At 51.8% G+C, this 134,801-nt stretch overlaps 12 protein-coding genes across 20 annotated transcripts; 8 read left to right on the top strand and 4 right to left on the bottom strand.

The window, feature by feature from the left end:
• Positions 1–6,080: 6,080 nt before the first annotated feature.
• Positions 6,081–12,720, top strand: LOC119525304 (phospholipid phosphatase 1-like). The gene is made up of 6 exons (XM_037823995.1): positions 6,081–6,537; positions 8,614–8,771; positions 9,849–10,129; positions 10,221–10,275; positions 12,040–12,216; positions 12,373–12,720. The coding sequence occupies exons 2-6, from the start codon at positions 8,745–8,747 to the stop codon at positions 12,718–12,720; spliced, it is 888 nt and encodes a 295-aa protein (XP_037679923.1). The 5' UTR covers positions 6,081–6,537; positions 8,614–8,744.
• A 1,495-nt stretch (positions 12,721–14,215) lies between these two features.
• On the top strand, positions 14,216–19,264 carry TUBB4A (tubulin beta 4A class IVa). Its single transcript, XM_037824117.1, has 4 exons — positions 14,216–14,414; positions 14,965–15,073; positions 15,182–15,292; positions 17,565–19,264. Exons 1-4 carry the CDS (start codon positions 14,358–14,360, stop codon positions 18,620–18,622), a joined length of 1,335 nt encoding a protein of 444 aa, XP_037680045.1. The 5' UTR covers positions 14,216–14,357; the 3' UTR covers positions 18,623–19,264.
• A 4,672-nt stretch (positions 19,265–23,936) lies between these two features.
• On the top strand, positions 23,937–32,429 carry DENND1C (DENN domain containing 1C). Of its 5 annotated transcripts, XM_037823914.1 has the most exons (23): positions 24,295–24,421; positions 25,431–25,495; positions 25,580–25,623; positions 25,787–25,836; positions 26,024–26,143; positions 26,235–26,304; positions 26,440–26,520; positions 26,615–26,680; positions 26,770–26,823; positions 26,940–27,050; positions 27,652–27,752; positions 27,850–27,895; positions 27,982–28,083; positions 28,181–28,306; positions 29,193–29,297; positions 29,624–29,714; positions 29,852–29,892; positions 30,117–30,188; positions 30,802–30,846; positions 30,923–31,030; positions 31,253–31,320; positions 31,444–31,651; positions 31,739–32,429. In XM_037823914.1, exons 1-23 carry the CDS (start codon positions 24,405–24,407, stop codon positions 32,369–32,371), a joined length of 2,424 nt encoding a protein of 807 aa, XP_037679842.1. In that variant the 5' UTR covers positions 24,295–24,404; the 3' UTR covers positions 32,372–32,429. The 5 variants fall into 5 exon arrangements, with proteins under 5 accessions (XP_037679844.1, XP_037679846.1, XP_037679843.1 ...); XM_037823916.1 differs by lacking the exon at positions 25,787–25,836 and having other exon boundaries at positions 23,937–24,421; positions 25,492–25,495; XM_037823915.1 differs by lacking the exon at positions 26,615–26,680 and having other exon boundaries at positions 24,294–24,421.
• On the bottom strand, positions 32,428–35,328 carry CRB3 (crumbs cell polarity complex component 3). Of its 3 annotated transcripts, none has more exons than XM_037823923.1 (5): positions 35,095–35,328; positions 34,717–34,883; positions 33,920–33,982; positions 33,274–33,417; positions 32,428–32,910 (listed from the first exon to the last, which is right to left on the bottom strand). In XM_037823923.1, exons 2-5 carry the CDS (start codon positions 34,796–34,798, stop codon positions 32,894–32,896), a joined length of 306 nt encoding a protein of 101 aa, XP_037679851.1. In that variant the 5' UTR covers positions 34,799–34,883; positions 35,095–35,328; the 3' UTR covers positions 32,428–32,893. The 3 variants fall into 3 exon arrangements, with proteins under 3 accessions (XP_037679851.1, XP_037679850.1, XP_037679849.1); XM_037823922.1 differs by having other exon boundaries at positions 33,920–33,987; positions 35,095–35,323; XM_037823921.1 differs by having other exon boundaries at positions 32,428–33,417.
• A 2,191-nt stretch (positions 35,329–37,519) lies between these two features.
• Positions 37,520–49,596, top strand: SLC25A23 (solute carrier family 25 member 23). Its single transcript, XM_037823920.1, has 10 exons — positions 37,520–37,831; positions 38,885–39,011; positions 39,584–39,671; positions 39,979–40,090; positions 41,121–41,279; positions 41,366–41,518; positions 41,693–41,800; positions 42,768–42,935; positions 47,220–47,370; positions 48,435–49,596. Exons 1-10 carry the CDS (start codon positions 37,676–37,678, stop codon positions 48,617–48,619), a joined length of 1,407 nt encoding a protein of 468 aa, XP_037679848.1. The 5' UTR covers positions 37,520–37,675; the 3' UTR covers positions 48,620–49,596.
• A 5,930-nt stretch (positions 49,597–55,526) lies between these two features.
• On the top strand, positions 55,527–60,580 carry SLC25A41 (solute carrier family 25 member 41). Its single transcript, XM_037824038.1, has 7 exons — positions 55,527–55,727; positions 55,894–56,049; positions 56,671–56,823; positions 57,334–57,441; positions 58,983–59,150; positions 59,246–59,393; positions 60,210–60,580. Exons 1-7 carry the CDS (start codon positions 55,527–55,529, stop codon positions 60,392–60,394), a joined length of 1,119 nt encoding a protein of 372 aa, XP_037679966.1. The 3' UTR covers positions 60,395–60,580.
• A 1,445-nt stretch (positions 60,581–62,025) lies between these two features.
• On the top strand, positions 62,026–73,387 carry LOC119525360 (KH-type splicing regulatory protein). The gene is given in 23 exon segments (XM_037824037.1): positions 62,026–62,055; positions 62,057–62,086; positions 62,088–62,172; positions 62,175–62,278; positions 63,983–64,079; positions 64,752–64,790; positions 65,096–65,135; positions 66,040–66,089; positions 66,385–66,456; positions 67,282–67,339; positions 67,645–67,819; positions 68,031–68,129; positions 68,489–68,587; positions 68,718–68,820; positions 69,432–69,532; positions 69,664–69,808; positions 69,891–70,051; positions 70,145–70,254; positions 70,654–70,742; positions 70,849–71,049; positions 71,163–71,240; positions 71,335–71,495; positions 72,553–73,387. Coding segments are annotated over 23 exon segments (2,136 nt in total). The 3' UTR covers positions 72,562–73,387.
• A 993-nt stretch (positions 73,388–74,380) lies between these two features.
• Positions 74,381–86,827, bottom strand: LOC119525437 (adenylate kinase isoenzyme 1). The gene is made up of 5 exons (XM_037824190.1): positions 86,742–86,827; positions 85,459–85,658; positions 84,815–84,928; positions 75,407–75,601; positions 74,381–74,528 (listed from the first exon to the last, which is right to left on the bottom strand). The coding sequence occupies exons 1-5, from the start codon at positions 86,800–86,802 to the stop codon at positions 74,460–74,462; spliced, it is 639 nt and encodes a 212-aa protein (XP_037680118.1). The 5' UTR covers positions 86,803–86,827; the 3' UTR covers positions 74,381–74,459.
• A 407-nt stretch (positions 86,828–87,234) lies between these two features.
• Positions 87,235–99,852, top strand: GTF2F1 (general transcription factor IIF subunit 1). 2 transcript variants are annotated; one of them, XM_037824188.1, is made up of 13 exons: positions 87,235–87,619; positions 87,702–87,748; positions 88,325–88,397; positions 93,598–93,791; positions 94,534–94,704; positions 97,811–97,995; positions 98,082–98,235; positions 98,318–98,379; positions 98,467–98,586; positions 98,741–98,814; positions 98,889–99,027; positions 99,428–99,518; positions 99,602–99,852. In XM_037824188.1, the coding sequence occupies exons 1-13, from the start codon at positions 87,608–87,610 to the stop codon at positions 99,804–99,806; spliced, it is 1,527 nt and encodes a 508-aa protein (XP_037680116.1). In that variant the 5' UTR covers positions 87,235–87,607; the 3' UTR covers positions 99,807–99,852. The 2 variants fall into 2 exon arrangements, with proteins under 2 accessions (XP_037680116.1, XP_037680117.1); XM_037824189.1 differs by having other exon boundaries at positions 87,237–87,619; positions 98,321–98,379.
• A 2,510-nt stretch (positions 99,853–102,362) lies between these two features.
• Positions 102,363–103,145, top strand: PSPN (persephin). Its single transcript, XM_037824245.1, has one exon. The coding sequence runs from the start codon at positions 102,486–102,488 to the stop codon at positions 103,059–103,061; it is 576 nt and encodes a 191-aa protein (XP_037680173.1). The 5' UTR covers positions 102,363–102,485; the 3' UTR covers positions 103,062–103,145.
• ALKBH7 (alkB homolog 7) lies at positions 103,110–105,005 on the bottom strand. 2 transcript variants are annotated; one of them, XM_037824243.1, is made up of 4 exons: positions 104,752–105,005; positions 103,932–104,105; positions 103,709–103,833; positions 103,110–103,333 (listed from the first exon to the last, which is right to left on the bottom strand). In XM_037824243.1, exons 1-4 carry the CDS (start codon positions 104,953–104,955, stop codon positions 103,123–103,125), a joined length of 714 nt encoding a protein of 237 aa, XP_037680171.1. In that variant the 5' UTR covers positions 104,956–105,005; the 3' UTR covers positions 103,110–103,122. The 2 variants fall into 2 exon arrangements, with proteins under 2 accessions (XP_037680171.1, XP_037680172.1); XM_037824244.1 differs by having other exon boundaries at positions 103,193–103,527; positions 104,752–104,998.
• A 2,621-nt stretch (positions 105,006–107,626) lies between these two features.
• On the bottom strand, positions 107,627–112,017 carry LOC119525463 (caseinolytic mitochondrial matrix peptidase proteolytic subunit). Its single transcript, XM_037824241.1, has 6 exons — positions 111,779–112,017; positions 111,610–111,681; positions 111,031–111,127; positions 109,509–109,696; positions 109,162–109,267; positions 107,627–107,968 (listed from the first exon to the last, which is right to left on the bottom strand). Exons 1-6 carry the CDS (start codon positions 111,977–111,979, stop codon positions 107,760–107,762), a joined length of 873 nt encoding a protein of 290 aa, XP_037680169.1. The 5' UTR covers positions 111,980–112,017; the 3' UTR covers positions 107,627–107,759.
• Positions 112,018–134,801: the final 22,784 nt, after the last annotated feature.

The following is a 134,801-nucleotide window of genomic DNA, read 5'->3' as shown; positions in this document are numbered from 1 at the left end:
TTTTTCACATCTATCAAATGGGAATAATAGTGGATCTCAAAGGGTGGTCAAGAGCTTGCTGTGAGCTGAGTACTCATCTCAGAATAACACTCAATAAGGGTTATTAATAATAGTAGTATCACTGAATTCTTTCTGCAACACTCTGGTATACCGTCATACCCATTATGCAGGAGAAACTGACCCCAAAAAATGAAGCCACTTGGCCAGCATCTCCCAGTGACTTCTCTGACCTCCTGTCTACACTGGTGTGGGGGGTGCCTTGGCAGAGTTCTTGCACCCCCCTAGAGAGGGGAAACAAGGCCTGGCAGCTTGGGGAAGGCTCCGGCCGCAGCCCGGGTGCACCGTGACGTGCTGTGGTTGGGACATCTGAGCCAGGCAGCCCCGCCCCACTGCGGGGCTCTCAGCACCCCACAATTGAGTCGCATCTCCGGGCTCAGCTATCTCCCCCGGTGAGTGTGGGCCCTAACTTTCCTCTTCTACCAGGGGAAGGCTTGAATCTCCACACTCACTGCTGCAGGGCTTAATAATATTTATTTATGGAATGAATAAAGTATATAGCACAGAAGTTAAGAGCCAGGTTAGCGAACTCAAGGGCTCAAGGAAGGGACTGGGCAGGAAGCAGCTGGAGTGGGGGGGGGCACCTCATTCCCTGCCTAGGGAGCCCCTTTTCCACCTCTGAGGCCCAGTCAACACACTTCCTCCAGGAAGCCTGCCTGGATTTTTCCTGGTAAAATGCCTTCCCTTCTCTCGAGGTTCCCTGTCACCCCCATCCCCAGCCAGTGGCCTCTTGCCGAGCCAGCTATTTAACTGGCCTAGATCCTCTGTGTCCCCCAAGGCAGAGGCACCCCTAACAGAAGACATTATTGATGTTTGCTGAGTAAGTGAACGAAGGAGGGTGCAAGCGAGTAAGGGGCCAAAGGGATATGTAAACAGAGAAGGGGAAGAAAAGAGAGAAGGAAAGAAACAAGTGGCATTGGTTCAACATGCGTCGGAAGAGGAAAGAGACATAAGACAGGAGGACTGCATCATCTAATGTGGTTGAGTCTCTGGAAAATTGGATCTGGGCCAGGAAAACCCAGGCCAGGCACATGAGTGTGTATCTCCACGGTATAATGTGGGAGTTGCAAAGTTTGCTTGTGCAAAGCTTTGTGGTGTTGCGGTGTACTCCCAGCTGCTCCGGGGATGTGCTGTTGTATCCTCGAGGTTGGGGTGCGAGAGGTCTCAGTATCCCTGTGGGCATGGGCATGTGTTTCCCATTGAAGTACAGCATAGCAAACCACTTGCCTTCAAATCCCAGCTCTGCCCCTTGCTGGTTGTACGACCTTGGGGAAATTGCTTGGCATCTGTGGGCCTCAGTTTCCCCATCCGTGAAAGGGGGCTAATGCCGGTGACTGCTGTGCAGGGCTGCTGACCATAATCAAAAGCACACAGTCGGTGCTCAATAAGGTCAGCCATCATGGATGCCAGAGGTGCACAATGTGTGACACTTTGTATCTGAGCATTGATCTCATGAGCCAATCATCAGGGTTCAAAATGCATTGAATGCAAACATTGGAGCCCAATGACTGACAGGCGAGGACGTCTTTTGCAAAAGTGTTCAGAATGGAAAAAATGTTTGGTGATCAGAGCTGCGAGGAAGGGTGAGTCAATTCGATAGAGATCTCCAAGGGATAACAAAACAAAGCAAACCGCATGCTGTACAAAGGCTGCGTTTTGTTTCGGAGCAGAGATAGGCTTGCCTAGAATATTTCTGGAAGGTATACTGAAAGCAGGGGCGGGGGGAGGGTGGTCAAGAATAAGACGTGTGAGCCTTTTACTGTGCGAGCATTTGTTCCACTTGCAGTTTCCGTGTGATAGCCATTTTTGAAAATGTATATTCAGCACTAGAATTGTGGTCACGCGTGCACACACAGAGAAAGAAACTAGTGGCCCCAGGTGTTTGGAAGAAGGGAAACTTTAGCATCACTGACATCAAGGGCAGGAAATGGTGTTTCCCAGCTGAGGGCAGTGGAGGGACACCAGGTCTGCGGAAGTTGGGATGAGGGGAGGCAGTCCAGGGCAGGGCCTGGGAACCCCTCCGAGGAGCCAGCCTGCCCAAGAAGAAAACCCAAGAGGGCCACTGTTCCGGTTTGAATGTATTATGTCCCCCAAAACGCCATGTTCTTTGATGCAATCTTGTGGGGGAGACGTATTAGTGTTGATTAGGTTGGAATCCTTTGATTGAGTGTGTCCATGGCGATGTGACTCAATCAACTGTGGGTGAGACTTCTGATTGGTTAATTTCTGTAGAGGTGCTACCCCATCCACTCAGGGTGGGTCTGAATTAAATCACCGGAGCCATATAAAAGAGCTGACAAACAGGAGGAGCTCAGAGAAGCTTAGAGAGACATTTTGAAGACCGCCGCTGAACGCTGATGCTGACATTTTGGAAAAGGCCAATTTGAAACACAACCTGACATGAGCAGATCCCAGCCACATGCCTTCTGAGCTAACAGAGGTTTTCCAGATGCCATTGGCCTTCCTTTGGGGAAGGTAAACCCATGTTGATGCCTTAATTAGGACATTTTCGTGACCTTCAGACTGTAACTTTGTAAACAAATAAACCCTTTTTAAAAGCCAATCCATTTCTGGTATTTTGCATAACGGCAGCATTAGCAAACCGGAAATGCCACCATTTGGCACTCTCTGCATCACCCAGGGAGGTGCCCTCAGACACAGAGACAGTCACACACAAAGTCACAATCACACAAACTGAGACAGACACACAGATGCCACACACACAGAGACACGCAATCGCACACACAGAAACAGAGAGCTGAGGCCAGCCACAACAAGCACACAATCACACCCGGGGACACAAGACACACATTTGGGGTGTACATTATCGTGCACACCGAGATAGATGAACACACAATCACACCCACCAAGACAGACACTCAGAGATGCACTCATAGATACACACGGGGGCAGCCACAAAAGCAAGGCACAGGCACCCACAGGGATACACATTAAGGGCACACACACAACTGCACACACATAGGGAGACACAGAGGCACGCAATACAGGCAAGCACAAAATCACTCCCGCCAATAGCCACCCAGAAATGCAATCGTAGACAGCTAGGGGCTGCCACAGAGAGCCCCAAGTGGTTATATGTGGTACACGGCAAGGGTACAGACATGATCACATGCTCAGAGAAGGGAGACGTAAAATCACAGCAGAGAGAGTCACATGCCCAGGTCCAAGATGCGTGGGTGGGTGAGGGCAGCCCTGGTCACTCGTGCCCACTAATAAGCACTCTCAAAGAGACCCGTGGACTCTGGGAACACGCAGACACACGAAGACTGCAGCAGATATGCACAGTTGCACACCGACACGGGCACACCCGTGTTGTCCCAGCCCCTTCCTCAGAGTTGTCCCAGCCCCTTCCTCAGAGAACCAAAAGGGGGAAGAGAAATGAAAGAAAATACAGTTTCAGTGGCTGAGAGATTTCAAATGGAGTCGAGAGGTCATTCTGGAGGTAACTCTTATGTGTTATATAGACATCCCTTTTTAGTTTTTAGTTTATTAGCATAGTTAGAAGGAAATATCTGAAACTCTTGAACTGCATTCCAGTATCCTTGATTTTTGAAGGTGAGCGTGTAACTTATATGGAGCGTGTAGCTTATATGGTGTGACCATGTGATTGTGGAAACTTACAGCTCACACTCCCTTTACCTCCAGTGTATGGACAAATGAGTAGAAAAATGGGGACAAAAAATAAGGCATCAACCATAGGGTACCTTCACTGGAGCAGAGCCATTGGCATCCGGAAAACCTCTGTTAGCTGGGAAGGCGCATGGCTGGCGTCTATTTGCTCTCAGGTTGCATTTCAAAATGGCATGGGGAGGAGGGATATGGGACATTTTGAGTGTTCTTTTTATTTTTATTTTTCTTCTCATTTTTATATTTTGGAGTAATGAAAAAGTTCAAAAATTGATTGTAGTGAGGAATTCTCAACTATATGATGATACTGTGAATAATTGCTTTACATTTTGGATGATTGTATGGAATGTGAATACATTTCAATAAAAAAAAATCCATGGAACTACTGTGCCAGTTTGGTTATATTATGTCCCCCAAAACGCCATGCTCTTTGATGCAATCTTCTAGGGGCCAATGTAGTAGTGTTGACTCGGTTGGAATCCTTGATTGAGTGTTTCCATGGAGATGTGACTCAATCAACTGTGGGTGAGAGCTTTGATTGGATAATTTCCATGGAGGTGTTACCCCACCAGTTCAGGGTGGTCTTAATTGAATCACTGGAGTCCTATAAAAGTGGTCAAAGACAGAAAGAGGTGCCGCAGCTGAGAGACACATTTTGAAGACGGCTGTTGAAAGCTGGCACTTTGGAGAACGCCATTTTGAAAGGCAACCTGGCAGCAAACAGATGCCAGCCACATACCTTCCCAGCTAAAAGAGGTTTTCCAGATGCCAATGGCCCTTCTCCAGTGAAGGTAGGCTATGGTTGATGCCTTACCTTGGACACTTTACGGCCTTAAGACTGTAACTTTGTAACCAAATAAACCCCTTTATAAAAGCCAGTCCATTTCTGCTGTTTTGCAAAATGGCATTAGCAATCTGGAACAACTACATTACACAAATAGGGAAACCTAAGCTAAACCATGGACTTTAATTAATAGTACAATTATTAAAATGTGCTATCATCAATTGTAACAAATGTTCCACACCAAAGCAAGGTGTTGGTGGCGAGATGGTATATGTAATATTATATTTTTTGCATGGTTGTTCTGTAAAACCTCAACAACTTCCCCAATAAAAAAAAAAAAAATACATCTAAAAACAAAAAAAAAATGATGCACGCCTAGTTGTCCCAGGTTCCCCCACCCAGAGGACCCTAATCCCACCTCCCCAGGAGACCCAGACCCTTCCCCTCAGATCATCCAAGCCGCACTCCCAGGGGACCCAGGCCCCTCCCCTCATCCAAGCTGCACCCCAGTCCCCAGAGGGTACCCAGTCTCCTCTTTCTGAGGGGTCCCCCCTTCCTCTCTCGAGGAACCAGGGGGTTCACCTCTGGGCCCCTTTCCCCCGCAGTGTGGGCGGTGCGCGCCCCCTGGCCGGCCAGCAGCCAAAGTGCGAGAACCGCGGCCCCGGGGCTGGGAGGCGCGGCCGCGCGCGGGCGGGTCCCCATTGGCCCGCGGCCACCAATGAGGCGCGGCGGGGGCGCCCGGCGGGGATGGGAGCCGTTGGACTCAGAACACAGGGACCCCGCACCGCCCAGCCATGGCTCTCAGCCGGAAAGAGACCGCCCAGGACCCGTCCCAGTTGTGGACCGGGATAACCATCACACCCGAAGCGGCTCTGCGGCGCAGCGCCGGCAGCAAGGTGAGCCCGCCAACCCCAGACGGCCAGGCCCCGCCCACACCCCGCCCCGCCCACGTCCCTGCCATTCTCCTTGGGCTCCTCCCACTTCCCAGCCACTAGCCTCCTAAGCTCTGCCGGCATCCTTGCCCCGCCCACTTCCCTGTCATTCTCCTTGGGCTCCTCCCGCTTCCCAGCCATCCTCCTCCCATGCCCTGCCCACTCTCCTGCCCCGCCCACTTCCCTGCCATTCTCCTTGGGCTCCTCCCACCCCCCAGCCACTGACCTCCCAAGCCCTGCCGGCATCCTTGCCCCGCCCACTTCCCTGCCATTCTCCTTGGGCTCCTCCCACTTCCCGGCCATCCTCCTCCCAGGCCCCGCCCACACCCCTCCCCGCCCACTTCCCTGCCATTCTCCTTGGGCTCCTCCCACCTTACAATCACCCGCTTCCCAGGCTCTGCCCACACTCCGCCCACTTTCCTTGTCATTCTCCCCAGACCCCACCCAATCCCAGGCCCACCCACTTTTCTGGCTTTCTTGGTCCCGCCCAATTGCCTCTTAAGGCTCCGACGCCTTTCGGGTTCTTTCCAGAGCCCTGCACCCCCTTCCCAATGGAATCCCTGGACCCTTCCTCATCCCTCATCTGACTTCCCTAGGACTTTCTGCCCTGCTGGTCCCTGATCCCTTTGTCTTATTCCTTTAGGCCTCGTCCCCTTTATTCTGTCCTACCTTTTCCCAGGCCCCACCCATACTACCAAGACCCCACCCCAAAGAAGCCGAGTCCAGGTGTGTGGAGGGGGGCTGAGCCTCGCTGATAGGGAGGGAGGGGCCTCCGCGTTCCCGGCCCCGCCCCCCTCGAGGAGGCCCCGCCTCCCTGGCCCACTCAGTTCCGCCTTACTTAAAACGGGACCCCGCCCCTGCCCGCGGTGGTCCTCGCGCTCCACGCCCGCCCCTCCCCGCTGGGGAGCTCTAAACCCAGTCCCGGTGGGCGCACCCACCCCGTCACCCCCCGCAGTGGACAAACTCCCCACACATGGCCATGGCCCTGCCCGAGCTGCTGGTCCGGCAGCAGTGCCTGTGGCCCGGGGACCCGCGCAGGACGCCCCCGCCCACGCTGCCGCGGTCCGGGACCGCCAAGATGTTTGGTGGCTTTGGACGTGATCTGTCTGCTGCTGGGTGAGCCCCCTCCCCGCCAGCCTTCAGCCCCACCCCGCATACAGTTCCCGGAGGGGCGGTGGGCGTGTCCGTCTGCCTGTCTGTCTTTATCTGAGGGTGGCCGACGCGGGGAGCTAGCCGCCCGCCCTGGAGTGTGTGCTTGGGTCGGGGGTCTCTGAAGCCCCGCGTGCGTCCGTGTGTTTCTGAGGTGTCCGTGTGAGTGGGAGAGAAAAGAACTCCCGACAAATGTGACTTTTGCGTCCACAGCACTCTGTCTATGTGGCTGTGCGTTGGCCCACCTTCCTGGGCCTGCTGGGGTCAGTCTGGCTGCATGTCTTTGGAAGGGGTGTGGCCTGTGTGGCTGTGCCCGGGCTGGGGGGTGTCTGGTTGCAGTGCATATCTTGGTGCATGGTGTGTGTGCCTGGGCCTGTTTGCATGTCTTTGTTGTACTCATATCTGTGTGTAGGTATAACTGTGTGTGTGTGTGTGTGTGTGTGTGTGTGTCTGTGTCTGTGTCTGTCTGTGTCTGTATCTATGTCTGGCTAAGTCTGTATAAGGAGTGGTTGTAGAAGGTATCTGTGTGTGTGTGTGTAGCAGGTCTCTGGCTGTGCATTGCACTGGGTTGGCAGAGGTGCAGTGTGTGCTGTGCATCTGTGTGAGTGACTCCTGTGCTTGTGACTGGGGGTAGATCCCATGACATTTGTGTACCCGGGTATGCGTCTGGGTCTATTTGGGTCTATATGTATTGTATATCTGTTGTTGCATTGTGTGTCTATGTATGTCTATCTGAATCCATGTATCTGGGTCTGACTGCATGGTTGCATTGTGTAGCTCTTGTGTCAGACTCTCTGTGTGTGTATCTGGGGTTGTATAGCCTGAACTTGCCTGGGATCTCCATGTATGGCTGCCATTTGCAGCCCCCCAATCCCTAGTGGGCAGAGCAAGTGACCAAAGCCCCAGGGAAGGAGTGGGGCTGTCAGAGGCCAGATTCCACCAAACCTCAGTGGGCAGCAGAAAGAGCCAGATCTGGGAGGGGGTGACAAGCAGAGGCCCCCTTCCCCAGCCACTCACATGGTCTGAGACCCACCAGCACCCAGAGGGAGGCCTGGAGGGAGGTCTTTGGGGTGGGTGGGCACATTAGGAAGGGAATGTCAGAAGGTGAGGGGCCCCCAGACCCTGCTCACACATAGTGTTTACAGCAGTAGCCCCCAGCTCAGTCAGCTACAGAGCCACAAATAGCATGTACATACACACAGAACCCACACACAACCAAACATGCATACACACATACCAACACAGTCCATGGACACACACACCCACCCCCAGATCACAGACAAGAGCACACACATGCAGTCGTACTCATCTGTACCACAAACACACATCCACACGGTGCCCAAGACGTGCACACACCAAAACACACACATCTGGACTCATGCACATCCCTCAGCACACAGGTGCATATACCACACATACACACACACACTTCCATAGACACACACAGCCACAAACATGAAAGACTCACACGCACCAAGAAAGACACACATTCATATCCGCAATCTGACAGCTACATAGAAATACACACACACCAGGAAACATGCATCCACAGAGTCACAGAGACATACATGGTAAGTGCTGTGGATATAGATATCCTCAAGCACACACACAAACGTACATATTCACACAGGCAGAGACACACAGAGCCACAACCACAGATATGCATATATAGCAAGACACAAACACAGTCACACCACCCCAGAAAAGGTGAGCCCTCCCACCCTTACCCCCTCATCAACCCAAGCCCCTTACACAATCCAAGGGCACTATTCCAGCCCACCCCACCCACCCTCCTGCCATCTCCCACAACCAGGAAGAGATGCTGACTTCAGGGATAGGAGACCCCACCCAGGGATAGGTCCCTGGGTCTCTGTCCTCCTCCAGCCTTCCGGCCACGCCATCTTCCCTGTTCACACTTCCTGGCTTCCTGCCTTTCCACCACCACCTGGCTGCAGGGGAGCAGGGAGGACAGTCTGGAGTAGGCCTGAGGGGACTCAGCCTCAGGTGACCCATGCACAGATGGGGTCTTCTCTGCTCCTGCAGTCAGCACCCCCACCATTCTGTGTGAGAGTGGTTTGATAGCGCCCCACATCCAGGGCTTCTTTTGCGATGACACCTCCATCAGATACCCTCGAGTGGCCCATTTCGCCATTGAGGACTCGGCCCTCATCACCATGGGCTTCTTGATCTCCATCTTCACGGTAAGGGGCTGGCTCCTTTATCTGGTGACCCCGGAAGCCCCACCCCTTGTAGGCCAAAGGCAGTAGGGACTCCCCCCTCTTTTCCTCATCACTGGGAAGACTTTTCCTTGAGGAAAGGTAAGGGTCAGCTGTCATAGGCACAGACCAGGGGAAATGTCCACCTCTCTACCTTAGGGCTGCAGCAAGAAAGGAAGTTCAGCCCCTTTCCCTAGTGGTATGTCTAGAGCAGGAAGAAGTCCTGCCCCTTTTCTGGTGAGTACAGAAATCTCCCCCTTCCAAACCTAGAGGTAAAGTCCTACCTCTTCCTCCTGGTGAAAAAAGAAGTCCCACCATTTCCAGGCATTTTGGAGGAAGTCTCTCCTCTTTTCCTGGTGTACCAGGAAGTCCCACTCCTTTCAGATACAGGACAGGAAATCCTGCCAGTGTGTGACATGAAGTAGAAGGGTGTCCCACCCCTTTTCCTGGTGTACCAGGAAGTCCCACCCCTTTCAGATACGGGACAGGAAATCCTGCCAGTGTGTGACATGAAGTAGAAGGATGTCCCGCCCCTTTTCCTGGTTAACAGGTAGTCTCACCCCTTTCAGATATGGGATAGGAAATCCTGCCAGTGCCTGACATGAAGTAAGAGGATGTCCCACCCCTTTTCCTGGTGTATGAGGAAGCCCCACTCCTTTCAGATACGGGATGGGAAATCCTGCCAGTGCCTGACATGAAGTAGGAGGACACCCCACCCCTTTTCCTGGTTAACAGGAAGTCCCACCCCTTTCAGATACAGGACAGGAAATCCTGCCAGTGCCTGACAAAACCCTGGGGTCTTCCACCCCTTTTCCATGTGACATGGGAAGCCATGCTTCTTGCCCTAGTGAAATGGGAAATCCTGCCCCTTCTAAGCACAGGAGTGAGAGAAATCTCCCATTTTTCCATTGCGAAATGAGAACCCCCATCCTCTTGCTGGTTGCGTGGAAAGCTCCACCCCCTTTTCCCTATGATATGGGAAATGCAAACTTCCCAAAGGTTGCCCACTCTTATTGCCAACCTCCTCCCAAGAACACACCCTCCCCCTTATTGGCCCTGTAGATCAGCCTGGGAGAGGTGCTGCACGTCCAGAGCCTGCAGCTGAACTCGTGGGCCTTCGTGAACAGCATGTATGTGATCGTGGTCTACAAGCAGCTGGGTGCCTTCATCTTTGGCAGCATGGTCAACTGCTCCCTGGCCAGCATCGCCAAGATGACCATGGGGCACCTGCGGCCCCACTTCCTGGCCGTGTGCCGGCCAGACCCGACCTCCTTCAACTGTGACAGCGGCTTTATCTCCAACTACACCTGCACTGGGGACCCCGCCGAGGTCCTCGAAGCCAGGCGAGCGGGTGGGCGGGTGGGGAGGGGGTTCCCAGGCAGCATTCCCACTCTAGCCCCCGCTGATCTCTGTCCTCTCCCTGCCCACACCCAGGAAGTCCTGTTCGGAGCACACCTCCTTCGGAATATACTCCATGTTGTATCTGATGGTGAGTGTTGACAGAAGGCAGCCACACACCTGGCCAGACCAAAGGACACCCCTGTACCCCGTTACACACATGTGTGCGTGCACACACACACACACACACACACAAGCTGGTGCCGGCAGTGCCAGGCACGGCTTACACAGAGCTTGTGTCTGCCTCTGGAGTTGGGGAAGTGGAGCAAGTGTGGGCAGGGCCTCTCTCCTCTTAGGGCTCATTCAGTGTCACTGCCCTGGAACAGCAGCTTCCAGAACCCTCTGTCTCCCCTTCCCTGCAGCTGGAGAGGGCCCGTGCCAGGCTGTGTCCATGTCCAGGGCTGGGCTCCACCAGGGCAGAGAGAAGGGTAGCCAGACTCAGCTGAGTTGCAAGTCTAAGGTCTGGGCTGTGGGTTGGGGGGAAGGGGTGCAAGGGGCGCAGGGGTTACCCCTGGAAAGGAGCCAGTGATCCGTGGACCTAGGGGACAAAGAGAGCATAGACTCAGAAACTGGAAGCTGAGCACACAAAGAGGAATCAGCCCAGAGCACCCGGCACCAGGGTGAGCGGGCACGTCACCGCTCTAGGCCCCAGGCCCCCCAACTCCAGGAGCATCACGTGATGATCACCCAGCTGCCTTGACAGTAGCTGAATTTTCTTCCTGAAAAATGCCCATTCGACTGCCAGACATTTTTTTTTTTTTAAGACCAAGTAACAAAGTAACTACAGCATCCTGTAGTGATAAAGAGCAGGGGCTTTGGAACCAGAATGTACGGATTCCTTTCCAAGCCACAACAGTGGGTGGCCCTGGGTGAGATACTTACCCTCCTTGGGCCTCCATTTTCTCATCTGTAAAATGAGAGTGCAAATAGCACCTGCCTCCTTGGGGTGTGAGTTCCTGAGTTAAAACAAACGAGCTGATTTACGCGTAGCACTTGAAACAGGGTCTGGCCGTAGGATCTAGCCTAAACGTCACTACTGTTATTAATAATATAAAAATGGACTCCTTGGTCCCCTGGGGTGGAAGTGGGTGCTGGGAGGGATGTGAAAGACACCACCAGGTTCTCAGGCGGGGTGGAAGTGTCCCGCGTCCCTCCACCCCAGATGGGTTCAAGTCACCCACAACCGGGAGACAGGGCCTTTCCCCCATCCTGTGGACCTCAGAAAGGGCAGGCCATTTGCTGAGCAGAATGTTCTGGATCTCTGGAACTCCCCAGCATCTTGAGAGCTACTCAGGTCCTGATGCTGGATTTCTCCCCAAAACCCATGACAGCCACTTTCCACTTTCCTTTTCTTTCTGCTCTCCGCAGGGAAGCAGATTAAACGGGTGTTTCAAATGGGATTTTTTTTTTTTTTTGCCTCTTTTCCTTGGCAAAATCAGCAGCTCACCCCTATCTTTTCCAGGGTGCCCTGATGAGGGCCACCCAGTTTGATTGGGGATCCCACATTTATGGGAAGTGGAAGTGGGAGTAAAAGCCCACCTGTGCCTTCTCGGCCAACTGCCTGGGAAGTCCTCAAGCAAATAGCTAGCCACGCTCTCAGCTATAACATAGAGCTCACCGCGTAAAACTCTCCTACAACGATGATTGGGGAAGCGAGGTCAGGCAATAAATACCCTCTTTAGATGCTGAATTCCATCCTCCACTTGAAAATGGCGAGGTGGCACGTCCTGCCTCACCACACGGCCACCGGGGATGGGGCACACCGGTGGGGGGCAAAAAATGCAGCCCCCGGGCGCCGTCCTGGGGGCAAGGCCCCGCCCATCTCCGAGGCACCGCCCACCCGCTCCCGCCCCAGCTCTACATGCAGGCTCGCTACCGCGGATGCAAGGCCAGACTCCTCCGGCCCACCGTGCAGCTCTTTTTCTTGAGCCTGGCGCTGTGTGCCGGCTACATCCGCACCCTGGATTACTGGCACCACCCCCGGGACATGGCTGTCGGATTCCTGCAGGGCGCCTTGGTGGCCGCCTGGGAAGTAGGTGCTGCCGGCGGCCGCCTGGGTCCCCGGGGGCCGTGACCACACCTGACGGTCTTGACCTCCCCGGGATGGAGCTCAGGGGCGGCCAGAGTGGGGGAGAGGCGGCCACAGGATCAGCCCACCCCAAACACCTCTCCCCTTCACCCCCACAAGCTTTCTACATCGCTGGCCTCTTTGACGCCCAAAAGGAGCTACAGTGGCAGGTGGCAGCAGCCGCAGGCGCTAGGCAGCGGCCCGCCGCTTTCAAGCCCCTTCCCCCTTGCCCTCCCTGCTGATCATCAGCAGTCCTGGGGTAGATGGCCCAGCGGGGTCTGCACTGCCAGGAAGCTGCCCCCTTCCACGTGGGTGGATCCAGGAAGCCCACCCCCCAAATCAGCCCTCCCGCAGTGGCCTGACACAGGAAATCCCATTCCACACACCCCCACCCCCTATAACCCCCCACAACCACCCCACCACCACCACCACCATCACCCACCACCCCTAAGCCCAGTCCCCAAATAAGCCCCTCCCCTCCAGGCCACTTCCACTTTTTTTTTGGAAAAAAAAGACTCGATATATTAAAAAAGAAATATCAACACAGAATTACTGATTCTTGATATATACGAACACGGTTTGGTGGCCCTCCTGTCTCAACCCCAACAGGGCATTTGTGGGAGCGATTGTAACAACTCATTTGTTGATAGTCTCAAAAGCCTAAATCTGGGTTTCTCCACCTCTGCGCTCTTGACATTTGGGCGGGATAATTCTTGGCAGTAGGGGAGCTGTCCAGTGCATTATAGGATGTCTGGCAACATCCCTGGCCTCTACCCGCTCCATGCCAGGCGAACTTCCCCAATTCGCCATGATGGAAAAGGTCTCCAGACTTTGCCACGTGCCTCCTGGCAGGGGAGTGGGGTATGTGGGGTGGGGATTGGGGGGTGCCAAATCACCACTAGTTGAGAACCAACTTGAAACTAGGGGCTGCTGGAGAATGTGAAGTCCAAACCACAGGGCCAACCCGGCTGCTCCTGGCCAGGTCTTTTGGATGGGGGATGGGGGACTTCCTGCGGTGTCAGAGCTGGAGGTGGCCAGTGGAGGTGGCCCCAAGAGGTCTCATCTTCACTTGCAGGGACAGCACAGGAAGTCTCCCCCAGCCCTTGATACGAACTGTGATGATAATAGCTACAATGTATTGTTTACTCTGAGCATGGATAACCTTGGGGCGACCTTGTCCTTATTAACCAGACCCTCCCAGCAGCCCTTGAAGACAGGCACATGTCACCACCCTAACTCACAGATGAAGAAACTGAGGCATAGAGAGGTCAAATGGCCTGTCCAAGGTCGTGAGAACTGCCACGGTGGGAGGGCCATTTGTAATAAATGATAATACTGGAGCAAGGAGGTGTCAGTGGTAGGGGGTGGGGGCGGGGAGGGCAGGGCAGCCCTCGGGGCTCACTCTCCCCGCCCACCACCACCACCCCCACCACGTGTGATCCAGTTATACATCTCAGTCCTTAATGGGGATGATCATACCTGTAATGGAGCCCAGAGCCCAACAAAGGTGTCCAGGGGGAGCTCAGGGCCCCCCGAATCTCCATCAGCTTCCACAAGTACCCCCCAATCAGAGACGCAAAATCCTGGTTTACTCACTAGGCAGCATTAAGTCTTCCAGAAAGTTCCCCGCACCCCCCGAAAAAAAAAAAGAGACGGCTACTCCCCACCCCCACCCTCCAGGAGCCCTCCCGGATTACGCAAGGATGCGCGGGCGGATGACCTAGAGAAGTGGGGGAGGGGGGATAGGGAGACTGCGGACGGAGAAACTGAGGCAGGGCGGGGATGGGGGGGGGGGTGGGGAGGGAACGTGGGTTGCCAGGCCTGGTAGGGGCTGCGGTGGGGCGGGGGGGACAACGGATGGAGCCCGAGGCCCCGGAGGCCGCCGGGGAAGGAGCCGCCCCTCCACCCTCCGCACCCGGCGTCCCGGGGCGGGGCTGAGGGGCGGAGCGGACAGTGACCGGCCGTGACGCGGACCCCGCCCGCTCTTATAGAGGAGCCCCCGGGAGCGCAGGGACCGACCTCCGCCGCTGCCGCCACCGCCCGCCCGCCCCACTGCAGCCGCAGCTCCCAGCATCAGCGCCGCCGCCACCCGCGCCTCCACCACCATGCGGGAGATCGTGCACCTGCAGGCGGGCCAGTGCGGCAACCAGATCGGGGCCAAGGTGCGCGGGCGACAGGCGAGGAGGCGGCCGAGAGGCGCGGGGTGGGGATCCTGGAGCTCTCCCCTGGGGGCCCCGGGCATCCCCATCCTCAGCATCCAGGGGGATGCGGGGTGCCCAGGAGGCCAGCGCCCCAGGCACCCGGGGCGGGCAGGGGGCAGGGCTAGGCTGGGAACAAAGAGGCCGCTGGGGGTGGGGCCCCGCCTTCGCGCCCGCCTGCCACAGCTGGCTTCACAGCTGGCTGACTGCCCCCCCCCCCCCCCGCCTCGGCGCGCGCACAAAGAGACCCGCCCGTCCCCCGGGCTGCAGCCCGGGCGCCAACACCCGCCGCCTGGGAGGGGGCAGCGATGCGGCCTCACCCCACCCCCGCCTCTTCTTTCTTGCTGCCTCATCCTTCCCTCACCGCCAGGCCTTTGCAACCCCCGTGCACCTGACAGGTGGCGGGCTAGGGAGAGAGGTTTGGGGGGATCCTGAGCCCAGAAGGTGGAGGCAGGGGCAGGCCCGGCTGCCCGCTCCCCTCCCCCGCAGCCCTCACCCTCCACCATCCCTCTAGTTCTGGGAAGTGATCAGCGATGAGCACGGCATCGACCCCACGGGCACGTACCACGGAGACAGCGACCTGCAGCTGGAGAGGATCAACGTGTACTACAATGAGGCCACAGGTAGGGTATGGGGGCGCGGGGTTACCTGTGGGATGGGGCAGGAGCAGGAGGGAGGGGGCTCTGGCTCCCGGCACCCACCCAAGCGGCCCTCCATCTGCTTCCACGCAGGAGGAAATTATGTCCCCCGAGCCGTGCTGGTGGACCTGGAACCCGGCACCATGGACTCCGTGCGCTCCGGCCCCTTTGGTCAGATCTTCCGGCCTGACAATTTTGTGTTCGGTGAGTCCCGGACCGCTACTGGGAAGCCCCGTTTTTCCTTTCACTTCTGAAGGCTTGACGGGAATTCTACACCTAGCACCTATCAACAGCGACCACCGGCCTCAAAGCCCCTTGGGGAGAGGGTGGACAGGGCAGCCAGCGGGGAGATGGGAGATGGGTGTACAGGCATCTGTAGGAACCCAAGGCAGGCCTCCGATACAGCCAGAGAGGTTCCGGAAGGCTTCCTGGAGGAGGTGACATTTTAACTTACCAGTATGGCCTTGGCTCTGCCACTTCAGGCATTCAACAAATATTTATGGAGCATCTACTGCATGCCAGGACCTGTTCCAAAAATGGGGGAAAGCAGGCAACAAAACAAAGTTCTCTGTCCTTGGGACCTGACCCCCTGGTGGAGGCAAACGGACACTAGAGAAGATAAATAGGTTACAAATCAGCCACCGATTGAGTCAGCACGGTGACTTTGGACGGCCTCCAAAACCTCTCTGTACCTCAGTGTCCTCTTCAGAATAGGGATTATAAAACACCTACTTTTCAGGATTACGAAGATTAAAGTAGTTAATACATGTAAAGAATGTAGAACAGTGCCTGGCACAAAGGAAGAGATTAAATAAGCATGAGCTGCTGTTGTATCATTACTGTTATTAGTAGCTGCAGCCCAAAGGATGAGCAGGACTTGAGAAGACCAAGGGGTTTTGAAGGGGCGAAGGGTATACAAGACAGAGGGAAGAGCATGTGTGTACAAAATAGGCACATCCGAGACACTCATCCTCAAAGAAGAGTGCATGCTCTGTCACCATCCATCCCAGAAACTTCTCCAGGTGTCCCCCAGGTCAGGCTGGGTGCACACCCCACCTTGACTTCAGACCCATGGCTCCATGCTCCCCCAGAACCCCTCCTCCTCAAAGCATTTAAGAGTCTGGCTTCTGGCTGCAGGCCTGTGTTCAAATCCTGGCTCCAGCACAGAGAAGCTGTGTGACCTCAGGCGAGTAACTGACCCTCTCTGGTCTGCCCAAAGATGCAGCAATAGGATGCACCTGTGTGGGTGTGGTGCATACCGGGTCCTCAGGAAATGGCTGTGGGAAGACCAAATGCGGTTGGCCAAAGGACACAAGGGATTCTAGGGTGACCATGGGCTGTACCCATTGGGCCTGGGGATAGTGTGGCCCCTGAGAGACCAGGAGGTGCGGGGACCCTGTGGACTAAGGAGCCAGGCTTCCTGGTTCTAATCCTGGCTGCACCACGTGATCCCCATGTGACTCTCTGCACGTGACCTCACCTTGCTGTGCTTCCCTGTTCTCACCTGTCAAATGGAAGTGAGAAGAGGACTTCTCCCATATTTGGCATATTTTCGGTACTCAGAGGAGTCAGTTGAGTTCAAAAAGTTCTCAGCTCCCAAGACAATGTCCTTATCTCCTAGAGGTTACATTCTAGAGGGGAGAGAGAGAGAGACAGAGCAGAAAAACAACAAGATATAAGATATAGAAGGCTGTGTAGTGAGGGGTGCTGTGCAGAAAAACAAAACAAGGTAGGAGGCGGGAAAGAGTGAGGAGAGTCCCTCAAGATGTTGAGGGGGACTGGGGGGGCTCCATTATAAATGGGAGAGAGTGATGTGGGTTTCCATTATGCATGATGGTGAGGCATGGGGAGGAGGGTCCATTATATATATATATACATGTATGGGGGTGGGTAATGAGAAGGATCATTATAGCTAAGTTGGAGAGTGTCAAGGAGGCCATTATAGATTGGGGGGGGGTGTCAAAGATATTCTGAAGTGGCGGCACTGAGCAGAGACCTGAAGCAAGTCACAGAGCCAGCCAGGTGAGTACCTGAGAGAAGAGAGTTCCGGGCAGCGGGAACAGCGTGTGCAAAGGCCCTGAGGCAGGACTGGGCCTGGTGAGTTGGAGGTGGAGGAGCAGCGAGGAGGCCCATGGGGCTGGAGCAGAGGGAGCAAGGGGGAGAGCGGGAAGAGGGCAGGGTAGGGAAGGGGCGGGGCAGGGCATGCAGGGCCTGGTGGGTCACAGAGAGGACTTGGGCTTTTACTCCAGGGTGGGATGATTTTTAGACAAGGAAGATCATGATTTGGTTTTGGTTTTGCCAGGATCCTTCTGGCTGCTGGGTGAAGGTCAGCAAGGATGAGAGCATCCTCCTCTTCCTCATTATGATGATGATGATGAAGATACAACTACAGGGGGCCCTCCAGGTGGCCAGGGGTGGGGTTGCGGGAGGGGGCTCCCCATAACTGCCTGCTCCTCTCCCCACTTCCCCTCTTCAGGCCAGTCCGGAGCCGGCAACAACTGGGCCAAGGGTCACTACACTGAAGGCGCGGAGCTGGTGGACGCCGTCCTGGACGTGGTGCGCAAGGAGGCGGAGAGCTGCGACTGCCTGCAGGGCTTCCAGCTGACCCACTCGCTGGGGGGCGGCACGGGCTCGGGGATGGGCACGCTGCTCATCAGCAAGATCCGCGAGGAGTTCCCCGACCGCATCATGAACACCTTCAGCGTGGTGCCCTCGCCCAAGGTGTCGGACACGGTGGTGGAGCCCTACAACGCCACGCTGTCCGTCCACCAGCTGGTGGAGAACACGGACGAGACCTACTGCATCGACAACGAGGCCCTCTACGACATCTGCTTCCGCACCCTCAAGCTCACCACCCCCACCTACGGGGACCTCAACCACCTGGTGTCGGCCACCATGAGTGGCGTCACCACCTGCCTGCGTTTCCCCGGCCAGCTCAACGCCGACCTGCGCAAGCTGGCCGTCAACATGGTGCCCTTCCCGCGTCTGCACTTCTTCATGCCCGGCTTCGCCCCTCTGACCAGCCGGGGCAGCCAGCAGTACCGGGCCCTGACCGTGCCCGAGCTCACCCAGCAGATGTTCGACGCCAAGAACATGATGGCTGCCTGCGACCCACGCCACGGCCGCTACCTGACGGTGGCCGCCGTCTTCCGGGGCCGCATGTCCATGAAGGAGGTGGACGAGCAGATGCTGAGCGTGCAGAGCAAGAACAGCAGCTACTTCGTGGAGTGGATCCCCAACAACGTGAAGACGGCCGTGTGCGACATCCCGCCCCGTGGCCTCAAGATGTCGTCCACCTTCATCGGCAACAGCACAGCCATCCAGGAGCTGTTCAAGCGCATCTCGGAGCAGTTCACGGCCATGTTCCGGCGCAAGGCCTTCCTGCACTGGTACACGGGCGAGGGCATGGACGAGATGGAGTTCACCGAGGCCGAGAGCAACATGAACGACCTCGTGTCCGAGTACCAGCAGTACCAGGACGCCACGGCCGAGGAGGGCGAGTTCGAGGAGGAGGCCGAGGAGGAGGTGGCCTAGAGCTGGCTTGTCCCCCTTCTGACCTTTGACCTCCCCCCTAGAGCCCAGTCGCACCTCTGACCCCAGAACCCCACTTCCCCTTCGACCCTGCTCACCTCTGACTCCAGAAACCCAGCATCACCTCTGACCCCCACGAGCCTCACTTCACCTCTGACCCTGGCCCACCTTTGACCCTTGAACCCCCTTAACTCCAACTCCCATGACACCTCCATGACCCCTGCTTCACTTCTGACTCTATAACCCCACTTTACCTTTGAGCTCCGTAAGTCCCGCTTTGCCCCTGACCTCTCTGTCACCTTTGACCCTCCCCCAAGAACCCCCATTTCCCCTCTAGACCTGCAAGCCCTGGTTTACTTTGGATCCCTCCCTGTGAGCTTCAGTTCACCTCTGACCTTGTTTCACCTCTGACCCCAGGAACCTCACCTTTCCTCTGACCGTGTCTTTTCTCTGGACCCCATTTCCTCTACAACTTCACCCCGATCAGCTTCTGCTTAACTTGGCTGACCCACAGTGGTGGAGCCCTGGTGCTGGGGAAGAAAAAGGCCTGGTGCCTATGGGGAAAAGTTGTCCCCACCACCCCCAGCCCTCCCCACCCTCCTTGCCCCTGACCCACCCTCAATAAATAAATTAATTGTCATCCTGTTTCACTTGGGTTCATTTTTCATCTCCCTGTGGAGGGGCAGCAAGCCAGGGCTTCTCCCTACAGGATGGAGGTGGGCACTGATGGTGGGGGGGGAGGCAGGAGTCGGAGAGACTTTGGAATCACACAGACCAGGATATGCCACTAACTGTGTGATCTCGGACAAGCCACTCGCCCTCTCTGAGCCTCGATTTCCCCACCTGTAAAATGTTTTCCCCCATTTTCTCCACATCCCCAGATCAGGAATGTTTGTGAGGATCCAGGGAGAGCTCGGGGGGTGCAGAGCCTGGTAGAGTGTGGGTGCCCGGTGGTGGAGCTTCTGCCATTCTCTGAGGCAATCTTGGAAGCATGGGAAGCAGGAGGAGGGCTCTCCAGGGAAGGCCACTGGGGAGATGGCAGTCTGGGGTTAGCAGCTGAGCAGCAATCCTGTGGAATACCAAAATAGCTAACACGTGTTGAGCGTGCTTCAACGTGCCTGCACATGCATGATCTCCTGCAACCCTCATGAAAACCCTGCAATGTATTAGCAAGACAAAGTGTACCAGCTAGCTTTTGCTGTGTAACAAACTAGCCCAAAATTTATTGGCTTAAAACAACAACAATTATTTATTTTCCTCCCAAGTCTACAATTTGGGCTTTGCTGGCCAGCTCATCTCTACTTCTTGTGGCATCAGATAGAGCATTTCAACTGGGCTCTGGGGCTGAGGAATCTACGGCTCACTCTCATGGCTGGCAAGTTGGTGCTGACTGTCAGCTGGGGGCTCAGCAAAGGCAGGTAGGATGAGGGTCTCTGTACCCCTTCACTGGCCATAGTCTGCTTGGACTTTCTCAAGAAGTGATGGCTGGGATCCCCAAGAGCAAATATCCCAAGAGAGCAAGGCAGAAGGGCATGGCATTTTTAGGACCTCATTTGACAAACTGCATAGTGTCATTTCCATCATACTCTCAGTTGAGGCAGCCTGTCCAGGTTCAAAGGGATGGGAACAGAGATTTCACCTCTTTTTTTTTTTTAAATGCATTTTTATTGTGAATATTAACATATATATATATATAAAAAATAAATAAATATATATATATATATAAAACAGTGATAACTTTCAAAGCACAATTTAACAAGTAGACAGAAAGCAAATTTCAAAGAATGTTATGTGTTACATTTCCAATAATTTCATTATTTCCATTATTGTGAAATATAGCATATATACAGAAAGGTGTTAACTTTCGATGTACAATTCAACAGGCAGTTATATAGGTAATTTCAAAAACCGTTATGGGTTACAGTTTCATAGTTTCAGTTCTTTCCTTATTGTGAAATATAAGGTATATACAGAAAGGTGAGAACTTTCAAAGCACAATTCAATGAATAGCTATAGAGCAAATTTCAAAGAATGTTATAGGTTACAGTTTCACCATTTCAGTTATTTCCTTCTAGCTATTTTAATACCCTAGCATCTAAACACACACACACACACACACACACACAGCTTCAGTATTCATAATCCTTTGTTAAATCCTATCTTGTCTGTTGCTATCCCCTCCTCTCATTTAATCTCTTTCTCAATCTTCAGGGGTGTTTAGGCAGTGACCATCCTAACTTGTTCATATTGAAAGGGGGTGTCGACAGTATGGGGAAGGGGGCTGTATCTGATTGTCCTTCTTAAAGAGACTGTTACCTCTGGGTTTTAGGACTTGTCTGGCATAAGAACACTCGTGTGGATTTAAGCCTCTAAGAGATGAAACTCAGTGAGCGAATTGACACCACCTCTTGACGGTGGAACGGCAAGGTTCTAGAAGAGTATGTGGGCTGGGAGATGTAGCTGTGGCTGTCTTTGGAAAATACACTATGCACACATGATCGCCTGCTCCTAGTCTCATGGCTGTCGAGCTGACAGTTTAACTCTAGAACCCAGATGCCTCTTGGTCAGAGTTCAATGCAAGGAGCATTCTAGGTACATTGAGCAGAAAGAGATTTAATCGAGGATTTGGGGATTTTCAACATGGAGGAGAGACTGGGAGAGTGGGCTCTAGGCCAGTGCTTCTTAAACTTTAGTAAATAATAATAATAATAATAATAAAATCACCAGGAAAACATAATAAAACACAGATTTCTGAGTCCTGCTCTCAGAGTTTCTGATTCAGTAAGTCCGGGGTGGTGCCAAAAGCTTTGCAGTTCCAACAGGCTCCCAGGTGATGCCGATGCTGCACATGAAGCCACATTTTGAGTAGCAGTGGAAGAGGTGATGCTTGCAGGAACAACTTCCATGCAGCAAGGAAGGTGGATACACCAAAGGCTGCCACCAGAGCTATTGAGTTCAGGATCACATGGCCACAGCACCTGCACACCCACAGAGCTGGAGACAGCTCCACCGGAGATGACTTCTGCTTCACTTCCACCTTCCAAATCTCTCATGAGTGTTTCTAATTGTAGAACCTGATCTGCATCCAGAACCAGAACTGCAAAGGAATCTGGGAAATGTAGTTTTTAGCTTTCCAGCATCTCCAGTACCAAGGAAGGCAAACTAGGAGGGAGGGAGGGAAAGAGTTAGGGGATGCATGGTGTTTTCTGCCTTGGTCATCACGTGGGGTTCTCCGCTCTGTCTGTCTGTCCATCTGCATCCAATTCTCTCCTTATAGGGACACCAATCATATGGGAGGAGAGTGTACCCTAGCCCAACTTGGTCTTGTCTTAACTAATTCCATCTTTAAAGATCCTGTTTCCAAATAAGCTCCCATTTACAGGACCTGGAGTTAGGACTGAACATATGTCTTTGAGAGACATTAAGCCAATCCAGAATAGGTTCCGAGTGCTTGAGGTCACACATCAGGGATGTGAAATTTAAAATATAAAAAATAAAAACAATATGAATATATCTCAATAAAATTGAATTATTAAACCAAAAAATAAAATAAAATAAAAAAACAGCCGGGACTCTCTACCCACCCACCCAGGGGATGTTCCATTTGGTATTTGTTTGGAATTGGAGTGAATTATTTTTAGATGCAAGGAGGCCTCTTCCATACCCAGACCCAAGAGTGGGAGAGGGAGAAAAGGAAGCCCCAAGCGAATATTCTGCAAACCCCCAGCCCCAGCCCTGGCTGGGCCCCAGCTGCCCCTCGCAACCTCAGGTAGCAAGGGGCCTCTGAGCTCTGGTCACCCTCTGGTCTACCCGTTTTCTGGTCAGGGGCTTTGGAGTTATGCGTGCAAAACTGTTTGTCCCTTCCTCAGTCTCCTGCAAGATACTGGGAACGTCTTCTGGGCAGTTAGGAGTGTTTGCACAAGTCGGTGTGCCTGGCGTGTCTCGGGGTCCCTGGGGGTAAGTGTAGGTGTGTCAGAGCACCTGTGAGATTTGTGTCTGGTCCACCCTGTTGTGTGTGGATGTGGATGAGTCTGCTCTGGGACTGGGGATTCTGATTGTGTCCATATGTATGACTGTGTACGTGAGGTAGTGCCACCCCTCTGGGCGTTCCCGTTGTATCTGGGCTCTCTGAGTCTCCCTGTGGAGTTGTGTCTGCTTGTGTGACCAGGAGCACCTGTGTCTTGTCTGTCTTTGTGCCTGTAAGTGTGCCTGTACGTCCCTGTGTCTGTCGATAGGACGACATCTGTCTGCCTGTGTGTTTGCGTCATTCTCAGCCGGCCCCTGTGCTTTGGGGGAGTCGGCTGTAGTCTGTGTGGCTGTGACTCTCGTCGACTGTGTGGCTGCGTCAGACTGTGGGTCTGTCTGTCCTATGTCTGTGCTCTGTGTGTGTGTGTCTAATGTCTGGATCTATTTCTCCATTATTCTGTCTGTGTCTGTCTGAGGTTGTGGTTTCTGTGTGTCTGTCTGTCTGTCTGTCTGACTAAGCCATGTTCTGGCTGTGTCTGAGTCTCAGTACCTGCTCTGGCTGTGTTTATTTGTTGTCTGTGTGTCTATCTCTCCCTGTGCTGCCTGTGAGTCTCCGTGTCTGCCCTGGCTGAGTGTGTCCATTGCCTGTCTGTCTCTCTGTGCTATGCTCTGACTGTGTCTGTGAGTCTTGGTGCCTGCCCTGCTGTGTGTGCCTGTTGTCTGTTTATCTGTCTGTACCACACTCTGATTTTGTCTGTGAGTCTCAGAGCCTGCTCTGGCTATGTGTCTGTCTGTCTGTCTGTGCCATGTTCTGACTATATCTGAGTGCCAGTGCCTGCTCTGGCTATGTGTGTGTCTGTTGTCTGTTTGTCTGTCTGTGCCATGTTCTGGCTGTATCTGAGTCCCAGTGCCCGTCCTGACTGTGTGTATGTACCTGTTGTCTGTCTGTCTGTCTGTCTGTCTATACCACACTCTGACTGTGTCTGTGAGTCTCAGGGCCTGCCCTGGCTGTGTGTATGTCTGCTGTGTGTCTGTCTGTACCATGTTTTGGCTGTATCTAAGTCTCACTGCCTGCCCTGGCTTTGTGTACCTGTTGTCTGTCTGTCTGTCTGTGCCATGTTCTGGCTGTATCTAAGTCTCATTGCCTGCCCTGGCTTTGTGTACCTGTTGTCTGTCTGTCTGTGCTATGTTCTGGCTGTATCTAAGTCTCATTGCCTGCCCTGGCTGTGTGTGTCTGTTGTCCATTTGTCTGTCTGTGCCATGTTCTGGCTGTATCTGAGTCCCGGTACCTGCCCTGGCTGTGTGTATGGCCATTGTCCATCTGTCTGTCCCTGCACTTCTGTCTTCATTCCTGTGGCCCCTGAGCATGTCCACTCTCCAGGCTGGCTCCCTCTGGTGGTCCTACAACACACGGCCAGGACGAGCGGACCAGGGGACAGAAGAGCTGAAGGAAGGGGAAGCACTTGGGGCAGACTGCGAATCCTTGGCTGCCCCAGCGTGGGGACTGAGGAATCAGGGCCCGAGTGTGTTGGCCGAGACCAGACACGGTCCAGCCAGGCAGGCCAGGACTGGGGGCCCGGCCTCCGCGCTTGCACCAGCGACTGTCCACCCCACCCATGCAGGGGCAGGCTGGGAGCCAGGATGCCTGGGTCTCTCGCGATGGGTGGGGGCAGGGGCCTCCCTCTCGGGACGTCACCCGCTAAACTTCCTCTCTCAGCCACACAGGAAGCTGAGCCGGCCCTGGGCCCAGCCCTGCGCAAGCACAGGCCCCCAGGACCCCCTGGGGACAGGGCCCAGCCGGGCCGGCTCTGCAGAGATCATGGGATCCAAAGCCAAGTAAGAGCTGCCCGTCCCCCACCCTCTGGACCCAGATTCCCATCCCCGGCCTGGGCTGGGGCAGGGGCAGGGCTGGGAGGTGCCGTGACCCACGGGGGGCAAAGGGCAGGTGACCACAGCCAAGCCAGGACCCTCTGCTGGCCTCCGCCGTGGACTCTGCTCTCGGACACACTTGGGTCCTCTCGGCCCCTCCTCTCTCCCTATTTCCTGCTCTGTGTCAATCTGTGAGTGTGAGAATCACCGAGTGTGTGTGCCTCTTGGTATATCTGAGTGATGGTGAGCAGGGCTTTTGGGGGTCAGCGGGATGGGGGCGCTGTAGGGGTCCACGTGAGTGCACAATTTTACATGTGATTGTAAATGTGTGAGATGCAGTGCTGGGGTCCCCACGTCAGGGATTGGGGGTGGGACGGGATGGGGCAGAAGGTCTGTAGTTTGGCCCCAATCTCCTCTTTCTGTCTCTCCTTGAGCCCAAGTCGCCTCCTGTGGGTGGTGTGTGTGGGGAGAAAGGGCAGAAGGCAGAGACTGTAGGGGCATAGCTGATGAGAAATTTGGGGACCCCATGAAGTCACACGCACAGAGACACACAGGCAGCGTCTTGTTCTCGAGACCACAGAGATGCTTGCACATCTACCCAGCCACACACAGCCGTGCACGCAGACCCGGGCCCTGTTCACCCTCACTCTTGCTTAATCACACACACCCCATCGCACCCAACAGACACTGGAGAGTGCTTTCAGGCAGACACCAGCTAGAATCACAAACACACACAGCCGTTTGCTCACAGGAGTCATACGCTCATTTATACACACACACTCAGGTAAGCACTCGCAACCCTGACCGCCATGCACACGGTCAACACGGCTGCTCACACAAGCAGTGTGATTCTCGGAGTCATGTGCACACAACTGCACACAGCCACACATGCACACAATCATCTCACACCTCCTGCACGTGGAGAGCCACTGACCAACCCACACACAGACCTGCCAAGCCCTCCCATATTCCGCAGCAGGGACCCCCCTGCCGCGTTTGACTGGTTCTTCCAAGCAGCCTGCCCAGCCTCCCCACAGGAGGGTAAGCTGGGGGCACCACTGGGGCTTGGTGGATGGAGGGGGCTGCTGGGGGTGCCCTAAGCTTAGAGGCCTCCCCTCCCTACAGATCCCCCCATTCTCCGGCAGTTCCCCCCAGACTTCAGGGACCAGGTATGGAGGCTGGCCCCTCGCTCCCCAGGCCAAGGCCAGCCCATCTTGGGGTGGGGGGTGTGGGGCCAGAAAAGAAACTCTGTGCCTCGTGTCTTGGGCCTGGGGTTCAGGGTGGGGGCCCAATTTGAGTGACCAAAGAGTCTGTACCTCTCTCTACCCCCAGGAAGCTATGCAGATGGTGCCTAAATTCTGCTTCCCTTTTGATATTGAAAGGTATGGAAGGATGCAGCCCCCCGAGACCCAGGGACCCAGACACCCAGAAAACCTAGGGCCTCAGGGACCCTGACACCTAGATACCCGAGTAACTACACTAGTCAAAACAGCACTAGGGACATTGGAGGGGGAGGATGGTCAGGAGCTGGGACCCCTGGGTCTCTCTAAGAGCCTTTCCCCCCTCCAGGGAGCCCCCCAGCCCTGCCGTCCAGCATTTCACCTTCGCCCTCACAGACCTGGCTGGCAACCGCAGGTTTGGTTTCTGCCGCCTGGGGGCTGGTGCCCAGAGTTGTCTCTGCATCCTCAGGTAGGGAACATGGGGTCCTGGCATGGGGGGGGCAGTTGGGAAGGCTAGGCCTGGGGACATTTTCTGGAGCCTCTGGCTCCTCTCCCCACAGCCGCCTGCCTTGGTTCGAGGTCTTCTACAAGCTGCTGAATAACGTGGGGGACCTTCTGGCACAGAACCAGGTGAGACCTGCTAGAGGCCCCACCCCTCCTGGACCAAGCCCCCGGCCCACTCAGAACCCCACGGGCCTGACCCAAGTCCCTTGGCTCCTGATACTCCCCAACCTCCCCCCCGACTTCCCATCCCCCCACACACAGGTATCAGAGGCCCAGGAACTTCTTCTAAACCTGCTGCAGCAACCCCTGCCAGGGACCCAAGCTTCAGGGCCGCTGGAGCTGGTGAGTAGCCCCAAACCCCCGGGTGTTGGGCCGCAGGTGGATGGGGAGGCCGCGCCCCCACTAGGATGCCCACACAGCGACGCCTCTTCCCCAGGGAGGCGGAGTGAAGACCTCGGGCACACAAGGTCCCCAGCCCCCTGCCCCCGGGGACAGCCGACCGGTGAGCGGGGCTTGGGGACCCTGAGCGGCTGGGCACTCGGGTGAGGCCAGCTCCTTGACTGACCGGACCCCCGCCAATCCTCCCACCAGCTTTCCTGCTTCGTGGCCCCCGACTCCGGACGCCTGCCGTCCATCCCTGAGAACGTGAGTAGGGACCTGGGGAGGGGGCTCTGGGGGCGGAAAGACGTCCCGAAATCCGGACGGGGCTGCCAGATCCCGCTGGCATCCGTCCCCGCCCAGTGCGTCCCTCTGTTCCTCAGAGGAACCTCACGGAGCTGGTGGTGGCGGTGACCGACGAGAACATCGTGGGGCTGTTCGCCGCGCTGCTGGCGGAGCGAAGAGTCCTGCTCACGGCCAGCAAGCTCAGCACCGTGAGGCGGGGCCCGCAGGGTCGGGGGCGGGCCCTACGCCTGGCTCCGCCCCTTGGGGAGGGACAACGGGGGCTGACTCCTAGCCTCCCATGGGTTGAGGCCTGAGGGCAAAGTCTAGGCTCCGCCCTGCTCTGTAGCGCCTCCTCTTTCCGGAGCTCGTAGCCCTGGCTCCACCCCCTATTGAATGGGAATAGCCCCACCCCCTGGAGGGTGAAACCAGAGCGCTAAACTCTAGCTCCGCCCACGGGGGCGGGACTAAGGAGAGCTGAATCCTGGCTCCACCCCCTAGGAGGCGGGGTCAGAGCTTCTGGACCCTAACTCCGCCTCCCTGTGGGTGGGGCAAGTGAGGGAGGAGTCGTGCCTCCCCCTCCCACTCCCTGAAGCGCTGTAATAAGCCTAATTCTTGGTCTAAACATCTAACTCTCCTACCTGGTTCCAAAAGGGGTCTGCGTTTTCGCCCCTTACCCAGTTGTAACAGATGGGAGGGGGGACAGAATACTGGGGACGAGAAAGATGGAGCTGGGAGAGCAACGGTCCCAAAGAGAGGTCCTTGAAGCTGGGGGTCCAGGCCCTGACTCCACCGCCCCCTAACCGCCCCCAGCTGACATCGTGCGTCTTCGCGTCCTGCGCCCTCTTGTACCCCATGCGCTGGGAGCACGTGCTGATTCCCACGCTGCCCCCGCACCTGTTGGACTATTGCTGGTGAGGAAGGGGTGGACCTGGGGAGGGGCGGGGCCTGGAGGAGAGGCCTGGGGACCCGGGGGCGGCGCCTGCGTGATGCTGCCCCCTCGGTCCCCAGCGCGCCCATGCCCTACCTCATTGGAGTGCACGCCAGTCTCGCGGAGGTGAGCGGGGACGGACCGGGACGGCGGGGTCCCCCTTCTCTCCAGCCCCAGAAACCCTCTGAGCGGCGGCTCCCTCTCCCCTGCAGAAAGTGCGGGACAAAGCTCTGGAGGACGTCGTGATGATGAACGTGGACTCCAATATCTTGGAGACGCCCTTCAACGACGTGCAGGCGCTGCCCCCGGACGTGGTCAGTGCCACCCGCCACCTCCCGCCCTCTTGCCGCGTCTGAGAGGTGGAAGCCCCACACGCGCCCACCTCGCTCCTCTCGCTTTGTTTTCCTCCAGGTGTCCCTGCTGAGGCTGCGGCTAAGAAAGGTCGCGCTAGTCCCCGGGGAAGGGGTGTCCCGTCTCTTCCTCAAAGTCCAGGCTCTGCTCTTTGGAGGTTACCGAGACGCGCTTGTCTGCAGCCCGGTGAGCCTCGGGGACGTCGGGGGGGGGGGCTCATGCGTCCCTGAAGGGTTGGTTCACAGGGATGAAGATGCCCAGCGTTTACCGAGAGCTCACTCACTCCGGGCCTCCGTTTGCTCATCTGTAAAATGGGACCCCAATGGGACCCACCCCAAAAGGACATGCGCGCTAGTGAATGGGCATATGCAAAGCGCTTGAAATAGTGCCTCGCACAAACTGAGCGTTCGATATATGCTAGGTATTGCATTTAGGTATTTAGTAGATATAGCTGCTACTATTGTCTCATTTAATACTCGCCATATTATGTGATGGATTCTAAGGTGGTCCCATTTTACATGAGGAGGCCGAGGCTTGGAGAAGTCCCACAGCAGGTGAAAATTGAAGGCAGGATCCTGAACCCTGATCTACTGACTCTTAAGTCCCCCACCCCACCCCACTTTCACAACTATTCTATAAAAACTTTGGGGGTTCCAGGATCATTTGAGCTTCATCTTTAAAGTACATCCCCAGTCCGCCCACTTCTCCCCCCTCCTCTGCCTCCACCTGGTCGGGAAGCCCCCAGCATCGCTGGCCTTGATCAGTCACCTCTGTCCTGGTCCCCGGCCTCCAGCCCTCGCCCCCTACAGTCTGTCCTCCCCGCAGCCGCCAGAGGGCTCCTGTGAGCAGTCAAGTCAGGGCCTGTCCCTCCTCTGCCCACAGCCCTCCATGGCTCCCACCTACCTCTGGGGAGAAGCCCAAGTCCTCCCCGCGGCCCTCCAGGCCCTGCACAGAGCCAGGCACACAGCAGGCGCTCAAACAGTGTTTGCTACATAGTCATATGGGAGAATGACAGGGGCAGCCAAGGGCCTGGAGAGCCGCAGGGAGCTCAGGACGCGGGTCCTCCTTCCAGGGCCAACCGGTAACCTTCAGTGAGGAGGCCTTCCTGGCTCAGAAGCCTGGGGCGCCCCTACAGGCCTTCCACCGGCGGGCGGTGCACCTGCAGCTGTTCAAACAGGTGCTCAGGGCCCTGAGACGGGGCGGGAGGGGCGGGGCCTGAGGGCGGGGCTGGAGGCGGGCACCTGGGGGCGGGGCCGCGCGGAGGAGAGGAGCTGGGCCGACTCCTGGGTCCCCGGGGGCGGGACTGGGGCGGGCTCCCGGCTTCCCAAGCGCAGGGCTGGAGCTCCTGAGTCCCTGGGAAGGGAGAGGCTCACCTCTTGAGTCCCTGGGGGTGGGCAGAGATGGCTTCTCGGTCTTGAGGGCAGGCGGGCTCCTGAGTCCTCGCATTCGGATGTATCAGTTGCAGCCCTGCCCCTGCTTTCCGACCCTGTCCCCCACCCCCAGTTCATTGAAGGCCGTCTGGAGAAGCTCAACATAGGGGAAGGCTTCTCGGATCTCTTTGAGCAGGAAATCACCTGCAGCGGAACCTGCTCAGGTGAGCCCTGAGACCGACCCGGGAGTCCTCACCCCGCCAGCGCCCCCAACCTAAGCCGGCCTGCCATGACCACGCCCCTCATGACCACGCCCCCATGACCACGCCCCCCATGACCACGCCCCCTCCTCACCCCCCAGGCATTCTCCGCTCCTACCAGCTCTGGGCAGACAGCCTCAAGGTAAGCATACCAAACACTAATTTAAATGCTGATCGTTGAATTAATTCAATCCCACATCAGTCCTGAGGTACACCGTCAATAAGCTCATTTATCCAGGTGAGAACACTGAGACTCAAAGGAGGGGGGGCTTGTCTAGCAGCATACAGCCTAGAATGGGGAGGCCGGGTCTGGGGTCTGGCCCTGGAGGCCCCAGGCCTCTCCCCAGTGATGTCTTGTCTCCCCAGAAAGGTGGCGGGGCCCTCCTGCACTCTGTGAAGGCCAAAACCCAACCGGCTGTCAGGAACATGTACCGATCGGTGAGACTGGGCTGGGGTGGACAGATCAGGCTCGCTGGGGTGATAAAGTAGGAGGGACACAGGATATTCCAACCGCTCATGGGGACAGGACATCTTGACACCACAGACATTTCAAGTGCAAACATTTTTTATCAGCACCGTAACAGCATGTAACCCATTAACAATTCGTCCCGCTTATTTTCCATTTTACCATATGCATTTTCCTCGGGACTTTTCTTTTGGAAATGCACAACCAGGATTCATTGGTGAACATCTTTTGTGCCCAGATACTACAATTTCCTACTTCTGTCCTTGTGTTCTTTTCTCCATGGCCCAAATTTCCCCAGGGGCCAAGCGTCCACTGTCGTCTTCTTCTATCAACTTTTAGACAGATGCCTTTCAAAATGTTCTGTTCTTGCCACGTCCCGCTTCCTTTGGGGGTTATTTCATCCAGAAAGGGATGAAAGTTTGTGTTGACTTCTTAGGTGATGCTTAGGGAACTGTGAGCAAATGTGTGAGACACAGAGGAGAGGTGGCAGGACGGAGAGGCTGTCTTAGGGGACAAAGGGCCTAGCTCTCAAAGTGCATGGGATCAAATCACCCTGAATTGAATTCTCTCTTGGCTTCTCCATAGGCCAAGAGTGGCTTGAAGGGTATGCAGAGCCTTCTGATGTACAAGGTAAGGCCAATGGCCAAAGGCTTGGGGGCAGTGGGGGAAGGGGCTCCCAGATCACCCAACCCCACCCTTTCTCTAGGATGGGGAGTCTAGCCTGCAGAGGGGGGGCTCACTGAGGGCCCCCAGCCTCACCAGCCGCTCAGAGCGCCTGCAGCAGCGCCTGCCCATCACTCAGCACTTTGGAAAAGTAAGAAGGCCCCTTTCTCACCCATATACACACACACACACACACACACACACACACGCCTGGAATGATCACGAAATCCTGGGTCGCCATCCCTCCTCCCCACCCACCCCAATATTCAGTGTCCCCTACACTCACCCTCCTCCACAAAGACCCAGCTCCCTGACCTGGCAGCTTCTGGAACCACTCTCTCCCCTCCCACCCCACCCCATCCGTTCTTTGCAGAACCGGCCCCTTCGCCCGAGTAGGAGATTCCGGCTGGAAGAGGGACCATCTAAGTCCCCAAGGGAGGGGTAAGGCTCAATGTCGGAAATGGGAAGCCAGGACTGATGGGGAGGCAGACCCCAAACTCCAAGCCAGCAGGACCAGGGCAGGAAGTCCCAGGCAGTTACCTGAGGCCGCCCACCCTCACCCAGGACACCCCCTCTGAGCCCTGAGAAGTCCGGGAGCCCCTGGGCAGAGGAAGCCCTGGACAACAGCTTCTTGGAGTCCGGGGAAGAACTGGATTTGCTGAGCGAGATTTTGGACAGTCTGAGCATGGGCGCCAAGAACGCAGGCAGCCTGCGGCCCAGCCAGAGCTTGGACTGTTGTCAAAGCGGGGACCCAGATGGCTGCTTCAGCCTGGTGAGAGCCCCCCTCCTCCCTGGCTTGCCAATCCCCACCCCCACCCCCACCTCAAGACCAGCAACCCACCTGCCCTCTCCCCCGCAGCTCGCTGTACCAGGGAGACCTCGGTGGCAACCAGACGATGAGAAAATGCCAGAACCTCAGCCCCTTTCCCTGCCGGCCGACCTGTCATCTCTGCAAGAGCCCAACCAGCCCTCCGACACCTTGAACATCTCAGAGAACCCCAATTCCCATCCGCCCTCAGATACCAACCAAGAGATCATCTCTCCGTCCCAGCCATCAGCCACTACTGCAGACCCAGGCAGCCAGGGGGACCCCAAATCTTCTCCTGTCACACAGCACCACTCCCCTATTCTACATCTCTCCCCTCTCCCAAAAGCAGCTGAAGAACTTAGAGCCCAGGACAGCCCCTGCTCCCAGCTCTCCACAGGGTCTACCCAGTCCAGCCCTCCAGAAAGCCAACTTCTGACACCCACAAAGTCCGAACCTGATATTGCCTGGACGTTCCAGCCCACTGACGCTTCCTCAGATTCTGGTTCCCCCGAGAACCCCAGAGCCCAGGCTTCCCAAGTCCTGCCGGCCCAGCATTCTCATCTCCAGCCCCTCGAGGACCTGGGGTGCCCCAGATCCCCAGCTGCACCCTCCAGCAACTGGCAGGAGTCTCAAGCCAAGAGTCGGCTCAGAGTAGCCGAGCTGAAGAAGTGTTTTGAGGGTTAAGGATGAGGGGTCTAGAGGAGACCCGATACCTCAATAAAACCACAAGAGCCCAAAGCCAGCTTTTCCTGGTGAGTTTATCTGAATCTCTGTCTCTGCTCAGAAACCTGCCCCCCAGCCGCCACACTCCTTCCTGGAACTGGTTCTTGCTGCCCCCTGGGTGCAGCTAAAAGGCTGTCCTTTCTAGGAAGCTCTCCCAGCCCCTAGGAAATTCACAGCCTAGAGCCCTGGCTTTATCTGTTGCATCAGGACTAATTCCTGCCCCTGGCAGCTCAAAAAAATGAGATTTTTCTCACTATCAATTTTACAAAAAAAAAAAAAAGAGCAGCCCTACCCTCCCTTGCCTCAGGGGCAGAAATTTTCAGCCTTTGAAGCAGCTTCAACCCTTCTATTCTCACAGGTGCCCAGAGAGGGCGCTGCCTGCTCCAAGGTCACACAGCAAGAAAGGGGCAAGGATGGGGGAGGGGAACCTAGATGGGCAGACAGCCCCGCACCGTCTCCTTCGAATCCTGGGGGGCTCGGGCCTCAGCTGCGTGGGACAACTGAAAGGAAAGGAGAGGGGGCTGTAGGGCCGGCATGGTCATAGAACAGAGGCGGAGAAGACTGTGCAGCAAGCAGGGAGGCAGGTCCCCAGCCCAGGCACCCCCAGCTCCAGGCAGAGTCAAGCCAGAGGCAGCATGCTGCACTGAGCCCATCCGGGGGGTGCCCCCAGGCTCCCCGCCCCCCAAGTCCTCCTGAGGTGTCAGAGGCCGGCCTCTTGGTTGCGGCTGCTATGTGTGAGCGAGCTCGGGGCAGTCCTTTTTAGCAGTGATGATGGCGGTGGCGGCGGTGGCCCCCGGGGTTCAGATGAGCCGCTCCTCGGGAGGCAGCTTGAGGTTGGGGGGCGGTGCTGCTCGGGCACCCACCTGCTCCTCGCTGCTGGGCCGGTAGGTGCCCTCCGTCTGCCGCTTCTCTCGCAGCTTCCGCACCACCAGGGCGACCCCCACGGCCAGGAGCAGGGCAGCAAGGATGGAGAAGACCACGATGATGGCGATGATGGCCTCCTGGGACTGTAGGAGAGGACACGGGGGTGACCCAGCGGAATCTCAGGCCTGCAAGGCATCTGGGGCTCGTAGTATCACCCCCTCCCTTTACACAGCCCACTTTTGGGTAAATCAGGGTTCCTGGTCTCTAGTTGTCTTGTCTGGAGCTCCCAGGTTCCCCCACCTGCCATCTCTGGGCTGCCACCCCCCCTCCATACATACACACACCTGCCACATCAGACGTTCCCGCCCTTGCCACATTTGCCAGGACTGGGGCTCCTGGCTCCCCACTTGCCTGAGAAGGCTCTCAACCCCATCCACCTGCCAAGATGGTATCCTTGACCAACCCCGTTCTCCTGGAGTTCCCAGTTTCCCCAGTGTGGGGCTTTTGATCTCCCCATTAGCCATGTCACGCATTCTGATCTCTCCCACTTGCACTCTCCAACTGTCCCCCACCCCAAACCTGCTACAGGTGGAACCCTGGCTAACAACCCCCCCCACCCTCTTCCCATGTATACCCCCAACTCACCAGGCCCCCATTGGAGCCAGGGCTGGTGGGCGTGATGGTGCTGTTTCCAATTAAGGGGGGGACCTGTGCTGGGAGAGGGGAGTGCAAAGTATAAATTAACCCCCATCTTTGCTTCCCACCTCAGTCCAGCTGCACCTTCCTTGGGTAGTCTGGCCTAGCAAGGCCCAGTTAAATATTCAGCCCTTGAGTGTTCCCTCTTGTAGGTAAGGAATGCAAGTGCCAGGGTTTCTGATCACTGTGTCATCCCCAGCCCAGCTGTCAAAGACCTGTCTGGAAGCCCACCCCCCACCTCTCCGGCCTCCACCCTCTCCTATCTGGGTGGATCCTGTCTTTCTTCGCCCTGGAGTGTCTGACTCACACCTCCCCCCCACCCCAGGCTCCCTAAACTGGAATCTGAGGGCTAAAAGGCTGAAGCCACACCGCAGCCCACCAGCCTTGTCACCTGGGATCCCGGCCCCAGGCGAGCCTCCTCCCGACTCCCAGTCCACCCAAGACACCTCGGCTAACACCGAGGCTGCAGCGAAATCCCTCTGGGGCGCCCAAGCATTCCAGCCTACAATTCCGCCCTGCTCGGGAGTTCTTGTAAACCGACTCCCACCTTCCAAGGAAGGAACCAGAAAATTCCAATCCCCCCCAACCCTGACCCCTGGAGACCTCCCGCCCAAGGCACCCCAAGCCCGCTCCCCGATTCTCCACCCTTCCGGAGCCCCAGGTACCCAGCGCTTTTAAGCGCCCCCGCCCCCTCCCCCAGCAGAGACCCAGGAGACCCAGAGCCCCCTCCCCCGGCCGCTACCTACTTCGCTCCCAGGCCTGGCCCCGACAGGCGGGCAGTAGGGACAGGCCGAGCGCCAGGAGCAGCCCCAAGCTGGGGCTCGCCATGGGCCGGGCGACGGGCGGGTGGCGCCGGGGACGGGGCGCTCAGTTCCTAGCGCATCTCGGGTCGGAGGTCCCTGCAACCCGGCACCTGGGAGCGGGAAGAGGAGAGAAGCCGGGGCGTGGGGGAGGGAGCTGGCTCCGGGTGCGGGTCTGTGCGAGGGGCGACCGGCGCCAGGGCACCCCGGAGTCCCGCCCCGCCGCCCGAGGTCAGAGATTAAAGATTAACTTGGGGCCGCGCGTTCCAGGGCTGGGGAAAGAAAAGGGGCGCCCGGCCGAGCCTTGCGTCTCTGCTTCCCTACCTGGCCCCCGGCGTCTTCGACGTGGCTGCGGTTCCTGGTCCGAGTCCGTCGCTCCGAACCCTCGGTCCGTCCGTCTGTCGGTCGCTGGGTCCGACTCCAGCCGGCTCCGCCCGCTCACGTGACCCGGAAAGTTTAGTCACTCACCTGGGAGGGGAGCGCACTTCCGGCCGGTGCACCTGAGCCTGGCTGAGGGGGCGGGGCCAAGAGAGGGGCGGAGCCGCACCGCGGGCGCACCTGTAACGGGAACCCAATCGCATACTGGGGAAAGGTAGAAAGGGGCGGAAGCGCGCAGGTATAAGAGGGCCGTCACACCTGTATTGTGGACACGCCTATAGAAATGTTCAGGCGTGGAAACCCACGGGGCAGGTAGACACTCCTGCCAGGGGCAGACACGGATGGGACGCCCTTAATGAAAGTCCACCTGCGTGGCACACACCTGTTTGAAGGCAAATCTGTATAGAACACACCTGCATGGAAGTTCACGAGTAAAAAGAACTCCTATGAGGAATATCTGCACTGAGTCGCACCTATAAGGGGTATAACTGAATGGAAACACACCTGTAAGGAAAACATCTGTTTAGCATACACTTGCATTATAACACCTGACTGAAGTACTCTTGAGTGGGATGCATCTGTTTGGGAAACACATCTGCATGGCTCCTCAAGGAAATGAACAACACCTGTATGAGAAATTCCTGCGTGGAAGCCCACCTGTATTAGAAACAGCTGTATGAGACACACCTGTATTTAAGCACACCTATATGGGAGCCAGATATAGGAAAACATACAATAGGGGTATATAATTAGCTGGAACACAACTCTATGGGGGGAAAACGGTATACCGCACTCCTGGGTGGGCAGACACCTGTTGAAAAATGCACCTGTTGAGAAATGAGGCGAAAGACACCATCTTGCATGAGGAACACCTGTATAAAGGTGTACAACGGGCACACCTGCAATGCAGCACATCTGTGGCAGGGGCAGCAAGACAGAGGCTGATGTGTATTACAGCTCACCTGTCGGGGAGGTATCTGAGAGCAAACGCCTGTTTGGGGTATCCCCATAGGAAAACATCTTTACACACACACACACACACACACACACACACACACACATGTCGAAGGGCACGTCCTGGGACCACCTGTGAATGAAAACGTCTGTTAGGGGACCCTCTCTAAAGGTTCCTCTGTCTGGGACACACCTGTTTGAAGCACACCTTGCAGCTGTATTTGGATAAAGGACGATGATCACAAGGTGACCTTCTCGAGGGTATAACTAGTCCCTTCCAGGGTAGAGGGTGATGGCTAAGAATCTCAGGTCGGGTTTAATACCTGCGTTGTCTACTGGGCCCGTGGACTGAGCAAGACTTCACCTCCGCGAGCCTGTTTCCTCATCTGCAAAGTGGGAAAGCCAGTACCCCGGACCTTATAGGGTTTTGGCGAGGACGACGCGGGATGTGAGTAAAAGGCCTGGCATATGTAACGCAACCAATAAATGTGAGCTCCTGCTATTATTATTTGCTGTCAAATGTGCTGGCCGCCCCTCCCCCTAACGGCAAGTCGAGAAACTGCGCCCGAAACTAGTGGGAGGGACATTCGGCAGGTGCAGCGAGCCTGACAGGCAGGAGACCCGCCTCCAGCGCTCAGCCACCCCATCCTCAGTCTCCAGGACACTGAGACTCCCAGGCCGGGCTGGAGAGGGCCGTCAGCCCGGTTTCCGGACCCGGCCGCGGCCCCTTTAAGACTGCCTGGCGGGTAGCCAGGCTGCGAGGGCCGGGGACTGCGGAGGGTCAGCAGGGAGGCCCCGCCCAGGTGGGAGGGCGCTGTCGCGCGGGCGGGCGCAGCCCAGGCGGCTCTGGCCAATAAGAAGCCGCCTTTGCCGCCGCGCGTTGATCTTCCGTTTCCCAGGCTGAGCGGAACCTGGAAAGAAGTCGCGCGGGCGAGATGAAGGGATGGATGGAGCTCGCCGCGTCTTGATCTTCTGTTTCTGGGGCCGAGTGGGGAACGCGAAACGGGCGGGAGGTCAGATGGAAGGTTAGATTGTGCGGGGTTCCTTGCGTACGTCTAGGAAAGACCAGAACTTTAGTTCTTGGAGGAGATTAGTCGAGGGAGGCGGAGCGGTCAAGTGCAAAGGGATTAGGAGACCAATCTCTGACTTCTCCCTGCCTCACCCTCTGGGGAAAGGGGCCAGAGGGTAAACTGAGGCACTCGAAGGCGGAACTCTGAGACCAGAACTGAGACCACTGATCTCCCCTAGCCCCACTCCCCAGAAGGATCCCTGGTGCTCCCCCTGGCAGTGCAATGCAGAGCATCCCAGACATCCTTCCCCACGCCCCCAGCTCCGCCCCCGGCCCCCTCCCCCCAGTGCGGGTCCGGGAGGAGTCGCAAGTTCTGGAGCGGGCGGCGACGGCTAGCAGCCACCGCCTCCTGCCAGTGCCGGAGCAGAGCAGACAGCACCGAGGCTTGGGTGGCTGTGGCCGCGGAGCTGGCCCTGCGGGGCTCCGGGGGGGGAGGGGGAGCCGCGAAGCCCCCGCCGAGGCCGCCGCCGCCGGGCCTCCCCTCCCCCCTCCCGGGCGGGCGCCATGCGGGGGGGCCCGGGTGACGCGGAGCGGAGGCAGCGCTGGGGTCGCCTCTTCGAGGAGCTGGACAGTAACAAGGATGGCCGCGTGGACGTGCACGAGTTGCGCCAGGGACTGGCCCGGTTGGGCGGGGGCGACCCGGACCGCGGCGCCCGACAGGTACCCCCCGAGCCGGGACCCCCGCCTGGCGCGCCGCATCCCGACCCGGCCCGCTCCCGCTGAATGGAGCGCCCTGAGCTGCCAGGGGACTGCCTGTGGCCGGACTCCAGGACCTGTGTCCAGCCTGGGCGCCTCTGTCCCCTTCCCCCTGCCCACGCGTGTCTGGGCCTAAGCGGGTTTGCTTGAGCCAGGGCCACGCAGGCCCCAGGCCCTGCACAGTTAGGCTGTCAACACCCCTGGGGATGTCTGCCAGGGAATGGAATGGGGGTCCTCTGGAATGTCTGCACAGCACAAGGCATTTCCTACTCCCACTCCAGGAGACACACCCTCCATACCCTCCTCCAGAACTTCTGGGCACGCACTGACCTCCTGGTCTCAGTTTATATCCCCTCACCTGCACTTTTCCAATCCTGGCTTGATGCTCCCAGGCTGCCCCAGTCAGGGACTCAATCTTGTCCGAGGCTAGCCCCCCGCTGGGGATGCACCTGTGAAAGCAGGAATTCTCACACACACACACACACTCACTCTCCCACTCCTAACCCACACAGTTGTCTTCCACACCTGTAGCCCCAGATGCCCCTCCAATGTCTTCACAGCATCCCAAGACCTCCAGCCCAACCTCCCACTTTACAGATGGGAACACAGGGGCCCTGGCCGCTCAGCTTGGCTCTGCCATGCCCCACGGTGCCCGGAGCTGTCCGTAAGGAGCTCCCCACCGAGCCTGCCATGTGGGCAGGTTTTTATAAGAGACAGCCAGGAGGATGGGTTTCAGAGACAAAGAGCTCCAGGCTGCCACTTCCCCGCTCTGTGACCTTGACCAAGTTCCTTAACCTCGCCATGTTTCAGCTCGCTCACCAGCAACACTGGGCAAACGCTGCCTACTTCGCTGGCCTGCTGCTGGGAAGTGGGCTGATGGGGGTGGGGGTGGGGGTGATTTCCCCTGCTCTTTTCCCCAGGGCACTGGGGGCCCTGGGGGCCCTGGGTTCCTGAGGCAGATGGCCAGTGGTGGGACCCCACCCCTCGAGCCTCCTGTATCCCCTTCCCCATGGCCAGGACATCTCCCCGGAAGGCGACACAGATCCTGATGCCGGCTTTGACCTGGAGGAGTTTAGTCGCTACCTGCAGGAGCGGGAGCAGCGCTTGCTACTTATGTTCCACAGTTTGGACCGGAACCAGGATGGTAGGGTCGGGCAGGCCCCGGGGCTGGGGCTGGGGCTGGGGCCGTGGGTGCCCGGGAGATGCCAATGTGGGCAGAACCGGCAGCGCTGGGAGGAGGGGGGAGGGCGCTTCTCTCTGATGACTCACAGGCTATTTTGGGAGCTCTCCCCACCCCCAGCTAGGTGGGTTGAGGCTCAGCCAACCCATTCTGCCTCCTTTTCCCTTTTGGGGCAGGACCCCCTCCCCCCCATTACTACCCTTGGATTTTTCCTAGAGACAAAGATCCCCTATAGTGCTCCTGGATTCCCTATGGGACAGAGACCACCTCCCCAATTGCATAAGGACTCCCGTTATTGCCCATGGATTCATTCTGGAACAGTAGACCCCTCTACTTTAGTGACCCCAATGAGGCAGGGAAACCCCTCCCCCAACCCTGCTTCAAACCTCACCCTGGATTTCCAGACCCCCTCGATGGTCTTGCAAAGGAAATCTGTATCCCAAGCCTTCCTGCTCCTCAGCCCCGGGTCCCCCAAGTTACACACACACACACACACACACACACACCCTTCCTCCACCTCGGATCCCCCTCCCCAGGTCACATCGATGTCTCTGAGATCCAACAGAGTTTCCGGGCTCTGGGCATTTCCATCTCGCTGAAGCAGGCGGAGAAAATTCTGCACAGGTGAGGAGCTGGAGGGCTGGAATCCCAGGTATCTCAGGACCACCTGAGGCCTCCAGGCCCCAGAGCCAGCCCCCGGGGAGGGTGGAGCTGAGTGAGTGCTTGGGGTTTGGAGTCAGGCAGATCTGGGGCTCACGCCCTGGAGCCTCCGTTTCCTCCCCTGTAAAATGAGGGTAATAAAACCGTCTCCCTGATGGGGTTGCTAGGAGAAATCAAAGCAGACCCTGCCCCTGGCAGAACCTCACCCCTGGCACTGACCAGGCACCCCCAGCCCCAGGCACTGACCCTGTCCCCGCCCCACCCCACCCAGCATGGACCGTGATGGCACGATGACCATTGACTGGCAGGAATGGCGAGACCACTTCCTGTTACACTCGCTGGAGAACGTGGAGGATGTGCTCTATTTCTGGAAGCATTCCATGGTGAGGTGGGGGTGACTTTCCCAGCCCAGCCACCGTGTCCACTTTTGCCCTGGGACCCTGGGGCCCTCCCCACCTTGCTCTGGTCTCCCCAGGGTATGGAAGGGCTGAGCCCAGGATTCTAGAAGGAAGAGCCGCTGGGAGCAGCTGAGGGGTGAGGCTCCTCTCCTCCCTCCCCCTATTTGAGTTTTCAAGGGATGGGGGACCTGTTTTGGGAGGTCTCTGATATGAGGTTGGAACCCTTCAGCGGGGCTTTGGGGTTGTGGGGTTTGGGGTGCTGGGGAGAAGGGGAGCTCAAGGGATGGGGCCTCAGGCCTCTCGCCTTCAATCCACAAGCTCCCCTCTGCTAGGTTTTCCTACTTCCGAATAAAGTATTCTGCCGCTAAGGAGAAAAGTTAGAAAGCCACTGGCTTCAGGATGGGGGGAGATCTAGTGGGATCTGCTGGAGAGGTGGAGGCCTCTAGGTTGTCAATTCCTGGGTGGAGATTCCTGAGGACATCTAGAGGAGATCCCTCCACAGGATCTGAGGAGATCCAGTGTAACTCCCACCCTAGAGGATCCACTAGACTCCTGGTTGGGAAATCAAGAGGTAGATCCTCCTGGGGGGTGGGAAGGATGTTCCCTAGGTGGGACACCCTATGGAGGAGATCCCTGGTGGGATCGTGTGTAGTCCCAGTGGGAACATCTGCAATTCCTGATGTGGGTGATCCTTGGGTGGGTGGGATCCTTGGGAGAGATCTGATCTGGGGGGATCTTAGTGTGGTAGATGCTTGGGTAGGATCCTTTGATGGGATTTGGTGGTGGTCCCCAGGAGAGAAGCCAGGATCTCTAGATGGGACACCACTGAGTTGGAAGTTTGGGGAAGATGTGGTAAGGGATCCAAGAGGGATCTCTGAGCTCTCCAAGCAAGATTCATTGGTGGACTCTCTAGGGTGTCCTGTGATCCCTGGGGGAGACTCCCCCATTCAGGACTGGGTTCCATCTCCCCACTGCCACCCCTGTAACGTGATGCCCCCGACCCCTGTGTCCCCAGGTCCTAGACATTGGCGAGTGCCTGACCGTGCCAGATGAGTTCTCGGAGCAGGAAAAGCTGACTGGCATGTGGTGGAAGCAGCTAGTGGCAGGCGCCGTGGCGGGGGCCGTGTCGCGGACAGGCACAGCCCCCCTGGATCGCCTCAAGGTCTTCATGCAGGTGAGGGGCCCCGGCAAGACTGCCCCTTGCCCCAGGCCTGGGTCCTGGGAGCAGAACCCCAAATCTTCCTCATCTCCCTGCCCAAGGTTCACGCCTCCAAGACCAACCAGCTGAACATCCTGGGGGGCCTGCGGAGCATGATCCGTGAGGGGGGCGTCCACTCCCTTTGGCGTGGCAACGGCATCAACGTGCTCAAGATTGCACCGGAGTCGGCTATCAAGTTCATGGCCTATGAGCAGGTGGGCAGGCATGGGGGAAGCTTGGCTGGATGTGAGGAGGACTGCGGGCTTGCTCGGGGCTGGGGGCTGCATGCCCAATGCCCGCAGAAGCCTGGGAGGACAGCAGAGCCTGTGTATGTACAGGGAAGACTCAACCCCTGAGGTCCTGTCCCCTCCTCTGCCTCCCACCCTTAGATCAAACGGGCCATCCGGGGGCAGCAGGAGATGCTGCACGTGCAGGAGCGCTTTGTGGCTGGATCTCTGGCTGGCGCCACAGCCCAAACCATCATTTACCCCATGGAGGTGAGGAGGAGGGACCCTGGCAGAATGGGGGGAGGGAGGGTGTCTGCAATAAACACTCCACTCCGTGGTGTGACATGCCTTGGAATCATAACTTTGCCTCTCTCTGATTCCAACCATAGCTCTTTTCAGCCCTGTTTTTACTGTGTGTAGCATTTCTGGTTGTTACAGTTTAACGTATGGCTTGAATCTGGAGATGCAGTGTTGATTATAACTGTTTAGATGATAGTCGTGGGATGTGCCTCTTCTAAAGAAGCTGGTTTTCAGGACACTTGCTCCTAGAGGAATCACTTCTAGGTGTACCTGTTTTCTGAGAAATCACTTCAGTTTCAGGTTGTGCCATTAGGATTCTGAAAGTGAAAGAAAACCCAAACCATGTACATAAAGTCTGGAGTGAGCAGTTCAGGGCTGGTATGGTGTTAGAGACCCAGGTTCCTTCTATCTCATTCCACCACCTCAGTATATAGCATCCACCTCGTGGACCAAGATGGCTGCTTGTGCTCTAGCCACCACACCCACATCCCTAAAAGCAAGAAGGAAGAAGAGACAAAGGAGAGAATGTCCCCATGCCTTTAAGGACATTTCTGACAGTCACATTTACTTCCTCCTCCTATTTCATTGGCCAGGACTTAGTCACATGGCCACACACCTAGGCAAGTGGGAAGTATAGTCTTTATTTCTAGTGGCTGTGTACTTTCTGAATGTCAGCACCTATTATTAAGGAAGAAGGGAACAAAATATTAGGGGACAGTTAGCAGTGGCAGGTGTAACCATTCCAGTGTAGCAATTTGGCGATAGCAGAAGATTCTAAATTCTGAGCTTGGGGAAGTCTGCAGCTATGGTTCTTTTAAGTGGTTCTTTTAAGTGAATTATTCTTGGGGTGCCTGCTTTCAGGAGGAGCTATCTCTGCATGTCGCTTTTCCAGGGATGCCTTTTTCCAGGGATAATCACAGCCCTGGTTCTCCCCCAGGTGCTGAAGACACGGCTGACCCTGCGCCGGACAGGCCAGTACAAGGGGCTGCTGGACTGTGCACGGCGGATCCTGGAGAGAGAAGGGCCCCTTGCCTTCTACCGAGGTTACCTGCCCAACGTGCTGGGCATCATTCCATACGCAGGCATTGATCTGGCCGTCTACGAGGTCTGTGAGCCCCCCACCCTTCCCTCCCTCCCTTCTCCTCCCCTCTGAGATTTGCCCCTCGCCACACTCCCTCTCCCTGGGGCTGGCTCAGTTGACCTCTTGCAGCTGGGGGACGATGAGCCCATGGTCAAGGAGCACCATGGTCCCGGAATCCCCAACCCCTCCACCAACCCCTGCCAGCATCTTCCATTTGCAGCTCCATCTGCCTGGAGCTCAGGATAACGTCGAAAGCTGGGGACCTCTCCAGCTCACAGGATCACAGAGAGCAGGCAAAGATGAGCCTCAGGGAAGCCCATATTCCCCAAAGTGTGTTTCGAACCTAGCTTCAATCTCCAGGCAGATGTCCTCTCCTGGGTCTGCTCAATCAAGCACCTGCCACCATCATAAAACCCACTCCCTGTTTGTCAAGAGGGGCAGGAATGGGGAGGTTTTGTAGTTTTTCTTCCAGGGGTCTCATGCATTGCTTCTGTGTGCTCCTGATAAGATCACCAGGTCCTCCCAATTTAGCACACCCAAATTAAGAGCCCCCAGAATCTTTATATTCCAAGACAGACAGAACGTGCTTCTTATGCATGCAACCCGCATAGCTACAGACCTCCCCAAGCTCAGAAGCATCGCATGCCTTGTTTAATGCTCTGCTGTTGCCATCTTGAAATTCTTTATCTTTGGACATGCCCCCTACCCCCATTTTTATTTCACATCAGGCCCCCTGTTCTGGTTTGCTAATGCTGCCAGAATGCAAAACACCACAAATGGACCAGCTTTTATAAAAGGGGGTTTATTTGGTTACACAGTTACAGTCTTAAGGCCATAAAGTGTCCAAGGTCATGCAACAACAATTGGGTACCTTCACTGGAAGATGGCCAATGGCGTCCAGAAAACCTCTGTTAGCTCGGAAGGCACGTGGCCGCCGTCTGCTCCAGGTTCTGGTTTCAAAATGGCTTTCTTCCAGGACGTTCCTCTTTAGGCTTCAGCTCCTCCAAAATGTCACTCTCAGTTGCTCTTGGGGCGTTTGTCCTCTCTTAGCTTCTCTGGAGCAAAAGTCTGCTTTCAAAGGCCGTCTCCAAAATGTCTCTGTAAGCTGAAGCTCCTCTCTCAGTTCCAGTGCATTCTTCAAAGTGTCCCTCTTGGCTGTAGCTCCTCTTCAAAATGTCACTCTCAGCTGCACTTGGCACATTTGTCCTCTCTTAGCTTCTCCAGAGCAAGAGTCTGCTTTCAACAGCCGTCTTCAAACTGTCTCTCATCTGCAGCTACTCTCTCAGCTTCTGTGCATTCTTCAAAGTGTCTCTCTTGGCTGTAGCAAGCTTGCTTCTTCTGTCTGAGCTTATATAGTGCTCCAGTAATCAAGGCCCACGCTGAATGGGTGGGGCCACGTCTCCATGGAAATTATCCAATAATAGTTATCACCCACAGTTGGATGGGGCACATTTCCATGGAAACAACCTAATCCAAACGTTCCAACTTATATGTCTGCCCCCATAAGATTGCATCAAAGAACATGGCTTTTTCTGGGGGGCATAATATATACAAACCAGCACACCCCCCAAATTACAAGGCGGGTCCTGATCCAACACACTCCATACCTGCCATTCATAACTTCCCAGCTCCCAGCATCTATACAGCCAAAGGAGACAGGACCATCATTCATTCATTCATTCATTCAACAGGTACTTACTAAGCATCCACTCTGCCAGGCTCCATACTGGTTGTTCCAGGTACAGCACTGAACAAAAGTGACACAGTTTCTGGATTCCCAGAGCTCCCACTCCAGCAGGCTGTGAGATAGACAGTCAGCCAGCAAATAAGATAGTTTCAGATCCTGATAAGTTCTCAGAAGATAATGAAACAAGATGTGTAATTGAAAGTAGCAGTGGGTGGTCAGGAAGGCCTCTGAGGAGGTGACTTTGGAGTTTGAAGCCCGAGCTATGAAAAGTGCATGTAAGTGAAGGGGGTGAGGAAGGCAGAGCAAATGGCAGGTGCAAAGGTCTGGAGATAGGAACAAATTTGCCCTATCAGAGGAGAGGAAGGTTTGACTGGCTAGCGAGAAATCAGTGTAGAAGACAGGTCAGAAGAGTCAGCAAGGACTTGATGGGTTTATCCTAAGTGCAATAGGAAGCCAGGTTTGGGGCAGAAATAAGAAGCAACCTCATTGTTAAATTCTTCAGCAAAATAAGGGAGTTCAGAGGTCTAAGAACTTTGGGAAACTCTGCGCCCTTTTGGAGTTTCAAAATGTATGTTAGTCCCTTAAAGGCTCTGAGAAGGCCCGCAGTAAAGTAATTTCTTAACTTTCCCTTTAATCCATTGGTTGCCACACTTATCCAATCAGCGGAACGTCTTTTCAACAGAGCAGCTCTTAATAACTCATGAATCACCTATTTGGCAAATGCTGCTCCAGACACAAAGGGGCTACTGAGATTGTGAAGGCAACAGTGATAAACACTTTTCCCTCCTTGCCCATTCCATGCCTGGGTCAGACATCACTAATCGATCACAGCAGTGTTTCCCACTGAGTCCCTCTCAACAGCAGTTCCAGGCAGCCATTACCAATGGCTCACAGAAGGCTTCAGAAAGGATTAGAAACCCTGAAGTCTTAAAGTGCACTGTCCTGGATTTGGCCATGGCTCTGAATGCCAATTCTCATCTTTATTTGCTCTGTGGCTTGGGGCAAGTAACTTCCCCCAGCCTTAGTTTCTTGCCTATAAAATGGGGATAAGAGTAGTACTTGTCTTAGTTTGAGTTCTCCCAGAAATAGACCCTGAGATGGGCATGTGAGGGTAAGTGGTTTATTTGGGAGATAATGAGGGAAGGGAAGGCAGCCAATAAAGAATGTGTTATCAAAGCAGATTACCACTATGGGCTGCCAGAGCTCGATCTGGCTGGGGACCTCTGGGAGGCAGCGTAGAAAACATCCCACCAGAGAGCCAAGAGAGCTGGGGTATTGATACACCAACTTCTATCAGTCCATGCTGGAAGGTCGCTTCTGGGCATGTGAATTCCCCAGCCCTTCCCACCTGCTCCCATGTGGTCAGAGTAGCCTTGGCCAGCTCCAGAGAAAGTCCATAGCAGTTGAAGTTGGCAGGTTTGAACTGAAGTGGAAAGGGATAAGGACAAGACACCCTCATCGCACAGGTACCTATCTTGGAGAATATATGGGTTTTCTACTGTTGCTATAACAAATGACCACATGCTTAGTGGCTGAAAACAAAACAAATGTATTATCTGACAGTTCTGGTGGTCAGAAATCTGGACTGGCTCTCACTGGGCTAAAATTGACATGTCGGCAGGGCTGCATTCCTTCTGGAATCTCTAGGAGAAAATCCCTTCCCTTGCTCTACCCTTCAGGGATCTCCTAAAACAGGACAGATGGATGGATGGGCAGGTGAATAGAAGGGTAGATAGATGGATAGATTAGATGGACATGTAAACAGATGTATTATGAGGACTTGGATTGTGCAATTGTGGCAAGCCCAGATTACACAGAGCAGGCTGCAGGCTGGAAATTCCTGGAAAGGTGATTTTGAAGTCTTGAATCGAAACTCCTTAGGGGAAGATGGCGGGCCGGAAATTCCAATAAGAGTAGACGTTCAAGTCTTGAGGCAGAAATTCTTCTGACCTCTGGAACCCTCCAATCTCGCTGATTGGGTGAGACCCACTTTCCTTGCTGAGAGTTATCTCCTTTACTTAATGTCAACTGGATTGTAGATGCTAACTCCTTCCACGGCAACAACCAGCCAAGGGTTTGACCAAACAACTGGACACCATAACCTAGGCAAGATGATATACTAAATTCACCGTCATGCTTGCCTGGTCCAGCTTCTAGAAATCATTTGCATTCCTTGGCGCCTTTCTCCAACTTGAAAGCCAGCAGTGTAGCATCTTCCAATGTCTCTCTCTCTCTCTCTCTCTCTGACCTTTGCTTCTATCATCATGTCTCTGACTCTGACCCTCCTGCCTCCCTATTATAAGGACAGGGGGCCCACCTAGATGATCCAGGATAATTTCCCCATCTCAGATGTCCTTCGTGGTGTCTGCCATGTAAGGTAACATATTCACAGTTACCAGGAACTAGGAAGTGGATGTCAGAGGAGGACATTATTTGCCCAACCATAGGGGCCGAGGTGAGGGTTGAACGGGGGTTGCAGGTAAGGAGCTCACACAGCACCTGGCAGGTACCAAGGGCTCCGTGACGGTCTGGGATACAGAGCTGGCCAGTGAAGCCTCTGAAGCTGGAGTCCTGCTGTCACCAGCCCCAACCCACCCCACTCCCTTCTTTCCTCCGGTCAGACCCTGAAGAACCAGTGGCTCCAGCAGTCCAGCCACGACTCGGCAGACCCAGGCATCCTTGTGCTCCTGGCTTGCGGTACCGTCTCCAGCACCTGTGGCCAGATAGCCAGTTACCCCCTGGCCCTGGTCCGGACCCGCATGCAGGCCCAAGGTGAGCCCAAGGGGGGCGGCGTGCAGGGAAGATCCCACGACTTGGGTCCCATCTCCTCTCCCCACCACCGGGTCCCCAGCAGAGTTGCAGGTTGAGATCCTGCTGGGTTTGGGTGGCCTTGATTAAATCCCTACCTCTCTCTGGGCCTCAGTTTACCCATGTGTGATATTGGGGTGGGTGTCCTTTACCCTTCTGGAGCTGAAGATTAAATAGGAGAACAGACACAGTGAGACAGGAGAGCTTCCTAGCAATCTTAGCAGGGCGGCTGCAGGATTGGCAGATGTCTAGCTTTTCTGGGCTGGTAAATTGAGCTGCTAATTTGCAAGGCTGGGTTACAGCAAGGGGAAGGCTGGGAAGAGGATTAAGGACAGAACGGCAGAGCAAGGCTGCTTATTGTTTTTCTCTGTATTTTCCTTTTATGGGGTTCTTTTTAATTTTTTTTTCCCCACTCTCCCTGGATCTGTTTTGAGCATTTCCTTGGGAATTTGAGCTTTTGTGTTTCGTGACTTTTGCTGGGGATGTTTCAGTGCCTGAGATAGACTTGGGCTCTACTGTCCTAGAACTTGGAGCCTGGAGGGACAGAAAGATGCTAAATAAATCATTCCACTACTAAGTATTGATTTAGGGTTGAATTAAAAGGAGAATGAGCCCAGTTTAGACTGGGGAACCAGGGAGGGCTTCCCTGAAGAGGCGGCTTTGGAATGGAGATTGGGAGACTAAGGAGTTAGCTGGGAGAATAGGGAGAGAATTGAGTTCTAGGCAGAGGATGTTTCTGCCCCCTCTAGATACACACACACACACACACACACACACACACACACACACACACACACGCATACCTGCTCTGTTTCTAACCATCCCCAAACTTGGGACTGTAGGATTGGGGTGAAAAGGTAGGCAGCCAGTTCCAAGGCCAGTGGAACCCTGACTCTGAGTGGTAGGTCCCACTGTTGATCTGACCCTCCTCCCTCCTGCTGCAGCCCTACCTGGCCCAGCCCTGGGGATTGAGAGGGGAATGTGAGAGGGGGCCCTCTGGCCTTACGTGGCCCCATGCCTCCCCCCAGCCTCCATCGAGGGTGCCCCCCAGCTCTCCATGCTGGGTCTGCTCCGTCACATCCTGTCCCAGGAAGGTGTGCGGGGTCTCTACCGGGGCATTGCCCCCAACTTCCTGAAGGTTGTCCCGGCCGTGAGCATCTCCTACGTGGTCTACGAAAACATGAAGCAGGCCCTGGGGGTCACGTCCAGGTGAGGGGCCCAAGGGACCCTCAACCCGATCGTGATGCCCCCCCCCACATCATACCTCTGTCACTGGAGACTGAGAGCCCAGCCACCGGATCCCGGATCCCCCCCCTGCCCAAACCACTGGATCCCTACATTCAGCCCCTACACTCCACTCCTCCAGTTCTGGATCCTGGATTCCGTACCCCACCCTGCTGTCTGATGTCCTTATCACAAGACCTGAGGTTCTTCACACCCCCACCCTTGGATCCCCATCCCCCCAAACCGCTGGACCCTGCATCCCCCCCATTCCAGCTACTGGATCTGCATTTCCCTGCTCCACTCACTGGGGCCTGAGGCTCTCTGGGTTCTAGGCACTTGATTCCCCACAACTCAGCTCATGGATCCGGGTACCCTGTAGCACAGATCTGATCCCTGTAGCTCAACATGCAGACCCCAAGCTCCCACAGGCCCTGGATCCAGTGCAGCCATGGATCCTTGATCTCCCACCCCATGACTGAATCCCACATCCCCACACTTCAATCACCAAACTCTGCCACTGGATTCTGGATATCAAGAAAACCCTGGTCACTGGATCCTGACAATGCAATGCCTAGGTCCTGAGACTCCAACTACTGGATCCCAGATCCCCTCCTCCCAACCACTGGATTCCTGAAGTCCTATACCGTGGCCACTGAATCCCAGATGCCCATGCTTCGACTGCCAGACCCCTGCATTTCAGCCACTATACCCTCAACCCCCCCAACTACTGGATCCCAGATTCCCAAGCTCCAACCCACCAGGTTATGGCTCCTAAAGCCACAAGGACAAGAGCCCAACAGCCCAGCAATGGGATCCTGGCACTGCAGGATCCACTGGATCCCAGATTCTGGATCCCAAATTCCTTCACCCCAGTCACAGGATTCTACCAAAAAAAAATCTCATCCAATAGAAGTCACACCCTGATCCCGAACCCTCAGAGCCCAAGTCCTAGATCCCAGTAGCCCAGCCACAGGATCCTGGGTCCCAGGCACCTCCATCCCAGACACAGCCCAGAGCCTGCTCCCCAAACCATGGGATCCCAAGTCTTGGCAACCTGTGGGGAAGCCCAGGTCCTAGCTTCCTGGTTCCAGAACACCCGTGGGATTTGTCCAGTGATCATGACATGGCTCATTTCCAGGCAGCAAGGGAAGGGCTTGCATTTCTCAGCCCCTGCACGGACACCAGACCCCCCCCCCCCAACACACACACACCCTAGCCCCGTCACACCTCCTTAGCATGGCCGCAGCTCTGGGCCCTGAGGGGAAACCGCTCCCTCAAACCACCTTGCTAACCCCCCCTAACTCTGCAGCGTCTTCCACACCCCTCCCCACCCTACAAGCAAAACCCTCCCCTGGAGTCAAAGTCCCCTTGAAGCATCCAATCGCTCCTTCTCAGGAGCTGGCAAGGAAGCAATAAGGCTGGGGACAAATTTAGGGGAAACCCCCACCCCCACCCCAGCACTGCCAGCCCTTCCCCAGGCTCTGTCCCCCAGGCCTCAAAGAGAGCTGGAAGCCAGGAGCAAGTCTACACAGACTACCTTTTCCTGAACCCAAGCCTCCAATTATGCAAAAAATAACGATAATAAAGCCAACTCCCCCCCAACCCATGCCAGGTATATTTTTCTATCAGAGAAAGGAGCAGACGCCCCTAACTGCCGACCCAACCCCCACCCCCAAGCTGTGTACCTTTTGCACTTTCTTGTGGGTTCTGAGCTTAGGGTAGTTGGGGGCCCCCCCCCCTCCACTCGTCCCCAGCCGCTCCTTGGGAACTCTGCTGAGGAACTGTGAAAAAGGAACTTGAATTTGGGGGACTGGAGAGCCCCCCCACCCACGGCTTTCCACCTGCCTCCACCCCCACCCCCTGCCTGTGTGTGTTATTTCAAAGGAAAAGAAGACAATGAATAAATTTTCTAAGCTCTTTCATTGTGGTTTTTACTGAAGCGGGTGGGGAGACGTGGGACAATCTCAAACTACCCACAAGGAAGGGACATGGGGCCATCTCCCCTCACACAGTTTCAAGAGAACAGGAAGTGATTTTCCTTCCTTGAGCCTCAGTTTCTACATCTATAAAGTGGGGGCACAGGGGAGAAGTCCACGTTTATGGGTCCTTCTGGCTTGTCCTAATCTGACAAGCAATTCAAATACAATGTAGAAAAATAGAAACTTTGGAGGACAGAGTCCCAAGACAACCACTGTTAAAGTATTCATTTATATTCTTCCAAACTTTTTCCTGCGTAGACTGTGACAGCTACCTTCCGAGACGGCCCCCAGTGACCCTGCATCTGAGTTTTCCCTCTCTTGTGTGGCCCCCTCCTTCACTGCCCCAGGTGGGTATGGGTGACTAACAGAATACAGCAAATGTGATAGTATATCACGTCCAAGATTAGGTTATAAAAGACACTGCAGTGCTTAGTCGAGCAGGCTTGCTCACTCTCTCTTATCGTTTGCTTGGAAGAAAGCCAGGTGCCACGGGCTGAGCAGCCTTAGAGAGATACAAACACACTGAGGAACTTCCACCCACGGATGTGTGAGTGAGCTTAGAAGAGGATCCGGTGGCCCTAATGACCTCCTGAATGCAACTTCATGGGAAACTCTGGATAGCCCAACCATTGCAAATTCCTCTCACCCCACCCCATCCCAAACCATGGATTCCCACAATTCAGTCACTGTAGTCCAGTACTCAAATCCTGGATCCTGGACCCCCCCAACCACTGGCTCACGGAACCACTCAGCTAACCTGGATTCCTGACCCTTCAGAAACTGGGCAAGATGATAACTGTTGTTTCAAGCTCCTAAATTTGGGGGGTGATTTGTTATGCAGCAGTAGCTGGCTAATGCATGTACACATATATAGGCACAATTTTTCAAACATTCCAACAAGGGATCCGCCTTTGCTAGCTATTTTTGCTTTTTTACTTCCTTGGAATTATATCTTTGAGATCAATACCTAGGAGTGAGATGACTAGGTCAAAGGATCATGCCATCCAGAAGAAGTGTACATGATTTACACAACTACCAATGAGGATTCAGCATTGCCAGTTTTACTGCAGCCATGCCAGCATCGAGTGTCACCATTTTAATTTTCTTTAATTGGGCCAGTTATCCATTTTCTTGTCTACGTCCTCACATTCCATTACACTATGGCTGGAATTTAGGAACCTCTGCTAACTGACATTGTGAACTTTCTAAGCTTTGGTTCCCTATAAAAGAAGGGGTGCCAGAGGGCCTCTTTTGTTGCTGAGACGTGGCTTCTCTCTCTAAGCCAACTCAGCAGGTAAACCCACCAGCCTCCTCACTATGTGGGACATGATTCCCAGGGGTATAAATCTCCCTGGCAATGTGGAAGATGACTCCCAGGAATGAGCCTGGACCCTGCATCCTGTGATTAAGAAATCCTTCTGGCTCATTACTGCAAAGGAGAGCCTAAAGTTGCACATAACTGTGCCTAAGGGTCTCCCTGAGTACCTCTTTGTTGCTCAGATGTGGCCCCCCTCTCTCTCGAACTAAGCCACCTCAGCAAGTGAGCTCACTGCCCTCCCCCCTACATGAAACCTGACTCCCAGGGGTGTAAATCTCCCTGGCAACGCAGGATATGACTCCTGGGGATGAATCTGGACCTGGCATCATGGAATTGAGAACATCTTGATCAAGAGGGGGGGATGTGAAATGAAACGAAATAAAGTTTCAGTGGCTGAGAGATTTCAAATAGAGTCAAGAGGTCACTCTGGTGGACATTCTTATGCACTATATAGATAACACCTTTTAGGTTTTAATGTATTGGAATAGCTAAAAGTAAATACCTGAAACTACCAAGCTCCAACCCAGTAGTCTGGAATCTTGAAGACCATTGTATAACAATGTAGCTTACAAGGGGTGATGGTGTGATTGTGAAAACCATGTGGATCACACTCCCTTTATCCAGTGATGGATGGATGACTAGAAAAATGGGGACAAAAACTAAATGAAAAATAGTGTGGGATGGGGGGGTGATTTGGGTGTTCTTTTTTACTTTTATTTTTTATTCTTATTTTTATTCTTTCTGATGTAAGGAAAATGTTCAAAAATAGATTTTAGTGATGAATTCACAACTGTATGATGGTAGTTGATTGTACACATGGATGATTGTATGGTATGTGAATATATCTCAATAAAACTGAATTCAGTTTAAAAAAGAAAAGAAAAAGAAAGACTTCTGGACCAAAAGGGGGAGGAGAATTGAAATAAAATAAAGTTTTCAATGGCTAAGAGATTTCAAATGGATTTGAGATGTCATTCTGGAGGTAACTCGTATGCATTAAATAGATAACCCTTTTCACTTTTTAGTTTATTAGAATAGTTAGAAGGAAATACCTGAAATTGTTGAGTTGCGGTCCAGTATCCTTGATTCTTGAGGGCGATCGTGTGACTGGGTGGCTTTTATGGTGTGACCGTGTGATTGTGAAAAGCTTATGGCTCACACTCTCTTTACCCAGCTATAGACAAATGAGTAGAAAAATGGGGACAAAAAGTAAATGAATAATATAGAGGAGGGGGATATGGGATGTTTTGAATGTTTTTTACTTTTATTTTTATTCTTACTTTTAATTTTTAGAGTAATGAAAATGTTCAAAAATTGACTATGGTGATGGATGCACAACTATATGATGATACTGTGAACAATTGTTTTATACTTTGGAAGATTGTATGGTATGTGAATATATTTCAATTTAAAAAAAAGTAAATTAGGGGAAGGAGGGGTATGGGATGCTTTGAGTGTTCTCTTTCACTTTTATTTTTATTCTTATTTCCATTTTTATTTTTAGGAGTGATGGAAATGTTCAAAAATTGATTATGGTGTTTAATGCACAACTATATGATGAAACTGTGAACAACTGTACTCTTTGGATGATTGTATGGTACGAGAATATATTTCAATAAAATTACATTAAAAACAAAAGGGGGTGATTCCTACCTGGCAGCTTTAATGAGAAAAGAACTCACATGTATTGAGTTCATACAGTGTGCCCTTGCTCTGTGCTATACCTATACAGTATTATCTCATTCACATATTCATTATACATTTACTGGGCATTTATTAAGTGCCAGACCAGTTTTGGAGACAAGATAAAGACGTGAACAGAACAAAAATCTCTGCTCTCATAGTCCCTACATTCAAGTGGGAAAAGATGTAAATATGTAGCACAGTAGAAAGCAAAGGTGCTATGGAGAAAAAAATAAAGCAGGGAAGGGGGTAAGAAATACTGCATGGTGGAGTTTAAACTTTAAACAAGGTAGTCAGGGCAGGCTTCATGGAGGAGGTGGCGTTTGAATAAAGGTGTAAAGGAGGTGAGGGGGAGATGGGAAAATGGAGTCTAGGCAGAAGGAACAGCTCATGCAAAGGCCCTGAGGCAGGACCCTGACTGGTGAGCTGGCAGAAAGAAGCCTGTGTGGCTGGAGCAGACGGAGCCAGGGGCGAAGCGGAAGGACAGGAGGGGAGAGAGGGGACCGAGCAGGTTGTGCAGGTCCTGGTGGGCCACGAGAGGACTTGGGCTTTCACCCCAAGTGAGGTGGGAGCCATGGAGAGCTGTGGGTGGAGGGGCAGGCCTGACTCAAGTGCTCACAGGCGCCCTCTGGCTGTTGCAGGGGAAATAGACTGTATGGGTGAGGGCGGAGCCAGGGAATGGGGAGGGGCTTGGAACAAGGCTGGAGCCAGGGAATGGGGCGGGACTTGGAACAAGGGCGGAGCGAGGGGATAGGGCGATTGAGCTTCTCCAGGCAGGTGATAATGGGGGCGGGGCAGGACCAACGTCCTGGCCCCGGCCATGTTCAGAGCCAGATTCTGGATAGATTTTGAAGGTTAAGCCAACAGGATTGGATGACAGAACGGAGAGGGGGGAGGGCGGCGTGAGAGAAGCAAGGCAGGGACAAAGTTTTTGACTGATACAACCCTGAGGATGTAGACACCCTGATGAAGACAGTCACTGGCTCCACTTGACCACACCATGTGATTGAGTTCGTCATTCCCTCCATTTTCCAGATGCAGAAACTGAAGCTCAAAGAAGAAAAGTTAGTTCCCCCGAGGTCACCCAGCAAGAGGTGTTCAAGATGGGATTCAAAACCAGGTCCACTTGACTCCAGCCCTGTGCCTGTTTTACTTGGGGGACCAACTGTGTGTCTGTCTCCCAGAGCTATGGAACCTTCCCCAGCCCCCTTCATTCTCCCTCACTTCCATCTCCAAATGCCATAACAATGAAACCCAGTGTCTGAATTTCCTATGGCTGCTATAACAGATGAACATAACCTTAGTGGCTTTAAACAACACAAATGTATTATCTTACAGTCTGGAGGTCAGAAGTCCAAAATGGGTCTCACAATCGAGGTACTGGCAGGGCTAGCTCCTTCCGGGGGCTCTAGGGGAGAATCCGTTCCTTGCCTTTTCTAGCTTCTAGAAGCCACCTGTATTCCTTGGCTTGTGGCCCCTTCCTCCATTGTCAAAGCCAGTCATGGCTGGTGGAATCTTTTATACATCACATTCTCCTGACACTAAGTCTTCTGCCTCCCTCCTCCCGATTCCAAGAACTGGTATGATTACTCTGAGCCCACCTGGCTAATCCAGAATAATCTCCCCATCTCCCCAGCAACTGATTTGCAACCTTAATTCCATCTGCAAACTTAGTTCCCTCTTGCCAGGTAACATAACATAGCCACAGGTTTTGGAGGAGATCAGGATGTCCTTACAGGGGAGGATGTCACTCTGCCTACCACACCCAGTGAGGTCACAAGGGACTCTGTGAGCTCATTGACCTCTGGGACCCAAATTTCAAGGCACCCCTCCCACTGGCCACTCCCACGTGGTGGCTGGATAGAGAGGTGTCTCCCCCGGGATTTGAGTCCAGGAATCCTGGCCCTTCAGGCTCCATGGGAGCCCACCCGCAGGAACCTCAGAAGCCTTGTTCCAGGGTCCAGACCCTGTTCAAGAAGATAAAGATCTTACTCAGCAAAGCCCTGCCCCCACCCCCACCCCCACCCCCCTTCCGGAACTCGGGTTGTGCACACGTCTATGGGTATGTGTTTGGGCATGTGCATGGAAACGACCCCAAGCATCATTCATCACAGCAGGTGAGTTGGGGAAGAGGCTCTTGGCATGGTCCTCTCCCATCCAAGCAGGCCTGGAAGTCCACCCGCAAGCAGCTGGGGCCAGGGTGGGCCTCTTGCCCAGGAGGGTGTCTGACAGAAGGAGCTGAGGGCTGACTGAGAATGGGTGGGTGCTGGGTCTTCCCTGCAGGTGCTGGACACGGGAGAGCAGCTGATGGTCCCCGTGGATGTCCTGGAAATGGATAATGAGGGGACCTGGTGGAAGTTTCTGCTCTCGGGGGCTGTGGCTGGGGCCGTGTCTCGCACAGGCACAGCCCCTCTGGACCGAGCCAAGGTGTACATGCAGGTGTGTGTGAGGGGGGTGGGGTGGGGTACAGCCCTGCAGCCACTGAAGTCAGCATGGGGTAGGGATGGATGGTGATATGGAGATGGAGTTCAGGATGGGGATGGGGATGTGACTGGAAATAGGTATGAAGGTGGCATTGGAACAACAGTTGGAGTTGGAAAGGAGACTGAATGGAGATGGGGACGGGGCTTGGGGTTGGGGATTGTACAAGGTGGTGTTGAGACTGGAGCTATGGATGACATTGAAGCTGATGTGGATGGGGCTTGGAGTTCAGCTGGGGAAGGATATGAGAGAATGGTTCCAGAGACAGGACTTAGCACTAGGCAAGGCTTGGGACGAGGGGTCAGGGAATTGGGGATGGGGTCTTTTGAATGGGTTTGAAGACAAAATAGGACTGGAGAGGAGAAAGAGATGAGGGATGAGATGGGAATGTGGGCAGAGTTGGTTCTGGGTTGAGAAAAGTCACAGGATTGGATTAGATGAGTCTATGAATAGACAGGGAAAAGAGTTGGGAATGGGATAGAGATAGGGTTGGAGTTGGGATAGCTGGGGACAGGATGGGTTGAGATAGGGATGGAGATGGCTCCATCCTCACAGGGCCAGGGTCCTCTCTAACCCCAGGTCTACTCCTCCAAGACCAACCTCATGAACCTACTGGGGGGTCTACGGAGCATGGTCCAGGAAGGGGGCTTCCACTCCCTATGGCGGGGGAATGGTATCAATGTACTCAAGATTGCCCCCGAGTATGCCGTCAAGTTCTCCATCTTTGAGCAGGTAGGGGATGGTCTGCGTTCCCAGTCCCACCCTCAAGCCCAAACCCCTCTTGTTTTTAGTTTCTTAGCTGCTAAAACAAATACCATACAATGGGTTGGCTTAGCAACAGGAATTCATTGGCTCAAGGTTTCAGAGGATAGCAGGCTTGTTTCCTCCTGGGGTGGGTATCTTCTGGCTGGCAGGCATTCTTAGGGTTCCTTGGCTTTTCGATCACATGGCAATGCACGTGGTGGCATCTTCCTTCTCTTTTGAGTTCAATTGACTCCCAGCTTCTGACTGCTCCCCATGGCTGCTTCTTCTCTGTCCAATCTCCTTTTCTTGTAAGGATTTCAACCATATTGGATGAAGGTCCACCTCATTCAGTTTGAGCCCTTCTTAACTCATAACATCTTCAAAGGTCCTATTTACAAAAGGGTTCACATCTATAGGATGAGGGGTTGGGACCTGAACATGCCTTTTCAGATAGGAAAATGGTTAGCTTCTTTCTCACACCCCTCTCTCCTGCCCCAGTGCAAGAATTATTTCTGCAGTGAAAATGGCTCCCCACCCTTCCAGGAACGCCTTCTTGCTGGTTCCCTCGCTGTCGCCATCTCCCAGACACTCATCAACCCTATGGAGGTGAGAGAGCACTTGCCCCGCAGATGATGAAACAAGATGAAAATGTGATCACAGCTTCCATCCATCAACCTTCAACCACCCACTGTATACCAGGCACTGTACTGAACAATTTGCATGCACACCCTCATTTGACCCTCCCAGGAATCCCATGAGCCTGTTATTATGTCCATTTTTCAGACTTGGAAACTGAGGCATTTTATTAATTAGGATGGGTAGACAGACCCAAAACCAAGTGGCTCAATACCAGAGAAGTTTCTTGCTCAGGTCAAGGGCAATGTTAAGTTCTTTGCCACAAAATTATTCAAGGACCCAGGCTCCTTGCATCACGTGTTTCTGCTGTCACCAAGATCAGGCCCTCTGTCTGTTTTGCCAATAAAGTTTTATTGGAGCACACCATGATCATTCATTTACGTACAGTCTGTGGCTGCATTCGCACTATAATGAGAGTTGAACAGTTGTGACAGAGACTGTACAGCCTGCAAAGCCTAAAATACATACTATCTGGCCATTTACAGAAAAAAATTATTGATTCCTGCCCTGGAATCTCATCATTGTCTGCAATGAGCAGGCAGAAGCCAAAGAGTATGGAGGCACCCAAGTGAGAGGTTTTATGGTCCAGTCCAGAAGTAGGTTACAGGACTTCCAATTGCATTTCATTGGCTAAAATGAGTCACATGGCCATACTCGAACTGCAAGGGAGGATGGGAAATGTAGTCCAGCTGGATGCCCAGAGAAAGGGCAGAATAGATTCATGTGGACACCTAGCACTCAACCACAGGTTCAGAGGGGTTAAATGACTTGCTCAAGGTTGCACAGGGAGAGATGAAGCTGAAATATGAGACCACCCAGTCCATATCGAAGGTCAGAGCCTAGGAACGAAGTAGTATTGCCTCCAAACACACACTTAACACAGTTCCTGGTAATACTAGGTGCAAAATAAATTCAGGTTAGGAATGGCTGGAAGTCCAAGTCTATGATCCCAGGTTCCTTTCCCAAGCAATCTGGTGGGTAACATATATCATCAACTGAAAGGGCCATCTAGTGGTATCTAGACTGCAGACACGATGTACTTGGTCCTACATGCCATTTAAAAAAAAAATAGGTTGCCAGATTTTTTGTCTTTTTAAAAAAATATTATATGAGATTCATACCAAACTTTTATTCCCGAGGATTATCCAGTTGTCTAAACACCATTGATGGACCACTGAAATGGTCCATCCTTTCCCTATAATGATCCCAGATGGCACCTCTGTAATTTACTAAATTCCTGTATATATTTGGGTCTATTTCTGGCCTCTCTCTTCTTGTTGAGTTGATGTCTGTTCACGCACTATTGTCTTCTGGAGGCTCGACAGCATGTTTTATCGTCCCCTTTCATTGTCCTTCTTCAATAGTTTCCCAATGTATTTTCATATGCTTATTGCCCCTGATGGACTTTAGAACCAACTTGTCTAATTAAGAAAGAAAAAAAAAAAAATAACGATTTTTTTTTTAGTGGGGTGGGGTTCTGAGCCATCTTACCCCCCCCCAACTCTCCCCAGGTGCTGAAGACGCGGCTGACCTTGCGCTGGACGGGCCAGTACGAGGGGCTGTTTGACTGCGCCAGGCAGATCCTGGAACGGGAGGGCACTCGCGCCCTTTACCGTGGCTACCTGCCCAACATGCTGGGTATCATCCCCTATGCCTGCACCGACCTGGCTGTCTATGAGGTGTGGATTCCACGGAAGGGGTGCTGGTGGGGGTGTGAAGGCTGGGGTCCAGGTTCATGGTAAGCTTTCTCCTGCCCCCCACTCCCCTCCTGCAGACACTCAAGTGCTTCTGGCTGAGGTTGGGCAGAGACATGGAGGACCCCAGCAGCATGGTCAGTCTGTCGTCCGTGACACTGTCCACGACCTGTGGCCAGATGGCGAGTTACCCGCTGACCCTGGTGCGCACGAGGATGCAAGCCCAAGGTCAGTCTGGCCCCAAAGGCCGCTCTGCTCCCTGCCCCTGTTCTCTGAATTTTCTCAGTCCCCAAAACTGGCTCCCATGTTTTCCATCTGATCCTGGTCACCTTCGCTGATGGCACCTAAACCCACCAAAACGTATGCTTACCCTCACCTCTGATCGCAGCCCCTCGAATCAACCCTAAATATCAATAAAACCATCATTCATCCCCCAACAGACCCCAACAAGCTCTCCAAATGTGATCCAGGAGTCTCACCCCAAGAGAACCCCTTCTCCCCAATTACTTTCCAATTTCTCTAGACTGAAGTCCTTAAATAGCCCCCAAAGCCAAAATGGTTCCCAAACTTGCCTAACCCAATCCTCAGACTCCCGCAAAACTCATAACCATTCCCCCTGCTACTTTGAGAACTCTTCAAATAGGACCCACTACCCCTCTCTCCCATAGACTCTCAGTCCCTAAACCAATTCACAGACCTCAAAACTGCCCATGAGCCTGCCACCTGATCTTGAAAATGTCCCCAAACCACCCAAGCACACTCCAGATTCTCTAGCCAATCTCAGACATTCTCTCTGAAATAAGCCACCATGTTTTCTAAGCGGTTCCCTAAAATGAATCTGGAAAACTCCTTCCCAAATTGATCCATTCCTCCCCCACCCCCACCCCAAACTGACCAATTTCCTCCTAAAACTTTCCAAACTCCTTTCCAGCTGACCCCCCTGACTTCACCCCTACCCCCTACCCCCCAACCCCTGTAAAAATCCAGCCTCCAGGAGGCCGGGTCTCTCCTGGTCGAGGATCTGAGCTTATCCTGCTCCCGCAGACACCGTGGAGGGCTCGAATCCCACCATGCGCGGCGTCTTCCGGCGGATCCTCGCCCAGCAGGGCTTGCCGGGGCTGTACCGAGGCATCTCCCCCACATTACTGAAGGTGTTGCCAGCAGGTGGCATCAGCTATGTGGTGTACGAAGCCATGAAGAAAACCCTGGGTGTATCAGCAATGAGCTAAGGGACATGGCCTGGGCAGAAACAGGAGAATGGGTGTCCTCTGGCCCCAAACAAGCCCTCCAGGCTCAGGACCTGGGGCAGTTTTTGGAAGGAGGAGACAGGCTGAGGGCCTGGGTCAGAAGATTCCAGGGGTGCCCCTTCCCCAGGGTGTAGCCCGAGACTGGAGTTTGGACTCCAGCCTGACTCCTCGAGGCTAGTCCTGGCTCCAAGGGAAAATGGTGACTCTGCAAACAATCGGGAATAAAGGAATGATTTCTGCTGGGTGTGTCTGGGATATCTGGGTCCAGGAGGGGAACTGGGGGCCTGGGATACACCCGGGTAGAGGAGGGGAACTGGGATCCTAGAATAAACCTGGGTGCAGGAGAGGAGCAGGGTCCTTGGGTCCCTGGATCCTGAAGGGTAATTGGGGGCCTGGATGATGCTTAGGTCCTGGAGAGAAGTTGAGGGCCTGGCTTAGGAGTTTGGAGCTCCCATTCGGGGGGCCCTACAGGAAGAGGGGTGGTGGTGGTGTGGGGGGTACTGGGGCGGGGATCCCTCTGTCCTTGGAAGGACTGACAGCTCTTGGACCCCTGAGCTTTAAAAAGGAAGTGAGAGGTCAGGAGGCGTCCCGGGGATCCCCAGATTTCCTCCCGCCGTTGGGCCATCCCACCCCACCCTCCCCGGAAGCCCCCGAACGCCAAGGCCTCAAGCAGGCCACGTGCCGGGCTTGCCCAGCAAGGCCCCTGGGACGCGAACCTAGACGTCAGGCCAGAATTCGGGCATCCCGTGACCATTGCCCACGTCGGCTGCCATTCACGTCGTTTTCGGCTAATCCCGACCAGCAGCCCGGGGGCCGGCTCCGCCCCCACGCAGCTGGGTTCTCACTGGCTCCCACCAAAACTGGGCTCCTTTATTTTTCCCATTGCCACTGGTCCAGAGTGGTGTCAGTCACCTAGGGCCCGCCCCCGCCGCTCAGCCATTGGTTTGGTTAGGAAGTCCGGGCTAGAAAAGGATTCTGGTTAACGGGGAAAGTAATCAAGCCCAATCAGGCTCATCACCCAGAGCTCGTCGGGGATTGGGTTAAATCGACTGGCAATCTATACAAGAACCGCCTCCCACGCATGTTCATTGGCTTGCGTGCACGATCATCACAGCCAGTGCCCGCCCTACCTATTCAAAGGGGCCTTTCGTTCGGCCCATCCTTCCAGTCTACTGGACTCTTCGGGGGCCTTCAATCTGGCCCCAAAGGCGCTCCGCGGTTCTGGAACTCCCGCTTCATTGGGCCTACCGCTCTCCCGAATCGCCTGGATTTGCCCGCCCAGAGCCGGGGGCCCACAACCCATTGCTTCCGACAGCTGTCGGTCACGCGGGGCCTCCCGCCTACTGCCTTTCGCGGCAATCCGATTGGCCGCTCGCCTCCAGAGCCCACGATTGGTATCCCGGCCGCGGCGGCCGCTTCCCATTGGCCAGGCACCGCCGTCCCTCACGGCGGGCAACGGGAGGGGGCGTCCCCTTCCCCCCTCGTCGTCTTCCCAGCCGCTGGGTTCCCAGAGTGCTCCGCGGCGGTGTGGAGCGAGGCCTTGTTCCCGCGTTGAGGCCGGCCCGCCGCCTCCTCAGCTTCAGCCTCCGCGCCAGGCCCGGCCCCGCCGCGCCATGTCGGACTACAGCACGGGAGGACCCCCAGCCCGGGCCGCCGCCGCCCGCTGGCGGGGGCTGGGGGTTCCGGGGGCGCCGGGGGAGGCCCTCCGCCGGGACCCGCCGGGCGCGGGGGACCGGGGCGGCGGCCGGCACCCGGCGGCGGCGGCCGGGCGGGGGGTCGGCAGGGGGGCCCTCGCAGCCGCCCGGCGGGGGCGGCCCGGGGATCCGCAAAGACGCCTTCGCCGACGCCGTGCAGCGGGCCCGCCAGGTGAGGAGGCCGCGGGCCTGAGGGGCGCGCGCGGGCGGGGGAGGGGGCGGGGGTCACGTGCGCGCGCGCGGGGTCGCGGGGGAGGGGGTCGGGGGCCGCTGCAGGGTCACGTGGGGCGGCAAGAGGGGGCGGCCGGCCGGCTCTCGGCCCCTAGAGTGGGCTCCCTCGCGGGTGCGACCCCGGCAGGGGCAGGGGTGTCCAGGAGGTCCCCGAGAGCGGCCGGGAATATACAGGAACCCCGGAGCTTGGGGACCCACTTTGGGACCCTCTTTGGTGTCCTGGAAGCCAAAGGGTCTTGCTTGCCCTCCCCCGACATCAGGACTCTGGGCTGTTTGCCCCCAACCCAATCCCTTTTCTGCCCCATCCCTGGAAAGAAAAAATTGGGGTTGGGTAGGGATGGTGGCGTTGGTGGCTGAAAGTCCTTCCTCTTGAGTCTGAAAAGCGGAGAGGGGATCCTTTTTCTGCCAAAAGTGGCCAAGATTTAGGTGAAATGGGGAAAGTGGGTTTAAGGACTTTTCTGCTGGATGTTTTGGGTGGTTTGAAAGCTGTTGTCTCTTTGGGGGGAAGGGGGGAAGGTCCCAGATCAGTGTTTTGAGACACGGAGGTGTCTGTTACAAGCTGGTCATGACTGACCTCCCCAGCTCCATTCCCGGGGTAGAACTGGAGGACTTTGCCGCCCTTTCAGGAAGCAGACGGAGCTCAGGCCGAGATCGAGTGCCCCGGGGTTGTCCAAATGCCTCCAGGGCTCGACTGGCTCCTCCCAAGGTGGGAGGTCCCCTAGGTTAACGCCCGGCTTCTTGCCCAGGGTGGCCTGTGGCCGCCCCACCTCTGGAGTGGGGCAGGGTGCTAACGGGCCTTGGATCTGGGGTGCCCGTCGAACTGTTGTGCTTCTGAAGCAGCTTTAACTGCCCCTGTCTGTTTGGTGCTGTCTGTTGGGGTGCCTTAAGGCGTCCTCTGGGCATCCCAAGAGCCGTGGCTCAAGGTGAGTGTTAAAGGAAAAACGTGGATGAAGTGAAATGATAGATCCATAGCTCATGGTCTGTGTTTCTTTGGAAAATTTGTAGTATCCCACAAACAGGTCCTGCTCTTAAGTGTGCTGGATTGGGGTTTACTTGAAGTTGTTTTCAATGCATATAATATATGTTCCAAAAGGGGCTTTCGTTTTGGCCCAGGTGAGGATTTCAGATGTCTTGGAGTACAAATGTCCCTAGCATTTGTTAAATAAATTCAAAGATGCTGAGGGTGAGGGAGATAAAGGCAAGTCATGTACTCTTTGGCATTGCAGAAGAATCATACTTTCTCGTTCTCTGTACTGGGGCTGCTCCGGTGAGGGATGGAAATATCTGGAAGCTCCCCTTCATAGAGATGACCTGTGGACCCTCCCTTTCACACCCCACCCCCCCGAGTCGAGTCAGTGTGGATAAGTTGGACCACAGACAGAATTTAGGTACAGCTCCCACTGATAACAGGAGAAAGGGAGTTTTGAAATTCCTGGATGTCTCTTGAACCTTGAAGCCTTGGGTGAAAGCTCCTGGGATGTCTTGATCAACAGGCTGTTCCCTAAGTCAGCAGGTGGAGCTTCTGTCAGGCCAGCCAGCGGGGCTGACGGGTTTCCTAAATGGTAGATGTTCATGAGGTGACCTGCGTGCTGAGGAGGGTTGCTTCTGGTGGTGGTTCTGCTATACTTAATTACTTTATTTCTAGATTGCAGCCAAAATTGGAGGTGATGCTGCTACGACAGTGAATAACAGCACTCCTGATTTTGGGTTTGGGGGCCAAAAGAGACAATTGGAAGATGGAGGTAACCACCTGCTGCTGCTGTTAGCTTGGGAAGAGGGGTAGGGGGTAGAGAGTGAGGTGTCTTTGAGTGTGGTTCAGAGTGGGGGGAAAAAAACAATCACTCCTGCTGCTGTTTGGTCTTTTAAAACCTCAGCAGTCCCAGCTTTGTTAATTCTTTTTGTTCGGTTCAGCCATCCTGAGGTATCAGGTGGCTGAGAGGCGGGCAGAGTGATTGTGACTGGGTCTGCTTGCAAGTTCCCAAGATCATTCCTTCCCTCCTGGTTGGCTGGGAGAACGTGGGTGGGTTCGTGGAGGCCTGATCTAAAGTTGGGCTGGCCCTGGCACATGCAGCATTGCCCTCGGTAGCCAAAGTGATCAATTCGGTGCAGACTCTGGCTTCTTTCATCCAGATCCCCCTGGATGAGACAGGTGTGGTCCCAAGCTGGAAGGCACGGTTGCCGCCTTCATTGTTCGCTTGTTATAAAGGGCTTTTTCACTCTGGGTGCTGGTGGCAGGGTTGATTGAGTCTGGTCCCGGCTCTGGGGTTGGTCTCCTCTTTGGTCTCTGTCTCAGCTCTGAGGTTGGGGGTGGGGGGAAGGGGGGATTGGTTGCCCAGGACATGTGGTACCAGCATCAGGGCCGAGGCAGCCGTGGGTGGGTAAGTGCCGCATCTGACATCCTCTCTCTTCGACAGACCAACCGGAGAGCAAGAAGCTGGCTGCCCAGGGAGACTGTAAGTCCACCGGGTGATGTTTGGGGTCTTCGGAGTCAGGAACTAGAAACTTGAGCAGGCGGCAGCTCTCTCTTCTGGGATTCTGGTTGTCCCTGCTTTTTAGGGGTCCCAGAAACCCCCTGAAATTGGGGCAGAAATGCTCTGTACATGTGCTTTTCTGAGGGACGGTGTTTATAGGGTCATTGAGGGCTGAGGAAGGTTTAGAGCCACCGTAACAAGTGCTTGGTGGCCCCTTTTGGGGGAAGGGTTTTCGGGTTCCCAGTGAGAAGCCAGCTTAGCCATCCCTTTGAATTTTTTCTTTGCAGCAATCAGTTCTCAACTTGGACCCATTCATCCTCCCCCGAGGTAAGATGTGATCTGGAAAGCATGCTGGTTGCCAGCTGTCTCTGTCCTTTCTTACTGAGTTGGGGAGTTTTTTTGCCTGGGGGCTGCACCATTCAGGGGCTGATGGCCCAGAGGGGACCGACAGGCTCAGGGAACTGCACTGATTTCTTGTATTCATGGTTATGTGGGGGAGAGGTTGTATCACTTAGGTGTCATGAGGGCAGGGTGCTCTCTACCCTGTTGCTTTCTCCATTGGGTTGGAGACACTCAGAAGCACAGGCATCTGTCTTCCTAGAAAAGGCTGGGTAGGGGCTTGAATTTTCTATCTGTTTTCTGCAAATCCTTTTCCACTGAGGATTGGTTGAGCCTGGGAGTCTTCTCCACATTTTTGCCACCCCAGATAGACTTGGATGAATCTGACATAGAATTGTTGATGAAGGACCCCTTTTTGTTTCTCCTTTTTAAAATGGGCCAATAATTTTGTAAACAACGAGAAAATAGATTTACTAGAAAAATGAAATTAAAAAGACCCCAAACTGACCTTAGAGTCCACAGACATAGACTTACCATCAGTTGCTGTGAAAGTGTCTGGGTCCTGCTCTCGGCCTCTGAGTCAGTGGAATGGCCCTGGTCCACGGACCACACTGACCTGGAGTGACCCTCACGTGGCACAGCCGGGGAACCAGGTCGAGTGACCTGCTGTGGAGAAAGGGAGCCCTGTGCAGTTGTTGAACTCCGCTGCAGCCTTTGGGGTCTTGGCCCCCCGGTTCAGGAAGCAGGTCCGAGGCCAGATGCATCAAAGGCCTGCCTCCCCAGGGCAGGGACTGTGGCTCTGGGGGGCCAGGCCCTTTCCTCCAGGAGACCCTGTAAGTCTCTCATCTCCTTCCGCTTTTCTACTCGAGATTGACTCTGTTTCTCTTTGCAGGACGTCAATGACAGAAGAGTACAGGGTCCCTGATGGCATGGTGGGACTGAGTGAGTGTGGTTTGGTGGGCCATTTGCCCTCACCCTGGTCAGGGACACCCGGCATCTCCCATCCTCAGGGACAGTGTCCTGTGAGCTCCTGCCAGCCCAGAAACATTTGTTCTGAAAGGGCCTCTTGTGTGCTGCTCCTGTTGGTCACTCCTGTGTCCTCTCTGGACAGGTGCACAGTGGAGCTCCCAGAATAACTATGGTCGTCCTTGATATGAGTAGCGCTGGGGACCCCTGCCACAAGCCTCTGAGATGTAGGATCCCTCCGTCATCTGCTTTTCTCTTTTTCTCCCCCTAGTCATTGGCAGAGGAGGCGAACAAATTAACAAAATCCAGCAGGATTCAGGCTGCAAAGTACAGATTTCTCCAGGTACAGGGGAACTGGGTTCATGCCACAACGGGCTAGGAGGTGGGGCTTGAATTTGGCTGTTTGTGCTTCTCTTTACTCAACTCCTGCAGTGACTGTATAGAGGTGAAATGAGCTGCTTTTTATTGAGTGCTTATTGTGTACCTGATTTGGTGCAGTATCTCAACTAGTACAGTTTGTGAGGCGTAGCTATGACTACCTTTTTTACTCATTTATTTTATTTTACAGTGTGGGGGGTGGGGACTGAGGTGGAAGCTCTCTAGAACTGAATGCAGGGAGCCTCATCCCAGATACTGTGCTCTGAACCCTTTATTGCCATCTAAATTAAATACCTTGTGGAAAACAAGCGGAAAGAGGTAAAGCAGGCTGCGGTATCAGGGAATAGTAACAGCTTTGAGGTCAGGCTTGGCTTTAAATCCCAACTTTGTTTGGTTGCACATCTCAGACAAGTTGCTGGCCTCTCTGAACCTTAGATTCCTGAGCTGCAAAGTGCCTACTTTGCAGCTGGTTCTTGAGGATTCACTCTAGTAAGGGTGACGTTCCTCAACTATAGAGGATGTCCTTACGCTCAGTGGTAGTGGGGGCACAGAGCTCAGCCGTTTGACCTTCTGGCTTCTGCCTCTCCTTCCACCCCTCTTTTTCCCTAAAAAATGTGCCCCCCTTACTGGATTTTAAGGCCTCAGCCTTGCATAGCGTAACCTTCCAGGTGTTTGGGGAGGTACATTGATTTGCCATAGGTCATTCTCACGGGTTTCCTCACCTCCATGGAGGGCCTCACTAGTGTCCGCAGACCAGGGTGGCATTGACCCTTTCTGCTCTTCTCTCCAGATAGTGGCGGCCTCCCAGAGCGTAGCGTGTCCTTGACCGGAGCCCCAGAATCTGTGCAGTAAGTTTCTCTGTCTGGTCCTGCCTTTGTGAAGGGATGGATAGAAGCCTTATCCCCAGGCTTTTGGGTCTTATCCCTTTGAGGGCATGCCATGTCCCTCAGTGCCTGACTGTATTGACATGTCAGTTTCCCAGGATCCTGAGACCTGGGAGGCCTCTAAGACTGACTAGCCCCAGCAGGGACTGGACCCTCTTTTGAGTCATCTGTCAGAAGATACCCGTATCGGGGTCACCTTTTTCCCTTTGGGTGGGGTCACTGGACCAGTACTCTTTCAAGTGGTGGCCCTGTGTTCTTCCCCTTCCCAGGAAAGCAAAGATGATGCTGGATGACATCGTCTCTCGGGGTCGTGGTGGCCCTCCAGGACAGTTCCATGACAATGCCAACGGGGGTCAGAATGGCACAGTGCAGGAGATCATGATCCCCGCGGGCAAAGCCGGCCTGGTCATTGGCAAAGGCGGGGAGACAATTAAGCAGCTGCAGGTGAGGGGGTGGGACAGGGTAGAGGGCTCCTCCCAGCCCAAGAACGTTTCCTTCTTGTGTCTGCACACAAACGCAGCCGCACGTGCACGCACCTGCATAGCGGCTTCTTTGCCAGCATCTTTCATCTTTCCGATCACGACTGCCCCCTGCCTTTGTTGCCCCCAAAACTTGCTTGAAAGTTCAGCACTAACAGTTAATCTTGGTTGTAAAGGAACGAGCTGGAGTGAAGATGATTTTAATTCAAGATGGTTCCCAGAATACAAATGTGGACAAACCTCTTCGGATTATCGGAGATCCTTATAAAGTGCAGGTGAGTAGCACCCTGAGGCAGGAGGTGATTTGAGAGAAGGTTGGGCCTGCAGGTGGCCTTGGGGCCTGTACTGCCAGGAGTAAAGGGAGATGGTTTTCAAGAGCACTGGTTCCAAAGTCAACCCGGGATTCCTGTTCTCACGCTGAACTACATCCCTGCTGCTCGTACTTGAGCAAGTGGCCTGCACTCTCTAGCCTTCTGTTTTCTTATCTAGAAAGTGGGGTTGTTGGCAGCTCAGGTTCAGCAGGCACAGTGCTTAGGAGCTCAGTGTGGTGCTCTGTTGGCCTCAGCCAAAGCCTGTGGGGGTGCTGCCGGGGGTGGGGTGGGCCCATACAGACCTTGCCCGCATATGTTTGCAGCAAGCCTGCGAGATGGTGATGGATATCCTCCGGGAGCGTGACCAGGGTGGCTTCGGGGACCGGAATGAATACGGATCCCGGATTGGTGGGGGCATTGATGTGAGTGCGGGTCCTCCCTGGGGTGGGTGGAGGGCATGGGGTGGGAGGTGGTCCCTTTCCTCATGGCCAGTGGGCAGCACAGCTGTGAGGATGGAGCCAGGGCTGACCCAGTGGCTCCCTCCTCCCTCAGGTGCCAGTGCCCAGGCATTCTGTTGGGGTGGTTATAGGCCGGAGCGGGGAGATGATCAAGAAGATCCAGAACGATGCAGGCGTGCGGATACAGTTCAAACAAGGTCAGGGGCCTTGCCTGAAGGGGGTTGGCCGGGCTCATCCCCTGCTGCTCACCCATCACTTGGCCAGCCATCAGAGCATGCCTTGTCTCCTCCTCCTTCCCTCTGACAACTGCTTGAGAGATTCGGTGGCTTGGGATCTTTCTAAATCTACCAGGATTTGTTTTGCTCTCCCCATCACTCTTGCCCTTCTTTTTTCCCCAGCAAACAGCTCATCCTGATGGGGCAGGCTGGACACCTGTGGGCTGGATCAGCTCACTACTCCAGTGCTGGGCTCTCACCAGCTTCACTCAGTCTGCAGGGAGGAGGGACCCCCTTTATTCAGAGATGTGTTACTGTCATTCTTGGTTCTGTACAATCCTATCAGCTAGTTCTGCTGATGCCAAATGCAGCAGCCTTCAGTGCCACCCTCCTTTAGCCAGTCAGTTACCTTCTGTACAAACGTGGGCCGCCTCCTTTCCGGCTCTTCGGTGAATTGAGTGCAGTACTTTGAGCCTGAGATTTCATACCCCTTGGTTGGCACAGCGTCTGCCCTGCGGAAGCAGTGTTAGAGGGGGTTGGAGTTTTGCTTCCTTGTTTTTTAAATCAGTCTCTGCTCTCTTGGTGCGTCTCAGATGACGGGACGGGTCCTGAGAAGATAGCTCACATAATGGGACCCCCAGACAGATGTGAGCATGCAGCCCGGATCATCAATGACCTTCTCCAGAGCCTCAGGGTAGGTGGCATTGGGCCCACTGAGGAGGTTTGGTGGGGGAGGGAGGGTCCGGCCATTAGCGGAGGGCTGGCCTGGCCCTCTGGCCCTCCAGGGGAGTCCCTGTGTTCACCCTCTGTCTCCTTGCCTTGCAGAGTGGTCCTCCAGGCCCTCCAGGAGGCCCTGGCATGCCCCCAGGGGGGCGAGGCCGGGGCAGAGGCCAAGGCAACTGGGGCCCACCTGGCGGGGAGATGACATTCTCCATCCCCACCCACAAGTGTGGGCTGGTCATCGGGCGAGGTGTGTGCAGCCTGCTCCCCACTGCATCCCTCCCCACCCCACCCCATCCCTGCCTTCCCTTCACTGCCTGTCACTTCTGCAGGTGGCGAGAACGTGAAAGCCATAAACCAGCAGACAGGCGCCTTTGTTGAGATTTCACGGCAGCTGCCACCCAACGGGGACCCCAACTTCAAATTGTTCATCATCCGAGGCTCACCCCAGCAGATCGACCACGCCAAGCAGCTCATCGAGGAGAAGATTGAGGTGGGCTTGGGGAGGGGTGCTGGGGGGCTCGGGTCCACGCTTCTGTCTTTTCCCCACCCCCACTTACCTTGAACTTGTTCTCCTTCCCTCCAGGGTCCTCTCTGCCCAGTTGGACCAGGTCCAGGGGGACCAGGCCCCGCTGGCCCAATGGGGCCCTTCAACCCTGGGCCCTTCAATCAGGGGCCACCAGGGGCCCCCCCTCAGTGAGTATCCCCTCAGCTCCTGGGACTTGGGACATGGTGGCAGAGTGATAGAAGTACAGAGAGGCCCAGCCCCACCTCTCACCTGAAACGCTGTCCTGTCTGGTCTCCTGTTTTTACTGGCACCGCTAATAAACACCTCTTAGTTGTTACCTTTAATTACTCCTCCAAAGACATACACGCACACACCATATGGAGATGTCAGTTTTGGGAATTTCGAGCTCATGCAGTCCTCGCCCTTTGCATTGCGAGTTGTCTTGGGCCATTCCCTAGACAAGCTGAGCCTGGTGATCTGGGCCTCTGGCTACTCCTGCCTGCCCCCGTCCGTGCCCCCGCGGTGTACAGGGTCAGCCGTTAAGAGTCCCCAAACTCAGTTATTCCCTCCTCTTTCTCACTCTGCAGTGCTGGGGGCCCCCCTCCTCACCAGTACCCACCCCAGGGCTGGGGCAATACCTATCCCCAGTGGCAACCACCTGCTCCTCATGACCCAAGTGAGTAATGGGCTGCCCGGGTGAGGAGGGGTCCTGGGTCCTCATGTGGGGAGGGTGGGCCTCACACCTGGATACCCCTGAGCCCTTCCTCCTCTCCTTCCCACAGGTAAAGCAGCCGCGGCAGCGGCCGACCCCAACGCGGCCTGGGCTGCCTACTACTCGCACTACTACCAGCAGCCCCCAGGCCCTGTGCCGGGCCCCGCGCCGGCCCCCGCAGCGCCGCCCACTCAGGGCGAGCCCCCTCAGCCCCCACCCACCGGACAGTCGGACTACACCAAGGCCTGGGAGGAGTATTACAAGAAGATTGGTGAGTGTGGTACAGCCAGAGGGGGCAATCAGGTTCTGTCAGAAGGGGGCAAGGCAGGGCCATGCCGGGGCCAGCAAGCTGCCCTTTGACCTTCCTCCCCTGCCTCCCTGCAGGCCAGCAGCCCCAGCAGCCTGGAGCACCCCCACAGCAGGACTACACGAAAGCCTGGGAGGAGTACTACAAAAAGCAGGGTGAGCAGGCCAGGGCGGTGTGCGGCAGTGGGGGGGCACCCGTGGGCGGGCTGTGCCCCCGGCCCCACTTACGCACCTTTTGCTCCACCCCCAGCTCAAGTGGCCACTGGAGGGGGGCCGGGAGCGCCCCCAGGCTCCCAGCCGGACTACAGCGCTGCCTGGGCCGAATATTACAGGCAGCAGGCTGCTTACTACGGACAGACTCCCGGTCCTGGCGGCCCCCAGCCACCACCCACACAGCAGGGACAGCAGCAGGCAAGTGGGAATTGCCACCCTCCTCCTCCTCCTTTTTCCTTCCAACCCCCGGCCACCGTCCATCCTGCCTTAGTGGGTAGCGCCGGAAACCCCTTCCCCTGCGGGGTGTGTCCTTGATGCCTGCAGCGGGGGCCGTCTGGCCAGAGGTCTCCGGGAGTCCCCACGAGCCAGGGGACATGTGCGCTGGGTCCAGAGGTTTAACGAAGAGGCCTCCCTCCGCCGGCCTGCTTGTTCCTGTGTAACGCTGTCGTGATGTTGGGGGAGCACGAAAAAATAAAAGGTGGAACTTGTGAACTGGTGGGTAGTCCTGGGGTTGGGGGGGTTAGGCAAGTAGCTCAAATGTTGGTTGCTGTCCTGGCTGCCAACTCACTCTCTCAGAATCTGGCCACGTGGGAAAAAGAAGTATATTTTTTCTCCTCTGCATTACTTTCTTGGTTTTTGTTCTTTTTATTCTTTTGGTTTTAAACCCACGATATTTTCCCCCGTGTCCAAGTGACCGTGTGTTGCAGGCGGCCCCGGAGTGGGGTCAGCAATGGCTCAGCAGGGACAAGGGGAGCCTGCCAGGGGCTCGGCCCGGCCGACCCCACTCGCTGTGCTGTCTCTTCCGCTCGCGTCCGCCTCTGTCCTGGTCTTGTCTGTGAAGTGGGCATGACGATCATTGCCACCTTCCAACCTACCTCACAGGGGTGTTGTGGGGACACCGTGGTCTTTGGAAACTGTTTGTGTTGTGATGCGCCGGGAGCCGCCCGCCTTGAAGACAGAGGGCACCCCTTTCCCCCTCCAAACCCTGAGCGTGCTTCTCTCTTCCTCTGCAGTCCTGCTTCTCTCTTCCTCACTCCCGTGCCATTCTTTCTTCTCCATCAAAGAGCCTGACTCTTGACTTCAAGTCCCCTGAGCCCTTGCCTAGGCAGTCGATAGACTCATCCTTCCACTCTGAGTGAGCCGCAGCCCGGAGAGGGGCTTCCTTGCCCCCAGCCCCTCCTTTCCAAGCCCCCTCTAGTCCCCCACTCCCTCCCCTCCCACTAGTGACCAATTCCTATCTCTTCCCTCTCCACAGGCTCAATGAATCGAATGAATGTGAACCTCTTCATCTGTGAAAATCTTTATTTTTTTTTTTTCTTTTTGTTCTGTTTGGGGGCTTTTTTTTTTCCATTGGGTTTTGTTTTTGGTTTTTTTTTTTTTGGTTTGGCGAGAGAGCGATGGCTCTGGAGTTCACGGCCCCAGCGGGTCCTGCTCCGGGCTCTCGCGCTCTCGCTCCTTCTGTGTGTCTCACATGCTTTTTCTTTCAAAATTGGGATCCTTCATGTTGAGCCAGCCATAGAAGATAGCGAGAACTAAGTCTCTGCAAAAAAAGAGGCAGAGAGAAAACAAACAAAAAAAAACACACAGGAAAGCAAAACAAAACCTATGAAATTATATATATATATACATATATATATATAAATCTTTATACCCCCAGCCTTCCTGAAACTGCTTCTTTCAGGGTAACACAATTCATTTTCTCCCTGCCACCCTTGGCCCTTTTCTTGTTTTTAAAATAAACTTTGCAAAAGGAAAAAAAAAAAGTCACTCTTGCTATTTCTTTTTTTTAGTTAGAGTTGGAACATTCCTTGGACCAGGTGTTGGTATTGCAGGACCCTCGCCCGCCCCCAGCGGCCGAACCCCCTCCCCCGCCCCCCCATCTCTCTTCTCTCTGGCTCCTCCTTGCACCCTCCTAGCTCAGCTCCCCGCGGCCTCCCCCGTCTCTCTACTCCCAGGACTGGTCTGTCGTGTTTCATCTGTTCAGAGGAGACTGAAACTGAACACAAAATGAAAACAAAAAAAAATTGTATGGCAGTTTTTACTTTTTATCGCTCGTTTTTAACTTCACAAATAAATGATAACAAAACCTCCCCATGTCTGCTGGGTGCCGTCTGTCTGTCTCTCTCTGTCCATAGTTCTGAAGGAGATACTTGTTCTTTATAGATGTTGTAAACCTGATAATGGTGATTGGAAATTACAAGTTTTGTGGGTTTTTTCTTTCCCTTTTTTTTTTTTAAAGAAAAAAAAATATGAGAAAATGGTTTTCTGCAGGTACATTGTGCTTTCTTAATTTTTCTCCCTTTTGGTTAAATAAAGTGCTTTTTGTTTAAAAACTGCGTGCTGGCCGCAGTTTTGTTTGTAGGGGGAGGGGAACGAGGCTTAGCCAATGAAAATAGGGTCCAGTCCCCCAAATACTTTACTCTTCTGGTCGTTCTTTGCAGGAAAGGATAGAGGGCTGCACCCCAGCAGCACTGTCTTCCCCCCAGTTTTTCCCTCTGGGAACTCGGGAGTGAGGCAGCCAGGAGGACCCCCAGGGACAGGTGTTCCCATGGACGCAGCCTGCACCACAGCAAACCTAGTCACTGCCTCCCAGAGGCCATGTGGCCCGTTACCGGTCGGCTCTGGTCTATTTTCACACTTGCAGCCCTAAGGTGGGACCAGGGCCTGTTGGAGGAAATGGTGCCAGGTGTGATGCTTGGCGCCATGCCAGGGCCACCCGAGGCTGAGGTGACTGGACGGGGTGGGAGGCTGGGCCAAGGGCCCATCTGAGCTGTCTGGCCCTGGAGCCATTGTCTTGAGACCCGTCGTATGGCTCAGGTGTCTCTTTTGAAATTAGGGGGACATACCGGGGCTTAAAAATCAAGATTTGCACTCAGTCTGGGTGGGTATCTGGGCTAGTGCCTTGAATGACCACAGGCAGGAGCCAGTTCTGGCTACTGCCTCTGGGTGGGGCTGTTTAGAGCCCCCAGGACATCTTGGACCTGTCCCTGTGCATGTATACTGTGACCCCTGAGTGACCCACATCATGGGGGATCCACCCAGGAAGGGGGAAGCAGCTGCTTCGCCAGGTGTCTTACCTCCTCATGGGCACAGCACCCCCTTCAGAGCCCTGCACAGGTTCTGGGTGAGAGCTAGGGCCAGAGCCCCCAACCCCTACACGTCTTAGTGCAGACTTTCAATGACAGAGCAGCACTTGGCAAAAATGTTTTCTGGGGCTTCTTCTGCCAAGATCTAGAGAAGAGAGCAGAAGGGGGTCGGTTCTGAGTCACAGCAGGGACATTGCCCTCGGCCGCTCAGACAAGCCTGGGAAGGGAATGGAGGGTCACCAAGTGCCAGTTCTTTATCAGCGGTGCAGTCCCACGGCGGTGTGAGGGAAGCACGAGCTGAGGAGGGATAGACAAATAAGAGGTTACGTGTCACTAACCCTGCTTTATGGCGAGCACAGCTGGTCAGTGTCTCAGCCACCTGGGATGTAGCTGCACGAGCCGAGCCGCACAGAGAGGCTTTCCTGCGGAGCGGCCGCCAGAGAAAGTGGTGTGCAGAAGTACCCCCCAGCCCTCCCATCTGTGCTCCTTGGTCAACCCAAGCTCCACAGCGCATTGCTGTCCCCTGCGCCTTCCAAATGCTCCCCAGGGCCCCCGTGACATCTCACGCTCCACCTTCAGGCAGGGGTGGGAGATGTGGCCGAAGTGCTCATTTAATCTTCAAGACAGAAAAAGTAGCAGGAACAGGGTCATTTGAAGAATAAGACATTCCTACTTCCCACCTTGCAAATGCTTTATTATGAGACTGGGTTTGAGTCAAGCTGTAGTTGACTAATGGCCATCATCTTGAGGTTTTGTAGATATTTTCTAAAACTTGATTTACTTTACTTTTGCAGTATTTGGGAGCCAGTACTTTGTTTAGACCTTGTTAATAGCTCCTAGCCCCAAGGCCTGTGGCCAGACTGCCCCATGGAGAAAATGGGTCTCTGCCAGGAAGTTCCCAGTACATGCTGGGAAAACAAAGGCCCCCAGACGTACAGATTGGGAACCAGGACCACAGCGTGACCCCTGTGCTGTTTAAGCTAGCTGGACCTGCCCTCTAGGACCCGGGCAGGGGAGACCTACGTTTCGGAGCAGGTTCTTCTGCTGGTAGAAGGTCAGGATGGGCTCACACAAGGTATAGTGTGTCTCCAGGCGCTGGCGGATGGCCGACTCGGAATCGTCTGCCCACTGCTCCAGCCGACCCCGGTGCAGTACCCTCTGGACCATCGTCTCCATGGAACAGTCAAACACGATCACCATGTCGGGGGCCCGGCCCACCTAGGCACCAGGCAGAGGGGGCTGAGTGAGGAAGACGCTGAGAGGGGTGGCCCCGGTGCCCCGTCTCCCAGCTCTGTCCTCGGACTCTCCCCAGGAACGTATGTTGTGCAGGCTGGTAAAGAATAACTGGACCCGAATCCATTGTATTTTATTTCGACTTTTCATTTTGCGTGTTTTTGGATAAGTAGGACATTTCACATAGCTGGAAAATTAAACTACCGAGAGTCAATCGATGTGAAAAAAATTCTTTAAAAATGAAAAGTCAGTTGGCCCCCACCAGCCAGTTTCATGCTCCCTGGGGGGCAGCCAAAGTTCCTTGTCTTGTGTCTTTTTCCATACCACCAAATACGGATCTGTGTTCTGTTTCTTCCTTTTTTATACAAATGGTGAAAATGCTGATTTGCCCTTGACTTACTGTTCAGTATAGGTGGGGATTATTTCATATTGGCACACAGGAAGTTTCCTGATTTTTAACCACTGTATAGGATTCTGATATATGGATGCACCATAATTTAACTCGTTCCCCATTGATGGATGCTCAGAATGAAATCCTTATTTTAAAATGGACTGAAGCAGTCTTCGTTTGCCTTCCTCTGGCCTTCACACGTTCACTTGGAAAGGTATGGGAGCCCTCAGCTCGCCAGCTGCACGTCACCCTGCTCTGCCCTGCCTGCCTGGTCCCAGCCCGGGGAGGCCTTCCTGGATGGCCCAGCCACCCACCGTGAGCTCCACCTCCTCTTGGTTCCTTCAGAACATCCTTGTCGAATAGAATCCAGCAGAACATTTTTAAAAAATCACAAAATGAAGTTGGGGTTCATTCCAGGAAAGAAAGGTGGTTCAATATAATTTACTGCATTAACATTTAAGTAAGGAAAAAGTCATAGCATTTGCATAAACACAAAAAGGTCAATTGACAAAATTCAACGTGCATTCTGGATTGAAAAAAAAAAAAACAACAACTGGGAATTGATAGGTATATTTCCTCAGCTAGCATCTTTTTGTTTTCCCACTAAATTCAGGAATAAGGCAAGATTCCCACCCTTGCCACTACGACTTAGTGTGGTATGGGAGGATTAGCTAAAACAATTAGATAAAGAAGAAAGCAATTCATGAAATTCATACTGGAAAGGAAAGGAGACAAAACTATCTCTACGTGGCAGATGATATGACTATATTTCTGGAAAACCTGAGAAAATTAACATAAACTAGTACAGAATTTGATGAAGTAACAGGATTTATAAGATACCAAAATCAATAGCCTACATGTATATAAAAATCACCAGTTAGAAAAGAGAAATAGGAGGCCCCATTTACAAAAGCAACAAAAAGTATAAAATACCCCAGCAAAGCTTTAAAAATGTGCAACGTCAATGAGCAGAATTAAAATATTCCTAAGGGACTTGTACCAGTTTGGATATATTTTGTCCCCCAAAACGCTGTGTTCTTTGATTCAGTCTTGTCGGGGCAGATGTATTTAGTCCAGATTAGGTTGGAATCCTTGGATTAGGTTGTTTCCATGGAGATGTGACCCACCCAACTGTGGGTAATACCTTTGATTAGATTATTTCCAAGGAGGTGTTACCCCACCCATTCAGGGTGGGTCTTAATTGAATCACTGGAGCCCTATAAGAGCTCAGACAGAAGGAGCTAGCTGCTGCAGCCAATAGAGACATTTTGGAGATGGCCATTGAAAGCGGACTTTTTGCTGATGCTTTGCTCCGGAGAAGCTAAGAGAGGACAAAACACCCTAAGAGCAACATTTTGAAGAATGCACTGGAGCTGAGAGAGGAGCTGAAACACAACCCAGGATCAGTAGAGGCCAGCCATGTGCCTTCCCAGCTAACAGGTTTTCCAGAGGCTATGCCTTCCTTCGGTGAATATATACTTGTGTTGATGCCTTAATTTGGACATTTTCATGGCCTTCAGACTGTAAATTTGTAACCAAATAAATCCCCTTTATAAAAGCCAATCCATTTCTGGTATTTTGCATAACAGCAGCATTAGCAAACCAGAACAGGACTCAAAAGGGACCTAAACAATGTGAATTTATATACACTTGAAGATAGGAAGATAACATTATAAAGGGGCTGAGTCTTCCTAAGCTAGATTGTAGTTTTCATACGTCCCAAATGCAGGTTGATTAAAATGTTCATATATGAAAATGAACATGCAGGAGTGGCCAGGAGAACCCTGGAAAAGAGCAATGGATGGGAATGGGATGCAGATGGAGGGAGTTCCGCCCCCTACTGGATATTAAAATATAATAAAGCCTCTGTAATTGAAACAATTTGGGGTACAAGTGGACAGACACCTAGGACAGAATAGAAAGTCCAGAAATAGACCCAAGTGAATATGGGAAGTTAGTATATGGCTAGGGTGGCATATCTAATCAGTGGAACAGGTAAACTTAAATAACTGACGTTGGGACAACTGTATTGCAATTTGGAAATAGATAAAGTTGGATTCTCACCTCATTCTAAAAACCAGGAAAAGCTCCAAATGGATTAGATGTAAGAAATAAAAGCATACAAGTACTAGAATAAAACATGGATGAATTCCTTTCTAACCTAGGAGTAGAAAAAAACTGTTTCAAAATCCAGAAACAATAATAAATGATTGAAACATTTGATAAAATTTACAAAATAACTTTTGTAAGGCAAAAGCACACAATAACAAGTCAAAGGATAAGAGAAAAACTGGGAAAAAATATTTGCAACCCATGTTACAGAAAGGGCTAAATCCCTAATAAAGAGCTCATAAAAATCAAGAAGAAAAAGACAAACACACTGGGGGTGGGGAGTAGAAAATGAGCAAAATATAAAAAGAGGGGTATCACAGATGAAGAAATTAAAATGGGCCCTTAATCTTTGGAAAAGATGCTCAACCTCACTCATAGTAAAAGAAATTTCTTTTAGAATTACATACCATTTCTTGCCTCAATGAGATTGACCGAAGTTTGGCAGCGTCCTTTGTTGGTGCAGCTGTGGGGAACTGGGCACTCCTGTACATTGTGGTGGCAGTGCAAAATGTAGAGGAATTTGGGGGCATCCAGCAAAACCATCTATGCATTTATTCTTTGATCCAGCAATTTCCACTCCTAAGAATCTATCCCAGAGATACTGGCAAAAATATGAAATAGCACACAAAGGTTACTTAGTGTAACCATTTGCATTGTAGTGGCAAAGATTAGAAACAATTTATTGCCCATCAATAGGAGATGGAGCAAATAAACCAAGGCACCCCTACCCAGTGGGAGACTGCAGTTGTAACAAGGAATGAGGTAAAGCATCCTCCAGGAGTAGAGCCAAGTCTAGCCCCAGCTTCTATGGCAGGTCCATTGTCAGTTCTAATGCCAACTACAGAGCTAGAACCAGCTCTAGTGCCAGTTCTCCTGTAACAACCAGTTCAGCATCTCCAACTCCAGAGGTAGAGTCAGCTCCAATGCCAGCTCTAGAGCTAGAACCAACTCCAGCACTACTTCCAAAGTTATAACCTGTGACATCTACAGAGCTACAGCCAGCTTCATCCCCGGCTCTAGTACCAACTCTAGAACTAGGAGCAGTTTCAGCACCAGTTCTAACACCACCTATGGGCCTACAGCCAGCTCCAGCACTAGCCACAAAGCTGGAGCTAGTGCCCTCTACAAAACCAGAGGCAACTCCAACCCCCAAATCAGAGCTAGCTCCAGCACCCAGCCCTACCATCAGCTCCAGAACTACAGTCAGCCCCAGTTCTACCACCAGCTGCTTAACTAGATCCAACCCAGCTCTAGAACCAGCCCTACAGCCAAATCCAGTGCTAGAGTCAATGTTCCAGAGTTGGAGCCCGCTACAGCACCAGGTACAGAGCTAGAGCTGGTGCCAGGTTCAGAGCTAAATTAGCTCCAGCACCAGCTCTATCACCAGCTCAAGAGCTACAGCCAGCTTCAGTTCCGGCATCAGAGCCTTCCTCTCCCTTGCCTGTGAAGGTGTTTTTTCTTTGCTTTTCTTTCTTTCTTGCAGATTTTTCTCTTTTATGTTATAAAACACACATCAAATACATTTTAACCTATTATTCACTTTAAAGTGTACAGTTCAGTAGCACAAAGAACATTCCCAGTCTTCCTATCAACACTATCTAGTTCCACAATATTTTCATTACCCCCACGGAGACCCAGCCCCATTAAGCCATCACATCCCATCCCCTGCTCCTTTAGCTCCTGGGGGCCACTAATGTGCCTTCTTTCCCAGCGAATTTGCCTATTCTGGAGTTTTCACACAAATGGAATCATACAACTAAAAAAAAAAAAAAAAAGGAACAAGGAAGATCTCTTGATGCTGATACGATCTTCAAGATATACTGCAAAGTAAAAATAATAGGATATAGAGAATGCTAATTTTTGTGTGAGAATGAGGGGCACACACACACCTTCCTTATATTGCAAAAAAAGATACTAATAGGACAAACCAAACACTAAGAAAAATGGGTCCCTACAGGGGGAAGGAGGGCACAAGTTGGCATGGGGGCAGATAGGAAGGCTGGAAATAAGATCTTTCTGGATATACCTTTTATATGGCTATGACTTTGGGACCATTAAATAATTCACAAGTTCAAAAGTCAAATTAAAAAGCAACCCCTAAATCATGAAAAACAAACTGAAATAAATGAACCCAACTTTGTATCAATTTCATCCACATAACGGTATTATACAAAGAAAGTAGTTATTTCAGTTGACCTGGTATTTTTACTGTACATCTATGGTGGAATATATTCTAAGGGAAACTGGAACTACAGTCTTAAATTCTGTTTGGAAGTTTTATTTATAGTACTAATACTGATTTATTATTTTGTAACTTTATTGTATCTAATGGGATAATACAAATGAATAAGTTAAATATAAGGAAACAAAATTTCTGGGGAAAGAGAAAAGAGAAGTAAAACACTGTAATATTAAGTGTGAACTGGGAAATATTAGTATTCACTTAGGATTTTTTTGTTTTTCCTTTAAAAAGTGTTTCCTAGCTCTGTCCACTGGAGAGGGCTAGAAACAACCGCTAACCTTTGCACCCAGATTTGCACCACTAAAACAGGGTTCTTTGAAAAAATGGCCAATTCCAAGTCCGGGTAGGAAATGCAGAAGTTTCTCAAGAGTGGGGAGTCTTATACCAGAAAGCATGGGAAGCATTTGGTGTGAAATGGGGCAGTGCCAAAAGGACACAGGTATCAACGAGAGGGGCTCCTTTTGGCCAAAGATGTGACAATTTGAGCATCAGAAAGAATAATGACTGCAATTGATTGAAACACAATAAATATTACAAAACCCTTGAGTTCATATGATATGAGAAAGAGGAAGACAGAGAGTGAGAAACAGAGAGACAGAAGAAAACAAAACAAAACAACTGACCTCACTGTCACCATTGGAGGTGACGAGGGCGCCAACTCTGAAATTGGCCATTAATGGGGAAGAATTAAGGATTTACCCCACCTTTCTTAAGAGAATTATATTTCAGGATAACCAAATAGTCCTAGTTTATGAAGGCAAGTTTTTTTTGTTTTTTTGTTTTTTGGAAGAATTCCAGCTAATAAATGTGGAATAAAATAACTGGACTAGAACATTATAATTGAGCAACATCTAATGAAATAACCAACTCAGATGAGCCACATATGAAAACATTAGATAAGAGACAGACGGGGCATTTTACAGCAGTCGCTACCTGACCCTTTACTAAGAGTGGGGCAACCCAGTATTTAGGAATCTCCTGACGTTACGCAATCCCAAAACACACTGAACCGGAATCTAATTAAGCCTGTATGCTGTACGGGGAAAAAAGAGGGATACGGAGGGAGAAGTTAAATGATACCACGAGGAAATGGGCGGATAAATCCCAAACGCGGGACTTCGTAAGGGACAGCTGACCCAGGTCCTTCAACAAGTTGAGGGCAGGAGAAAAGCAAGCCAAGGAGGATTCTGCATTGGATTAGGAGAGAGATAGAAAACAACTGCCACATGCAAAATGTTTTACTCCTAAGTCCAACAAAAAGACTATGCTTTAAAATACATGATCAGCAATAACAACCATGAAAGGTTCTGGTACAGAGAAAGCCAAACCGTGATAATGGTTCCATCTGGATATGTGAGAATTCCTTATACAGTTCCACTTGTGTGTGTGTTTGGAAGTTTTCACCACGAAAGTACTAAAGATTGCCTTGTTGGCTTTCCCACCCATGAGCACTGAGTAAACAGAAATGGCACAAACGTATCTCTTCGTGAGCACAGCGAACGTGACTTTTATTTAGTCTCTCCCATACTTCCTGGTTTGAAGCTTTTCTGCATAAACATTCATTGATTAGCTTCAGTCAGTGTCCCTCAAACTGCGCGATTTTCGTCAGCACTGTTATTTAAGACTGTGCATTCCATCAACTTCCTTTTTCTGTATAACCTTTTTTTTTAGGGCAACAATATCATTTTGGTAAATGGAAAGTTAGTGTCACTTGACATGGAGGTAGCTGTAAAAATAAATACAAACCAATGTCAATTTCCTGGATTTGATATTATACGACAAACAAGACACTGGCATTGGGGGAAGATGGTGAAGTGTCTGTGTGACTTCTCTGTGCTATCTCTTCACTTTCCCGGGAGTTTAAGTTATTTCAAAATAAAAATTAAAAAAAAAAAGTACATAATCATTGAAAAACGTTCTTCCTGAACTCCCTAAAATCGTTTTGGGAAACACTGATCCAGTTAAAGGGGCCGTCAGACCTCTCCAACGTAGTCTAAACTAACTATAACAATTGTAGGTAAATGTATGTTATCTCAGCTCATCCTCCCCTCTGCCCCTCGAGCGAAGTGTTTCCTGAGAGTTCTAGTGATTCGTTCAACCCACGCTTGTCCACAGCCCGCCACGAGCCAGGCCACACTCTGTACAAACAGCCACGGGGTGCTGAGCAAAGCTCCTTGGGGCTTTGCATTCTCATGACAGATGCAGTCACGGAGACAGACGGGGAACAAGCCCCTCGTTGAGAAGATGCTCAAGTGCATCTGTCCACGTTTGCTGACCGAGGCTCGGAGAGTTGAGACATTTGCTGGAGCTACGTAGGCAGGAAGCGGCAGAGGGTGATTTGAGCTGAAGTCCGGCCCCCCTTCTGCAGGGCAGGAGGCGACCTCAGGGCAGGGCATCTGGAGGCCTGGGTTCTGGCCTGCACTCTGCCCGCCACGTGGGTAAGTATTCTTCCTTGGGCCTCAGTTTTTCCATCTGAAAAGTAGGGGCATCGATCTCCCTGCAACACTGAGTTCACGTCCAACCTGGGCTTCCTATCAATTTTCAGTGTGTTGGTCCTGACAACTTCCCATGATGGTGTCTTGAGTGTACAGTGAGAGCAAGAATCATAAATGGAATAAGCACACACTTCCTAAGCAATGCTTCTTGAGCACAGAGATTTCTATCTGGAGATCCTTCTTCAAGCCGGACTGGCTGCAGCAAACTGCACCAAAGTCAGCCTTAAAACAACAGATGCATGAGCTGGTCTTCATGTGGTCTGTGCATCGGGGTTGAAGGGCCATGCCGGATGGTTCTGGGGACATTTTCCCGCTCAGAACCTGTACAGTCTGGTGACCCTCAGGCAGGCAGAGGGGCCAGGCTGATGATGAAGACTTAAACAAATCTCTGCTCCCACAAAGAAAATACTCCTAATAGGCAGCCCTGTTTTTCTTTCATCTTCTGTCTTCTGAAAGCCACACGCTCCTCTTTAATGTAAACAAGCATGCACGATTGCAAATGACAGGTGACACCCAGCCTCCAAGATCAAGCGAGAACTGGGAGAGGGGGCACTGTGGCAAAGGCAGAAGGCACAGCCCATTGATGGCTGCCTGGTGGAGTGATTAAAAGCGGGTACTCGGGAGCTGACTGCCTGGGTCCTGCCTTCACAAACAGACCGTATGGCCCTGGACAAGGTCCTTGATCCTTCTGTGAAAAGGCGCATTGCAAACAGCGCTGAGCGCCTGGCACCATCCCTGACGATGACGGTTCAGCCATGCAAAGTGTTGAGAACAGCGCCTGGCCCGGTCAGCGCTCAGGAAGTGTCCACGTCCTGGTTGCCATGGGGACGCGTTGCCAAGTCACGGTTTTTCAAGAGAAGCTGGGAGATTTGATGTGGGATCTCCCGATTTCTGAAGGTTGCCTGCTGATTCAAAACACAACACGGTCTGGTCCAAACTGGACACACGTGTGGAACCAAATGGGTAGTTGTAGGTTCTGTCGAGACTTTGTGGGATCCATTCAGCTAGCAGAGAAATGAACTGGCCAGATCTTTGCTCTCCTGGAGCTCCCAGTCCAGGGGAAGGAGCCAGGAATTGCACTTTAACCTCCTGACAAGGAGCTTGGTGTGACTGCTTGGAGGTGTGAACACAGCACCCCATCCTGCTGTGACCTGTGATTGCATCAGCACTCCTGGACCTTTTTGAAGGGAATCCACACCCGCCATCCGTGGTTTCTCTCTTCCTGCCAACCCTTTCCAAATGGAATCGAAACAAGCCCCCAGATGCCACCACCCACAGCCTGGCCATTCAGGTGCTTGGATGGATCCTTTCATAGAGTCAGTGTCCACGTGTAAAAATAACCTGAAGAAATCCACTCCAACTTCCTCTGTTCCCTTGGCCTGGGTCACTGTTCTGCCATATCTGGGGTCTGGCTTCAACTCCATCACTCCACTCCTGGCCCCCCGGACCACCCAAACTCAGATAGCCCACTCCCATCCCTCCAGGATTCATTCTGTTCTTTGCTCCTCGTTGACCTTACCGCTACCAGAAGTTTCTCTGTTTAGTTTTGCATGTATTTCTGGGTGCCTGATGTCCCCACTGGAATATTAGCATCTTGAAAGCAGGGTCCACGTTCCGTCTTTTGGCCTTTGTCCCTAGACCCAAGGACACTGCCTGTTCTCAGAACTATTTGGGGGTGGGTGGTTGAATAGATAGATGAATGAACGACTATATTCCATCCTTGTGGCCTAAAGTTGACGCTAACTCACTGGGGAAATATTTTATCCACCAGGTTCCACGTGCTGGGCAGGGAAATGGTGAAATGTTCCCAGAGAGCTCACCCTGGTTCTAGAAGCTTCCTGATAACCTGACTGTCCCTTGATAACACATTTCCCACTGGTCTCCTGTTCCCCGAGTCTCACCCCGTCATCCTCACCATGCATGCCCTCACATGCACACACGATTTCGGGGTCACTCACAATGCGCTCAAACTCCTTTGCTTGCTTCAGCTCCCGGGGGAAGCCGTCGATGAGGAAGCCCCGGCTCTCCGGGCAGGCCAGCAAGCTGTCGCTGACCATGTCCAGGATGACGCCCTGGGAAGGAAGTGGGTGGATCTGGAGTCTGGGGTAGGGGGTCCCCCCCGCCCCCCCCCACCCTGGGGAGACCTATTTTAATATGATCACTTTGGCAAGTTCTATTCCTCAGTCTGGGCCTCGATGAAGATGGGGTGACACCTGCCCCACCCAGTGGCCTCTGAAACTCCCGCCCCAACCCCATTGACTGGGTGGTGTGGCCATGTACTGGGTATCTTGGGTCCCATGTGATCATCAGCACAACATTTTGAGGTGGGTACTGTTGTTTCAGAGGGGATCTGAAATTAAAGCTAATTTTATGGAGAGCTTCCAAAGTGCCAGGCACTCAGCTCAGTGCTTCAGAGGAATGACATCATCCAACCCTCACCACGGCATTCAGGTGTGGGTCTAGCAGGTCACCCCATTTCACAGACAAGGAAACGGAGGCTCAGCGCAGGCCAAGCGGGGGCCGAGCTGGGAGCCACGGCCTCCCTGGGAAGTCTCACCGGTGCGCCCACTTGTGCCCTCTCCCCCTGCCCGTGAGCTCTCACCGTGGGCACCAGGAGCCCCTGCAGCATGATGTCACGGATCTGCCAGCCCCGCCGGGTGCCCTGCTGGGCCTCCTGACGCAGCAGCTGGCCCAGCCCCACGTGGCAGAAGCCATATTTGCTTGCCATATTCTTGCACTGCGTCCCTTTGCCACAGCCGGGGCCGCCCATGACGAAGATGATGAGGGGGGTCTTGAGGACGTCTGTGGTGCCAGGGGAAGAGGGAGGAAGAGGAGTTGGGGCCTGATGGGGACGGTGGGCACCAGTGTGGCTGTGTCCACAATGAGTGTTTGTTCTTGGGTAACACTGGACACAGGTCTCCTGGCATACCTTCTTTTGCCCTCAGATGGTATCTGGGGTTCCTGGACATGTCCCCAGTGGTATACCCAGGTATGTTGTGTGCTGGTGCTGCCGTGGGTGGCTGTCCATGAGCAAATGAACTCGAGCAGGCCAAGCCCTTTGCATGCAGCATCTCCTTGAATCAGCCCACCAGCTCCATCATCCCATTTTACAGTTGAGGAAACTGAGGTTCAGGGAGGGGTGGGGAACCTGCCCACGTTCCCACTCATACCACCCTCCCCTCCCTTTGCCCGGTCCCAGTGGCCTTCTTTCTGTTCCTTTGTAAATGCTGAACTCATTACTCCCCAGGGACCTCCACTTGGAACACTCTGCTCCAGTTCCTTCAAGCCACACAGCAGTCCTCCATTCACTTCCATCTATACAGCCCCCCTCCTGTCATTCCCTGTCACAGGACACCATTTCCTCCACAGCAGTGACCACAGCCTGTAAATATTTTGCCCATTTACTTGTTCTTGTTTGTCTCCCCAGCCAGACTCTGTACTCCAAGGGGGTAAGGGCTATTTCTGTCTCGCTTATCCCTATATTTCAAGCGCTTGGCACAGCTCCTGACATACAGACGTCGCAGAGGAAAAAAGCAATGTCCAAGGCTACCAGACACATCTCAGGAGTACGTAGTTTACGGTTGCAATTTTTGCATCTTGCTCCCCTCTCCCTTTGCTTGGCTACTCTTCTGCATCCCTCAGGGCCCAGCTGAAACCTCGCCTCTTCCCAGAGCAGGGAGCTGGTTTGGTCCATTCACCGCCCAGTCCCCCCAACTCAGCGGAAAGCCCGCAGCCGGCGCCCAAGTACTCCTAAGCGGATCGACGAATGAATGGCTGAGTGGTGAGCATGCGCACTTGGCAGGGGTGGGGAGCCAGTCCGCTGGCACCTCCCTCCTGAGTCCCCTTCCCCTGCCCCCAGAAAGCCAGTCACCCCCGCTATGTTACCCTTCTCCTGGGGCCTCAGGGGTTTGCCCATCTGGGGCAGCTTGGACGTGCAGAGACCCATCGCGCCAGCCGCCAGAGGGGTGGTCGAGACCCATCTCCACCCAGGCCCTAGACCCCTCCTGGCTCGGCTTAACGTCATAAGGGCCCCCTGTCCCGACCATCTTCCGGGATGAGGGGGTTCCCCCGAGGCAGGGGGAGGAAATGAACCCCAAACAGGCCCTGGTGGAGCCGCGTTGGCTCTGTTGGGAAGAGTAGGCCTCGGTTGCTATGGTGACGCGGCTTCCTAAGACTCACTTCCGGAGCGAGCTGACGCATGCGCAAAGCTCCTGGGACGCCTCGAGGCGGGAGCGGGGCCCTCTCCCCACCCAGAATGCCCCGCGGCCATTGAGTGGTGACGTCATTGAGGAGGGCGTTCCCGGACGTTGTGATTAAATCAATCCCGCTCTCTCACTATATATATGTAGTGGAAAACTAGAGCGCGGGCGACAGAAGGCGCTGCCTTGAGCTTAGACTATCTGAAAAGAGAAAGGGGATACGTGTCAGCGCGTGGAGGTGCCAGCGAACGATTTGGCGGTTGCCATCGCGACGCGGGGCGCCGGAAAATTTCGCTTCCAGGTCAGGCGGCGGCGCAGGCGCAGAAGAGCCCGGAGCGGGCGGCTGAGGCCTACGGGTCCGCTGAGCTTCCCGGACGTTGGAGACCCCGCGGCGCTGAGGATTTGGGGTCCTTCGACAGACACCGCTCCCCGAGGCGGAGAAGGTTGCTTCCCCAAGAACTGAGAGACGCAGACCCCGGGGGAGGCGAGAAGGAGGAGGAGGCCCGACACGCTGACCGGATCGGACCGGACCCGGATCACTGACTGTAGCCCATGGCGGCCCTAGTGAGTATGAGGCGGGCTTGGGGAATCCCGGCTGCAGCTTCTGTAGCCCCCCGACTCATCATCCCGCCTCCTCTCTTCGCAGGGCCCCAGCAGCCAGAATGTCACTGAGTATGTCGTCCGAGTCCCCAAGTAAGTCCCGACTCCACTTCCCATCCTCCCCCAAACGGGAATTATAACCTTCCCGAGCTTCTGGGCGTGCCTGGTTCCTTCTAGATCTGGAGCCTTTGAGGACAGGGCTGGGGTTGAGCTGAGCCTCTTCCAGGGCGTCTGTTTTTTGGATGAATAAATAAACGAACGAATGAGTGAGAACATCCCTGCACAGCACAATTCAGCCCCCTGGCCTAGCATTCGAAGCCTGAATGCACCTCTGTTCCCCATATTCTGGCCATAAGGACATGTTCTTTGCCTTGCCTCCAACTGGTCAGGCTTTTTCATGTCCAGGACTTCTAGGAAGCATTCCCTACTTGCCCTCGACCCCCCACTGCTCCCCAGGGCCAAGTTCCCCCAAACTTTTGTTTCTCCTTCTACTCTACTTGTACCTGGGGTCGGGAGAGTATGGATCTGGCTTCCCTGATGGACTGGAAAATTCTGGAGTCGTATATGGGTTCCAAACATTGTCCTAGCCAAAGGGCCAAGCCAGGGAGGGTTGAATGAATAAATGAACAAATGATTGAATGAGCACTGCCTTCTTCTTGCCCACTCCAGAAACACAACCAAAAGGTATAATATCATGGCCTTTAATGCAGCTGATAAAGTCAACTTTGCTACTTGGAATCAGGTAAGTCCTTGGTTTGGGTGGGGTGGGGATGGATGGGCGAGGGAGTGAGAACTTGACCCTGGATTTGCTGAATATAGCACCTTAGTAACCAAGGCTTAGTTTCCCGAGCTCTCCCAAAGTGGAGAGAAAATGATGACTAAGGCCCAGGCTGAGCTGCTGGACGTCCCCGTAATTCGGATTTGGCAGACCCTTCAGGAAGTCTGCTTAAAGGAGAACATTTAGGAGTCATGCCATTTTGGGTGTTTTGGGTCCAGATTTGTCTGGGCAGGGGAAGGGACTCGGCTTGGGGCTGCCTGCTACACATGGCTCCAGAGCCCCCTGCAGGAGAGGCTCTAGAAAGGGCTTTGGAAGCCATGAAAGCGTTTTAAATGGGGAAGTCACAAAGTGATCTGGCCACTGCCGGGAGACAGACTCTGGGGGTGAGGGGGGCTGCACTGGCTCTGGCGAGGAATGCTGGGGGCTGGGAGCAAACGCAGGTGATGAAAATTGGTTGGACTCTGATGTGTTTCGAAAATAGAGCTGACAGAGTTTGTTGACAGATGGGTATTGGCCAGTGAGGGAAAGCGAAGAGTCATAGGTGATTCCGCTTACTAAGCTAGAGAAGCTTGGATTAAGGTGCCGTTTGGATGGAATATTCCAGAATTCCATTCTGGCCATTTTATATTTAAGCTGTTAGGTATCATAGAGGAGATATAAGTAGGCAATTGGATGTATGAGTTGGGCTTTGGGTGTGAGTGGGGCCACATCTGGGCATTTGGAGTGCCACGGAGAGATTTATAGCTCTGGCAGCTTCAGCTCCTCCCACAGTTGGGCAGCTCTGACTGCTCCTATTGTTTGTGAGCACAGTTCTCTGTTTTGACTGTTCTCAAATATTGTCTCATGCCGTTAAGCTGATGAAACTATTTGTGAGAGGCCAGTGGATGATGGATTGCCCAAGGGAACTTCTTTCCAGGAAGTTATGTGATGCCTGCCTTCTGGGATCTGGAGTTACATACTCATGTACAAACTAACAAGCTCAAGCTAACATGATCCCCCTCCCACCAACCACCAGCCCAGCCTGTCAGATGATACAATGTTTCCGAATCCCTAATCATTCAGGATGTGTGGGGGTGGGGCTCCCACACTTACCATTCAGGAGCGAGATATAGCCCACCGCTAGGGGGCACCCTTCCCCCAAATCCCCCGGTCATCTAGAGGAAGCCCTCAGTAATCACCTGTAAATTTATCACCCCTAGTGCCTCACCAACCAGGAGGACACCCGTTCCTGTCCCCAACCCCAAGCACCTTGAGTTTACACCCTTGGAGGAGCCCTGTTCCTAAACACTAGCCCCTTGGAGGAGGTGCTGCCCCAACACTGATCTTTCAGGGATAGCACTTCAGAAGTTAGCACTAGCCACGGTACATGACCTCAAAGCCACTAGAACTCAGGGGGTTACGTGGAGCCATTCACTGATCATCATGGAGAAGCATGCCTCCCATCACTAATTGCCCTGGAGGACCCCTTGTTTCTAATCGCCTGCGGGTCACACCCCCTAAAATCTAATTATTCCATTGCTAGGGGTCCAGCCTCTTAAAAAATCTCGTTGTCTGGGGGACCTTGCCCTAAAAAATTAATGAGGGGGTGGGGAGTGGGTCAAAACTACATCCCCTAGAAGAAACTAATCTTTTGGGGTAGATGCTCCTTTAATCACTGTTTTAGTTTGCTGAAGCTGATGAAACATACCAGAAATGGGTTGGCTTTTAAGTGGAGATTTATTATCTTACAAGCTTACAGTTCTGAGGCCATGAAAATGTCCAGATCAAGACAGCAGGTGATGCTTTCTCCCCGATGACCAGCGATCCTCGACTCCTGTGTCACGTGGCCAGCATTGGCTTTCAGCTTCTGGCTGCTCTGTGGCTTTCTTTCTGAGCTTCTGTGTGTTTCTCTTTTAGCTTCTGTCTGCATCTCTGAATTTCATCTCTTGTAAAGGACTCCAGGAAGAAGATTTAGACCCAGGGGGCACACGTCAGCTGAAATAACCTAATCAAAAGGCCTACAATAGATCTATACCCACAGGAATGGGTTAACTTTAAGAACACGATCTTTTCTGGGGTATATAGAGCTTCAAACCATTACAATCACTCATCATCCCAAGGAGGGGGTGGGTACAGGCCTCTAAACACGGTCAGCCACAAGGGACGACCCCTTTTCTAACACTCATCACCCCTAGGCAGCATTTGGGCAGAAGCACCCTCCTGCGAGCCCCTTCTCTGGGCTGATGCTGAACAAGCCAGGGGGCATCCCTGCCCTTCATGGGCTTGCTGCCTTCAGGTAATCAGGCATTTAGCATCCTCAGCACTCAGTCCTGGGGTGGGGAGGCCAGTGGCTTTGGGAGCACATTTAGCCCTCTATCTCCACCTCCCCCCCTTCCCCCAATCAGATGACAGCTCGCTGCCCATTTTCCCTGGAGTTAGTAACTGTGTTTTTACTTTTAGGTCATTTTCTGTGTACTTAGCACCAATTCAGTCCCAGCCTCTCCCCTAGTTGTGGAAGTCTCTCGGTATATTCAAGAACATTAGGTATTCTCCCAGCTCGTTCCCTTGGAGGTGACTCCTCATGGGAGCCTTCTGACCTCCAGTCTGCCCTGGTTGCTCTCAGCTGTGCTGGTCTCGTCTGGGGTGGGGGTCTCCCCCTGCCTGGATCCTGGGTATGCCCACTGCTCCCCTCTCTTGCACCCATTTCTCATTTTTTGGATCCCACCTTGTCCTTGTTTATCCTCGTTTATCCTCGTGTTTTAATGAAGCACCTCGTCAGGTAGCTCCCTGGAAAGGAGCCACAGAAAGGACACTTGGAGCCCCCCAACTGACTTTAGTTTGTCCTCACAGTGGATGGATAGCTTGGCTGGGTATAGAATATGAGGTTGGTAATCGTTTTCCTTCAAAATTTTGAAGGCTTTGCTCCATTGACATCTGGCTTCTTTCTGGGGTTGCTGTTGACGAATTTATTGGGTGCTTGTTCTTGATCCTTTATATCAGAGGGCAGTAAACCTTTTCTTAAAGGGCCAGATGATAAATATGTTAGGCTTTGTGACCCATACGTCACTGTCAAGACTGTGACAACCAGTGATTATAGTAGACGATATGGGGATGGATGGGTATGGCTGTATGTATCCCAGTAAAACTTTATTTACAAAAACAGGTGCCTCACCTGATTTATATATGTTACCCATTTTTTCCTTCCAGTGGACCTCCTCTTTGTCCCCTGGGGTCTGAAATCTCATGACGATGAGAAGCACTGTGGGTTGTCTTGCCATTTTGAGTTAATGCCTCTTGGCAGTTGTCCCATAAGTTGCCCCTCTTTTTGGCTGCAGAGTATTCCGTTGTCTGGAGGAACCCCAGTATATTTTTCCAGTCCCCTGGTGATGGGCATTTAGGTTTGCTTCCAGTCTTTTGCTATAGCCAGTAGCGCTTCAATGAATAATAGCCTTGTGTGTATATCATTTCCTCCTGTGATATCTGAAGGAAGAGTTTCTAGTGCAAAACAGTATGTGTATTGTAAATTTAAATGCAGACTGCTAAATTGCCTGGAGATTGAAATTTGGAAAAACTCAGCCTTGAACGGTGTATAAATTGAGGTGGCAAGCCAGAGTGGAATGCAGAGAGAGAGAAGGAAAGAGGGCCGGCTCCAAGCAGCTTGTTTTTTTGGTGTTTTTTTTAATACAACTTTATTGAGATAGAATCACATAACAGTCATTCAAAGTGTACAATCCGTTGTTCACAGTATCATCATATAGTTGTGCTTTCATCACCACAAACTTTGAACATTTTCATTACTCCAAAGAATAAAATAAAAATTAGTATAAAAAAAGAACATCCAAAACATCCCATTCTCCTCCTCCCGCCATTGTTCATTTACTTTTTTTTAATAAGATTTATTCACACACCATACAGTCATCCAAAATATACAATCAGTTGATCACATTACTATCATATAGTTGTTCATTGATCACCCTGATCTATTTTTTTAATATTTTCTTTGTACCAGAAAAAGTGATAATAAGAATAAAAAAAAATAGTGAAAAAAAAACACCCAAAACTCCCCCCACACACACCCTATTTTTCCTTTAGTTTTTTGCCCCCATTTTTCTACTCATCCATCCATACACTGGATAAAAGGAGTGCGATCCACACGGTTTTCCAAATCACTGTCACCCCTCATAAGCTACATTGTCAAACAATCGTCTTCAAGAATCAAGGCCACTGGGTTCAGATATGACAGTTTACATATTTACTTCTAGCTATACCAATACATTAAAACCTAAAAACTGTTATTTATATAGTGCGTAAGAATGTCCACCAGAGTGACCTCTCGACTCCATTAGAAATCTCTCAGCCCCTGAAGCTTTATTTCGTTTCATTTCGCATTCCCCTTTTGGTCAAGAAGATGTTCTCAATCCTATGATCCTGGGTCCAGGTTCATCCCTGGGAGTCATATCCTGCATTGCCAGGGAGATTTACACCTCTGGGAGACAGGTCCCATGTAGGGGGGAGGGCAGTGAGATCACCTGCCAAAGGTGACTTAGGTAGAGAGAGAGAGGGCCACATCTGAGCAGCTCGTTTTTATTGTTGGTTTTAGTTTTATTTTATTGCTAGAGTTACCTTTTTTGTTTTTTCTTTTTTTAACTTTTAATTTGTAAATAATTTTAAACTTACACTAGAAGTTGCCAAAATAAGCATAGAGCTAAGGTGGTTTCATGAGTGAGGTCCTTGTTCTTAGGAAATGTACATGGAAGCATTAAGCCTTAGAGGAACATGGTATGTACCACTTACTCTCAGATGTTTAGAGGATGGACGGACGGATGGATGGATATCTAGATAGATCGATTGATAAATGAATGGATGGCTAGGTAGATGATAGATTGATAGATATATAGATTGATTGATGGATGGATAGGCATGATGGGTGGATGGATGGATGGATGGATAGATGGATAAATATCTATATAGATATAGATTGATGGCCGGATGAATGGATGGATGGATGGCTAGATGGACACTCTTTACTCAGTTCACTGAAGATTAGGATTGGGCTTCCTTTTTGCCAAGCAGTTAGTTGGCACTGAGATTCTGAACTTCAGCTTGCGGAGTGTAAAGGGTTCTCCTGGTTGGGCGTGGCCTGTGCATAGGCAGGGTCCCTAAAAGGTTTGTCTCTGGCCCCCAGGCTCGGCTAGAGCGGGACTTGAGCAACAAGAAGATTTACCAAGAGGAGGAGATGCCGGAATCGGGTGCGGGCAGTGAGTTCAACCGCAAGCTTCGGGAGGAGGCTCGGAGGAAAAAGTACGGCATTGTCCTCAAGGAATTCCGGCCGGAGGACCAGCCCTGGCTGCTCCGGGTCAATGGCAAAGCGGGCAGGAAGTAAGTGGTGGCAGCTGGGGGTGCCGGCCAAGTTACCGCGCCCCCTCGGCACACGCACTTTGCTGGGAACCTCAGTTCCCAGGTGTCTAGTGGGGTGGCTACACTTCCTTACAGGGTTTCAGTTTCAAAGACTTAACTGAGTTGACATTTGTCCCTGGCTCTTCAGCAGCTTGCCTGGGTGTGGTGCAGGAAGTCAGGCAGCCGTTCTGGATGTGCAGAGAAAGGGGCTGCCCCTGGCTTGGGGCAAGGAGGGGGTTCAGGCAGAGGGACCACTGAGAGGGTGGCCAGTGGCCGCACAGCGTTGAGTATGGCTGAGAAGTAGTCAGGCGCAAGTGATGGTGGCCATGCCTTCCGGTCCCTTCTGGGGTCCCCAGCCAACTCCTTAGGCACCCAGCTGCCACCCTTGGGTGATGTAGCTGGGGGCAGATCAGATGGAGGCATATCATGATGGATTGGGCTTCTGGGCCGGTGTTGTTAACAGCATATCTCACACCGTCTCCAGAATAATCCGTGTGCACGAAGTGTCAGCCCTTAGCCAACCCTCTCTGCAAGGTGGGGAGTGCTGGCCGTTTTCCAGATGCAGAAACTGAAGCTCAGGACTAGCTTAAGCCCCTACAGCTCATTCTCAACGCAGCCAAGAGGTGGGCTGGGGCAGAGACAGGGCTCAGGCCAAGGGGGCCTGCTGTGGAGGTGGGGCTGGCTCCAGTCTCCTGGGCCAGGCCGTGACTGTGGTTCCCTGCAGGTTCAAGGGGGTGAAGAAGGGGGGTGTGACGGAGAACACGTCCTACTACATCTTCACCCAGTGCCCCGATGGAGCCTTTGAGGCCTTCCCGGTCCACAACTGGTACAACTTCACGCCGCTGGCCCGACACCGCACGCTCACCGCGGAGGAGGCCGAAGAAGAGTGGGAGAGGTGAGTGAGCCTGGGCAGTAGCTGGGGGTGCAGGGCATTTCAGTTTGTTAAAGCCGCCGCAATGAAATATACAAGAAATGGGTTGGTTTTTACAATGGGGAGTTATTAACTTGCAAGCTTACAGTTCTGAGGCCTTGAGAATTTCCAAATCAGGGTATCAGCAGGTGATGGTTTCTCACTGTAAAAAGGCTGCTGGTGATCTGGGGCTCCTCTGTCACATGGGAAGGCACATGGCCAGCATCTGCTGGTCCTTCTCTCCTGGTTTTCGTTGCTTTCAGTTTCTGGCTGCTTCTCTCAGCTTCTCTTATAAAGGACTCCAGCAAGAGGATTAAGACCCACTTGGGGCCTGCCTCAGTTGAAATAACCTAATCGAAAGGTCCCACCCACAGGAATGGATTAGCTTCAAGTACGTGATCTTTTCTGGGGTCCATAAAACCTCCAAACCTTCACAGAGGGAAGTGGAATGCAGCCTTTGTGGAGCCCCACTTCCACCGGCGAGGGGCTCAGTCAGGGGCATGTGTGACTGAAACACTTGGAAATGGGTCCAGTCACCCTGGGTGACCATGCTGGGAGCCGAGGACACAGGGGTGACAAACCAGACACCATCCACGGAGCCCCATAACGCTCACAGTCCAGTGAGGAGGCAGACGCGATGCTACTTAGTTAAAACATCAGGGCGCAGCAGGGCCCCCAGGGTGCTAGCTGTGAGAGCCAGAGGTGGAGGTGGCTGAGCAGAGCCCTGCAGCATAAACACAGCTGGCTGGGGGACCACAGTCATCCCCTCCATGCTGTGCAGAACAGGCTTCCTGTGCAGGGAGTGTTGAGGGGAGACCAAGGCAAGGCCTCAGAGAGGGGGTGGGCATGATGAAGGTCACTGAGCAGAGGGAGGTGGCGCCTGAGGCTGGAGCGGAGTGATTGTGGGGAGCAGGACAAGGCCACGGGGCAGAGCTTTAAGGCCTGGCCAAGTATTTGACTTCTCAGCAGGGCCACCAGCCCCCTGGGTCTGGGAGGGAAACCCAGACCTGTTTGCAAAACTGGAGGTTTGCACACGTCACAGATTAGCAGACTCTCAGAGGAGCCTACAGCTCCCAAAAGATTAAAGACTTCCCTGCTTTGCGTAATCATTTCCTTTAATTTTTAAATTTTTGAATGAGTCAGACATTGTCTCACTTCCCAAAGCGACCCCTAGAAAAGGTCTGCAGGGAAGTGTTGCCCTTGCCCCATCCCCTTCCATCTCGCTGGCCTTGTTGCCTGCTCCAAGCTGTGTAAACGACTGAGGGTTTATTATATGACAGGTACTCAAGGGGCTAGTGCCCCCTTTTTGCTCCTCTTTCCAGAACTCATCTGGCTGGTCCTGTTTGCCTCGTTTTCTGCGAAATCTGCTTAAGTTTGGCAGAGAAAAACTTGGCATTTTATTGACTCACATTCATTTGTGCGTTAACCTGAGGAGAAATGGTTTCTTTTTATCAGGGGTTGCATCTACTGAACTAAGAATGTAAAACGTCTCCCTGTGCTTCTCATTGGGCTCATCTTGGTCCAGGGCATCTGCATTTTTACTCCACTCTCCAGGTGGTTCCGACATGCAGCCGGGCCCACTGGAAGCAGACTTTCCCACTAGCCATTTGATCACCACCCATGAAGTTTGTGTGTGCTGCTGTATATAATTCTAACATTTTTTTGCTGAATGCAGCCACATTTTCTTTAAATTTATGTGAACCCAGTTCCAGCTTTCCTTGCTGCAAAAACTGAGGGACTCAAAAACTACAATAAAAACAGAATGGTATGAATCTGCTCTGGCCAGAGGCTGTTGCCTGAGAGAGACCCAAAGCCAAAGAAAGGTATTAAGCACAACCCAGTGATATAATTACCACTGGATTAGTCAGGGTTCTCTAGGGAAACAGAACCAGCAGGAGATATCTGTAAATAACGAAATTTTATAAATGTGTCTCACCAACTGTGGGGATGCATGAGTCCAAATTGCGTACAGCAGGCAGCAAACCAGCAACTCCGAAGAAGGTCTTCGATGAACTGCCCAGGAGAGGCTGACTGGCTGAAGAACTGAAAGTTCTCCCTGTTCCCCTTTAAAAGTCTTCAACTGATTGGATTAAATCCAGCTGATTGAATTCTCTCATTGCTGAACACATGCCCTTCGATGATATCATCAGTTGCAGACGATTGACTGATGATTCAATAAACCAGCCTTCTGGTTTACTAACCAGCCACAAATGTCCTTGCAGTAACGATTAGGCCAGTGCTTGCTTGACCAGACACCTGGGCACCATCACCTGGCCAAGTTGTCACATGAACCTCACCATCACAACCACTGAACTGTAGAAGTGAAAGTGGGTGAAATGGGAAACTTCGTGTATGTTACCACAGTTGTTCTGGTTTGCTAATGCTGCTGTTTTGTAAAACAACAGAAATGGATTGACTTTTATAAAGGGGGTTTATTTGGTTACAAAGTTACAGTCTTAAAGCCATAAAGTGTCCAACGTAAGGCATCTACAGTAGGGTACCTTCACTGAAGGATGGCTGATAGCGTCTGAAAACCTCTGTTAGCTGGGAAGGCATGTGGCGGGCATCTGCTTGCTCCCAGGTTGCATTTCAAAACGCTGTTCTCCAAAATGTCAGCCTCCAAAGGCTGTCTTCAAAATGTGTCTCTCAGCTGCAGCTCTGTCTGGGCTTGCATGGCTCTTTTTAAAATACTCCAGCAAATCAATCAAGGCCCACCCTGAGTGGGCGGGGCCACACCTCCATGGAAATAATCTAATCAAAGGTAGTACCCACTGTTGGTCAAAGGTAGTACCCACAGTTGGGTGGGTCACGTCTCCATGGAAACATCCAATCAAGAGGTTCCAACCTAATCAACACCAATCCATCAGCCCCCACAGGATTACATTAGAGATCATGGCTTTTTCCGGTGGACGTAATATGTCCCAACTGGCGCAACAATAAAAAGGGCAGGCTCTCCTGGGGATCTCTTGCTCCAAGCCCGAGTCCCCGGTCTCTCTGGGGAGCGGCTGGCGGAGGCGTGGGCTACTGTGTGGGGAGGGGAGGAGGGAGCAGCCCATTCCCAGCCCCCCAACCCCCTGGCCCGGCCCCACAGGAGGAACAAGGTCCTGAACCACTTCAGCATCATGCAGCAGCGGCGGCTCAAGGACCAGGGTCAGGATGAGGAGGAGGAGGAGAAGGAGAAGCGCGGCCGCAAGAAGGCCAGCGAGCTGCGCATCCACGACCTCGAGGATGACCTGGAGATGTCGTCCGACACCAGTGATGCCAGCGGCGAGGAGGGTGAGGCCTGGGGGGCTGCGCTGGGTGGCCGGGGTGGCGGGAGCAGTCGGCTGAGCCCACCCTCACCTGCTCTTCCCCTCGCGCAGGTGGCAGAGCCCCCAGGGCCAAGAAGAAGGCGTCACCGGCCAAGGGGGGCAGGAAGAAGAAGAAGAAGAAGGGGTCAGACGACGAGGCCTTTGAGGACAGCGATGATGGGGATTTCGAGGGCCAGGAGGTGGACTACATGTCTGACGGCTCCAGGTGAGGCCTGTGGGCAGGGGTGTGGGCAGCCCGGCCCAGCCCGAGGACGCGCCCCCTCACCCCTGCCACGCTCTGTCTTCAGCAGCTCCCAGGACGAGATGGAGGGCAAGCCCAAAGTGCCCCAGCAAGAGGAGGGGCCCAAGGGTAGGTGGGGGACCTGGGGTGTACCTGGGGGGTGGCTGGGCCAGCAGGTGGAGCCTCTCCCCGCTGCCACCCCTGCCCCCTCCACAGGCGTTGACGAGCGGAGTGAGAGCAGTGAGGAGAGTGAGGAGGAGAAGCCGCCCGAGGAGGACAAGGAGGAGGAAGAGGAGAAAAAGGCCCCAACCCCCCAGGAGAAGAAGCGGAGGAAAGGTGAGGCTCAGCAGGTCTCAGAGGACCCCAAGCCCCGCTTCCCGACGGCCCCTTCCCTGCCCTCCCCACCTCGCTCGGCCCCGACAGGTGCCTGCAGGGTCCCGGCTGGGCCTGGCCGTGGTCTTGATTCTGGCCCCTTCTGCCCCCCGTGCAGACAGCAGCGAGGAGTCGGACAGCTCGGAGGAGAGTGACATCGACAGCGAGGCGTCCTCAGCCCTCTTCATGGCGGTAAGGACTGGCCTGGGGGCGGGCAGCGGGGCCCACCCTGGGTCCCGGCTCACACCCCCGTCCCTGGCTTTCAGAAGAAGAAGACACCCCCCAAGAGGGAGCGGAAGGCATCGGGAGGCAGCTCGCGTGGAAACAGCCGCCCCGGCACCCCCAGCACCGAGGGTGGCAGCGCCTCCTCCACACTGCGGGCGGCCGCCAGCAAGCTCGAGCAGGGTCCGACCTGCCTTGTCCCCACCCTGCCCTCCGCCTGTCCCCTGGGCCACCACCGACCCCCGTCCACCCCCACCCCTAGCAGCGGCCCCTCAACATCCATCCTTGGTCTCCCCGTTTGGTGTCAGGGCCTGAGGCCACAGACTGGGGGTGCCTCTTCCTCTTCGCTCTGTGTGCCAGGCCCCGGGCTGAGGGTCCGCGCCCCCAGGGGCACAGGGGTCACCGCCACCGCCTGACAAAGACGATGGGGCTCAGAACTCGGGTCCCCCGCCCGAGGCAGTGGTGGTGGAGCGCCTCACCCGGCCTGTCTGCCCCCCAAGCCCTTGTGCCCTCCATCCCCACACATCCCCGCCCTGGGTCCTGCCTAGCGGCCCTGAGACTCATCCCAGCTCCCCTCCGACAGGGAAGCGGAGCAGCGAGGCACCGGTGGCCAAGCGGCTGCGGATGGACTCCGGGCCCCAGAGCCTGTCCGGGAAGTCGACGCCCAGCAGCGGGTGAGTTGGCGAGGGTGTGCGGCAGGCGGGGACTGGGGGGCTGGGGGCTCTCGCTGACACCACCCCCTGCTCTCCTCCTGCAGCGACGTGCAGGTGACCGAGGACGCCGTTCGCCGCTACCTGACCCGGAAGCCCATGACCACGAAGGACCTGCTGAAGAAGTTCCAGACCAAGAAGACGGGCCTGAGCAGCGAGCAGACGGTGAACGTGCTGGCCCAGATCCTCAAGCGCCTCAACCCCGAGCGCAAGACGATCAACGACAAGATGCACTTCTCCCTCAAGGAGTGAGGGCCGCGCTGCCCTCCCACCCAATAAACAGGCTCTGTTCTTCAAACCGCTCGGCCCTGTGTCCTGCCGCCTGTGCACTGTCTTGCCCAATGTGGTCTTATCAACTCTGCAAAGACCTGAGCATTCTTTCCCTTAATTCACTTCACTCCTTTCCAGCCCCTCCTTCTGGAATGTTCTGTCCCCTATTCAACCTCCTCTCCTCCGTGTTGCTCAGCCTCCGTCACATCCGCTCTCTTTCTCCCCATGTTGCTTTCTGGATAATTCCTTCAGATCTGTCTGCCTTCCCCATTCTCTTTTCTTGGGCCTTATTTATCCACAGAGTAACCCGGAAGTATATAATTTCGATGATTATTTTACATTTTTCAAAGCATCTCTTTCTTTCTCACTTCCGTTGGTCTCTTTTGATCGTGTCTTTGTGCATAGGTTCCAGATCCCTTCTTTTATGGTTTTACTTTAAGCAGCCCTGTTTTATAGTCTCTGCCCAACACATCTTTTGGCTGAAATTTGCGGGACCCCTGGGGGCGGCTTCTCCCCTTTGTGAGAAACGAGTTCCTTGAGTTTTGTAATTTGGAATGAATTCACGCTCAGCGCGGAGGCTTTTTATCTGTGGGAATCCATGTGGCCCGGTTCAAAGGCTGGTCCTTCTGGGTCAGCGTTGCCTTTGCTTCCACCAGGCACCCCCGGGGTCCCGGCCCAAGACCTTTTTATGTGCTGGTCTCAGAGCTGGGGCTCTGTCCCCATGTGGCCACGAGAACCCAACCCCCTCGCTCCTGGCATTTGTGTTCTGGGCCCTGATTTTCAGTTATCCAATGATTTTTCTGGGATTTCCCTTATTTTCTTACAGGTTTGGTTAGACATTTATTTTTAGTGTGGATGGTAACATGGCTGGGAATGAAATTTGGCTGAAGGTGCTGGTTTTCAACCCATGTCCCGAGCGAGGGGGGCAGGATGGGGGACACCCGTCTTGCCCACGACTGGAAACTTCCCCACCCTCTTCCCCAGGCCCTTGGCTGCTGAGCAGGAATGTCTGAGATATCAGGCTAATTCCTCGGAATGTTCCAGGTTGGTCCAACCTCCCTCCCCATCCTTCCGCCTGACCTTTTTGGGGCAGCCGGAAAGGAGCTCTCACCCCTTGCCCTGAGAGTTTGTCCCTTGCCCTCCCCAGTCACGCCAGGAGGCCCTGTGGCTGTGGGCGAGCCACACAGCCACCATCTTCTGCCACCACGTTGAGGCCAGGCAGTGTGGCACGGTGGCTAGGAGCAGGGACTTTGTGTTCAGAGGGACCTGGGTTCAAATCCCGATGCTGTTGGTTGACTCTCTGAATCTCCCTTTTGGCCAAAAGTTGCCTGAATAAGTGCCGCCCATAAGGAAACCAAAATTCTTCAACCAGTCCCCAATGAACGGAGATTAGTTCTTTTCCAGTCTTTTGTTAATACAAACAAAAAAGCAGTGAATATCCCGATACTTCGTGATGCACTGAGTAAGGATGAAATCCTGAGGCAGATTTGCTGGGTCAAAAGAATGCAACTTGCAGTTCCAACAGCCATTCTTCCACTGTCATCTGGGAGCTTCTACCTGTTCCCCTGCACACACCTCCCCCCCGCCCCAGCAGCATGTTAGCAGACTTGATTTCTGCCAATCTTATGGGGTTGAGTGTGTCATCGGAGTTTGATCTGCTTTTCTCTGATGCTTGAGATCAAACCCCCCTTTCAAATGCACACAAGGTGCTGGTGTTTCCTTAGCCCCCAAAGCTTTAGGAAGCACCCCGGTGCCCACCACTGTGTGAAACACTGTCAGTGCATCGTCTTTCCGGCTTCAGGGAACCCTGTGCAGGGCCCCGAGTAGCCCCTTTTACAGATGAAGGGGTGCAGGCGCCCTTCCCCAGGCTCACACAGAGCTGGGAGTGGAAGCCACTGGAGCGTACGTCTGCCACCATGACCTTCTAGCTGTCCTTGAGACCAGGGGTTCGTGACCTTCCCCTAGGGCTGCTGCTCTTGCACCCCAGGATGGGACTGAGGTCACAGATGCTCAAGTGGGCTTTCTAGAGACGAGATTCCCTGCAGAGGGAGCTTCCTGCCCTTGGCAGTCCCCGGGGCCTCTCCCTTTTCCTGTTTTGATACCGGCTCAGCCAGGCCCGGAGACAGGGGCATGATGTCTTAATCCTCGAGGCCCGAGCCACAATGGGGGATTCCCCCTCAGCCCCCCCACCTGCCAGCCCCCATCTTCCCCGCACACATGCCTGCTCCACCTTGCTGGCTCGTGAGATGGGGGGCTCCTAAGCCCCAGCACTCTGCCCCAGTGAGGGTGGACCCCACTGGGGGAGCCATGAAGCCCACCCCTACTCCTTCCAGACAGCAAGTAGGGTGGGGACGCCAGTCACCCATCCTGGGCTCAGCCCTGGCTGCCGGGACAGCCCTCGTAAATCAGGGGGCTGAGGGGGTGTCAGAACGGGCCTGTGGAATGTCTGGATGGGGTGGGTGGTGCGTCCTTAACTCCTGAAAGGACAGGTGTGGGGCAGAAGGAGCCAGATCCCAGGACGTGGGGAGATGAGCTGGGGCAGGACATGGGGCCCATTTCCTGGCTGTGGCACCCAGCAGTGATGAGGTTAACCCCCCAGCCCAGGCAGGGGGATAAATTGAGGGCCCCAGGGTGCCCCCACCTCAGGACCTGCCAGCCAAGATGACCACGGGAAGAGCCCTGTTCAGCTGCCTGCTCCTCCTGTCACTGCACCTGGGCCTTGGCGGGTGCCCTGCTGCCCTGGGGTCTCCTGGGGTGCAGGCAGTGGAGGCTGGCGGGCCCCAGAGGCCACAGGTGGTGGGGGAAGCCGCACCTGAGCAGGCACAGCTGGGTAAGAACCCTCCAGAGCCCCCACCCGACTTCCCAGCTCCCCCCACTGCCCTGCCTGCTGCCAGCAGCCCCTTCTCTCCCCTAGGTGCCCGTCGCCCCCATGCCCGCCTGCGCCGAGCCCTGGCCGGCCCATGCCAGCTGTGGAGCCTGACCCTGCCCGTGGCAGAGCTGGGCCTGGGCTATGCCTCAGAGGAGAACATCATCTTCCGCTACTGCGCCGGCAGCTGCCCCCGCGGCGCCCGCACCCAGCACAGTCTGGCGCTGGCTCAGCTGCGGGTGCAGGGCCGGGCCCACGGCGGGCCCTGCTGCTGGCCCACCCGTTACGCCGATGTGGCCTTCCTCGACGACCACAACCGCTGGCAGCTGCTGCCCCAGCTCTCGGCAGCTGCCTGCGGCTGCAGTGGCTAAGGGTACCCCGCCTGGAGCCCCGTGGGGGACCCACAAACCCAGGGGGACTCAGCTTACTTATTTATTGGAGACTTGGATGCAGCAGAGATGGGAAGGGGGGTGGGGGGTTAACTCTCAGTACAATAAATGAAGCAGCTCTGGACCTCGGTGTGCCGTGACTCTGCTGCCACCTTGTCACTAGGTGGGGCGGGCGGGCGAGATCCGGGCTTCCCCTCCGAATTCCAGCTCCGGCAAACAGCCAGCTCCAGGCAGTCTGGTGGTCGATTGTCCAACTTTATTCACCAGGGAGGGAGGGCATGAGGGTCAGCAGGCTGCGGGGGGCTGTCCCGGCTCCCCCCGTCCACCCTCCTCGGGGAGGGAACGGCAGATCACAGAGATGCGTCGGCCCCGGGGAACTCGGCGCGCCCCAAAAAAGGATTCTTCATCCCGAAGAATCTCATGGGAGAAGTCATACCGGGCAGAGCCCCTGCAAGCAAGAGAAAGTGGAGGGTGCAAGCGGATGGGGAGAGGCGACTGTGGTGTCTGCAGTTTGGGGGTCTCAGGGGCTTTGCCGTGAGGACCGAAAGGAGGTGCTCAAGACCCTGGGTGGGTGGGCATCTGGCACATGGGCCTGCATGGTGGGGTGGGGACCCTGGACTGGGCAGTACCTAAGGATGTAGAGGGAGCCTGGCTCCAGCAGCAGTTCCAGCCACTCTTTCGGCTCCTGGGCGTGCACCAGCCGCATGACGCTGGGAGACAGGAGGGACAGGCCGGCGATGGTGGCTCCGCAGAACTGGAGGGGGTGCGGGTGCGGTGGGAGGGTCAGGGCGCCGCCAAGTCCGGCCAGCCCACCCCGCAGCGGGGAGCTCCGAGTCTCTGGCCTCTGCCCACCTTGATGCTGTCCACGTGCGGCTTGACGTAGCCCCGAGGCTCCAGGTCCAGCACGTGCACCGGGGAGAGCAGGGCCTGGCCGGGGCCGAAGGCGGCCGCCCGCACGCGCTGCAGGATGGCCCGACTGGCCTCTGACCAGCGCGACTTCTCCGTCTCCCGGAAGCCGTGGATGGCCTGCGCGGAGGGCTCGGGTCAAGCCGGGAGGCTACTGGGGCGGAACGGGGAAACTGAGGCACGGGAGAGCAGGGGTCTGGGAACTGGGGCTCCAGCACAACCCCTGGCCCCACCCTCAACTCATAACCGTGGTCCCCCCCTCCTCCATCCAGCCCTGGTCTCGGTTCAACTCAATTCCGGACCCTTCCCCAGTGCTGGCCCCGCCTCAAAACTGCAATTGTCAGTCTCCGCCGACAACTTGATCCCACCCTGTCCCCTATCTCCGCCCCCAATCTTTGACACACCCCGAACCCTCATTGCGCCGCACCCCAGCCTGGGTCCGGCCCCAAACACCGCTCAGTTCTAGGGGTGCATGCGGTTCTGGCCTTGCCCTCATTTCCATATTGTCCTCCCCGCCCCCCGGCTTCAAGGCCCCGCCCCGCCAGTAACCACGCCCACTCGGCTGGTCCAGGCCCCGTCCCCAACCGAGGCTCCGCCCTCATCTCAAGCGCTCTAAGTCCTTGCCCCGCTCCACGCCCCTCTCTAGGCCCCGCCCACCAAAGGCCGCCACGCCCCCAACGTCACTGACCATGGTCCTGCCCCGACACACCCCACCGGCCCAGGCCCCGCCCCCGCCGCGGCTCCGCCCCCAGCGCCGCCACCGCACCGCGTCCCAGTGGTCGTATTCGTAGCGGCGGCGGCGCAGCTCGGGCTCCAGTTCGCGGCTCAGCGTCTCCTCCTCGGCCGCGCTCAGGAAGCCGGGGCGCACCACGGCCTCGTCCCGCAGGCGGCTCAGCACAGCCGGGTCCGAGCCCCGCACCCAGCCCGGCCCGGCCAGCGCCCGCAGACCCAGCCACCCGCTCCCGGCCATTGCCGGGAGAGCCGGGTAGTGGATGTGCCGGGGGTCGGGGGAACGCCCCCGCCCAGAGCCATTGGCTGTGGCTGCGCCGGCTCCCTCCAGCTATTGGTTTTCGCCAGAGTCCCGCCTCCCGCCTGACGCTACTGGCTACCGCTCGTTTCGCTTTCTCAAGCTATTGGCTCCCCTTAGAACCCGCCTTCTCTGCAGTGCTATTGGGCGCCATCGTTCGCTATAACTTACGCTATTGGCTGCTCTGCAAGTCCGTCTGAAGCCCACGGCTTTTTTGGAGGTTTGCTATTGGCAGTTGCCCTGCAGACCGTTCGAGCATTGGCAGCCGTAGGTCCTAGTCCCGCCTTTTCTGCCAACAGCCCGCCCTCGTCTCGCTGCAGGGCTGTGTCCCTCAAGTTAGAGGAAAAAGGTCCAAACTCGAAGACCCAGGCCAAAGCATGTAAAGTTGTGGGGGCAGGGCTCGTGGAAGGATTGGGGGTCAAGGCCAAGGTTATAGAACCGGCCAGGGCTAGAGGTTCAGGGTAAAGTCCCGTCCGGCTGGGGTTAAGGGGTCAGGGGGCTGCAGTCAAGGTCACGGTTGTCGGGTGGGGTCAAGACTGCGGAATCCGGGCTTGCAAAGCGAGGCTTCGTCGGTTACCACCCCCTCCCTCGCTCGGATGCAAATTTCCCCCCACAGGCCGGCGGTTCTCCCCGCTCAAAAAAATAAACCATAAAAACCAAAGACCTTTCTTATAGGGATGGATCGGGAACATCACCGTTTTGCAGCCCTTATTGTAATACGAATGGATCTAGCAAGGGTTCTTCTTACGACACAAAAACAAGAGCTAGACTGACCTCATGTGCGTCCCTCCTTAGACAAGTATACAGCACCCACTAGCAGGTCAGTTGCCAAAAAGTGGAACCTAAATCTGATCAGACTTTTCTAGAACTACAATGCCAATTGAGTGGAAATGCAAAGGATGCACTTTAAACAACCCTGTAGGAGGCATGCCTCAAAATCCATGTGGTGGGAGATCAAGTAAATTTCAAGGGTTGGAAAAACATAGAAAGGGGATCCCACAGCGAGACAGACCAATTGCAATGTACTGACCTTATTTGAATCCTGATTTGAACAAACTGAAAATTAAATTGAGATGTTTGAGGAAATCTGAACAGGTAGGATGTTTACCAATATTATGTACCGTCATTCTTTTTAGGTGTGAAAGTGACATTGGGTTGTGGTTTTAAAAGATTCTTTCTCTTTCAGAAATACATGCCAAAATTATTACAGATGAAATAGCTGGGAATTGCTTCAAAATAATCCAGGCTTTGGGGTGGGGGTGGGGGTGGGGTGGGGGACAGGGATGAATCACCATTGGCCGTGAATTAATTGATAACTGTTGCATCAACGCCAGGCTTCACAAACCCATTTTCTCTACTTTTGTATATATTTAGAATTTTCCAGAATGAAAAGTTAAAAATGTAACTGATGACTATATTAAAATAAAGTGCTTCGCATTAAAAAAAAAAAAGATTGACCCAATTCTCCCTTCTCCTATGTCCTCGTGGTATTTCCTCCTCTTTCCAGCAAAATTCCTAGAGATTTAACTCCAGGATCTTCCCTGGAATCCTCTCCGGATCGCTGCAATCTGGCTTTTGGCTCCCACTGCAGGGAAAGCGCCCCTATTTAAGGCTAGCAATGACTCGGCCCCGCCAGATCCAGTAGACAGTTCTCAGTCTGACTGCTGATTTAAGCTCATGTTGCCTAAATTTTTATTTCTAAGCCTGACCCCGGCCTCACTGATCCCTTGGGATGTCTAAGAGGCATATCAGACATCAGATGTCCAATATCGATTCCTGGGCTCCACCCACTCAACCTGCTTCTCTCTAGCGGCTTCCCGATCTCAAGCAATAGCCCTGCATCTTCCTAGCTGCTTTGGGCAAACACCTTGGAGTTCCGGAGATTGCTTTCTCACATCCCCCAGCCTGTCAGCTTTGCCCTTAAAAGCCCAGCAGTGATTTTGCCACATCTTACTCCCTCGGCCAGAGCTGCCCTCACCCTTCATCTGGATTATTCCAAGTCTCCTAACTGGACTCCAGGTTCGTTTTGGCTGGACTTTGCCAGAAGTTAGAGCTATCCTTCCTTTTCATCCCTCCAATCAAAATCTGCAGGGCTGACCTCCCTCCCTCCCAAGACCTCCAAAGCCTTTCCTGACTCAGTCTCCTCCTTCACTCCCCTTTCTGAGTTCTCCTCTCTTATCCTCCTGAACCACCACACTCTAGCCACTGGCCTGCCTCAGGCCCTGTGCACTTGTCATGCCCTCTGCCAGACCTGTTCTTTTCCAAGACACCAACATGGCTCCCTCCGTCCTCCTCCAGGTCTTTGTTAGATGTCACCTTCTCAGCACAGCCACCCCACCTAAAATTATAACACACACAGCCTTCCTTGATTTATTTTTTAACGTACCCCCCAAGAATGTAAGCTCCTGAAAGGCAGGGATTTGGGCGTGTGTTTTCTTTGCCGTATGCCCCCCACCCCTAGGACAGTGCTTGATGCATCGTCTATGCCCAGTAGACGTGTGCTGAAGGAAGGGATGGCCAGTGGCCAAGGTCAATGTGGAAGCAGAATGGGACTAGAAAGCAACACACATGAGCACCCAGGTGGAGCAGCAAGGGAGGGGGCCACAGACAGAAAGCAAAGACAGTGAAGATTTAATTTAAAATCACAGTATCTCAGTGAGGGTGCCCCACCCTTAGGGGCACCCCCAAATCCAAGAGTTCCTCCAGGGGCACCAGGCTCAGGGTCCAGCTCACTGGCGCCTGGCCCCTCAGCTTTCCTCTGGAGGGGGAGGTCTGGCACTTAGGTGCTTGCCCCGGGGGGTGTCTGCCGCCTCCACTGCCGCCGCCGTGGGCTCCTTCTGCACCAGCTCGGGCTCATCCTCCCCGTCCTGGGGAGGGTGGACCAGGACTTTGTCCAAGATGCCAAACTCCTGTGCTTCCATGGGGCTCATGTAGCGGTCCCTCTCCATGGCCGACTCTGGTGGGGGAAGTGTTGCCGCACACAGAGGGTTTAAGAGCAGGCACCTGGAGCCAGAATCACGTCCCCATCCTGCCGCTTCTATCCTCTGCGACTTGGCCTTCCCCTCTCTGTGCCTCAGTTTCCTCACCAGTAAAATACCTATTTCAGTGATTTTCTTTTTCTTGATGTATAATATCCACCCAGGAAAGGGCACTGATTGTAAGTGTACTGGATGATGAATTTTCAGACCAAACATCCAGATCAAGAAACGGGAACACAGCCAGACCCCCAGAAGCAACCCACAGGCCCACCCTTCCAGCCACTAAGCACTCCCAAGAGTAACCACTGGCCCAACGGCCCAAGTTAGCCGTGCCTGTCTCTGTAATTGAAATACACGCAATTAAGAGTATCTGCTCTTCTCTGGGCTCGACATCGTGTTTGACAGCTCCACCCACGTGGCTGTGTGTGGTTGGGGCCATCTGCTCTCACTGCTGGAGAATATTCTACCACGGGACTAAAGCATGACGAATGAGCTCCTTTCCCTATGGGTGGGCACCCAGGGACTTATACCAATAAGACTGTCACAGCACTCGTGTGTGTGACTTTGTGGAACAGGAGCACTCAGTTCTCTAGGTCACAGATGTAGAGCAGGGAATCGCAGGCACTTTTGGCATGTTTAGCCTTAGCTCATACATTCCGCACTCCCACCCGCAGCAGACAAGCATTCCGGTTGCTCTACCTCCTTGCTGGTGTTTGCCTTTCCCTAGTGACTAGTGATGTCAGGGGTCTTTCTTATGCTGATTTGCTGATTGGCTATTTGGAGTCTTCTTTTTGGGAGACCCTGGGTAGACCTTTTGACCCATTTCAGTGCCGTTTTGGTGAGGATTCAGTAAATTGATATTTTTAAAGTGCTTAGAACAGTGGTTCTCACCTAGGGGACACATGGCGACGTCCAGGGGCATTTTTGGTTGTCATGACTTGTGTGGGGGGTAGTGCCCCTGGCATCGAGTGGGGGAACCCAGGGAGGCTGCTCAACACCCTCCAGGGCCCAGGACACCCCATAACTAAGAATGATCTGGCCCCAATGTCAACAGTGCTGAAGCTGAGAAGCGTGAGTTTAGGACAGTGCCGGGAACCCACCCGTGTGTTAAATAAAGGGGAGCAGGGCAGCTGGGGGTCCGTCAGGATGGTGGGGGCTGGTGGACACTCACCGATCACCTGCAGGCTCTGTTTGGTGTGTTTGGCATAGATGCTGTAGAGTTGCTTCTTCAGTTTCATGATCTCCTCAGCCTGGATGGCGATGTCTGTGGCTTGGCCCTGCAGGGTGGCGACCCCAAGGGAAGTAAAAGGACAGAGGCTGGAGTCAGGGTCAGTGTCAGCCCCTGGAGGGGAGACTGCTCCAGACTTCAGGTTTCCAGCTTTCAGGACAGCGTCCTTTGTCCTTGCACTTCATCCCACCCCCAGGAAGGCTTGCTGCTACCCGCACCTGACATCCCCCTCCCCAGTCGTCCCCCGACTCCCCACAAGCCAGAACCCCCTCTCTGCCCCTGGCACTCACCCGGGCACCCCCGGAGGGCTGGTGGATCATGATGCGGGAGTTGGGGAGCGAGTGGCGCATGCCCGGGGAGCCAGCAGCGAGGAGGAGGGAGCCCATGCTGGCGGCCTGGCCCACGCACCATGTGCAGATGGGGTTCAGGATGTACTGCATCGTGTCGTAGATGGCCAGGCCCGAGGTCACCACGCCGCCTGCGGATGGGGCGGGAGGGGCTGGGTCAGCAGCTCCCACCATTTCCTCCCTACCCAACTCGGCCATGCACCGGCCCCTGGGTCGGGCTGGGGCAGAGGCAGCCTTTTAAAGGAGGGGTCCTAAATGCAAACATGGGCCACTCTGATCAGCTGGGAGCAAAAAGAGAGCCTGGGACCCAGCGTCAGCTCCAGCTGACTGTTGCAATGAGTGTATATGGGCCCAGGGAGACCCAGACCTACCAAATTTTCAAGAGAAACTAGTAATCAGGAGGGTGTGGCGGTTAAGAACACAGGCTGTGTTGTACCCCAATGCTCAGAGCTACACTGTTCAAAGCAGCCCAAATGTGGAAACAACCCACGTGTCTTTCAACAGATGAGTCGGTCAACAAAACCCATCCAATTGCATATCATTCTGCCTGAAAAAGAAATGAATTTCTGATACATAAAACAACATGGATAAACCCAGAAGACATCAGGCTGAGTGAAAGAAGACAGACACAGACAGACAACTATTGCACGATCCCACTTCTAGAAAATATCCAGAATAAGCAAATTCATAGAAATAGGGAGAAGAGTAGAGGATACTGGGGTGGGGGGAGGGGGAGTTATGGTGTAAGGGCTGCAGAGTTTCTATTTGGGGTGATGAAACAGTTTTGATTATGGAGGGGGGAATGCTAGCAAAACACAGCAAATGTTAATTAAGACCAATGAAGTGTATGCTTAAAAGTGATTAAAATGGGATATTTTGTGTTGTACACATGTTGCTACAATAAAAACTAAAAAAAAAAAAAGCAATAACACAGGTTCTGGAGCCAGTGAGCCTGGGTATGAACCCTGGCTGGGCAATTTATCATCTGCATGGACCAGGGTTTCTCCACATATGTTGGAGATAATTAAATAGGACCTACCACATACATTAGTTAAATACATATAAAGTGCTTACGAAATGCCTGGCATTGTAAGTTCTTAATCAAGACAAGTTAATATCTTTTGGGGGAGGGTGGAGAATCTATCAATTTTGAAATGTTGACAATGGCACCAAATTTGTTAAAAAAAAAAAAAAAGAAAAGAAAAGCTATATTTGGATGAAAGAGGTCATATTCTGGGGGATGAATCCAGCTGCCAGTTTGGGATACCAGACTTAACGTAAGGAACAGGCACCTTTGGGCAGTTTTGAGGCACCTTTGGGATACTGAAGAAAGCAGGGAGAGAACATCATGCCACCATTTTCAAGGGTTCCTGGAAGCCCCCTCCTGGCCCCTGCCTCCCTGACATGCCGCGAGTCACCAGCTGCAGGTGCCCCCTGAGACCGGCCCCTGGTACCCTGTGCTCACCAGGGCTGTTGATGTACATGTGGATGGGTTTCTTGTTGCTCTCCGACTGCAGGAAGAGGAGCTGCGCGATAACCAGGCTGGCAAGGCTGTCGTCGATCTGCAAGGGGGATGGCGGGGTGTCCCCGGATTGGGGTGGGGCGCAGGCTTAGGGGAGGGCACCCCAGGGGACTGGGGATGGATCGGGGAGCCAGAGCCCGAATAAGAAGGGTCCCGTAGAATTCAAGACCCAAGAGGGGATGGTGGGAACCCAGGGACAGGAAAGAGGGGAGTCCGACGGCTGGGGAGAGGGGAGACTCAGCTGGGGGGAAAGGGATGTGGAGGGGTGAGGGAGGTAGTCAGAGTTCAGGAAGGGGGGAGCAGAGGGCTTGGGGAAGGGATGCAGGAAGGGGGCCAGAGGGGAGCTAGGGCCCAGCAAGCGGGGTGTCAGAGAATGAAGGAGGGGTCTCAGAGGAACAGGGGAGAGGGTTGGGCCCAGAATGAGGCCTGGAGAGGAAAGTCAAGAGGCTCTGGGGGGCCCGGGAAGGAGGACAGATAGGGTCGGGGTCGGTGCAGCCGAGGATCCGGGCGCGGGGCACTCACGGGACCCATGACGCACACGATTCGCTCCCGCAGCAGCCGCGAGTAGATGTCATAAGCGCGCTCGCCTCGACCCTGGGGGCGAAAGTTCGGGGTAAGGGTCGGGGGCGGGGAACTAGCAGCGCCCCCAAGCAACGAGTCTCCGGCGCGTGTCCCCGCCCGGCCTCCGTACCGTCTGCTCCACCACGATGGGAATGAGCGGGAGAGCCCGGGCCGCCGTCGCGTGCAGGCTCCGCTGCGGGGCCAGGCGCGTCTCCGGGATCCGCTGGGGCGGCCGCTGCGGCGGGGAGAAGCTCGCGGCGAGGAGAGGCCCCAGCGCGGGGCACTTGCCTGCTGCCACCCGGGGCCCCCCCACTAATACGCCGGGCCACATTCCGCCGCACACTTACGTCTCCGCTTCCGTCCGCTGGCGGAACTACAACTCCCGGCGTGCCTCGCGACTACGGAGCTCGCGTACTAGGCCGCCCACTTCCGGGTAGCTAGGTGGGCTTGGTTAGGGGGCGGGGCGCGGCCGGGGACGCAGCCTGAAGGGGCGGAGCCAGAGGGGACCCGGTAGCGGGCCCGGAGGCGAGGCAGGAGGAGCCGCGGAGCCCGAGAAAGTTGGGAGCCACTAGTTCGGGTCCCCTTGCCGATGAATTCGTCCTAGTGTTAGATTTCTCACTCGTTTTTTGTTTTTTTGGTTTTTTTTTTCCCAAATCCGCCCCAGTGTGCCCACACCTGATCTTGGAAGTGGAGCCCAGTGAGGAGTCAGGCTAGGCCTTGGTCTAGGAAAGCTTTCAGCCTGATGGGGCCAACTTTGATTCTGATCTTCCCAGCTACCTATGGCCACGTTGGGGACCGAGGGAGGGACCCCAGGCTGTGATAGCCCAGGGATGGATGTTGTGGACTCTGCCTGGGTCGTTGGTCTGGGCAGACTTCCTAGGAGGAGTGGGTTCTGGGAGGTGGGTTTTGAAGGATGGGTAGGAGTTTATTAGGTGGGGAAAGGCATTCCTGGGCAGAAAGAAGAGAATAGACTAAGGTGCAGAAGTCGGAAGATTCCTGGTAACAGTTGGGACTTCGCCTTTTCTCCCAAGATCTTCTCAAGATGGATTTGATTCTTTTATCTTTTGCCTCAAATGTCACCTCAGAGTTGTCCCTCACTTTGTCCCCTGAGCCTAGATGGGTGCCTGGCACACAAAACAGATGTTCATCAAATACACGCTGAACCAAGGGATGGAAGGGTGATAAAGTGGGAAGGTTAAGAATGGAGGGCTTTGAATGCAGCGCAGTGCTGTCTTGCTCTGTGATCTTGGGCTCACTGTTTACCCTCTCTGAACATGAAGTTCCTCCTCTGGAAGACACTGATGATCACATCTCACAGGGAAGGATTCAACAACACCTGCTGCTAAGGCAGCATAGTGAAGATACCTAGGTACAAATCTCAGATCCTCTACTTACTAGTTGTGTGCCCCGAGCCTCAGTTTCCCCATCTGGAAAATGGGAATAATGATAACCACTTACCTCCTAGGGTTAAGTGTAAGGTCCTCAAAAAACAGGGCCAGGAATGTGTAAGTGCTCAATTTGTTCTGGTTACTCATTTGTTAGATCAGCAACCATGGGGTCTGATGAGGGTCCATTTGAAGTGGGTTTTGAAGTATAAATTCACCAAGCAGAAACTAAGTGCTGCACTGTCAACTTGATGCCGGGGACCCTGTGTGCCTTTTATGGGTTCCCAGTCTGATGAGGAGATAGAACCAGAGGCAGACACTCCCAGCCTAATGGGCTCAGGGACAGGACAGAAGGAAGGACATGCAGGTGGGAAGATTTGGAGGAGTACTTGAGGGTACAGCCACTCCAGGCAGAAAGCTCGCAGGGAGACAAGTGTGCTTGACCAAGCATGGCCTCAGTGGGGCAGCCAGCATCTTAGCGCAGGGAGTGGTGCTCAGGGGTTTGGAAACATACGTTTATTTTCCCTTAGGCAACCGAGGAGGTGGGTGGACAGCACGGCTGTCCCAGTTTCTGCTCTGAGTCAGGCCTCCACTGCCTCCAAGGAGTCTGCCAGCAACATGGGTGGGTGGCCCTGTCTGGTCAGTTCCCGCCCTGCTGGGACACCAGCTCCCAACTCCCCCCCTGCCCTCCATGCCTCAGATGTGGAGTCATCCTTGGCTTCCTACCAGCCTCCTATCAGGTTTCCCAGCGTCACCCCTGTCCCCACGCCCTGCCATTTCTTCTTCATTCAGCAACCTGAGTGATCCATTTAAAATCTAACTTGAACCGAGTCCCTCCCCTGTGTGGTCTCCCATCCCTTCTGCAGCCTTTTTCCTTCATCTCGTTTCTCCCTCCTCCTCCTCCTCCTGGCTCTGCTTGGCACACTCCTGAGTATATGCCCCCTTTCCAACCTGTAAGTCTCAGTTCACCGGTCACCTCCTAAAGAAACCTGCCCTGACCCCAATGGCTAGTTGCCCAGCCACGTTCTAGACCATTTTTTAAAATTCAATTTTATTGAGATATATCCACATACCATACAATCATCCACGGTGTACAGTCAGTTGTTCACAGTACCATCATATAGTTGTGCTTCGTCACAACAATCAATTTTTGAACATTTTCATTACTCCAAAAAGAATAAAAATAAGAATAAAATTAAAAGTAAAAAAGAACACCTGAAACATCCCATCCCCCCATCCCACCCTATTTTTCACTTAATTTTTGTCCTCATTTTTCTACTCATCTGTCCGTATACTGGATAAAGGGAGTGGGAGCCACAATGTTTTCACAATCACACAGTCACACCATAAAAGCCATATAGTTATGCAGTCATCTTTAAGAATCAAGGCTACTGGGTTGCACAGTTCAACAGTTTCAGGTATTTCCTTCTAGCTATTCCAATCACTAAAAACTACAAAGGGATATCTATATAGTGCATAAGAATGCCCTCCAGAGGGACCTCTCCACATTGTAGACCATTTGCCTTATTTCATGGTCTTCCCCCATTACCACTGTCAAAACCATTCAATTAATTCCTTTGTTTGCCTTCTTACTGCCTGTAGAATGGGAGATCCCTGAGGACAGAGTTCTGCCTTCTTGCTCACCTCTGTGTGTCGGGATCACAAGGAGAAATGTATCATCAGTGGTGTCCGAGTGTGCAAAAATACATCAAAATGAATACATCAAAAAATAAATCAAAATGACACTTTGTGCAGTGTCTCCCAATAGTTTCCATTCGATTATATCCTATTGGAGTCTATGTCATGAAAATGAGGAATTCATTTCATGGTGACATTCTGGGCCAGATAATTCTTTGTTGAGGTGGGGGGTGGGGCTGATGGAGGAATTTTGGGGTGTTGAGAAGCTTCCCTGCCTCCACCTGCTAAATGCCACTTGCATCCCACCCCCACCCACCCCCAAGCCCCAGTCATGACAACCAAAAATGCGTCAGACCTTACTGAGTGTCCCGGGAGGGGCTAAACTGAAACCACTGGTTTACATTAAAGTGGGTAGTGACCTGTAATTTGGAGGAAAAAAAAAAAAAAAGCTACCTTTGAACAGAGCCTGGTGCATTGTAGGCTGTTAATAATATTTGATATTGGTCTTACCCCAAACATTGTTTGCTTTTGTAGCCTCAGCTCTTAACACTTAGTGGATGCTCAGTAAGTTCTGAATAAATGAATGAATGAATGAATGAATAGATGGATGGATGGATGGATGAATTACTGAGTGGATATCTTGGCTCTCAGCTGCAAATCTGCCTGTCCTACTGGTCTTACATAATCACTCCGTGATCGGAGAGCATCTCTGATCCCTATTACCTTCTCTGGAATGAATGCAAAACTGGCCTAAGGCATTGTTAGAAACTGGAATTCAGAAAAGGAAAAGGAAACACCCAGTGCTGAACATATCATGGATACTCCCAGATGCAGAGGCAATTACGCCTGTCATCTGCTCACGGATGTTGCTTCAACTTTTCTGGAAGCTAAATTTGACACTATGTCCCCAACTTTCAAATTTGCAGGGCCCACACCTCGATGCTCATTCTTCAGAAATGATCAGCACTGTGAGCTCAGGTTTTGGCCATGAGGTTGTTAGTAGAATTGCTTATCTACCTGTTTCAGTTAGCTATTGCTGCCATCACAAACCACCCTGTACTTACGGGTTAAAGCAACCGCAGTATTCTTTCTCACAACATTGGAGGTGGCTCAGCTGAGTGATTTGCTGGGGGCTGGTGGTGGCTGGAATGCCCACAATGCGTGATGATTCTTCACTCACATGTCCGGAGCTTCAACTGGGCTGGTCGGAACAATGATATCTATTTTTTAACTTTTAATTTTGAAAGAACTTCCAAATTACAGGAAAGTTGCAAAAATAATAACAAAAATAAAACATATAAGCTTCAGTGGCAGAGAGATTCCAAAAGGAGCCGAGAGGTCACTCTGGTGGGCACTCTTATGCACACTTCAGACAACCCTTTTTAGGTTCTAAAGAATTGGGGTAGCTGGTGGTGGATACCTGAAACTATCAAACTACAACCCAGAACCCATGAATCTCGAAGACATTTGTATAAAAATGTAGCTTATGAGGGGTGACAATGGGACTGGGAAAGCCATAAGGACCACACTCCACTTTGTCTAGTTTAGGGATGGATGAGTAGAAAAATAGGGGAAGGAAACAAACAGACAAAGGTACCCAGTGTTCTTTTTTACTTCAATTGCTCTTTTTCACTCTAATTATTATTCTTGTTATTTTTGTGTGTGTGCTGGTGAAGGTGTCAGGGATTGATTTGGGTGATGAATGTACCACTATGTAATGGTACTGTAAACAATCGAAAGTACGATTTGTTTTGTATGACTGCGTGGTATGTGAATATATCTCAATAAAATGAAGATTAAAAAAAAATTTAAAAAAAATAATAAAACATAGAACTCCAACATGCCCCCCCCCACCATCCAGATACACAGATTTACCAACTATTAGCATTCTGACACATTTGATGTTTCATTCCATCAATCCATCCATCCATCCATCCATATCTATCTATTGTGGAAATATTTGCGAGTCCATCACATCCAGCACACTCCTTAAACACATAACATTTGTGTGTACATTTCCTAGAAACAGGGACAGTTGTTTAGGTAGCTACCTTAAGTAAAGCTGTCAAGGTCAAGAAATGTAACATCAACATAAAGCAGAGAAGTCTCTATTCCAACTTTTTCAATTGTCCCAGTAGTGTTCTTCGGGCATTTTCTCCTACATTTTTAGTTGTAGTCCATCATCATGGCTTGCATTTAATTGTCCTTGTCTCTTTAAGTCTCTCCCCACCCCACCCAGCCAACACATACACAGAATAAAATCCCCTACCTCAACCACTCATCATACCACTTAGTGGCGCTATTCACATTCACAATATTGGAAGAACTGCGATTGCTCTGTAACAAACCACCCCTAAACTTAGGACTTAGCCACTGTTGGTTATTTTTCTTCACAATTCTGCACTCTGGACCAGGCACAGCCGAGTTGATTTTCCGGGGCTGGAGCATCCACAATGGATATTCTTCACTCACATGTCAGGAGTTGCAGCTGGGGGCATCTCTCTCTCTCTCCATGTGGCCACTTGAACTGCCTCACAGTATGGAGGTCTTTAAGGAACCATAATTCTTACACAGCAAGTGACTTCCAAGAGAGAGGAAGCTAAAGCTCCCTGTCTAATTAAAGAATGAAGGCTTGGACTGGAAGTCACCCAAGTTCAAGGGGAGCAAAAGGGGAAATGGACTCTTTAAAAAAAAAACTCTGCTTTGCCTCAGTTTCTTTCTCAAAGAGTTTTATTGTTGTAATATATATATATCACAATAGTTCCCATTTAAACCACTTTCAAGTATACAATTCTTTGCTGTTAGTTGTATTCGTGATGCTTTGGCAGCAAGCCACCATCTATTATTTCCATCAACCCAAACAGAAACTTGGTAACCGGTAAAAAGTAACTCTCCATTGCCATCACCCACCCCAGCAAATTGTAACCTGTAATCTAGTTTCTGTCTCAATTTGCTTATTCTAGTTTTTTTAAAAATTATTTTTAAGTTATTTTTATAGCAGTTGTAGGTTTACAGAAAAATCATGCAGACAGTACAGTTCCCATATATCCCTCTCCCATTTTCCCCATTATTAATGTTTTGCATCAATGTGATACCTTTGTTACAATTGAGAACCAGTATTATTATAATTATTATATTATATTGTAATCTTATTATTGACCAAATCCATAGTTTGCATCAGTAGTCTTTGTGTTGTCCAGTTCTGTGTTTTCTAAAAATGTGTTATTGTCGTAACATATCTGTAACATGATATTTCCTATTTTAATTCTTCAAGTATACAATTCAATGGTGTCAATTACATTCACAATGTTGTGCTACCATCACTACTATCCATTACCAAAAACTTTTCATCGCCTCTGACAGAAACAGTAAGCAATAACTCCCCACTTCCCACCCCAGCCCAGCCTGGTAATCAGGATTCTAATTAGTCATTCTTTTTGATGGCTGCATAATATTCCATTAGATAGATGACCCAATATTTATGTAACCAATCTCTTGTTGATGAATGTTTTCGTTGTCATGAAAGCCTTGTTTGTTCTTGTTTTATCAGATTTGTGTTTTCAAGAGACTCCTTTAACTTGGCAAGCCTCAGGGCTTCGTCTCTGAAATCTTTTTTATCCACACCCATTCGTAATCTCATCTGCTCTCATGACTTTAAATACATCTGCTCCTTGATGTCTCTCAGGTGTGCCTCCCACCCCACCCCAGATGTTTCTCCCAAATTCACGGCTGCATTCCTCACATGTCTAATTAGGCACCCCAAAATTAACATGTCTGAAAAGAATTACTGATCTTATCCTCTAGCCTTACCCATCCCTCCTTATTCCCATCTCAGTAAGTGGCTTCTCCATCCTTCCATTTGCTCATGCTAACAATCTAGGAGTTATCCTTGATTTCTCTCTTCTCTTAATTAATTTTTAAAATTAATCTTTTTTAAGATTTTCAAAAATGTACAGATACTCTATACCCACCAAGCCACAGCGCCCCTTTTCTTCTCCCCTCATCCCCTGGTGACCTGTCATCCTCTTTCTGTCTCTACAAATTTGCTATTTCTAAATACGTCATATGTGTGAAATCATATGGTATTTTCCTTATGTGTCTTCCTTATTTCACTCTGCATAATGTTTTCAAGGTTCATCCACATTGCAGCACATCTCAGAACTTCATTCCCTCTTACAGCCTAATAATATTCCATTGTGTGGATGGACCACATCTTGTTTGTCCATTCATTCGGGGAGGGACACCTGAGATGCGTCATCTTTTAACTCTTGAGAATATTACTGGGATGATCTTTGGTGTACAGATATACCTTGGGATATCACGGGTTCAGTCCCAGACCACTGCAAAAAAGTGAATATCACAATAAAACCAGTCACATGAGATTTTTGGTTTCCCATACTAAAGTTATGTTTACACTATACTGTATCTGCTAAGTGTGCAATAGCATTATGTCTAAAAAATGCATATACCTTAATTTAAATACACTTCATTGCTAAAAATTCCTAACCATCATCTGAGCCTTCAGCGACTTATATTATTTTTGTTGGTGGAGGGTCTTGCCTCAATGTTTATGACTGCTGATTGAGCAGGGTGGTGTTTGCTGAGGGTTGAGGTAGCTGTGGCAATTTCTTAAAATAAGACAACAATGAAGTTTGCTTTATCAGTGGACTCTTCCTTTTATGAAAGATTTCTCTGTAGCATGGGATGCTGTTTGATAGCATTTTACCCGTGGTAGAACTTCTTTCAGAATTGGAGTCAATCCTCGCAAACTCTTGCCACTGCTTTATCAGTTAAGTTGATGGAATATTCTAAATCCTTTGTTGTCATTTCAGTAATGTTCATAGCATGTTCACCAGGCATAGATTCCATCTCAAGAAGTCACTTGCTTTGCTCATCTGTAAGAAGCAATTCCTCGTCCGTTAAAGTTTTACCATGATATTATAGCAATTCGGTCACATCTTCAGACTCCACTTCTAATTCTAGTTCCTCGCCATTTCCACCATATCTGAAGTTCCTTCCTCCACTGAAGTCTTGAACCCCTCAACATCATCCATGAAGGTTTGGAATCAGCTTCTTCCAAACTTCTGTTAATGTTGGTATTTTGACTTCCCATGACTCATGAATGTTCTTTTTTTTTTTTTTTTTTTTTTTTTAATCATCATTTTATTGAGATATATTCACATACCACGCAGTCATACAAAATAAATTGTACTTTCGATTGTTTACAGTACCATTACATAGTTGTACATTCATCACCTAAATCAATCCCTGACACCTTCATTAGCACACACACAAAAATAACAAGAATAATAATTAGAGTGAAAAAGAGCAATTGAAGTAAAAAAGAACACTGGGTACCTTTGTCTGTTTGTTTCCTTCCCCTATTTTTCTACGCATCCATCCATAAACTAGACAAAGTGGTGTTTGGTCCTTATGGCTTTCCCAATCCCATTGTCACCCCTCATAAGCTACATTTTTATACAACTGTCTTCGAGATTCATGGGTTCTGGGTTGTAGTTTGATAGTTTCAAGTATCCACCACCAGCTACCCCAATTCTTTAGAACCTAAAAAGGGTTGTCTAATGTGTGCATAAGAGTGCCCACCAGAGTGACCTCTCGGCTCCTTTTGGAATCTCTCTGCCACTGAAGCTTATTTCATTTCCTTTCACATCCCCCTTTTGGTCAAGAAGATGTTCTCCGTCCCACGGTGCCAGGTCTACATTCCTCCCTGGGAGTCATATTCCACATTGCCAGGGAGATTCATTCCCCTGGGTGTCTGATCCCACGTAGGGGGGAGGGCAGTGATTTCACCTTTCAAGTTGGCTTAGCCAGAGAGAGAGGGCCACATCTGAGCAACAAAGAGGCAATGAATGTTCTTTTTTAAAAAAATTCAATTTTATTGATATATTCATATACCATTCATTCATCCATGGTGTACAGTCAATTATTCATAGTACCAATATATACTTGTGCATTCATCACCACAATTAATTTTTTTCAAATCAATTTTTGAACATTTTCATTACCACACACAAAAAAGAATAAGAATAAAAGTTAAAGTAAAAAAAAAAGAACACCCAAAACATCCCATACTCCCCATCCCTCCCTATTATTCGTTTACTTTTTGTCCTCATTTGTATATTCATCTGTCCATACACTGGATAAAGGAAGTGGGAGCCACAAAGTTTTCAGTCGCATGGTTACATTGTGTAAGTTATGCAGTTATGCAATTGTCTTCAAGAATAAAGGCTACTGGGTTGCAATTCAACAGTTTCAGCTATTTCCTTCTCGCTATTCCATTAAACTAAAAACTAAAATGGGATATCTATATAATGCATAAGAATAACCTGCAGAATGACCTCTTGACTCTATTTGAGATCTCTCAACCACCAAAACTTTATTTTGTTTCATTTTTCTTCCCCCTTTTGGTCCAAGAAGGCTTTCTCAATCCCACGATGCCAGGGCCAAGCTAATTCCCACAAGTCATGTCCCACATTGCCAGGGAGATTTACAGCCCTGGGAGTCATGTCCCATTTATGGGGGAGGGCAGTGAGTTTACCTGCCAAGTTGGCTTAAAGAGAGAGGCCACATCTGAGCAACAAAAGAAGTTCTCTGGGGGTGACTCTCAGGAGCAATTAAAAGTAGGCTTAGCCTCTCCTTTGCAGTAACAAACTTCATAAGAGCAAGCCCCAAGATCAAGGGCTCAGCCTTCTAAATTGGTAGCCCCCAATGCTTGTGACAGTATCATTAATTCCCCAGGTGGGGAAATTTAATATTTCCATATTTCCCTCCCAGTCCCTCAAGGGGACTTTGCAAATACATTTTTATTCTCTGCCCAAATCACTCTGGGATATATTGGGGCTTCACACTAACCTGTACAAACCAACTAGATTTTACTCCCTATTCAGTGTTCCATGTAATTATGTTGTTTGAATAAACTGACCATGCAAGTTAAATTATATAGTGTGTTACAAAAAAATACAGATTTTGCACCTAATAAACATCTCTTCCTTTGGTCTCACACAGAAGTTGAAGTTTTAAAAACACCATCAATGCATCCTTTACCCTTTAGCCTAATTTACCTTAATCCTAACCAAGTCCATTTCATTCATATCTCTAGTTGAAGTCTGATCTCTCTCTTTTCAGCCTCCTTAACATTTACTGTATGGGGTAATGCTGACATTCATAGCTGCCAGACTCTGGCTCTAAGTCTCAGGTGTCACACAGATACCCAAAATTCCAGAGACCTACTTGGTTATACACAAACAACTCAGCATCTCAGATTTTAGAAATCACCATTACAACTCAGGAATAGACGTAACTGCTCTAAGAGCTTACAATCTAGGGACCATTACAACAAGCCTTCCCCTGATAACCTATGCTCTCAGACCCAATTCTCAGAGTTCACACATTATAGTTAGTCCATATTAGTGAGGCATTATAATATTTTTCTTTTCATTTATGGTTTATTTCACTCAACATACTGTCCTCAATGTCCATTCCCCTCACAACTTCACTCCTTCTTGTAGCAGCTCAATATTCCATTGTATGTACACACCACAGTTTGCCATTCCATTCATCATCGATGTACCCTTCAGCCACCTCCATCCACTACAAATCATGAACCCCACTGTGAAAATGTCCATCCATGTCCCTCTTTTCAGTTCTTCCAAATATATACCCAATAAGTGAGTTGCAGGACCATATGGCAGCCCTCCAGATGAGCTGCACCATCTACTTCCCCAAAAATGGTGGTTGGGTACATCACTTTCCCCACATTTTCTCCAGAACTTGTATCCCTTTATTTTTTAGGTGGTTTTATTTACACACCATACATTCCATCCTAAGCAAACAATCAATGGTTCCCTATATAATCATATGTTATGCCTTCACCACCACTATCTATATAAGGACATTTCCATTTCTTCCACAAAGAAAGAGGAAGAGGCAAAAAAAAAAAAAAAAAAAAAGACAAAAGAAACAAAAAGAAAAAATGACAACTAAAAAGCAACAAAAGAAAAGCTAAAATTAAAATAAAACATAAAAAAAGTCAGACAACAACACCAATGTCAAGAAACTCATACCCCTCTCTGATATCCCCCTCTTATAGACATTTAGCTTTGGTATATTGCCTTTGCTACAATTAATGGAAGCATATTACAATGTTACTGTTAATTATAGACTCTAGTTGGCATTGATTGTATTTTTTCCCTAATACCACCCCCTTTTTAATACCTTGCAAAGTTTTCATTCATTTGTTCTCCCTCATGTAAAAACATTCTTATATTTGTACCTTTAATCACAATCATTGACCACTCTAGGTTTCACTGTTATATAGTCCAAGTCTTTATTTTCTGTCTTTCCTTCTGGTGTCCTACATGCCCCTAACCTGCCTCTTTCAACAGTCATTTTTGTTCTGTGTACTTACAATATTGTACTACCCTCACCCAATATTGTGCTCCAAACCCCTCTCTCTTGTCTTTTCCTATCTGCCTGTAGTTCTTCATTTAATATTTCTGACAGAGCAGGTATCTTGTTCATAAAACCTCTCAGTGTCTGTTTTTCTGAGAATATTTTAAACTCTCCCTCATTTTTGAAGGACAGTTTTGCCAGATATAGAATTCCTGGCTGGCATTTTTTTCTCTTTCAATATCTTAAATATATTATACCACTGCCTTCCCACCTCCATGGTTTCTACTGAGAAATTCACACATAGTTTTGTCAAGTTTCCCTTGTATGTAATGGATCACTTTTCTCTTGCTGCTCTCAGGATTCTCTCTTTGTCTCTGACATTTGATAATCTGATTATTAAGTGTCTTAGTATAGGTCTATTCAGATCTATTCTGTTTGGGATAGGCTGCACTTCTTGGATCTGTAATTTTATGTCTTTCATAAGAGATGGGAAATTTTCAGTGATTATTTCCTCCATTTTTGCTTCTGCCCCTTTTCCCTTCTTTCCCCTTCTGGGACACCCAAGACACATACATTCATGTGCTTCATGTTGTCCTTCAATTCCCTGAGATGTTGCTCATATTTTCCATTCTTTTCTCTTTCTGTTCTTTTGTGTGGAGGATTTCAGATGTCCTGTCCTCCAGTTCATGAATCTTTTCTTCTGCCTCTTCAAATCTGCTGTTGTGTGTCTCCATTGTGTTTTTCATCTCTTGTACTGTGACTTTCATTCCCATAAGTTCTGCCAATTGTTTTTCAAACTTTCAAGTTCTTCCTTATGTTTGCCCAATGACTTCTTTACATTCATCATCTCTTTTGCCATATCTTCCCTCAACTCATTGATTTGATTTTTGAATTATTTAGGAGGTTTGTTTGATTAATAATTAGTAGTTTCAATTCCTGTATCTCAGTTGAAGTGTCAGTTTGTTCCTTTGACTGTGCCATATCTTTGTTTTTTTCCTAGTGTGATTTGTAATTTTTTGTTGTCTAGGCATCTGGTTTCCTTGATTACCCCAATCAGATTTTCCCAGACCAGACAGGACCAGGTCTCAGGAGGAGGCTGTATTCAGTATCAGGTTTTCCTAAGGGTGAGTCCTAGAAGATCGACAGACTTTTCTATGAAGCCTCTAGACTCTCTGCTTTTCCTATCTTGCCCAGGAGATGGTGCTTGCAGCCCACAGCTCCCCATGGGTGTAAAGAGTTGTGGTCCCTTTAATTCTCAGCAGATTTTGTCCTGGCCAGGGGTGAGGGTGCCAGAAGCCAAGCTTAAGTTGTTTCTGTTTCTTTTTGTCCCCAGGCTCTCAGGTCTGAATTCTCTGAGGGAGTGCAGCCACTTGAGTTGGGCCCTGCCTCCCTTTTCTTGGGGAAGATACACCTTTTAGGGAGTTATCTCCTACACTTGAATTCCTCCTTTGCTCTCTGACTCTCTTAACTCCACCCTTGCCTGGGTCAGGGCTGACATTTGAAAACACCTGAGGCTTTCTCTAATGAGCTACTTGGAATGGACAGAAGAAAAAAAGGAAAAAGAAAGAAACCTCCTTTACAGAGCCAGCCCCAGCCCCCCAATTTCACCAGTTGATCAGTGTTGGTACCTAGTTCTCTAACCCCTTTTCTTGGGACACAGCCATTTTCTAGTATGCTAAGCTCAGCCATCCCCAAAAGCTTCTGTTTTTATTTATTTATTACTATTTTTCCATCAGCTGTACCTCCTCTCTGCTGGGAGCAACCTCTGGGTTCCTTTCCTGCTTGCTCCAGGTTTATCTGTCATTGCAGCTTGTATTCCATACTCCAAATTTGTTAATTAAAACCACAATTGGAGCTTGGTTGAGTTACTTTCCCTTGCTCCAGGTAGCCTGCTTCTTTTTCCCATAGTGAAGTTTCCCAATTCAGCCTGCCATGCTGGTGGTGGAGGAGCACCAGCTCTGCAGTTTGGGAGCTTTATTTATAGTTCTATGCTGTGATCTCAGACATTCCACCTATTCCAGGCTGGTGTATGATGTGTGTCCAGTCACAGATGTCCTCCAACAGTTGTTCCAGACTATTTACTGGTTGTTTCAGCTATTTGCTAGTTGCTTTATAGGACTAACTAAATTCCACACCTCTCTGTACTGCCATCTTGCCCTGCCTCCCCCTCGTGAGTGTTCTTAATGGCATCTAGAAGGGTGAATACTTTGCAGAAGGTTTTCAATTACTGCTCATATCCATCAATGGAATCACTAAATAATAAGACTTTGAAGTCAAAACAACTCCTTGATCTGTGGGCTGCTGAGTGGATGTTGTGTTAGAAGGTAGGAAAACAACATTCATCTAATTGTACATCTCCGTCAGAGCCTTTTGGTGACCAGGTACATTGTCAACAAGCAGTCATATTTTGAAAATAATCTTTTTCTGAGCAATAGGTCTCAACAATGTGCTTAAAATATTTAGTAAATCATGTTTAAACAGATGTGCTGTCATTCAGGCTTTGTTGTTTCACTTATAGGCAGAATACATTTAGCACCACTCTTTAGGGCCCTAGGATTTTCAGAAGGGTTAATGAGCATTGGCTTCAACTTAAAGTCACCACCTCCATTAGTCCCTAACAAGAGATTCAGCCTGTCCTTTGAAGCTTTGAATCCAGGCATTGACTTCTCCCCCATAGTTATGAAAGCTGTTTCATCTACATTGGAAATCTGTTGTTTAGTGTAGCCATCTGCATCAATTACCTTAGCTAGATCTTCTGCATAACTTGCTGCAGTTTCTACATCTGCATTTGTTGCTTCACATTGCACTTTTATGTTATAGAGACAGCTTCTTTTCTTAAAGCCTCATAAATCAACCTCTTCTGGCTTTAATGTCTTCTTTTGTAGCTTTCTCACCTCTTTCAGCCTCCATAGGATTGAAGAAAGTTGGGGCCTTGCTCTGGATTAGGCTTTGCTTGAGGGAATGTCATGGCTTGTATGACCTGCTATTCAGACCACTAAAACTTTCTCCCTATCAGCAGTAAGGCTGTTTTGCATCCTTATCATTTGTGTGTTCACTGGAGTAGCACTTTTGATTTCCTTCAAGAACTTTTCCTTTGAATTCACAGCTTGGCTAACTCTTTGGCACAAGAGGTCAAGCTTTCAGCCTGTCTTGGCTTTTGGCATGCCTTCCTCACTAAGCTTAATCATTTCTAGCTTTTGATTTAAAGTGAGAGACATGTGGTTCTTCCTTTCACCTGAACATTTACAGATCATTAGAAGGCTATTAATTTGGCCTAATTTCAATATTGTTTTGTCTCAAGGAAGAGGGAGGACAAGAGAAGGAGAGATATGGAGAAGAGCCAGTCAACGGAGCAGTCAGAACACACACATTTATCGATTAAGTTTGCTGTCATAGGGGCGCACCTCATGGCACCCCAAAACAATTGCAATATTAACATCAAAGATCACAGATCACCATAACAGATACAATAAAAATGAAAAAGTTTGGAATGTTATGAGAATTACCAAAAAGTGAACACCTGCTGTTGCAAGGATGTTGCCAATAGATTTGCCCAAGGCAGGGTTGTCACAAACCTTAAACTTGTAAATACATGGTATGTGCAATGTGCAACAAAGCAAAATGCAATAAAATGAGGTATGCCTGTATAAGGGGATGAGGGAGAAAAAAACATTCAAAAGCAACATCCAGATTTCTGCCTGTTGCCACCGGGTAGATCGGAATGCCTTTACTGAGATGGGGAAGTAGATTTAGGGGAAGATGATAAGCTGGTTTATGGCACAGTTTCTCAGCCTCACACTACAGACATTTTGGGTCAAATAGTTCTTTTTTGTGGGGGACTGTCCTGTGCATTGTAGGATATTGTGTCAATTTAAATGTACTATGTCCCCCAAAACACCATGTTCTTTGATGCAATCTTGTGGGGGCAGACGTATTAGTGTTGATTAGGTTGGAATCCTTTGAGTGTTACCATGGAGATGTGACTCAATCAACTGTGGATAATACCTTTGATTAGATTATTTCCATGGAGGTGTGGCCCTGCCCATTCAGCATGGGTCTTCATTAGTTTACTGGAGCCCTATAAAACCTCAGACAGAAGGAGTTCAGTGCACTCCAGACAAGAGAGACATTTTGAAGACAGCCATTGAAAAATGACACTGACATTTTGGAGAATGCCATTTTGAAAGGCAACCTGGGAGCGAACAGAGCCAGCCACATGCCTTCCCAGCTAACAGAGGTTTTCCGGATGTCAACGGCTTTTCTCCAGGGAAGGTACTCTATTGTTGATGCCTTACCTTGGACACATTATGGCCTTAAGACTGTAACTTTGTAGCCAAATAAACCCCCTTTATAAAAGCCAGTCCATTTCTGGTGTTTTGTAAACAGCAGCATTAGCAATCAGGAATGGATGTTTAGCAGCATCCCTGAATTTTACCTGTTATATGCCAGTAGACTTCCCCACTCCCATGGTATGACAACCAAAATATCTCCAGATATTGCCCCATGTCCCCAGCTAGAGTAGGATGAGTTTGGGGAGCCTGTGGGATGCCCAAATAGAGATGTCCAGGGAGTTGATTGTTCTGAATGTGGAAGTGGAGAAGACCACCTGGGAATGAGTTGGAATGAGAGAGAATGGGAAATGATGGTGGTGATGCAAGCAGGGTCTTCAGGGGAATTCAAGATGGGCCAGCCAGAGAGGTAGGAGGGAAGCCAGAATGGGGGTTGCCACAGAGTTCAAGCAGGAGAATAGATCAAGAAGGAGGTGAGTCTGGCAGGGTCACAGGCTGTAGAGATGGGCCATTGGTTTCATAAGCATCGAATGCCTTAGGGAGCCATTTCAGCAGTGACTGAGAAGGGCATTTAAATGGGTGTCAGCAACAAAAATGACCTTGTGCATTGATTTTTATCAACTCAGAAAGACTTCTATGATCTTGTTATGCATTGAATTGCATTCCCCCCAAAAGGCATGTTCAAGTCCTAACTCCTGGTCTTGTGAATGTGACCTTATCTGGAAAGGGGTCTTTGAGGATACCTTTAGTTAAGACGAGGCCAAACTGGATTAAAGTGGGTCCTTAATCCAATATGGCTGATGTCCTTATAAGAAAAGGGAAATTTGGACACAGAGACACTAGAGAAAAAAGACCATTTGAAGACGGAAGCAGAGAGTGGAGTGCTGTACCCACAAGCCAAGGATAGCTGGCAACCACCAGAAGTTGGAAGAGGCAAGGATGGGTTTTCCCCTACAGATTTTGGAAAGAGTGAGACCATGCTGACACCCTGTTTTGGGGACTTCTGGCAAATATCTGTTGTTTTAAGCCATATCTGTTGTTACAACTGCCTAGGAAATGAAGACAGATGTAATTTATAAAAATTATTTGAGTATAACGTATATTCAGTAAAGTGCATAAAAGTTAAGGGTAAAGCTTGATGGATTTTTTTCATGGGAGTATAACTATGTAACCATCACTCCACTAAAGATCTAGAAGTTTCCTTCATGCTCCTTATTCAATGCATCTTGCCCCTTCCCCAAGCTAACCACCTTTTTGTGGTTCTAAGGGGGGTGGGAGGCAAGCAGTTTACATGTGAGTGTTGACACCACAATCTCATTTTTGCAAATAATGTGCCATTTACTCCTGGATGCTAAGAGTTTCTGAATGGTGAAGTTATGGGTAATTTTTATTTTCTTCTTTTTGCTCTTTTGGGAAAAATCACAGCATAAGCATGTCTTGTTTTCCTTATTGGGGAAAAGCAATAAGGAAGATCTCATTCTTTTTAATGGGAAAGGACTGTATTATTTAGGGATCATTGTTAATAGTGAAGGGTTGGTAGAGCTGGGGAAAAAGAGAATGCTGGGCTCAAATCCAGAAATGTTACTCACTTCCCAGAGTTCTGCCAAGGATATGAATTTTCCCATAGCTCCCTCATCCACCGCATGGGGAAAATCCCCTTCCAGGCCAGTGCTGACTTCCTCAGAGGATTTCATAGAAGTCTCTCTCTCCCTACAGTCTACTCCACCCCCCCATGCATGCAAGCATGCACACATAAACACACATGCAAATACATGCAAATGAAAGTCACCTGTTTAGTAGACCAAGCCCTTTAAAATGCTGTCTTCTTGGAAGGAACACAAAAGAAGCTGTTGGGAAACCATGAGGGTTTCTAAACTTTAGTCACTCAGGTTGGTGTCCCAGCTGGCTATACAATCATGAATCATTTTCTTCAAATCACCTCTTTTTTTTTTTAACTTTAATGCATTTATTTTATTTTAATATGGAAACTTGAAATCTCTATCATACATGGAAAACTGGTCTCATAAATCAGAAATTGATGAAAATTGAATAAGTCAATGCAATGAAAGCAAAGCACTGTTTTTTTTTAAATTCAGTTTAATTGAGATATATGTGGATATATACCATACAATCATCCATGGTGTACAATTAACTGTTCACAGTACCATCATATAGTTATGCATGCATCACCCCAATCTATTTTTGAATATTTTCCTTATACCAGAAAGAATAAAAATAGGAATAAAAAAATAAAAGTAAAAAATAACACCCAAATCATCCCCTCCATCCCACCCTATTTTTTCATTTAGTTTCTGTCCCCATTTTTCTGCTCATCCATTCATCCACTGGATAAAGGGAGTGTGATACACAAAGATTTCACAGTCACACTGTCACCCATTGTAAGCTATATTGTTATACAGTCATGTTCAAGAGTCAAGATTACTATGTTGGAGTTTGATAGTTTCAGGTATTTACTTCTAGCTATTTCAATACACTAAAACCTAAAAAGGGTTATCTATAGAGTGTGTAAGAATGTCCACCAGAGTGACCTCTCAACTCCATTTGAAATCTCTCAGCCACTGAATATTTGTTTCATTTCACATCCCCCTTTTGGTCAAGAAGATGTTCTCAATCCCATGATCCCAGTCCAGGTTCATCCCCGGGAGTCATATCCTACATTGCCAGGGAGATTTACACCCCTGGGAGTCAGGTCCCACATAGAGGGTAGGGCAGGGAGTTTGCCTGATGAGTTGAAAGCACTGTTTTTAAGGGTGGGGGAGGGGACCCCAGTTCTCCGTATTCTCTTGGTATCCTTTCTTGATTCTCACAGCCTTACCACCTCAAACTGCCTAAGGAACTATGAGTATGTGTATATTAATATAAATACTGACATTAATTAGAGGATCAGAATTTATTAGAGTATAGGAATTGGCTCAAGCAACCATGGAGGTTGGCAAGTCCTAATTCCATAGGGCAGGCTACAAGCTGGAACTTCAATGAAAGTGAAGTTGAATTCCCCAGGAGACTCAGCCTGGCTGAAGAAGAGGCAGGGATTCTACTTTCTGACTTCTGAAATGCTCAGTTGTTGCTTTAAGTCTTCCAGCTCCCTCATCCACTGCATGGGGAAAATCCCCTTCCAGGCCAGTGCTGACTTCCTCAGAGGATTTCATGAAAGTCTCTCTCCCCCTACAGTTTACTCCACCCCCCCACATTGCTGAGGGCAATTTTCTTTGTTAATTGTAGATGCAATCAGCTATAGATGCAAACAACTGATTGATAATGTAGATTATTATGAAATGACCTCACAGGAACAATCAGGTCAGTGGCTGCTTGACCAAACAACTGGACACCATAACCCAGCCAAGCTGGCAAATGGACCCTGGACCCATGTTTCTGTCCATTACTCAAGTAGTCCATGTTTTCCCTTGTCATCCAAAGACACACAGTGCTCTTCACTAGTGATGTTTTCTCTCCCACACTCCTTGTATTCTTTTTTTATAGAATTCAATTTTTTGAGATGTATTCACATACCATATAATCAGCCACAGTGTACAATCAGTCATTCACAGTACCATCACATAGTTGTGCATTCATCACCACAATCAAATTTTGAACAGTTTCATTATCACACAAAAATGAATAAGAGTAAAAGTTAAAGTAAAAAAGAACACCCAAAACATCCCATACCCCCATCTCTCCCCATTGTTCACTTATTTTTTTGTCCTCATTTTTCTGTTCATCTGTCTATACACTGGATAAATGTAGTGGGAGCCACAAAGTTTTCACAATCACATGGTCCCATAGTGTGAGCTATATAGTTATACAATCATCTCCAAGAATCAAGGCTACTGGGTTGTGGTTCAACAGTTTCAGGTATTTCCTTCCAGCTATTCCAATACACTAAAACTCAAAATGGGATATCTGTAATGCATAAGAATAACCTCCAGAGTGACCTCTCAACTCTATTTGAGATCTCTCAGCCACTGAAACTTTATTTTGCTTCCATTCTCTCCCCACTTTGGGTCCAAGAAGACTTTCTCAATAACACGATGCCAGGGCCAAGCTCATCCCTGGGAGTCATGTCCCACATGGCCAGGGAGATTTACACCCCTGGGAGTCATGTCCTGCATAGGGGGAAAGGCGGTGAGTTCACCTGCCAAGTTGGCTTAGAGAGAGAGGCCACATCTGAGCACCAAAAGAGGTTCTCTGGGGTGACTCTTAAGCACAATTATATGTAGGCTTAGCCTCTCCCTTGCGTTAACAAACTTCATAAGGGCAAGCCCTGAGATAGAGGGCTCAGCCTTCTAAATTGGTAGCCCCCAATGCTTGTGAGAATATCATTAATTCCCCAGGTGGGGAAATTAATATTCCCACATTTTCCCCCTGTCTCTCAAGGGGGTCTTGAAAATACTTTTTATTCTCTGCCCAAATTACTCTGGGATATAGTGGGGCTTCACATTAACCTGTACAAACCAACCAGTTGTCACTCCCTATTCACCATTCCATGCAATTACGTTGTTTGAAGAAACTGACCATACAAGTTAAATTATATAGTGTGTTACAAAAAATATATAGATTTTGCACCTAATAAACATCTCTTCCTTTGGTCTCACACAGAAGATGAAGCTTTAAAAACACTGTCAATATTGTCCATTACCATTTAGTCTAATTTACCCTAGTCCTAACCAAGTCCATTTCACTCATATCTCTAGTTGAAGTCTGATCTCTTTTTTTCAGACTCCTTAACATTTGCTGTATGGGGTAATGCTGACGTTTATAGCTGCCTCCTTGTACTCCTGTAGGGATGAGTTAGGCATCTTAGCTCCATTGTCATTCCTTCCTCTTTCCTAAAACTCTTCGGCCTTGCATCTTGGGTCATCAAACAATACCCCCTGCTACTTGTCTGTATTGCTTCCATCGACCGACCTCCAACTCATGCTCTCTCTTCCCTAGACTGTTTCATCTTCTGGCTTCTTTTTCCTCTTTTCAAAATTTCTCTTGTCCTAATTCTTAATGACTCCAGTATCCAGATACACCAGGATTTCTCTACCTTGGCACTACTGACTCTTGGAGTCACATGCTTTTTGGTTGTTTGGGGCCTTGTCCTATGCATTGTAAGACCATTTAGCAGCACCACTGCAACTCTGAACCACCACGTTGTGATAATGAAAAATGTCTCCAGACATTGCCCAATGTTGCCTGGGAGGCAGAACTGCTCCTGGTTGAGAACCATTGACACAGGTGATCTTTTTGATAATCTGATTTTGGTTCTTCAATTTTTCTCCCCCAATGACTTTATCCTCCATTGTATCTCAGCCTCCAGCTCCCTTTGTCTTATTTTAAATCTTGTCATATCCAAAAACTGCATCCCCTTCCATATTCTCAAACACCCTGTCATGACAAATGCTTCTTTTCTTTCCACCCGCTCCATTTGGTATCCCAAATCAAACAGTCCTCAGCTCTGCCAAGACTTGTAATCAAGCCACTGATCCTTCCTCTATCCCCTGCTCCTCACCTCCCCGTCTTATAATTGCTCCTTGACATATATCCTCAACTCCCTCATGACTCCCCCCTTGTTAGTTGTACCTGGCCTGGTGGTTTGAAACTGTATGTACCCCAGAAAATTACGTTCTTAAAGCTAATCCATCCTGAGTGTGAACCATTTGTAAATTGGACTTTTGAGGAGGTGACTTCTGTTAAGACATGGCTCAGGGTCTTTAATAAGAATGTAATTCAGAGAAAGAGAGAAAAAGCCATGGAAGCAAGAAGCTTAAAGCAAGGAAACCTGGAAAAGAAGGGAGGGACCAGCAGATGTCACCATGTGCCTTGCCATGTGGCAGAGGAGCCAAAGATCACCAGCAGCCAGTCTTCAGGAAGAAAGCATCCTCTTGATGAGGCCTTGATTTGGACATTTTTCTCAACCTCAAAACTGTAAGTTAGTAAATTCCCATTGCTAAAAGCCAACCCATTTTATGGACTCTGCTTTCAGTAGCCTAGCAAACTAACTCACCTGACCAAACCCAACATGGTAAAATGATGGTAAAAACCCTCAGACTTTTTCTCACCTGCACCTGGACAGCTCCATACTCTGCCACATTCAAATATATCATTCGGTGTTGTTAATTATGTTCACAGTAATAAGATCACTGCCGTCTATTACAAAATGTCCCATTTCTTTACAGAAAAAAAGTTCCTTTTAAGAAAGGAATCTCCTCTCAGTCTCCACTTTTTCTCTTTTTATTTTCTCTCAAACTCACACCAAACAGTATTTGCCTCCACCACTCTACTGAGACACTTCTTGTCAAGGTCATCAGTGATTTCCAATGGCCAAATTCAATGGTCACAAAAGGGAAATCAGAAAATTATTTGAAATGGAGGAAAATGAAGACACCACATACCAAAACATATGGGATGCAGCTAAAGTAGTGCTTAGAGGAAAATTCATAGCCATAAACACGTATGTTGAGAAATAAGAATGATTTCAAATCAATAGCCTATCCTCACACCAAATTCAGTGGTCAATTTTCAATTCCTTATGTTGTTAGTCCTGTTAGTATCTTGTGACATGGTTTATCACTTTCTCCTTCTAGGGAAGGGATCAGAAAACTTCTCCTGTACAGGCCCAGACAGTAAATATTTTAAGTTTCATAAGCCATAAGATGTCTGTTGCAAGTACTCAACTTTGCATCTGTGGCATGAAAGCAGCCATAGCTTTGCACAAGTGGGCATGTTCATGTTCCAATAAAATGTTACTTATGGACACTGAAATCTGAATTTCATATAATTTCCATGTATCCCAAAATATTATTCTATTAAAAAAAAGTTTAGCAACCATTTGGGAATGCAGAAATCATTATTAGCTCATGGGCCATACAAAAACAGGGGGTGGGATGCCTTTGACCCCTAGGGTCATATTTGTCTACACCTATCATATGGAACCCCTCTGTCTTGCTGTCCCTTACCACTTCATATGTAGTTTCTTCTGAGCCACATCATCTCTCTGACCTATAAAATCTAGGAAGTCCCAGAACTCCATCTTTGGCTCCCTTACATTGTCCGTCTACACTTTTTCCTTGTCTCATGTCAACCAGTCTTTGTCTTCAATTTGCCTTATATGTAAGCAGAGGACTCCTAAATTTATATTTATGTATAAATTTATATCCCCTGGCATATATCTAACTGCCTCCTTCGTATCTCAACTTAGGTGATGAGTAGGCATCTCAAACTTCTATTCAAAATCAAACTCCTGTTTTTCCACTTTCCACAACTGTTCTCAGCTCTGAAAATGGTGACCTCATTCTTTCAGTTGCTCAAGTTGAACATTTTTCTTTCACTCCTGTTCTGGTTTGCTAATGCTTCTGTTTTGCAAAATATCAGAAATGGATTGGCATTTATAAAGGGGGTTTATTTGGTTACAAAGCTACAATCT

This window comes from Choloepus didactylus (assembly GCF_015220235.1).
Source record: "Choloepus didactylus isolate mChoDid1 chromosome 25 unlocalized genomic scaffold, mChoDid1.pri SUPER_25_unloc1, whole genome shotgun sequence".
Lineage (NCBI taxonomy): Eukaryota > Metazoa > Chordata > Mammalia > Pilosa > Megalonychidae > Choloepus > Choloepus didactylus.
The sequence above is the reverse complement of the archived record's forward strand: the minus strand, read 5'-3'. Positions and strand labels throughout refer to the sequence as shown.

What these genes read in the sequence shown, in the direction of transcription:
- LOC119525304 (XM_037823995.1), top strand. Translation starts at nt 8,745, where the DNA reads ATGGGCTTCTTGATCTCCATCTTCACG. An exon ending in GCCGAGGTCCTCGAAGCCAG is followed by an intron (nt 10,130 to 10,220) that starts GCGAGCGGGTGG and finishes GCCCACACCCAG; the next exon opens with GAAGTCCTGTTCGGAGCACA. An exon ending in CCTTGGTGGCCGCCTGGGAA is followed by an intron (nt 12,217 to 12,372) that starts GTAGGTGCTGCC and finishes CACCCCCACAAG; the next exon opens with CTTTCTACATCGCTGGCCTC.
- TUBB4A (XM_037824117.1), top strand. Translation starts at nt 14,358, where the DNA reads ATGCGGGAGATCGTGCACCTGCAGGCGGGCCAGTGCGGCAACCAGATC. An exon ending in GCAACCAGATCGGGGCCAAG is followed by an intron (nt 14,415 to 14,964) that starts GTGCGCGGGCGA and finishes CCATCCCTCTAG; the next exon opens with TTCTGGGAAGTGATCAGCGA. An exon ending in GTACTACAATGAGGCCACAG is followed by an intron (nt 15,074 to 15,181) that starts GTAGGGTATGGG and finishes GCTTCCACGCAG; the next exon opens with GAGGAAATTATGTCCCCCGA.
- DENND1C (XM_037823916.1), top strand. Translation starts at nt 23,952, where the DNA reads ATGTCCACTCTCCAGGCTGGCTCCCTCTGGTGGTCCTACAACACACGG. An exon ending in CTTCAGGGCCGCTGGAGCTG is followed by an intron (nt 26,521 to 26,614) that starts GTGAGTAGCCCC and finishes CCTCTTCCCCAG; the next exon opens with GGAGGCGGAGTGAAGACCTC. An exon ending in TCTGGGCAGACAGCCTCAAG is followed by an intron (nt 29,893 to 30,116) that starts GTAAGCATACCA and finishes TTGTCTCCCCAG; the next exon opens with AAAGGTGGCGGGGCCCTCCT.
- CRB3 (XM_037823921.1), bottom strand. Translation starts at nt 34,798, where the DNA reads ATGGCGAGCCCCAGCTTGGGGCTGCTCCTGGCGCTCGGCCTGTCCCTA. An exon ending in GGGCCAGGCCTGGGAGCGAA is followed by an intron (nt 33,983 to 34,716) that starts GTAGGTAGCGGC and finishes CTCCCAGCACAG; the next exon opens with GTCCCCCCCTTAATTGGAAA. An exon ending in CTGGCTCCAATGGGGGCCTG is followed by an intron (nt 33,418 to 33,919) that starts GTGAGTTGGGGG and finishes CCTCTCCTACAG; the next exon opens with TCCCAGGAGGCCATCATCGC.
- SLC25A23 (XM_037823920.1), top strand. Translation starts at nt 37,676, where the DNA reads ATGCGGGGGGGCCCGGGTGACGCGGAGCGGAGGCAGCGCTGGGGTCGC. An exon ending in TTTGGACCGGAACCAGGATG is followed by an intron (nt 39,012 to 39,583) that starts GTAGGGTCGGGC and finishes CCCCCTCCCCAG; the next exon opens with GTCACATCGATGTCTCTGAG. An exon ending in GACCCGCATGCAGGCCCAAG is followed by an intron (nt 47,371 to 48,434) that starts GTGAGCCCAAGG and finishes GCCTCCCCCCAG; the next exon opens with CCTCCATCGAGGGTGCCCCC.
- SLC25A41 (XM_037824038.1), top strand. Translation starts at nt 55,527, where the DNA reads ATGGGAGCCCACCCGCAGGAACCTCAGAAGCCTTGTTCCAGGGTCCAG. An exon ending in AGCATCATTCATCACAGCAG is followed by an intron (nt 55,728 to 55,893) that starts GTGAGTTGGGGA and finishes TCTTCCCTGCAG; the next exon opens with GTGCTGGACACGGGAGAGCA. An exon ending in CACTCATCAACCCTATGGAG is followed by an intron (nt 57,442 to 58,982) that starts GTGAGAGAGCAC and finishes AACTCTCCCCAG; the next exon opens with GTGCTGAAGACGCGGCTGAC.
- LOC119525437 (XM_037824190.1), bottom strand. Translation starts at nt 86,802, where the DNA reads ATGGGTCTCTGCACGTCCAAGCTGCCCCAGATGGGCAAACCCCTGAGG. An exon ending in AGGGGCTCCTGGTGCCCACG is followed by an intron (nt 84,929 to 85,458) that starts GTGAGAGCTCAC and finishes CTTCCTTCCCAG; the next exon opens with GGCGTCATCCTGGACATGGT. An exon ending in CAAAGGAGTTTGAGCGCATT is followed by an intron (nt 75,602 to 84,814) that starts GTGAGTGACCCC and finishes CCTGGTGCCTAG; the next exon opens with GTGGGCCGGGCCCCCGACAT.
- GTF2F1 (XM_037824188.1), top strand. An exon ending in TGATGCCAGCGGCGAGGAGG is followed by an intron (nt 97,996 to 98,081) that starts GTGAGGCCTGGG and finishes CCCCTCGCGCAG; the next exon opens with GTGGCAGAGCCCCCAGGGCC. An exon ending in GCAAGAGGAGGGGCCCAAGG is followed by an intron (nt 98,380 to 98,466) that starts GTAGGTGGGGGA and finishes CCCCCTCCACAG; the next exon opens with GCGTTGACGAGCGGAGTGAG.
- PSPN (XM_037824245.1), top strand. Translation starts at nt 102,486, where the DNA reads ATGACCACGGGAAGAGCCCTGTTCAGCTGCCTGCTCCTCCTGTCACTG.
- ALKBH7 (XM_037824243.1), bottom strand. Translation starts at nt 104,955, where the DNA reads ATGGCCGGGAGCGGGTGGCTGGGTCTGCGGGCGCTGGCCGGGCCGGGC. An exon ending in AATACGACCACTGGGACGCG is followed by an intron (nt 104,106 to 104,751) that starts GTGCGGTGGCGG and finishes CCCTCCGCGCAG; the next exon opens with GCCATCCACGGCTTCCGGGA. An exon ending in GGCTCCCTCTACATCCTTAG is followed by an intron (nt 103,334 to 103,708) that starts GTACTGCCCAGT and finishes TGGTGAATAAAG; the next exon opens with TTGGACAATCGACCACCAGA.
- LOC119525463 (XM_037824241.1), bottom strand. Translation starts at nt 111,979, where the DNA reads ATGTGGCCCGGCGTATTAGTGGGGGGGCCCCGGGTGGCAGCAGGCAAG. An exon ending in TCGTGTGCGTCATGGGTCCC is followed by an intron (nt 111,128 to 111,609) that starts GTGAGTGCCCCG and finishes TCCCCCTTGCAG; the next exon opens with ATCGACGACAGCCTTGCCAG. An exon ending in CATGTACATCAACAGCCCTG is followed by an intron (nt 109,697 to 111,030) that starts GTGAGCACAGGG and finishes CCCCATCCGCAG; the next exon opens with GCGGCGTGGTGACCTCGGGC.